Here is a 142412-nt window from a genome sequence, read left to right on the forward strand (position 1 = left end):
CTACTTAAATTGTATCTTTATTTATATGTATTAGATTTTGTTAACAATGTTTTCAGTGTTTACATGTAATTTTATGGAGTCATCGTAAAACAGGAAAGTACAATCAACACGACATGAATGATAAAATTAGAATTATGGGAAAAACATTACTAGCTGCTGGGTAACATGTATATCAAAGAATTGACTTCTTCCATCCCATGTGAGATCACTGAGGTCACTGGTGTGAGGTTACTGATGAGTGTTTGTCAAACAGGTTTCTTTATTCAGAGACTCACATTGTTCAGGGGTGTTTTCAGAAGCTGTAAGATCATAAACACACTGTAAGTGTCAAACTGTGGGAAGTCAATTTAACCAGCATTTTAGACAAGATCTCTCTTGAGTCTTGTCACTTGTTGCTTTATCACATTTTGACTCAGTGTTGCAGCCTGGACACAAACATCCACTCAGCTGCTGGACTCTCTCACCTGTCTTCTTTCCTGTTCCTCTTTTCCTTTCTTTTTTAAAAGCATAACAAACAATGGCGATGACAACAACCACTGCAACAGCAAGCACTGCAACAATGACGGCGATAGTCGTGTCACTGGACGTCTCTGTTCAACAAAACACAAAGAAACAAAATCACACAATGTGCAGGTGAAGCAGGTTAGAGCACTCATGTGTTCATCATGTGTCACATTCATCCACTCATCAGTTTACTGACAGAAACATGAAGTAAACATAAAGTTGAAGCTTTGCAGATTGTCAGTGAGTCTTTTGACTCTTTGCACTTTGAGCTTTTCTCCACAGTGAGGCGCTGCAGACCAGGAAGAGACACAACAGATGTGCAGGATTTTCTTGGCTATAATGAAACCAAAGAGCTGAACACATCGTTTTCTTTTAGGTATCCTAAGGTAATGTGATTTATGTTGTAGATTATTTCTCTGTGAATGTGGAAAAAAAAGTTTAAATTGTTTATCACCTTGACCATTTCTGACTCCAACATTTCCCATGTTGGTCCTGATGTGAGCTTTGTCCAGTTTGGTGACGATGTCGTCCTTCACTCCAGAGAGCTGAAACACACAGTCGTACCTCCTCCAGTCTTCAGCTTTGACTGATGAGACGTCCAGGTCAACACTCATCTGGAAGGATCCATCATGGTTGGGGAGGATCTCTCCTTGGTCCACGTCCTCATGAAGCTCCTCTCCATCTTTGGTCCAGAACATCAGGGCTCTGTGAGGGTAGAAACCTGTAGCGTGGCAGCTGACTGGAGAGGAGGGAGTCTTCTGGAGGAGAGACACTGAGGGGGGAACTGGAGGATTTTAAAGACAAGATCATCATCAAAATGGGAGTGTAAGTGTCTCCTTCATGATGATAATAATACTCAATTATCAGCTTTGTACTCTATTCTATTCAATGTTTACTGTATCACACTATTATTTAAAAAAATAAATAAAACGTAGTAAAGTAAAATGTAGTTGAATAGAAGGACAAGGAGGAATCACAGTCGGTACTGATGATACTTTAAAAATTATTTATTTTATAAATAAAGGTTGGTAGTTTGATATCCAATTGTGGCTAAAATAACAAAAATTAACACTTTCAAAAAGTCCAGATGAAGAATAAATTCTCTGTCAATGAATTCTCTACCTGTTCTTTGCAGAAAACCACTCCCATATTTCAAATATTTCTTCAGCATGGTAGGATAAATGTTGTTGATGAAGTTCTTCCACATCTGACTTTTATCTGTATCTCCATCCCACTCCTGTTTAATGGTTTCAGCCCAGGGGTTTGCAGCGATCCACGTCAGAGTCTGCAGGTCAAATGTGAGGAAGTCGTCTCCATTATAACCGTATCGTAAAAAACCATCAACCTTTTCAGTCTCATCGTCCCATTCACAGCCCAAAATCTGCTGAATGATGTGAAGACCTGAGACAGAGACAGAGTGAGATAAAGAGACAGATTGTCATTCATCACACTGATAAATCATTTCACTACAACTGGAGACATTTGTTTTTAGACAACAACAGATTCTAGAGAAGTTAAGATGTGTTCAAGTCAAGTTGTTGTCTAATATCACAAATCATAGATGTTCATCAAAGGAATTTACAGTACAGTACAGTACACAGCAGTGAAATAGGATGGACAACAGAACCAGGTTCTGACCACAAATGATATTATTCCTTTCCCTGTTACATTTATCATATACAACTTATTCTGTTCTATTATGTAAAGTGAAATAGAGAAAAAAAACAATAACTGAGGTAGTGAACATTTTATCAGAAACATACCGTCAGTTTGGTTTGGCTGCTGCTTGAAACCGTCCGTGTCGACTCTGAGCAGCTTCTCATAATTTATGCCGTTCCCAGTAAGTTTTTCCCACTCTTCTCGATCATCCTCAATTAAATTTCTCAGCCAGTCATGTCTGGGCTCGACTCTTTTCATGCTACTGTCATAGTACGCCAACTCAACCTCCTCAATGTTTGTTGCAGTCACATAATCAGGGATGTTTGGGTGTCCAGAGGAGATCATGGCGTAAAACCTCAGTGAGTGTTGGACTGTTGGACAAAGAGGATTCAACTTGAATATAATCAGTTTTTTGATATATAACAATTAGTTAAAAAAGACATTATAGACTTTATGATTGCACCAGGAGTAAAGTGCTGAATACACATAAGTCAACAAACTGAATAATGAGTTTTGATTTGGATTGTAAATTAATGCAGTTGTCGTTGTTGTTGTTGTTGTACATCTTGCTAAGCGGTTGCATCCAAACACCTGAGGCTATACCTGTGCTGATGATCAGTGCTGAAGTGTGAGGGAGGAGTGGCTACCAAGGTGTGTCTCTTTTAACTATAATAGGCTACCTAATACATTTCTTATCTAAACAACAAACACAGCACTGAACTCAGTTGTAACATTAGCAGGACACCTAGTGTGACATAGATTCACCTTCTGACAGCTGAAACTCTGCAGTCAGTGAACACAGACGGTATCTTGGGTTTAAAAAGGATATCCTTATATGGTCTTACCAACAAATCATATTAGAATATACATAAGTAAATGTAATGATGTTACCTGTGGGAGCTACGTGGCAGAAGAGCAGCAGTATCAGGAGCTTCTTCATGTTGCTCTGACAGACGGAGCTCGACTTGAACATGATCTAAGTCCACACTGATCTCAGTCTAACTGTTTCTTTAGGAACAAAAACCTGCTTGACTTGTTTCTGTTTTTAACTCATATGAGTCGACGTCAACAACAGTTGAGTATGAAGCTCAAGCTCGACTCCACTTCTTTGTGATCATTTATAATAAACTCACTCATTCACTCAGTTGTTCATTAAAACACAAGTCACAATGTCTTTGGCTTTCTTTAATGCAACAAAAATAGAAAGTTAAGATGTCTGCACAGGAAAAAACAAACAAATAAAAAAAGAAGATTTTAACAATGTTTTCAGTGTTTACATGTAATTTTATGGAGTCATCGTAAAACAGGAAAGTACAATCAACACAACATGAATGATAAAATTATGGGGAAAACATTATTAGCTGCTGGGCAACGTGACACATATCAAAGAATTGACTTCTTCCATCCCATGTGAGGTCCCTGATGAGTGTTTGTCAGTCAGGTTTCAGGTTTGTGGTTTCAGAGCAGAGTCCTACACGGGTCCAATTTTGGAAACCCGCGCCCGCCCCACCCGTAGGTTTTTGAGCCCGTGTCCCGACCCGTCACCCATGCTTATTTCTGACTTCAACCCGGATCCGACCCGCCCGTCAATATTAAGACCCGCTGCCCGTGAGATCGCCGTCATCACCGGCGTTAACGGGGGTATCCGTAGCCTACTCTTTAGAAAAAAGAAAAAAAAGAGAGAGAGTTGGGGAAAAAAAGCCGTACTCTTTCGCGGCTATTTCCGGAACGGAGAATGATAGCGACGTAATTCTTTTTTAATGAAAGCAGGAAACTTCGGCCTTCACATTGATCCCATCGGTGTGTTTGTAGCTTAGGCTACCCAGAAGTCGAGCAGTCAAGCCATGACAGGCTAAACTCCAACAGGAAAGCTGTGAGCGGTCACACGAGCGGCCAAAGATTGTTTATTTACATCAAGATGCTCCTCTGTTGTTACCGTGACCATAGAGGCCGTGAGTGATAAAAAAAAAAAAAGATTTGCTACGCTGGTTCATGCAGCTGCTCGTGAGTTTTTCTCTGTAGGCCTACACACATACACCCGCGTACCCACCCACGTTCATTTGAGTTCCGCCCGTGCCCGACCCGTGAATTTACACAAGACAACACCGTTTTTGCGGGGTACCCGTCGAATCCCCTTGGGGATCTGACCTGATGCAGGACTCTGTTTCAGGGGGTTCAGCGTTGTCTTCAGAAGCTGTAAGATCAGAAACACACTGTTAGTGTCAAACTGTGGAAAATCCATTTAACCGGCATTTTAGACAAGATCAAATCAGTTTTAGGCTACTTACGGGATGTTTGGTCTGTGGCTGAAACCAAGAGAAAAGACAAATCAGTTGTAAATGACAGGATGTGTTTGAGCAGCTCATCACCACTGAATATGATCCTCTCCTCTCCTCACTCAGACTTAGTGAAGTTATTTTTTTAACAGAAAACTGAAGCTTGTTTCAGTTTCACAATCTGGATAAAAACCTAAACGCTTCTTCAGAGGCAGCAGAGTAAAAACAAGTTGTACTTATGAAAACAGAAGAAGAGGTTGACTTGTCAAACATTTTCATATTGAAGTGTAGAGTTTCATCAGACTCTGAGTCTTGTCACTTGTTGCTTTATCACATTTTGACTCAGTGTTGCAGCCTGGACACAAACATCCACTCAGCTGCTGGACTCTCTCACCTTTCTTATTTTCTCTTCCTCTTTTCCTTTCTTTTTTAAAAGCATAACAAACAATGGCGATGACAACAACCACTGCAACAGCAAGCACTGCAACAACGACGGCGATGGTTGTGTTACTGAACGTCTCTGTTCAACAAAACACAAAGAAACAAAACCATCATCACACAATGTGCAGGTGAAGCAGGTTAGAGCAGAGACTCATGTGTTCATCATGTGTCACATTCATCCACTCATCACCTCATCAGATTTCTGACAGAAACATGAATTAAACATAACAGAAGCTTTGCAGACTGTCAGTGAGCCTTTTCACTCTTTGCACTTTGAGCTTTTCTCCACAGTGAGGCGCTGCAGACCAGGAAGAGACAACAAATGTGCAGGATTCTCTAGGCTATAATGAAACTGAAGAGCTGAACACATCGTATTCTTTGAGGTCTCCTTTTTTGTTGTGTAATGTGATTTTTGTGTTTGTAAAATGTGTTTATCACCTTGATTCTCTCTGATTCCAATGTTTCCCATGTTGGTCCTGATGTGAGCTTTGTCCAGTTTGGTGACGATGTCGTCCTTCACTCCAGAGAGCTGAAACACACAGTCGTACCTCCTCCAGTCTTCAGCTTTGACTGATGAGACGTCCAGGTCAACACTCATCTGGAAGGATCCATCATGGTTGGGGAGGATCTCTCCTTGGTCCACGTCCTCATGAAGCTCCTCTCCATCTTTGGTCCAGAACATCAGGGCTCTGTGAGGGTAGAAACCTGTAGCGTGGCAGCTGACTGGAGAGGAGGGAGTCTTCTGGAGGACAGACACTGAGGGACGGACTTTGGCAACAGGGTGATGACGATGAGAAGATGAGAAACCAGGGAAAAAAGGAAAAAAGACGAAGAAATTCAACATGGAGGCGACAAAATATAGAGAGGAAACTGGAGATTTAATGTGTGTGTTTGCTCTGTAACTGTGGAAAACACATCCTACGCATTGATGTGACTCTACCTGTTCTCAGCAGAGAGTTCCTCACAGAGTTCACGTACATCTTCACCGAATCACCACAAACAGTTAAGCCGCGACCTGCCCGGTCCAGTCTCGCTCTGTCAGCATCCCAGCTCTGTTTCATGAACTCAGCCTGTGCATTTGCAGCGATCCACGTCAGTGTCTTCATGTCCAGTGATATTAAGTCTTCTCCATCATAACCATACTGAACAAAACCAACAACTTCTTGAGTCTCATCGTCCCATTCACATCCACTCACCCGCTGCAAAATGTGGACACCTGAGACAGAGACGGAGACTGAAGTTAACACTGGATATTGATGCATCTTCCTTCATTTTCACTTGTCTTCCAACTGGTCTTAAAGGGATAGTTCAACATTTTGGCAAATTGGCCCATTGCCATAATCCCTATAGTCATAGCAGTTGGTTCGTTACCTTTATTTGTCGGTGCAAGCTATTTTTAGAACGGCGGAGCAGAGCCGCGAGCTGCTCAGAGCTACGCTACATTGGAGGCTAAAGGAATTTCTTGGTTTTCCTCATCAAACTCATCAAATACACAATCCAACAACTCCAAGACGCTCTGGTGGACAAGTTGTGACCTGCACATTCACCGTGTTGTGAGATAATAACAGAACGTCACGAAATGAAGCTGTTTTCGAGCTGCTTGCTGAAAAACTGTCCCTGAAGACAACATGCATCATTGGTTTTGTATGAATTTCCCTCTAAAACAACTCTGTGTGGTAACGTTGTGTTATTATCTCATAGCGTGGTGAATGTGCAGGTCACAACTTGTCCACCAGAGCGTTTTGGAGTTGTTGGATTGTGTATTTGATGAGTTTGATGAGGGAAATTCCATGAGCCTACGTAGCGTAGCTCTGAGCAGCCTGCCGCTCCGCTTGGCCGTTCTCAAAATAGCCTACACCAACAAATAACGGTAACGAACCTACTGCTATGACTATAGTGATTATGGCAGTGGGCCAATTTGCCAAAATGTTGAACTATCCCTTTAATAAAGACAGTGCATCAGAAAGGCCACACCATTTTCACTGTATTGATTAATTTCCAACTGGTTAAATGTGCGAACTAAAAGAACATCAGAAACCCTGAGAGCTCAAAGCTCACTGTGTCATAGTTTGTTCTAATTGTTAATTCTTACATTTTAGTTTAATAAAGAACTTTGTGTTGAGGCTCTTCAGACTTATTTAAAGGGACAACGAGGAGTTTCTATTTGGTTATAAAAAAAAGTGTCACGTTAATGTGGATGAATCTACGCTACCCACACTTGTTAATGGGCCCATTTTCGATAGATATATCGTTTTGTCTCTATATATAATGCAGCTGAATCGCCGTTTATGGTCAGAACTACAACGGTATGTGATTGTCTTCGAACCTCTGACTTTAGTTATTGATGAATGAAAACATGAGTCGGTAGTGTGAAAATGCGTTGCTTTTCCAAAAATCCTCTTTGTCCCTTTAACTTTATATCAGAGCAGTAAAGCAATAACAAGTGAATTAAAGATAATACAGACTGTACTCACCTTGACTTTGGTTGAAGGCCTGTTTCAAACTGTGAATTAAGGCCTTGAAGATGTTGGGCATATTCTGAGAACACTGTTCAGTGTACCACTTAAGATGCTCCGGTTTCTTACTGAGATATGTTTTAACCAAGGTGTGTTTAAATTCTATTGTGTCCTTGTTGCTGTCACAGTATCCCACCTGAATGTCGTCAAGCAGTGCAACAGTCACAACCTCTGGGAGGTTTGTGAGTCCGTCAGACGCGGTGGAGAAAAACTTCAGTGTGTGTTTCACTGTGGGACAGAAAAGGTTGTTATTATAAATATAAACCTACACTCCTCATACATGTGATATATTCAGTCAGATTCAGTTGAAAATCCAGTTGAGGTAAAAGTGAAACTAAATCATGCAGCAGTGACACAGGAGTAAAACCCAGAGCTGAGCAGAAAGTAAAGTGAAGAGTTGAATAAATATTTAAATGTGATCCTACCTGCTGATGAACTGTGACACAGAAGAAGAAATAAAAGTAACTTCTCCATTTTGTTTCATTTACATCGTTGTGTCTTCACGAGTAGAGGTTGAAGTGTTTGAGCTCGGGTGTGGAGTCTTGTCTCAGGTAGAAACTATACTGTAATGATTTACAGACTCTCTGATAACACACCTTAAGAGATAAAAGGTCAAATAATGTCTGAGTCCTCTCTGCTGTTTCATTTATATTAACAGATGAATCAGCTCTGTGATCAGTCAGTTCAGTTCCAACTGTGTGAACAGCAGCTTTGTGGCTCCTGATGAACCTGATGTTAACTGGCCCCAGTTCAATGATTATAAAGACAATACTGCTGCTGCTGCTTCAAGTACAACTACTGCTGCAGACACTGTTGCCTTTAAAGACAGTGTGTGTTCAATGATTTGGTAAATGCTTCATAAATAAAGTTCATCATTATAATTATGTAAACATCTTAATGTTTGAAACCGCATGTGTTTTGGACTTTAACAGCAGACAAGCTGAGACAGAGATGTCTGCAGAAACCAACACGTTCTCACTCCCAGTGCGTCAACCCCCTGACGAACGGTCACTGTCCCTCCTCGTCACATGCCTGACTCATTAGGTACCCGTTTTTCGTCATGAGGTGACGAGCGGGGATTTCAATTCATTCCAATGCAACCCCCTTCGCGGCGATATGTGACGCTCAGAGTAAAGTGATCCAGCCGACCGGACGCGGCGCTGGACGACGCACTGAGCTGAAAAACTTTTTTTCCCCTTTGAAGCTTTATTGAACCTGGTGTGTCTGACATAGCTTTCATCCAAGCCGTCATTTTGGTTATTATTTATTTACTGATCTTGGCGTTGGTGCAGAATAATAAATAAACAAACAAACAAACAAACAAACAAATAAATTACATCCTTGTCGGAAGACCAGACGGGGTGGGGGTGTGTAATAAATAAATAAATAAATAAATATTTTTGTCCCGTGCGTAATTGTCAAGATCCGCATTTCGATTAAACTCGCCTTTCTTCTTTTGTAGGAGTTGTTGGACGACTGCATTTTCATTTTATTTACTTATTTCCCTGTCCTAAGTCATGTTTATGGATACACAGTTGAACATATTGTCATTTTACCCTCGGCATTTTCCCCTCACTTTGCTGAATATCTGTTGATTCATGTCATAAACACGTTTTGTTCATTAAAAATATGTGGTGTTTATTAAAAATATGTTGTTCATTCAAATCGGTTGTTGTTCATTGCAGAACAATAGAATATTAATACGGTGATTTATATACAGATATTGATCGCGCAGTGTGACCACAATCACTACGCACGGAGGCGTGAGGGACATTTGAAACAGCTGTATCAATCGTCCCTGCAGCGACTACTGACACTTCAACCTGTTTTGGCTCTAAACTTCAAAACTATGACATTGCATAGTTTAGGACCTGTTTATGTACGAATTCATCTGTTGTTAGGTCATATTATTATTGCATGAAACACACAATACAACTTTTGATCACAAAAAAACTACCGCACGTAACATTTTACTTTCCGTAGTAAAAAAAACAGGTTCGCGCTAATAACTTTTGAATGGCGTGACGTAATTTCACAAGCTTTCCCAGGATTGGTCGGTGTTGAGTGCTGAACTAGAGGATGTGACGTCATTGCAACGGCGCCACCATAGACTGCGACACTGCCATCTACGGCGTCTGGACGGAACTACAACACCTTAACAGTGTGTTTGTGATCATGAGGAGTGGAAATTAAGCCATGTTGATTTAATTCAACAGCATGTGAATAAACAGTGAGGAATCAGAACAGTTAGACAGCTCTTTTTCAACAAAGTCCAAATAATTCAAGTAACTCAAGTCATATAGGCCTTTTTTTTTTTAATTGCAGAAAACAACATTTCTCCCCTCTTCTCCCTCCTCCCGCCCAGGAACCTTAGTTTATAATATAGTGTAGAATGAACCCGTCCACTGTAGTAATGTTTATGCACAACTGCACCACTTTAGCCAGCTCCTTTATTTCTGGTTTTACATTGGACAAACTGATTAAGGCTCCATTTTCAGGAGACACAGCTATTCTTTAATAACTTCCACATTCGTTGGGTTACGTTCAGAGGTTTATCAGGGCAGGGCCTAGGGTCATCCAGTGTTAGCAATTACAGACCCATCTGACCTTCACAGGGGTCACAGGTCAACTTTTCATGTGAAATTTGACGATTTTTGCTATCAATTCAGGCATAAAACACCAATACTTGGAGCTGGGAAGCTGAAATCTTTAGATTCTAGTCCAGACCTTGGAGCAGATTGAAGATCAGAGCTGTGCTCCACTCAGAAGTGTCCAAAATGGCCATGGTAAGTGTCAAAGGTCACAGGGGTCAAACATCAAAGTTAATCCTAACAAAACACACACGCTTTAAGTAATCATCATGCAATTTAGATGAGTTGTATATCAGAGAGTCCTCTATCATTATATTGTATTCCCATTGCTCTGGGGGCCACGGGGGGCCCCTGGGGGCCACTTCGCTTTCCCATGCTCTCACAGATTTGGGTGTCGGGTCAGTGGATAAGGGCCTCACAATGAGTCCACAGGCCAAGTTTCAAGTGATTCGGTTGGTTTCTATGGAAACAGCGGCCTCCTGGAGACAGAGGAATGCGGCTGTTTGAAGCCCCGCCTCTCGAAAAGTAATGGCTCAATCAGGACCAAACGCACATCAACGCGTTCGTCTTGGGCCCCCGGAACCACTGATATCAAATTAAGAACTGTACGACTTTTAGAAATATATTTCATCCATTTCAGCTTTTCTGACTCAGAAGGTCTCTCAGGCATTAAGTCTGAGAGGCTCTGAATCTGAAAAGCTGAAATGGATGAAATATATGTCTAAAAGTCGTACAGTTCTGAATTTGATATCAGTGGTTCCGGGGGCCCAAGACGAACGCGTTGATGTGCGTTCGGTCCTGATTGAGCCATTACTTTTCGAGAGGCGGGGCTTCAAACAGCCGCATTCCTCTGTCTCCAGGAGGCCGCTGTTTCCATAGAAACCAACCGAATCACTTGAAACTTGGCCTGTGGACTCATTGTGAGGCCCTTATCCACTGACCCGACACCCAAATCTGTGAGAGCATGGGAAAGCGAAGTGGCCCCCAGGGGCCCCCCGTGGCCCCCAGAGCAATGGGAATACAATATAATGATAGAGGACTCTCTGATATACAACTCATCTAAATTTCATGATGATTACTTAAAGCGTGTGTGTTTTGTTAGGATTAACTTTGATGTTTGACCCCTGTGACCTTTGACACTTACCATGGCCATTTTGGACACTTCTGAGTGGAGCACAGCTCTGATCTTCAATCTGCTCCAAGGTCTGGACTAGAATCTAAAGATTTCAGCTTCCCAGCTCAAAGTATTGGTGTTTTATGCCTGAATTGATAGCAAAAATCGTCAAATTTCACACTAAACCTTGACCTTTGACCCCTTCTGAATGTGGGATTGGTCTGAAATTGCAGATAATGGGTGGCCCTAGGCCCTGACAAAACCCTGAAACTTTCAGACTTCCAGCTCAAAGCATGTGGAAGTTATTAAAGACTATCTGTTGAATTTAGTCTTGTACACAATGGGGGATTAGAAATGAACACTGCTTTTTGGCCATTTTGGACACTTCCGAGTGGAGCAGAGCTCTGATATTTGGCACCGTCAATCTGCTCCAAGGTCTGGACTAGAATCTAAAGATTTCAGCTTCCCAGCTCCAAGTATTGGTGTTTTATGCCTGAATTGATAGCAAAAATCGTCAAATTTCACATGAAAAGTTGACCTGTGACCCCTGTGAAGGTCAGATGGGTCTGTAATTGCTAACACTGGATGACCCTAGGCCCTGCCCTGATAAACCTCTGAACGTAACCCAACGAATGTGGAAGTTATTAAAGAATAGCTGTGTCTCCTGAAAATGGAGCCTTAATCAGTTTGTCCAATGTAAAACCAGAAATAAAGGAGCTGGCTAAAGTGGTGCAGTTGTGCATAAACATTACTACAGTGGACGGGTTCATTCTACACTATATTATAAACTAAGGTTCCTGGGCGGGAGGAGGGAGAAGGGGGGAGAAATGTTGTTTTCTGCAATAAAAAAAAAAGGCCTATATGACTTGAGTTACTTGAATTATTTGGACTTTGTTGAAAAAGAGCTGTCTAACTGTTCTGATTCCTCACTGTTTATTCACATGCTGTTGAATTAAATCAACATGGCTTAATTTCCACTCCTCATGATCACAAACACACTGTTAAGGTGTTGTAGTTCCGTCCAGACGCCGTAGATGGCAGTGTCGCAGTCTATGGTCGCGACCGGTGGCGCCGTTGCAATGACGTCACATCCTCTAGTTCAGCACTCAACACCGACCAATCCTGGGAAAGCTTGTGAAATTACGTCACGCCATTCAAAAGTTATTAGCGCGAACCTGTTTTTTTTACTACGGAAAGTAAAATGTTACGTGCGGTAGTTTTTTTGTGATCAAAAGTTGTATTGTGTGTTTCATGCAATAATAATATGACCTAACAACAGATGAATTCGTACATAAACAGGTCCTAAACTATGCAATGTCATAGTTTTGAAGTTTAGAGCCAAAACAGGTTGAAGTGTCAGTAGTCGCTGCAGGGACGATTGATACAGCTGTTTCAAATGTCCCTCACGCCTCCGTGCGTAGTGATTGTGGTCACACTGCGCGATCAATATCTGTATATAAATCACCGTATTAATATTCTATTGTTCTGCAATGAACAACAACCGATTTGAATGAACAACATATTTTTAATAAACACCACATATTTTTAATGAACAAAACGTGTTTATGACATGAATCAACAGATATTCAGCAAAGTGAGGGGAAAATGCCGAGGGTAAAATGACAATATGTTCAACTGTGTATCCATAAACATGACTTAGGACAGGGAAATAAGTAAATAAAATGAAAATGCAGTCGTCCAACAACTCGTACAAAAGAAGAAAGGCGAGTTTAATCGAAATGCGGATCTTGACAATTACGCACGGGACAAAAATATTTATTTCTTTATTTATTTATTACACACCCCCACCCCGTCTGGTCTTCCGACAAGGATGTAATTTATTTATTTGTTTGTTTGTTTGTTTGTTTATTATTCTGCACCAACGCCAAGATCAGTAAATAAATAATAACCAAAATGACGGCTTGGATGAAAGCTATGTCAGACACACCAGGTTCAATAAAGCTTCAAAGGGGAAAAAAAGTTTTTCAGCTCAGTGCGTCGTTCAGCGCCGCGTCCGGTCGGCTGGATCACTTTACTCTGAGCGTCACATATCGCCGCGAAGGGGGTTGCATTGGAATGAATTGAAATCCCCGCTCGTCACCTCATTAGGGGTGGGCGGATCGATTTAAAATATCGATAGTATCGATACTAACGTTGGTATTGGGTATTGATCGATACTTGTGTGATGAGATCGATTCTTAAGTTTCACTTTCTCTTCTGTACAACTCCAGGCATTTACAAAGTGACCGACGGGCCGTACAACACTCATGCTCAATTAGCCCCTCCCCTTTCCTCCGCTCCCCCCCTCCACTTTCACTCACTCACTGCGAGGCGAGCAGTGCACTGCTGTGGCTTCATGATTGTGCAGAGCAGAAGAGGAGTGACGTTTGGAGTTTTTTTTTTTACAGCTAATGTTATTTTTCAGTGTAATTGGTCATCACAGTAATTTAGCAGACTGATTAATAGAATAAGACAACTTTGTCCTGTGTTTTATTATCATCATAGACATGATTAATTAAAGGAAAACTTACAAAATAATTAAATAATCATGAAAATTGAAGTTTTTATTCAAATTTGCATATAGATGATGCATGTAGATGGTAGTAGTAAAAAGTATTGGTATTGGTATCGGAATCGGCAATACTGGCCCTGTATTTACTTGGTATTGGATCGATACCAAATTTTGCAGTATCGCACAGCTCTACACCTCATGACGAAAAACGGGTACCTAATGAGTCAGGCATGTGACGAGGAGGGACAGTGACCGTTCGTCAGGGGGTTGACGCACTGGGAGTGAGAACGTGTTGCAGAAACAGGAAACAGAGGATCACAATGAACTTTACACAGAAAAATGATGAATAAATCATGAACTCAGTGACACTGATTAAAATAAGATGGAAATAAAACATAATTCCAGTTGGTATTTGGTATTTATGTAAATTAAATGGAATTCAAATCAGGAGACATTTGGTGACACACCTTTGAAAAAATTAGACTTTATAGAAAATAGAAAAAAAAAAACACCCTTGATATTTGAAGGATACTGTCAATAACTAATGAAATTTAAAGTGAGGATGTTTTACTCTGTTGAGAAACAAATTAATCCAAAAGTAAAGAACAAAAGTGTTCTGGTTTTTTTTTGTGTGTGTTTTTTTTTGTTTTTTAAGGCCTTGTCCACACGAACACGGGTATTTTTGAAACCGAACTTTTATGGACCCCGGTTAAAAAAAAATCGCGTCCACACCACCGGTGTGATAAAAAATAACTCCATCCACATGAAACCGCAAATCCGTCTCAAACAATGTCATGTGCATTCCAAAGCAGTAGGTGGCGACATTGCTCCTAACAGGAAAGCAGCTGTAACTTGTTACAGAGTGGAGGCTCAAACAGCTCAAACTGACCGGCACCGCGAGACGAGTCCGCGCTACTAACACAACCCGCCCGTAATCTCTTGTTTATGACAGATATGAAAATACACAAATACACACATCGTAACGATAATCCATCGATCCACTGATTGATTCTGAAAGGCTTCATTGAAAACAAATGTACAGGACGGGAGGAAGCAAAACAGTGGGGAAGTGACCGCAATTTACAATTTGATAAAAGCCAATTTTCGCCATATCAGCATTATGTTTACATATGGTGACCATGCGATTTTGTATTAGTGTCCGCATGTTTAGTGATTATTGATATTCACAGTAGCGTCTGAGCGGTCAGCGCATGGTCAGCATCGAGAACTTGACGTGCTAGCAACAGTAACTAAGGGGGGGCAGGGATTTATGAAAAATGGTTTTCCTGTCCACACATGAATCTGAAACCGGAGTTTTCGAAAAAGTTCACCCTGGACTCCGGAAAAAAAACTCCGGTTTCAGGAGCCGACGACTGCGGTTACGTGTGGACAAAAGGCCAAACCGTGTAGAGAAACACACGGTTTCAAAAATACTCGGGTTCGTGTGGACGGGGCCTCAGTTTGGTAGAAGTCTCTTAGTGTGTCTCAAATTGTATCCTTCTCTTAGTACTAAAGTAAGTTCTCTTGTTGTAAGAAAGTAGAGTACTAAAAACGGCTTATTTTAATATGGGAAGAAGAGAAAATGTGAAATGCAAAATAATGATATCCAACAGTTGTTCCACCATTGAGGAACCACCAACCAAGTATACACTGTCAGTGTATAAGTATACACTGTCAAGTACGCACTTTCAGTGTACAAGTACAAAATGTCAGCGTCCAAGTACTCAATGTAAGTGTACAAGTACTCAATGTTAGTGTACTAGTATGCACTGTCAGTGTACAAGAACTGTCAGTGTATAAGTATTCACTTTCAGTGCACAACTACACATTTTCAGTGTACAAGTACGCAATGTTAGTGTCCAAGTATGCACTGTCAGTGTACATGTGTCAATGTACAATTAATTACCCAATGTCAGTGTACAAGTACTCAATGCCAGTGTACAATTGCACAATGTCAGTAAACAAGTACTCAATGTTGGTGTACAAGTACACACTGTCAGTGTTGAGGTATAAACTATCAGTGTCCAAGTATGCAATGTTAGTGTCCAAGTATGCACTGTCAGTGTACAATTACACAATGTCAGTAAACAAGTATGCACTGTCAGTGTATAAGTACTCAATGTCAGTGTACAAGTATGCACTTTCAATGTACAAATATGCAATGTCAGTGTACAAGTACACACCCAAAGGTTCACATCATGTGCTGACCAAGGGGGCAGTTGTCGGTCTGAGAAGTGAAGCTCACTTCCGCGTTCAAAAAACTGCACTCTGGGCATTCTCCATAGACCCCCATGTTAAAATCGCCGACTTTACATCCTCAGTAAACATGTTAAAAGCCTGGTGTCAGCACGTTTTTTGGTCTTAATCGACAGTTTCTACCCCCGCACACACTCTGAGGGGGGTGAATTTTTTTTTTAACTCTACCGTTTTACTGTTATTAGGTTAAAACTCTGGCCAATTAGGGCGCGAAACGTTGAGTGACAGGTCCGAGCAGCTCCGTGGACAGCTGCTTCGAGGCCAGTGGGCGGGTTCTCGGCCGGCCAATCCAACATGGCGCTGTTCAGGCCGCCATATTTGAGTCACAAAAACGACTCCCCAAAACCAATGGGTGACGTCACGGATGCTACGTCCATTCTTTTTACAGTCTATGGTGCTGCCAGGTGGGGGTCCGACTGCCAACAGGAAGTGTGAAGAGTCCATGTCAGGTTGACTTGTTCCACATGAAGTGTCCCAGTCTTCATCAGCTCTCTGGACTCAGTCTCTCATGGAGCTCAGAGCTGTTGACAGGAGCTGGAAGAGCAGAGTGAACACACTCTCAGTCCCTCCTCCACTTTTAATCACAGCAGATCAAACACAACCACAGGAAGTTTTACTGAGGAAGCCGAGAGCGTTTGGCTCAAATAATAAACTACAACTCAAACTGACTAATGAATCTCCCACATTATACCCTGTGCATAGTCTATGTTATGTTAATGAGATGCAAAAAAAAGTTTTACTCACGAGCTGCAGGTGTTCACTGCTTAGCTATAAAACAGAGGAAACATTATTTCAGTTACAGTTGAATATGACCGAATGAGTGATGCAGAGCAGAGAACTGATGCTTGTTTCAGTGTTTCAATCTGGATAAAAGCATCAACTGTAACAATCATTAGATCAAGTATCTCTTTCACCTTTCTTGTAAATCATGAATCCACCAAAGATGAAGACAAGAGTGAGGAGAGCAACCACTGCAGGGACGATGATGACGGACAAGTTACTGGGCTTCTCTGGTGAACAAAAATAAATAAATGAGATATTAATGGCACAGATAAATGAAACTATTTGTTCACTATCTTATTGGATCCTCATGTGACTTTCCCCTAAAGACGGTCTCTTCTAGAGTGATAGTGCTGGAGCTCATCTCCTGATGTCTCTCTTACCCATGTTGGTCCTGATGTGAGCTTTGTCCAGTTTGGTGATGATGTCGTCCTTCACTCCAGAGAGATGAAACACACAGTCGTACCTCCTCCAGTCTTCAGCTTTGACTGATGAGACGTCCAGGTCAACACTCATCTGGAAGGATCCATCATGGTTGGGGAGGATCTCTCCTTGGTCCACGTCCTCATGAAGCTCCTCTCCATCTTTGGTCCAGAACATCAGGGCTCTGTGAGGGTAGAAACCTGTAGCGTGGCAGCTGACTGGAGAGGAGGGAGTCTTCTGGAGGAGAGACACTGAGGGACGGACTGGAGAGAGAAGGTGGTTAAGGTGATGTCAGACTGAGGAGTGATGATACAGTGGTGATTCAGTCTGATTGGTCTATATCAATAATATTGTGATCATCAAACTACATCATGTGACTCTACCTGTTCTCAACAGAAAGTTCCTCCCATAGTTCAAGTACATCTTCAGCCACTCAGGACACATCTGAGTTAAGAAGTTCTCATTGTATTTTATTCTCCCTTTCTCAGCATCCCAACTCCGTTTGATGACGACAGCCTGTGGTTTTGCAGCGATCCATGTCAGTGTCTTCAGGTCAAATGACAGGAAGTCTTCTCCATCATAACCATAGTGACTAAAACCATTAATTTTTCCAGTCTCATCATCCCATTCACATCCATTCATCCTCTGTAAGATGTGGACACCTGAGACAGAGACAGTTAAAGGACAGTTGGAGCTATGAATAATCGTGGACTGGATTTGTGGTTTATATTTTAGTTTGTAATGGTTTATATACAGTATTATTAGGCTCAACCTCAGTTTTTCAGTGTCAGTTTATTTCCTCTGGCCTCAGCAATATAGTGATAAAACACATTTGTACTGTAGTTTCACTTTGAAGAGTCACTGACACTGAATCAGTTGGTTATCATTGTTCAGTATTAAATATAACATAGTTCAGACTGTACCTACCTTCACTTTGATTAAAATGCTGCTTGACCTGTTGAATCCTGGATCTTAAACGAGGCAGAGTCCCAAAACACTCTATGTTGTACCACTGCTCATGTTTAGGGTGATCATCCAATGCTGTTTTCGACCAGATCTGTTTTGGTTGCAGTGTGTTTGTGTTGCTGTCACAGTATCCGGCCTCAATGTCATCAATTAATCCAAGACCCACAAACTCAGGGAGGTTTGTGACTCCAGAAGACAGAGTAGAGAAAAACTTCAGGCTGTGTTTCACTGTAGAACAGACAAGGTTTTTATTATAAATATAAACCTTCACTCCTAATAAATGTGATGTATTCAGTTAGATTCAGTTGAAAATCCTGTTGAGATAAAAGTGAAACTAAATCATGCAGCAGTGTGACATAGCAAAATCCAGAGCTGAGTAGAAAGTAAAGTGAAGAGTGAAATAAATTTAAACAAAATTCAATATAAATGTGATCCTACCTGCTGATGAACTGTGACAGAGAAGAAGAAACAAAAGTAATTTCTCCATTTTCTTTAGTTAAAATTGTTGTGTCTCCACAAGCGGAGGTTGAAGTGTTTGTGCTCAGGTATAGAGTCTTGCGACAGGTTCAACGGTAATGATTTACAGACTCTCTGATAACACACCTTCTTATATTAACCAAGAGGACAAATCAAGGTCAGAGTCCTCCCTGCTATTTCATTGATATCATCTTTGTGATCAGTCAGTTCAGTTCCAGTCTCCAACTGTGTGAACAGCAGCTTTGTGGCTCCTGATGAACCTGATGTTAACTGGCCCCAGTTCAATGATTATAAAGACAATGCTGCTGCTGCTGGTTCAAGTACAACTACTGCTACAGACACTGTTGCTTTTAAAGACAGTGTGTGTTCAAATGCTTCATAGTGTAAATTAAGTTCATCATTATCATTATATAAAGATCTTCATGTGAGAAACTATGTTTTTGGACTTAAGCAGCAGCAAGCTGAGACAGAGATGTCTACAGAAACAGGAAACAGAAGATCACACTGAACTTTACACAGAAACATGAATCATAAACTCAGTGACATGACTGAAATAAGATGGAAATAAAATATAATTCCAGTGGTAATTTGGTATCCATGTCAAATTAAATACCCCGCAAATTAAGAAGCATTTTACCGACATATGGCACCACAACCTTTAAAAAATTGGAGACTTTATTGAAAATAGAAAAAACAGTAGGCTACATTTGATATTTGTTTATCTCTCTGTTGAGAAACAAACTGATACATAGTACATAGTAAATAACAAAAATCTGTTTTTTTGTTTGTTTTTTCTGAAAGGTCTGGTAAAAGTCTCTGAAACTAGAGGCAGGTTCAGATTAAGCAGTTTTTATTATTTATTTTCTTTTTTGTTGTAAGAAAGTTGCATACGAAAAACGGCTTATTTTAATGTGGGAAACGGAGAAAATGTGTAATACAATATAATGCCATCCAACAGTTGTTGGCATGTAGGTTCAAGAGCTGTATGAATGTATGTGAATGGGACTAACGGTGTGAAGAAGTACGAACACTGTCAGTGTCCAAGTACACACCCAAAGGTTAAACATCATGTGAAGAGTCCATGTCAGGTTGACTTGTTCCATAAATGAAACTATTTGTTCATTATCTTATTGAATTCTCATGTGACTTTCCCCTAAGGATGGCCTCTTCTAGAGTGATGGTGCTGGAGCTCAACTGCTGATGTCTCTCTTACCCATGTTGGTCCTGATGTGAGCTTTGTCCAGTTTGGTGACGATGTCGTCCTTCACTCCAGAGAGCTGAAACACACAGTCGTACCTCCTCCAGTCTTCAGCTTTGACTGATGAGACGTCCAGGTCAACACTCATCTGGAAGGATCCATCATGGTTGGGGAGGATCTCTCCTTGGTCCACGTCCTCATGAAGCTCCTCTCCATCTTTGGTCCAGAACATCAGGGCTCTGTGAGGGTAGAAACCTGTAGCGTGGCAGCTGACTGGAGAGGAGGGAGTCTTCTGGAGGACAGACACTGAGGGACGGACTGGGGAAAGAGACGGGGTGGGGTAATACAGTGGTGATTCAGTCTGTTTGGTCTATGTCAATATTGTGATCATCAAACTAATTGATTCATGTCAGTCTATACCTGTTCTCATGACAGAGTATTTTGCATACTTCACATACTTCTGCAGCCACTCAGGACAAATATTAACTATGAGGTTCTCAATGTGTTTGATTCTCCCTTTGTCAGCATCCCATTCCTTTTTGGTGACGACAGCCTCTTCTTTCAGAGGGATCCATGTCAGAGTCTTCATGTCCATTGATATGAAGTCTTCTCCATCATAACCAAACTGATTGAATGCAGTAACTTTTCCAGTCTCATCGTCCCATCCACATCCACTTATCCACTGTAAGATGTGGGCACCTGAGGCAGAGACAGTTAATGTACAGATGATGTCTCCTCTGGGAAGATGATCAGTTTTAGACCTTCTAGACCAAGTAAACGAAACTCGACCTCTTCAGTGTCAAAGACAGATTCATTATAATGTGTTAGTTACAGAAGAGCAGTGGCCTCGTGTCAGTTTGGTGTCAGAAAAAGGACGTAGGAGAGGACAGAGTCTATGAAGTTCCTCATGTGTAGAGTCTGTTTCCAGAGTGTGAAGATGCAGAACTTCAGGACTCTGATGTGTTTAGTTTGTAACATGCATCAACAAAGCTGAGCACAAAGTGACTCTGAAGAGTCACTGACACTGATTCTGTTGGTTATGAGAAGCTTTAGCTGAACTTCACCCTCCTTAATGTTTACTGACGATTTAATGTTGATGCTCAGTGGATTGACCATTGTTTGACAGCAAAACATTAAATATAACAAAATACAGAGAAACTGTACTTACCTCCACTGTGGTTAAAACGCAGCTTGACCTGGTCCATCGTGCCTCTAAAGATAGGCAGACTCTGGAAACATTCTCTCTTGTACCGCATGTGGTCCGAGTTCTCGTGTAGTGCTAATCTCACCCAGGCCTGTTTTAGTTCTATTTTCTTTGTGTTGGTGTCACAGTGACCTACATGAATGTCATCAACCAGGGCATCAGCCACAAACTCAGGGAGGTTTGTGGGTTCAGAAGACAGAGTAAAAAGAAACTTCATGGTGTGTTTCACTGTGGGACAGACACATTTTTTTTTAATTATTATTATTAAAAATCCTAAAAGTGAAAATCATGCAGCAGTGTGACACAGGAGCAAAATCCAGAGCTGAGCAGAAAGTAATGTGATCCTATACTGATGAACTGTGACAGAGAAGAAGAAATAAGTAGTAAGTAATTTCTCCATTTTGTTTTGTTAAAATCGCTTTGTCTTCACGAGGGGAGGTTGAAGTGTTTGTGTTTAGGTGTGGAGTCTTATGACAGGTAGCCTATTGTACAATCTGATCTAATGATTCACAGATTCTGTGATAAGAAAACAACAACCTTTTTATATGAACAGACATATAACTGGACAAATCAAAGGTCAGAGTCTTTTCTGCTGTTTCATTTATGTTAACAGATCTATCAGCTCTGTGATCAGTCAGTTCATCAGGAGCTTCTTGAAATAAATAAAAAGACTACAGCCTTATCTACTTAAATTGTATCTTTATTTATATGTATTAGATTCTGTTAACAATGTTTTCAGTGTTTACATGTAATTTTATGGAGTCATCGGAAAACAGGAAAGTACAATCAACACAACATGAATGATAAAATTAGAATTATGGGAAAAACATTATTAGCTGCTGGGTAACATGACACATATCAAAGAATTGACTTCTTCCATCCCATGTGAGATCACTGAGGTCACTGGTGTGAGGTTACTGATGAGTGTTTGTCAAACAGGTTTCTTTATTCAGAGACTCACATTGTTCAGGGGTGTTTTCAGAAGCTGTAAGATCAGAAACACACTGTTAGTGTCAAACTGTGGGAAGTCAATTTAACCAGCATTTTAGACAAGATCTCTCTTGAGTCTTGTCACTTGTTGCTTTATCACATTTTGACTCAGTGTTGCAGCCTGGACACAAACATCCACTCAGCTGCTGGACTCTCTCACCTGTCTTCTTTCCTGTTCCTCTTTTCCTTTCTTTTTTAAAAGCATAACAAACAATGGCGATGACAACAACCACTGCAACAGCAAGCACTGCAACAACGACGACGGCGATGGTCGTGTTACTGAACATCTCTGTTCAACAAAACACAAAGAAACAAAATGACACAATGTGCAGGTGAAGCAGGTTAGAGCAGAGTCATGAGTTCATCATGTGTCACATTCATCCACTCATCACCTCATCAGTTTACTGACAGAAACATGAATTAAACATAAAGATGAAGCTTTACAGATTGTCAGTGAGTCTTTTGACTCTTTGCACTTTGAGCTTTTCTCCACAGTGAGGCGCTGCAGACCAGGAAGAGACACAACAGATGTGCAGGATTTTCTTGGCTATAATGAAACCAAAGAGCTGAACACATTGTTTTCTTTTAGGTATCCTAAGGTAATGTGATTTATGTTGTAGATTATTTCTCTGTGAATGTGGGAAAAAAAGTTTAAATTGTTTATCACCTTGACCATTTCTGACTCCAACATTTCCCATGTTGGTCCTGATGTGAGCTTTGTCCAGTTTGGTGACGATGTCGTCCTTCACTCCAGAGAGATGAAACACACAGTCGTACCTCCTCCAGTCTTCAGCTTTGACTGATGAGACGTCCAGGTCAACACTCATCTGGAAGGATCCATCATGGTTGGGGAGGATCTCTCCTTGGTCCACGTCCTCATGAAGCTCCTCTCCATCTTTGGTCCAGAACATCAGGGCTCTGTGAGGGTAGAAACCTGTAGCGTGGCAGCTGACTGGAGAGGAGGGAGTCTTCTGGAGGAGAGACACTGAGGGACGGACTGGAGAGAGAGGGAGAGAGACAACAGGTAAGTTAGACTGGTGGTCGTTGGTCTCCACTACATGTTCACACTCACACTTTCATCGTCTGACAGCTCCACATAACAACAACAGCATCTCTCTCTTCTAACAGTGAATAAGTGAAAGTGACTTCACTCACACTAACTGTTCACTGACTATCACAAGTCGACTGAAATGATGTCAGAGCACCAAACAGGTCAGTCTCTCCTGATTGGTCAGGACCAACTCAGGTCTTAAAACAAGGTGATGTTAGACTGAGGAGTGATGATACAGTGGTGATTCAGTCTGATCGGTCAATATCAACATTGTTGTGATCATCAAACTACATCAGGTCATGTGACTCTACCTTTTCTCAGCAGAAAGTCCTTCCCATAGTTCATGTATGTCTTCAACCATTCAGGACAAAGCTGAGTTATGAAGTTCACAGTGTACTGGGTTCTCCATTTATCAGCATCCCATCTCAGTTTGGTGACGACAGCCTGTGGTTTTGGAGCGACCCATGTCTCTGTCTTCAGGTCCAGTGATATGAAGTCTTCTCCATCATAACCAAACTAAATCCATCAACTTCTCCAGTCTCATCGTCCCATTTACATCCACTCAACCTCTGTAAGACGTGGACACCTGAGACAGAGACAGTAATGATGTCACCTCTGGTCAGACGATCATTGTTAGACCTTATATCCAAAGGAGCCCTAAATTATTTGGGGAGTGGATTTGTTATTTATATTTTGGTTGGTTATGGTTTTGTTTTTAGTATTTGTGATATAATTAATGAATATCATTATTTTGAACAGCCACAGTGATTATAGAGAATTGGGTCATATTAATGTGGGTAGTGTCTTAGTTTAACTCCTGTTCATCTGTGTGGGGAGGCGGAGAGTGGGCCAATTTTTCTTTACTTTCTTTTTTGACTAACACTTTATATTTGTAAACCACAGTGTATCACTGTGGTTATTATGTGTGCTTTTTTCACTTCTATTCAGTGTTTGCATCATAAAATAATAAAAGGTTTCATTTTCAAGACTCAAGACTACTTTATTAAGCCCTTAAAGGGCAATTCCACACCACATGCTCATAGCACAAACACATAACAGCACAAACACACACATAACAGAGAAACCAGGAAAGAAAAGGAGAGTTGGCAGCTGTGTGCAAAGTCTGCTAGTTGCATGTAAGAAAATGAATAAATACATCTGTTACGCCCCAGAACTTCGTTGGCCCAGAGGGGCATAACAATGGACCCAACAATGACCCCAAACACAAAGACACTAAATTTAATACAAAACATAAGAGTGATAAAAAATAAGTAGACATAAACTAAACAAACAAAAGCCAAGATGGGAGGCAGGCAAGCCCAGCAGTCCCCACGCACTGCACTGCACTGCACTGCACTGCGGGAAAACTACGAAACAAAGTTTCAAAGTTAGTTGCTATCTAGCAACACACAAAGACCCGAACAAACAAGGTGAACTGCCACTGTGACAACACAAAATGGCCACCAAGCAGTCTGCCATTAACCAACAGACACTGACCTTATAATTCACTAAGTCAACTCCATCACACAAAGATCCACTGATCTATGGAGAGAAACACACAAGGTCCAAACGAAGCCACAACCTAGCAAACATTAACACACAAGTGACTCAACCGAAAGTGGACTGCAACAACACAAAAGAGGTCACACAGTGGTCACTGCTACACAAAATGTTGCCAACTTACACCTAAGCTGCAACTGAATGACCCTACTGTGTGTGCAGGTACCACACAAAAAGTCACATACCAAAAGTTACTGTTACTATTTTACACAGAATCCAGACGAAACTAGAGGTAGAGTCAACCCACAAGATATTGTGATTACGCTGCTGTGCAACTCTGCTACTGACGTTGTGGAGAGGAACCCTGTCATATTGGTTAACTATCTAGTCTTCAGTGGCTTCCTGGGAGGCTTCTTTAAACGTTGAACTCTGCGAGTGAACAATGGACCAAGGCAAGGTCCACGGCCACACAAAACGTACCCACACCCAGGTTTCACCACCAAAAATAAGAAAGGCAAAATAACAAAGTGGTAAGAGTCTCTCTCTGCCCGACGACTACTTTACAGGGAACTCTCAAGTAAACACAGACAGGCAGTTAAATCACAAACCATCTTGAAAAGAAGACTACTACAGCTACAAACCTTTACTTCACCTCATGGTTGTTCAGATCCCGGACGAGCCCCCAATTGTTACGCCCCAGAACTTCGTTGGCCCAGAGGGGCATAACAATGGACCCAACAATGACCCCAAACAGAAACACAAAGACACTAAATTAACTAAAAGGAGATTTAATACAAAACATAAGAGTGATACAAACAAGTAGACATAAACTAAACAAACAAAAGCCAAGATGGGAGGCAGGCAAGCCCAGCAGTCCCCATGCACTGCCCCCCTCTTCCAGTGTCAGCTGCAGGGTATTTAAAGCTTCAGTTGGTAACAATTATCCATCCATCCATCCATTTTCATCCGCTTATCCGAGTCCGGGTCGCGGGGGCAGCAGTCGGAGCAAGGATCCCCAGACTTCCCTCTCCCCGGACACTTCCTCCAGCTCTTCCGGGGGGACCCCAAGGCGTTCCCAGGCCAGCCGAGTGACGTAGTCACTCCAGCGTGTCCTGGGTCTTCCTCGGGGCCTCCTCCCGGTGGGGCATGCCCGGAACACCTCACGAGGGAGGCGTCCAGGGGGCATCCTATACAGGTGCCCGAGCCACCTCAGCTGGCTCCTCTCGATGTGGAGGAGCAGCGGCTCTACTCCGAGCTCCTCCCGGGTGACAGAGCTCCTCACCCTATCTCTAAGGGAGCGCCCCGCCACCCTGCGGAGGAAACTCATTTCGGCCGCTTGTATCCGAGATCCCGTTCTTTCGGTCATGACCCAGAGTTCATGACCATAGGTGAGGGTGGGAACGTAGATCGACCGGTAAATCGAGAGCTTTGCCTTTCGGCTCAGCTCCTTCTTCACCACGACGGACCGATACAATGACCGCATTACTGCGGCCGCCGCACCGATCCGCCTGTCGATCTCGCGCTCCGTTCTCCCCTCACTCGTGAACAAGACCCCAAGATACTTAAACTCCTCCACCTGAGGCAGGAACTCTCCCCCGACCTGGAGGGTGCAAGCCACCTTTTTCCGGTCGAGAACCATGGCCTCGGACTTAGAGGTGCTGATTCTCATCCCAGCTGCTTCACACTCGGCTGCAAACCGCCCCAGTGCATGCTGAAGGTCCTGGCTCGAGGGAGCCAACAAGACCACATCATCTGCAAAAAGCAGAGATGAAATCAAGTGGCTCCCGAACCGTACCCCCTCCGGCCCTTGGCTGCGCCTAGAAATTCTGTCCATATAAATAATGAACAGAACCGACAGGCAGGGCTGGTAACAATTATTCAGTCATATTTGCTGGAATTGTCACTATATTCTGATGGTCAGACATTAAATGAGTAATTTAGGACAAAATCCAACTCCTCTGGCTCCACCTACAGCCTGTAATCGTATTTGCCAAAATCCACCGCGCCCGACGATTCTCCACCAGTCAGGTAGAGGGAGCAGGAGGAGCAGCCAATCGCCGCTCCTACACGTCGTGCTATGGATACGGTACATCTTTTTTTTTTTTTTTTTTTTCTCTCTGGGTGCGTTCATGGCTACTTTGTGTGTGTCTGTGTGTGTGTGGGGCGCTTGGCAGAGGTTCATAAAGGGACCTGACGGAGTATTGTCTTGAAATTTCCGACCAAGTCGCGGAGTTTACTTTCACTTTCGTCAACTTACCAACTGGAGCTTTAAGATCAGCAGCCCAGGTGAACCTTGTTGTTCTGATTGGGGAACTGGGTGGAGCTGTGAGGGAAAGGGAGAGAGAGACACACACACAAGGCCGAACCCCTTCTGGCCGTAACAACATCATTAAAAATAGGAATTCTAATAAATATCACCATTAAAATATATGTTTGCACATATTTTGAACTGGCATCAAATTATTTGAGTAAATTGCCAGATAAAAATGAAGCCCAACCTCAGACTCTGTTACTTTTAGTTTGTTTCCTGAAGTCTCTATAATATCAGCGATGAAATTTTATTTATATTTCACTGTCAGTAACAAATTTATTAAAAAGGAGATACTTGGGGTCTTGGGAGGTTAACATAGGGCAGTAAGGGGAATGTTTTCTGCAAGAACACGACTACAGACTTCCAGTGGTATCTGGTTCAGCTGTGGTCCTTTTACATTCAAGAACCCAGGTGCCATGGGTTCAGATGACACATAAATAATGGCGTAGTCAACGACAGAAGTACTTCCTTTTTGTGGATTTATTTGCTTCACCCAGTACAAAACATAACCAAACAGGACATACAAGGAGCTCTGCAACAGCTCAAAGCAGCAGCCCAACACTAACTGACCGGCCGGGCCAAAGCAGCCCTCTTTTAAAGGTAAGGCTCCTCCCACTGAGCCAGATATTCTTATGAAAACAATTATCAACACACATACTCATATCAGAGAAACCATTTCACCATTCAGGGTTATTCATTATTTTACCATAGGGCCTATATATTTTCATGATTTACCAGATGCAATGTCAACCCCACATGCCTTACAGTATATAAACATGACAAATGAACCAAAACAATAACGGCACAATCACTGCCGGTCACATGACCACAAACCCCGCCAAGTGAACACATATAACACCGGGAAATCCTTTGTCCCGGTTTGACTAAGGAAACACCCACCCCGGTGAGTTACGATGCAGGTCAGTGTACTACGCATAATGGTTACAACAGGGACCAAGTGTGCACCCATGGTCTCATTACAGAGCTGGGAGGAAAAAGGTGTCGTTAACATGATTATTTACCAAACTGAGATGAAAAGAGGGAAGAAAAAGCTGTAATATTTGGTGTGACGAATGATTTGACAGGACGACCAGGTTTTCGTGTCACAGCCAGTTCAACTTTACTTAACTCCCAGATCACAGTACAACATGGCTCTAACCCCGGAAGTGTTGTTGTGCCCCCGGTTACCTTTGACCTTAAAGTCACAGTATCAAACCCACAATACATTACATCCCCCTTCTTAAGATTTTTTTTTTTTTTTTTTTTTTTAATAGCTTAACTTCACTCAATACCTGAAGACAGTGTACAACATAATATTAGGCACATTTTGAGCAATGAACAATTATATCACAGAATTATATTATGCCTGCTCAAAAGAATAACGTCAGCCCACAGGACTCTAAATAAACAACAAAACAAATCTTAGCAATCTTTGTGACCTTTAAGGTAAAATGAACATCATTAAATCAGTCACACAGTAAACTCAATAGTGTCCATAATGAACATTCTCATTCCCTGAATCTCAGTGGAGTCTTGACCACTCTACCTGACCTAGTTTGATAAGGCTGTGTGAGTGTAGATGAGTCACAAGTGTCCTTGCTTTGAGTTGGTCCTGAAGATTGAGCATGTGAATTTTCCCTGTCAGCCGACAGAGTGTTGTCACAGTCCATATCCACAGTCACATTGCTCTCAGCAGCAGGTGGAAACACTGTCTCGGCTGTTGGTCTGAGGTGTCTCCTGTTACGCCTGAACCTCCTGCCTTCAGGCGTGCAAACCACATATGAACGTGGCTGATCATGTTCTTTCAGAACCACTGCTGGCTTCCATTTGTCTCCAGACTGCATCCTAACATTTTCTCCAGTGTGCAGCGCAGGCAGCGGCTTAGCATGACGATCAAAGTATCTCTTTTGCTTTGCTTGCCTCTCTTTCAGCCCTTTGTGCACACTGAGCGCCCCTTCAGGAGTGAGAAGAGAGGTGGAGGCTGGCAGTTTTGTCTTTAATCGACGCCCCATCAACATCTGGGCAGGAGATAGTCCCACACTCTCCAGTGGTGTATTTCTGTATTCCAGAAGTGCTATGTAGGGGTCACCAGCATCCTTCTGAGACTTTTTGAGTAGCCGTTTAACTGTTTGCACAGTTCTTTCTGCCTGACCGTTGCACTGTGCATGACCTGGGCTTGATGTAAGGTGACTGAACTCCCAACTCCCTGCAAAGCTTCTGAATTCCTCGCTTGCATATTGAGGTCCGTTGTCTGAGATCACAATGTCAGGGATCCCATGTCTCGAGAAAATGGACTTCATGGCAGTTATTACACCCTTACTGGTCGTGTTGCTCAGCCTCACAATCTCGGGATATTTGGAGAAGTAGTCCACACATAGAAGAAACTCTGAACCGTTGCTGTGGAACAGATCAGTGCCGACCTTCTCCCACGGTCTCGTTGGTAAGGGATGTGAGATTAAAGGCTCTTTTTGATTACTGTTCATATTCTCATTGCAGACATCACACTGCGCTACCACCTGTTCAATTTGTGTGGACATGCCTGGCCAGTATAAGACATCTCTGGCTCTTTCTTTGCATTTGACCACACCCAAGTGTGACTCGTGTATCTTATCCAGCATCTGTGGTCTCAGCTGCAGTGGCACGATGAGCTTCTCTGCTTTGAACAGAAGGCCAGAGGCAAAACTGATCTCCTCTCTAAATGTCCAAAATGACTGTATGCTGCCTGGCACAGCAGACCTGTCTCTTGGCCATCCATTCATTGTCATGTTTTTCAGCTCCTGCAGAACTGGATCTTGTGATGTTGCGTCTCTGAACAATTTAAGCTTCTCTTCTGAAATAGGCAACTGCGGTGTGATCCAGTTTACCTGCAGGTCTTCTTCGAGGAGATCCTCTTTGTGTTCATGAAGGTAAGCACGGCTCAATGCGTCTGCTATGTGAAGCTCTTTTCCTGGCTTGTAAGTGACAGACACATTGTATTTCTGAAGACGCAACAGCATTCTTTGCAGCCTCATGGGAGCCTGATGCAGCGGCTTCTTAAAGATGCTTTCCAATGGTTTGTGATCACTTTCAACCTGTATTTCTCTGCCATAGACGTACTGGTGGAATTTTTCGCATCCGTATACAATGGCTAATAACTCTTTTTCTATCTGTGCATACCTCCGTTGACAGTCTGTGAGTGCTCTCGAACCGTATGCCACAGGTCGTTCATCTTGAAGTATCACAGCTCCGATGCCCTCCGAGCTGGCATCCACAGACAGAGTCACAGCTTTGTTGACATCATAATATTTCAGTGTGGGAGCTCCTGTGATCAGCTTTTTTAGCAGGTCAAAGCTTTGCTGCTGCGCATCTTCCCAGTGCCATTCTGTTTCTCCCTGCAGCAGTCTCCGTAGTGGTGCAGAGATCTCAGACAGATTTGGAATGAATTTGGAAAGATATTGCACCATTCCCATAAAGCGCATTAAAGCTTGTTTGTCTTCCGGTGGAGGCATTTGCACAATTGCTCGAATCTTCTCCTCATCAGGCCGTAGTCCATCTGCACTAAGTGTATGTCCAATGTATTTGACCTCTGTCATCCTGAACTTACACTTGCTTTTGTTGAATCTCAGTCCGTTTTCATCTGCCCTCTGCAGCAGACTCAGCAGCCTCTTGTCATGTTGTTCAATGGAGTCGCCCCAAACCAGCAGATCATCAATGATGTTGACCACACCGTCCAACCCCTCTACCATCTGTGCCACAGCTCTCTGGAACACCTCGCTGGCAGATGAGATGCCAAAAGGAAGGCGCTTGAAACGGTACCGGCCAATGGGTGTAGAGTTGCACGATACCCACGGTAGCCACGGTACCCCGCGGTGCCAAAACGTAACGGTTCCTACTATACTAGAAATCCTACACGACGGTACTACCGTGGATTACTACTACGGTGCCAGTTTCCGCTACATAGCGGCCGCCTCTCCTCTCCTCTCCTCCCGGCTTCTCACTGCATGCTACTCCCCTGTAAACAAAACCCACATGCACCCACTGCAACCTAACTACACAGCTGCTGAATGATTGGCTGTTTGCCTGTTACTGGTGATGTCCAGGGATATGATAGGCTGTTTCCGCACGCTGGGTCCGCCCGTCTGTTATCTGATTGGCTGTTCGTGTGTTCATGCCGGCAAGAACAGACTCCATGAAGACAGCTGAGACAGCTCCGGCCGCTTCGATAGAAACTCGCTTCAAAACAAACAACGAGCTAAAGTTCTGTCTCGCCCAGACGCGCACACGGCTTCACAAACACGAGACAACACACTCACCACGGCAGAAGCACCGGGCGCGAGCGGCGAGTCTGCTGCGGCGTCGTCGTCAGTAGCACTTAATTAATTTAGCTGTGTTTATTTTCTCATTGGCTAATATCAGGCTATATGCTCCGTGTACAGGCTGATGAATAAAGAGTTAAAGGATGTCCAAGTATAAAGCACCTAGAAAATGCATAAAAATATAGTTTTCACAGGGAATCAGTTCCTGTTCATTGTATTCTGTCCTCTATGGTTTATTATGTTGGAGAAGAAGCATTATTGCATTATTGTTATAACATCGTGGAAAAGCAAAAGATGATGCAGGACAACCAAAGTTCTTTAGGCTTTCTTTTACTAGGCTTCAGGCCATCAGACATAGACACACACAGGGGGGAAGGGGTACAAGACAAAAGCTCTTCCTCATATAGACTTCCTGAATGCAGGGTAAAGCACACCTGGAGCCTAGAGCTCCCTCTAGGTCAAGACTAAGCAAAGTCAGGATACTACATTCCTCCCTTCTCAGGTCTGCAGCCAACTCTTACTGGAAGACAAAATAAACAACATGAAACAGCAGATAACAAACACATGTATAACTTGATTTAAACTTCTTAAGGGACAGTAGTGTCAATGCAACTTTAAATTGATTTAAATAATTAGAACCAAACACTTTCAATTAATTTCAACTGAAGTATACTTCCAAATTAACTTAATTTAACCATTACTGGAAACAAAACTTATTTTACTTGCATAATTTAATTTAAAGTCAATACATTGTCTCTTTCAACTTAGAATAACCTTTTAACAGAATTCAATCAATCAGTTGTCTTCTTCTTTTTTTTTTTTTTTTTTTAGTAAGTTAGGGCCTATAATAATCAGGGGGGCGCCTCTCCCTGGTTGAGCGCCTCAAGGGTGTTGTGGGGTGGTCCTGCAATGCAGGTGGAGATCCACTCTCCAGTTGTGGCGGGCAGCCAGCCTCAGGGTCTCCTGCAGTTGTGGAAGCATCAGCGATGCTGACCTCAGGGGACGTCCCTTGCTCTTGAAGCACAGGCGATGATGTACTTACAACCTGAGGACAGGGCTCCAAATCAGGAACTCCACATAACTCCCGCCTCCTGATCTGATCAACATGCCGCCTCAAGGCCGGTCCATTTCCAATGAGAACGGTGTAGGACAGGGGACCTGTGCAGCTCTCAATTATTCCTGGGATCCATTTAGGACCATATCCATAGTTTCTTGCCAAAACTGGATTCCCAGGTGCAAAACTTCTGAGCTTGTTGTGGACGTCATGATTAAGTTTTTGTGTCCACTGTTTCCTCTCCACTTTGGCCTTCACGTCCGGAAGCAACAGGTCAAAAGCAGACCTTGGCCTCCTTGACATCAGCATCTCCGCCGGGGATAAGCCAGTGGTAGTGTGTGGAGTGATTCTGTAACTAAACAGGAATCTGGACACTTTTGTTTCCACACTCTCCTTTCCTCCTTGCATTCTCTTCATCCCCTCTTTAAAGGTCTGAACAGCCCGTTCAGCCAGTCCATTGGATGAAGGATGAAAGGGGGCTGAGGTCACATGATTTATTCCATTCTTAGACATGAAATCAGCAAACTCAGCACTTGTAAAACAGGTAGCATTATCACTCACCAACATCTGTGGCAAACCGTGGACACTGAAGCTCTGTCGAAGCTTTTCAACGGTCCCATGGGTGGTTGCTGTATGAACCGGATAAACATCCATCCACTTAGAATGGGAATCAACCAACACCAAAAACATCTTGCCCAAAAACGGACCTGCATAATCCACATGAAGTCGAGTCCACGGCTTCTCTGGCCACTCCCAGGGATGTAAGGGTGCTGTAGAGGGAGACTTACTGTTCTGTTGACATGCCATACACTGGTGAACTTCCATCTCTACATCCCGATCCATCTGCGGCCACCACACATATGATCTGGCCAGTCCCTTCATGCGAGACATCCCTGGGTGAGACTGATGCAACAACTGTAACAGTCTTTTTCTTCCTTGCTGGGGAATGATGACACGGGCCCCCCATAGAACGCATCCATCTCTCACACTGAGCTCTAAGCGTCTGGTGAAATAAGGCATATATTGAGGCTCCACTGTAGAAGGCCAACCTTTCAACATATACTTATGCACATGGGACAATGTCACATCTTTAACAGTCCAACGTCTTACTTGTTCTGTGGTCACGGGCGCATCATCCATGCCATCCAACATCAGCACCTGATCCTCCTCTTCCTCAGCAGGGAGTGTTTCCAGCAAAGGAAGCCGACTGAGGGCATCTGCATTCAGGTGCTGCTTTCCAGGCCTGTAAACCATATGGTACTCGTACGCTCTGAGCCAGACAGACCACCGCTGGACACGAGCCGAGACCATCTGAGGGACAGGTTTAGCTTCATTAAACAGAGAGATCAGGGGCTTGTGATCAGTTACCAATGTAAAATTGCGTCCATACAGATATTTGTGGAACCTTTTAATTCCAAAGATCACAGCTAACCCTTCTTTATCCAGCTGTGAGTATTTCTTCTCAGCTGGTGACAAGGTTCGAGATACAAAACCAATGGGTTTTTCTGTGCCGTCCTCCATCCTGTGGGACAACACTGCCCCCACACCATACGCTGAGGCGTCGCAGGCCAATAGCAGAGGCTTTTCTCCTGAATAATGCACTAATACATCAGCTGACCTCAATAAGTCTTTCGACCTGCTGAAGGCTTCCTCTTGACGGTCCCCCCATCTCCAATCGACATCTTTCCTTAGCAAAGAATGCAAAGGGGCCAGCAATGTGGAAAGATTGGGAAGGAAACGGTTATAATAATTCAACAAGCCCAAATAAGCCTTCAACTCAGTTACTGTAGTTGGGGTGGGAGCATCCACAACAGCTTTTACCTTGGTCTCCACAGTGTGAACTCCTGTAGCATCCACTTTATATCCAAGATATTGAACTTCATCAGCCAGCAAGGTGCATTTACTTCTCTTTAATCTGAGACCCGCATTGTCCAACCTGGTCAACACCTCATCCAGGGTCCTGAGGTGCCCTGCTTTGGTTTCTCCAGTAACCAGGATATCATCCAAATACACAGCAACTTGAGGGATCCCCTGGAGAACCCCCTCCATGGTTCGCTGGAATATTGCTGGAGCAGAGGAGACACCAAACGACAGCCTGGTATAGGTAAACATCCCACGATGAGTATTGACAGTTAGATATTTCTGAGACTGTTCATCCATCTGAATTTGCTGATATGCATGACTCATGTCAAGCTTTGTGAACTGTTGCCCCCCAGCCAACACAGCCATTAAATCCTCCACCTTGGGTAAGGGGTACTGTTCAAGTGTGGAGACCCGATTTACAGTCAATTTATAATCTCCACACAATCTGCAAGTTCCATCAGGTTTGAGCAATGGAACCACAGGAGCTGCCCAATCAGAATATTTTACAGGAGTGATGATTTTCTCCTTTAACAACCGGTCGATCTCAATATCAACTTTGGGCTTCATAGCATAGGGAACTGATCTAGGTCTGTAGAAGCGGGGTACAGAATTAACAGGTACATGGATAGCAGCTTTAAACCCCTTTAAAGTCCCCAGCTCCTCTTTAAACACTCGCTCATGCTTGACCAACACTTGCTCCAAATTCAATGACTGTGGGGGGTTGGTGATGTGCTTTATCACGGCCCAGTCCAATTTAATTTGCTTCAGCCACCATCGGCCTAATAAATTTGGGCCAGTGCCTTGAACTACTATGATGGGCAATGTCTTTTCTTGCTGTTGGTAGTTCACTTTCACATAAGTTTTTCCCAGCACCTCTATCTTTTGTCTGGTATATGTTCTCAAATTAAGATGGGTTTTCTTCAGAGGAGGTGCATTTTTCACTTTTTCTTTGAATGTTCTTTTGTTTAATATGGTGAACCCACACCCAGTATCAACTTCAAATGTCACTGGTTCCCCATTCAAAGCCATGCATACCTTATAGGGGGGTTCCCTCTCCTCTCCATCCTCACCAGGACTCTGTATAGTGAGTAAGCCGAGTCCTCGTCATCATCTGAGGGTTGTCGTCCAGCCGCCACACTTGGAGAACAATAATGCACCTTTCTCTCCTGTGGGAAGCGTCCGCCTCTCTCTCGGGGTCTCCTGTCAGCCCTCTTTTCCATGTTGGATTTATTTTTGTTGCGACAGGCTCTGGCTATGTGTCCAGTCAGTCCACATGCATGACATTTTTCCTTCTTGAACCGACAATCCTCAGGTGCATGCTTCCCCTTGCAGCGGTAACAACTTTTGTCCTTTTCTACACTGCCCCGGCCCTCTCTCTTTGACCCCAGAGTCTCTGATCCCCCACTCCGCATTGCATTACACGACATAGCTCCGGCTTTCATCTGCAAATCCTGCACATTCCTGTTTGCAGACTCCATAGCTTGGGCTAAAGACAGGGCACTTTCAAATGTGAGATTGGTCTCTGCCAACAATCTTCTTTGCATTCGATCATCATTAATCCCACATACAAGTCGGTCCCGTAACATCTGTGGAAGTGTCTCTCTATAATTACAGTCTTGGGCAAGTTTCCTCAACTCAGCCACATACTCGGCCACAGATTCTGTAGGTCGCCTAGTGCGGGAATCAAATTTAAATCTCTGGACAATTTCGCTTGGCTTGGGGTTAAAGTGGTTCTTTAATAAAGTAACCAACTGTGCAAAAGTTTTCTCTCCCGGTTTTTCAGGACTGAGGAGGTTTCTCATCAAACTATAAGTTTGTGCTCCCACCACACTGAGCAATATGGACTTCTTCTTTTCTTCATCTTCAATATCATTTGCAGTAAAGAAATGTTCCACTATTTCACAATATTCCTCCCAGGCTTGCACTTTTGTATCAAATGGTGGCAGGGATCCTATCATTGCCATCTCACCAACATGTGCTGCCTCCTCCCCCTTCACCAAGTCCTTTGTTCCCTTGGAGTCTTCACATCCATCCAATCTCTTGATCCAGTCACAGCCGCTGGAGTACAGGCCTCTTTATCCTCGTCGCCAATATAACATCGTGGAAAAGCAAAAGATGATGCAGGACAACCAAAGTTCTTTAGGCTTTCTTTTACTAGGCTTCAGGCCATCAGACATAGACACACACAGGGGGGAAGGGGTACAAGACAAAAGCTCTTCCTCATATAGACTTCCTGAATGCAGGGTAAAGCACACCTAGAGCTCCCTCTAGGTCAAGACTAAGCAAAGTCAGGATACTACAATTGTCAAATAGATTTTTTTAAAAGACAGTGGATTTGTTTTTATCCTAAGTTGATTATTTATATGTTAAACATAAATGAATGTGCAAGAGACTGAATGGTTGTTTATTTTCAACCATATAAATTCTAACTTCATTTATTTGTTTTTTATTGCTTATTTAAAAATATTTGTTTCAGTCTAATTCCTACTTCACCAGTATTATGTTTATCATGCACCAAACAACATTATTAGTAATTAATAAGTATTTATAACTTGTACAAATACATAAAAAATTCATAAAAATAATAATAATAAAAAAAGGTTGCAGTATCGTGATATTACCCGGAACCGTGATACTTTGTCTGGTATAGTACCGTGGTTACTCATTTTGGTATCGTGACAACTCTAAATGGGTGTGTTGAAAGTGCACAGTTTGGAGCTCTCTTCATCCAGCTTTATTTGATAAAACCCTTGGTTTGCATCCAGCACAGAGAAATATTTTGCGTTAGGCATGCGTGATACCACTTCCTCCACAGTGAGAAGTGGGTAATGTTCTCTTCTTATTGCTGTATTAAGATCTTTAGGATCCATGCAAATCCTGATCTTCTGTGGAGTGACAACAGTCACCATGCTGTTCACCCACTGAGTTGGCTCGGACTGCTTTGTGATGACATCTGATTGCTCCATCTTGTGAAGCTGCTCGATCACTCTGTCCCTGAGAGCGACTGGGATCCTCCTAGGTGCGTGTATCACTGGTTTTACATCTGGGTCCAGTTTGATGGTGTGTTCACCTGGCAGGCATCCAAGTCCTGTGAAGAGATGCTCATATTCTGTCAGTATGTCATCTGTCTTTTCCATGCTGTACAGTCTCTTTACCATTTTTAATTTTGTACTTGTCTCTCTTCCAAGTATCGCTGGAGCATCTTTCTCTATTATTTCAAAGTCAATCTGATGTTTTTGTCCCTTGTATTTGCATGTGAGTGACGCTCTGCCCAGTGGCTTCATTTTGTGACCTGAGTATGTCACTAGCTTGCAGTGAGATACATGAAGCTTATTGTCATTTTTTATAGTCTGCAATGTTTTATCTGAAATAACATTACAGTCAGCTCCAGTGTCAATCCGGAATGTCACTTTCTTTTCATTTATTATCAGTTCTTCTGTCCACCTGTCATTGTCACATTGTGCTTTATCAACAGTTCCAACACTTTTTATTTCAATAGTCCCAATGAACATGTCCTCATCATTGTCATCACACTCCTGGCTGCATTCAACAGCATGCATTTTTTGTGATTTCTTTTGGCTGCTTGCACGACACATTTTTGCAAAATGATTTTTCTTTTCACATTTCTTGCACGTTTGTCCATAGGCTGGGCATTTTCGTAGTTCATGCTTATAACCACATCTGTCACAGTTGATTTTCCTTTCACTGGTGTTCACAGGGGTTTCCTTCATGCTGCCGTATTTTTTGTTTACTCTCATTGTGCTTATTTTTTGCACATCAACTTCTTCATGCAACACTTTAATTTGGGTGGACGTCAGTTCACTGGCACGGCACACATCGAGTGCTTTAACAAGCGTCAGGTCGGCTTCCCTGAGCAATCTCGCTCTTACTTGATCATCACGTATTCCACAGACAATTCTGTCACGTATTAGTGAGTCACACAGGTCGCCAAATTCACAGTCTTTCGCTTTATTTTTTAGGTCCGTCACATAGGCGTCTATCGTTTCTGACGGGCCTTGGACACGGGTGAAAAACATGTGTCTGATATATGGCAGGTTTTTCCTGGGCTCACAGTAATCTCGGAACTTCTGCTTCATTGGAGCTATTTTGTTCCTCTCAGCGTCGGCGAAGACGAACGTATTACTCACTTTTATGGCTTCTTCCCCCGCCACATGCAGGAAAGTCGCGCATTGCACCTCTTCTGACTTTTCCGCTACACCGCTGGCAATCGCGAATAGCTCGTAGCGCTGTAGCACTGTCCCAGTGGCAGTCTCTTCCACATGGATAGGTGAAAAAAAGAGAGAGGGAGAGCACCACCAAGCCCTGCTCCTACTGAAGGAGAGGAATGTAACACCATGTCTTCCAATTCTCCGCGAGATTCCCTTGTAGGCTCAAGCTCGGCGGTGGCTTGAAGTGTGCCATTGTGCCTCTTCACGTATTTTCTCTGACACCATGTAATATTTGGTGTGACGAATGATTTGACAGGACGACCAGGTTTTCGTGTCACAGCCAGTTCAACTTTACTTAACTCCCAGATCACAGTACAACATGGCTCTAACCCCGGAAGTGTTGTTGTGCCCCCGGTTACCTTTGACCTTAAAGTCACAGTATCAAACCCACAATACATTACAAAGCGAGTGTGGCGTGTGTGTGTGTATGTCACACCAGGGAAATAAAGAAGAATGATGAAAAAGAGCAAAGGAAAAAACGTCAGCTCTCGGCCGTATGGAGAAGGGTAAAGGAAAAACACAGATTGCACACACAGGTGTGGTGCGTTAAGACTCAATAACATAGGACAAATTAAACCTACAATGCAAACAGAGTATAAACAGGCAAATATCACTTAAACAACAGGGGCTTTCTATGTTGTAGAATTTACTGGAATACATGATGAATCAGTGTTTTAACTTTGACTTGACTGAAAACCTTTGACATCAGACTGTCCAGTGATGAAGACTCCCTCAGTGTCAGAGACTCATTTTAAACTGATAGTTAGAAGAGCAGTGGCCTCGTCTCCGTTTGGTGTCAGAAGGACGTAGAAGAGGACAGAGTCTATGAAGTTCCTCATGTGTAGAGTCTGTTTCCAGAGTGTGAAAATGCAGAACTTCAGGACTCTATTGTGTTTAGTTTGTAACGTCAACAAAGTGACACAGGGAACAAACAACACAAAGCTGTTTTACTTTAAAGAGTCTGTCACTGATTCAGAGGTTTATGAGAAGTTTCAGCTGAACTTCTTAATGTTCACTGATGATTATGTTGTTAATATGTAGATTGATCATTGTTTAACAGCAAAAACTTTAATGACATAATACAGACTGTACCTACCTCCACTGTGGTTAAAACGCTGCTTGATTTGGTCCATCCTGGCTCTAGAGAAAGGCAGCTCTTCAAAACACTCTGTTTTGTACCACTGCAGGTGCTCAGGGTTCTCATCCAGTGCTCGTTTCGCCAAGGTCTGCTTTGGTTCAACTGTGTTTGTGTTGCTGTTGCACTGAGCAGCCTCAGTGTCGTCAACCAGCGCAACAGCAACAAACTCAGGGAGGTTTGTGACTCCAGAAGATACAGTGGAGAAAAACGCTATGGTGTGTTTCACTGTAGAACAGACACATTTTTTTATTATAATATAAACCTACACTCATCATAAATGTGATATATTCTGTCAGATTCATCTGAAAATCCTTTAGAAAAAAGTGAAAACAAACCATGCAGCAGTGTAACACAGGAGCAAAATCCAGAGCTGAGCAGAAAGTAAAGAGAAGAGTTAAATATTTGAATGTGATCCTACCTGCTGATGAACTGTGACAGAGAAGAAGAAACAACAGTAAAGTCTTCATTTTGTTTTTCCAGACAAACAAAGGACCGATGATACAGACGCTCTAACTTCTCTCTTTTTCCTCGGGGAGGAAGGTTGAGGCGTTGACGTTCAGGTGTGGTGTTTTGGCACGTGATGTCATCGTCACCACATATAGTGCAAAAGGACATGACATAATCTTATCAAAAATGTGTTTCCATAGCGATGAACTGGGTCTCTGGGAATCTGTGACTCGTGTCAAAGATTATTCTGTACAAGTTTCACACCAGTTTTTTCTGTTCTGTTTCTACAGAGCTCTCTGTCTCAGCTTGTCTGCTACTAAAGTAAACTCAGATCACTTTCTCACATGATGATAATGACAAAGTACTTTTATTTTTTATTTAGTAATTTTAGTTATACTGTATTTCTTTATTTCTGTAGTATTCATTTCTGTGGTCATATGTTACTCAGGCGGGCGGTCCTATCTCGGTCTAAAAACTGATTCGTTCTAGACGTATGATTGATAAACTGGATTACAGAATGGTGGGAAAGTGGTGTTGCAATCTTGTGGCAAAGTACTGAAACACACCCTTAAATCTAATTGGTGGAAAACGTATATAAACATACAAATTACATCATTTGAAAAGAAAAAGAAACACACTATGTACAGGACAAGAGGAATTAAGTACAGTGCTATGTTAATATTTAGCAGGTAGGCACTGTATCATGTTTACCATTTTCTTCATGTTACTTTAAAGGGATATTCCGGCGTAAGTTTAACCCATGGTCCAACGCACCGTAACACCGAGTTAGACCCCCCCTCGAGAGATGAAGTCTGCTAACCGCTAGCTTCTCTAGTTGTAGCAACTTTAGCAATGGCCGCACCATAACAAACAGCGCAGTATAAGGATCCACTAGCCACCGATCAAAAAGCCACTTATAGCCACAAATAATGCTCAGAACAGCACCAAACGTCATCAACAGTACAAACAGGGTCCCAGCCCATAATACGAGGCATCAAACATCTGTTAGCTTAGCCTGGTTTCTATTGAAAAGAGATGAAAACAACTCACCCACTCTGCTCCAGTTATACGCTATGCAGCAACTTTCCGTGCCCAGCACAGAGTCCAGGCACTGACAACACACGTTCGAGTCCAACTGGCAGCACAATCATCTGGTTTCAGCGGCCACTGGCAGGCAGTGACCACACTGACCACTTGAATCCCCCAGGTCCAGCACATATCCTCCACCGGCTCTCTCCCTCTGTCACTTTTAGCCTCCATTTCCAGAACATAGTCTCCACCGCAGCTGCCCCTCTTTGACTTTACTCCTCCATTTCCTTCAGCTTGTCTTCAGTAAACTCGGTCTCAAACTGGCAGTGGCGCCCATCGAAATGAAACCAGTTGTTGTTGTTCTCAAACTCCATAAACTCAGCCGTGTTGTCCCTTATGTCTGCTTCACTATGTTACAGACAGTCTCTTCTGGCAACGAACGGCATCCTGATCAGTCTATGGTCCTAATCGCGCGTGTGACGTTGCGTCTAATCTCGCGCTTGTTTACGTAATTCTCTCCATTCATTTCCCTGTGAACACTCGATAATAACTTTTATAAACTGATAAGCAGGATACATAGGAACTTGGCTGCATTACATGGAGTAATACACACACATTCATCCTTGAGCGCGGGACTCTACTTCACTCTGTAATCGCCTCCACGCTGTTAAAGTCTGTTACTTCATCACACGAAGCGTACACTTTCTTACTGCTTAACCCTGCTGGGTTACAAACTTTATTAAACTTCAGCACATCAGGTTCTACATTCAGCTCGGTCCGGTAACTCCGGTGGTGTCACTACAAACATGTCCGTGTGTAACACTGAACTGGATAAAGGTTCCTAACAAAAATTCCTATTGTTACACATGCCAGCTGACTACCTGTACTGTAACCATGGCTGTAACAAGCAGACATCACAGATAGGATATGGGGGAATCAAGTGGTCAGTCTGGTGGTCACTGCCTGTCGGTGGCCACTGAAACCAGATGTTTGTGCTGCCAGTCGGACTCGGACGTGTGTTGTCAGTGCCTGGACTCTATGCTGGACACGGAAAGTTGCTGCATAGCGTATAACTGGAGGAGAGTGGGTGAGTTGTTTTCATCTCGTTTCAATAGAAAGCAGGCTAAGCTATGTTTGGTGCCTCGTATTATGGGCTGGGACCCTGTTTGTTATGGTGCGGTCATTGCTAAAGTTGCTACAAGAGAAGCTAGTGGTTATGCGTTGGACCATGGCTTAAATTTATGCCAGAATATCCCTTTAATGTGCTTTCTTTTTTCATCATTATTATGATCACTGCTATACTATATATATATAGTTTGTATGCCTTTTTTTTTCTTTTGAGCACCTGCCCCACCAAAGGTCTCTGCACGGGCCTGCAGAAACATGAATCAAGACCCTGATGAACTCAGTGGACACTGATCTGTGAGGTGACTGACTGCTCAGCTAATATCCATGTCCCTGGAACAACAGACACAACATGAGGACTTTGACTGTTGGAGGTTTTTATTGAAAAGTGAAACATCAGAGAGAAAAGACAGAACAAGACATGTGATCTCTGATGATTCCGTAGACGACCAGTTCTCCAGTCAGATGGCTTTGGGCCTGTCATCAGACCTGCAGTGGGTGTCAGCTTGTGTCGTTATGAATCTACTGAGCCTCTGACAGACAGACGATGCCTTCACTGACCCTCAGTTAATGTTGCTACAAGCAGCTTTTAATTCTTCCTCTCACTCAGTCAAAGAGCAGCCGCTCTGCAGCCGCTGCCTCGGCCTTATTATCTGGTTAGACTGAACCACATGGACTGGTCCAACTGGTTAGATATAAAATTTAAGATTAACACCTTGTCCCAATATCATCAGCATCTGTTCAACAAAGGCAGCAGTTAGAATTATTAAACAATTATATCCCATGACCTGTCACCATAGAAAACAACATGGCTTCAATAACACATATGATAAAGAACAATTAACACAAGACGAAGGATAAAATAAGAATCATGGGAAAAAAACACATCCCACTTAACATTATATAAAGCTGATGTACTTTTGTGTGTTGACTTCTCCCATCCCATGTGAGGTCACTGATCAAGTGTTTGTCAGTCAGGTTTCTGGATTCAGACGCTCAGAGAGTTCAGAGCTGTTTCCAGGAGCTGTGAGAACAGAAACACACTGTGTCAAACTGTGGAAAGTCCATTTAACTAGCACTGAATCTCTAAAAACAGTAAATGAAGAAAATTCTGCTAAAGTAGATAATCCATTAAATGATTTAGAATCAATTTCAGTGTAAAAGATCATTTCAGTCTAAATAAAATCAGTTTTACTTACAGGATGGATGGTCTTTGCCTGAAAAAAAAATGGGATGTGTTTGATCAGCTCATCACCACTGAATATGATCCTCTCCTACTCAGACTTGGTGAACTAATTTTTGAGCAAAAAACTGAAGCTTGTTTCAGTTTTACAATCTGGATAAAACATGAACTCAAAGACTAAGATCTAAATATTATAAGAGTCATTAAATCAGATCATCTGTCTACTTTTCTCTCTCACCTTTCTTCTGTTTATAAACCATGAATCCAGTGACAGCGATGAGGACGAGAGCCAGAGGAACCAGTGCAGAGATGATGGGGACGGTGGTGTTACTGGGCTTCTCTGGTCAATATAAAATATCACATTTTAAGACCAGAACAGATAAACAGGTCAGAACACAAGAGTGTAGGAGCTGATGTCTGTTTACATTCATCTGGTAATTTACTGCCCCCTTGTGGAGGCAGCAGGTTATTGTCTCTGGAAACTTGTCAACCATCTCTAGTTTGTGCACAGTGCTGCCCTGCTGCACTTAGTTGATGAGGTTTATTAACCAAGAGATGAGCTGGTCAGCTTTTAAACCACTGTATCTATGTTCACAACTGTTGTTGAAAATGAATTCACAGCTCAACTGTAGAACAAAGACTAAAATACCCAACAAACCACAGACATGACGTCACATCCAGGAGCTGCTGATGTCACTCTTACCCATGTTGGTCCTGATGTGAGCTTTGTCCAGTTTGGTGACGATGTCGTCCTTCACTCCAGAGAGCTGAAACACACAGTCGTACCTCCTCCAGTCTTCAGCTTTGACTGATGAGACATCCAGGTCAACACTCATCTGGAAGGATCCATCATGGTTGGGGAGGATCTCTCCTTGGTCCACGTCCTCATGAAGCTCCTCTCCATCTTTGGTCCAGAACATCAGGGCTCTGTGAGGGTAGAAACCTGTAGCGTGGCAGCTGACTGGAGAGGAGGGAGTCTTCTGGAGGAGAGACACTGAGGGACGGACTGGAGAGAGAAGGTGGGAGGTTAAGGTGATGTCAGACTGAGGAGTGATTATACAGTGGTGATTCAGTCTGATTGGTCTATATCAATAATATTGTGATCATCAAACTACATCAGGTCATGTGACTCTACCTGTTCTCAGCAGAAAGTCCTTCCCATAGTTCATGTACATCTTCAGCCACTCAGGACAAATTTGAGTTAAGAAGTTCTCATAGTATATTGTTCCAAGTTTGTCAGTCTCCCATCTTAGTTTGGTGACGACAGCCTGTGGTTTTGCAGCGATCCATGTCAGTGTCTTCATGTCCAGTGATATGAAGTCTTCTCCATCATAACCACACTGAAGCAAGCCAACAACTTCTCCAGTCTCATCGTCCCATTCACATCCACTCAACCATTGGAAGATGTGGACACCTGAGACAGAGACAGTTAAAGGACAGATGATGTCTCCTGTGGTCAGATGATCAGTTTTAGTCCTTTCTCTAGTTTCTCTAGTTTTAGTCCTCTGCTGCTCAGGATCCAAAAGCCTTTAATGATTGGTGGATTGGATTTTATGATTGATGTTTTGGTTGTTTATGGTTTATATTTTTTAATATAATATATGATTGTCTTTTTTTTTTAACAGTCAATGATTATGGAGAGGTGTCCATTATATAATAATGAAGTTTTTCTCTTTTTTTTTTACATACGTGGATTTCCTCTGTAACAGATTAGCTCAGAGGCTCCACTTTTTAAGAAGGCTGCGGCTGTTTGGGGTCCGAACCGAGATAATGTTAACATTCTATAATGCAGTGTTGGCCAGTATCGTATGGCAGCATGGTTCGGCTCCCTCACAGTCCAGTGTAAGGCCAGACTCCAAAGACTGCTGACCACAGCATTGAGGATAGTGGGGAAACAGGACCACAATCACTTCCAGTCGCTGCAGGCAATATATGAGGGTACAGTTGTGAAGGGAGCAAATAGGATCCTGAGCGACCCTTCACACGTCCTCTTTCAAGAGTACCAGCTGCTGCCATCAGGGAGGCGCTTTAGAGCCAGCAGGTGTAGGACCAACCGTTTTAAACACTCCTTCATTCCCACCTCCATCTCATTATTAAATAAACAAACCGACACCTCTCGCGGCAGAGGCCCCTCCCTTCACCCACTAGGGTAGTGGGGAGTGCTACTGCTGCGGATCCACTACCCTAGCCCCCTCCCACCCCACCATCTGACCTCAGTCAGGTGGAGGGGCTGGTTCCTGGCACTACCATCCTGGTAACCCTTCCCCTATGTGGGCAGGGGGGAGGCCATGGCTGTGGATCCCCTGCCCATCAACCCATTGTTATGGCCGAAAGGGGTTCGGCCTTGTGTGTGTGTTTGTGTGTGTGTGTCTCTCCCTCCCTTTTCCCTCACAGCTCCATCCAGGTCCCAATCAGGACAACGAGGCTCACCTGGGCTGCTGAGCTTAAGAACCCTGCAGCTGACACTGGGAAGCGGGGGCAGTGTGTGGGGACTGCTGGGCTTGCCTGCCTCCCATCATGGCTTTTGTTTGTTTATTTGTTTGTTTGTTTGTTTGTTTGTTTGTTTGTTTGTTTGTACCACTTTTATGTTGTGTATTAAATCTCCTTTTAGTTAATTTAGTGTCTTTGCATTTGGTTTAGGGTCATTGCTTGGGTCCATTGTCATGCTCCTCCGGGCCAACAAGTTCTGGGGCGTAACAATTGGGGGCTCGTGCGGGATTGAACAACCATGAGGTGAAGTAAAGGTTTGTAGCTGTTGTGTGAGGTAGTGGTAGATTTCTTTTCAAGATGGTCTGTTATTTTACTGCCTGCCTGTGTTTGCTTGAGAGTTCCCTGTAAGGTAGTCATCGGGCAGAGAGAGACTCTTGCCACTTTGTTATTTTGTCTTTCTTATTTTTGGTGGTGAAACCTGGGTGTGGGTATGTTTTCTGTGTGGCAGTGGACCTTGCCTTGGTCCATTGTCCACTCGCAGAGTTCAACGTTTAAAGAAGCCTCTAGATAGTTAACCACATTACAGGGTGCCTCTCCACAATGTCACTCTTCAGCAGAGTCGCACAGCAGCGTAATCACAGTCTCTTGTGGGTTGACTCTACCTCTAGTTTCGTCTGGATTCCTGTGTGTTAAATAGTAACAGTAACTTTTGGTATGTGACTTTTTGTGTGGTACCTGCACAGTACGTTTGTTGGGTCGTTCGGTTGCAGCTTAAGTGTAAGTTGGCAACATTTTGTGTAGCAGTGGCTACTGTGTGACCTCTTGTGTTGTGCTGTTGCAGTCCACTTTCGGTTGAGTCACTTGTGTGTTTGGACCTAGTGTGTGTCACTCCATAGATCAGTGGATCTTTGTGTGATGGAGTTGACTTAGTGAATTATAAGGTCAGTGTCTGTTGGTTAATGGCAGACTGCTTGGTGGCCATTTTGTGTCGTCGCAGTGGCAGTTCACTTTGTTTGTTCGGGTCTTTTTGTGTTGCTAGATAGCAACTACAGTACTTTGTGTGACCCATTAGTTTGTGGCTGCACTCGATTTTGGTTTGGTCACCACAGTGTTGTAAGTTAACCTTGTTTCGTAGTTTCCCCTCATGGTGGTAGCCATTTTGGTATCTGGTGGGAGTGGCGACCCTGAAAGGGGTTCAGCCGTGTGTGTGTGTGTCTCTCTCCCTCCCTTTAAGATAAGAATACTTTATTGTTCAATGGTTTAAAAACACAGTAGAAATTTGCCTTTGGCATCTTGGTAGTCAGCCAACAACAACAGCTGGGTACATCCAGCACAGTAACAAGTACATAAATAAACACATGAAATGCAACATTACAGTATCATACAACAGCTGCAGTTTCACTGTAGCTCAGAGTTCACCTGCTCTGGTTCAGGATATCCACTGCAGACGGCACAAATGACTTTTTGTACCCTGCTTTTTTAGCTAAGGGAACTCTGAGCCTCCTTCCCGTTGGCATCAAAACAAATGCAGAGTTGAGAGGGTGGGTGGTGTCACTGTAAATTTGAGTGGCTTTTTTTCCCCTCACAGCTCCATCCAGGTCCCAATCAGGACAACGAGGCTCACCTGGGCTGCTGAGCTTAAGAACCCTGCAGCTGACACTGGGAAGCGGGGGCAGTGTGTGGGGACTGCTGGGCTTGCCTGCCTCCCATCATGGCTTTTGTTTGTTTTAGTTTGTGTTATTTTGTTTGTACCACTTTTGTTGTGTATTAAATCTCCTTTTAGTTAATTTAGTGTCTTTGCGTTTGGTTTAGGGTCATTGCTTGGGTCCATTGTTATGCTCCTCCGGGCCAACAAGTTCTGGGGCGTAACACCAACACCATCAATCAACCAATCATATTAATTACATCCAGTTTGCCTCCACCTGCTGGCTTTAATCAACATCCCTTGTTCTTTCGGTAAAACTTTATTTTAAGGGGTCCTTGTTCCTGTGTATCTACCTACTTAATTACAGTGTAATTACCTATGTAACCGTATGTAATAACATGTACTTACATTGTAAATACATAGTGTATTTTAGTGTACTTACAGGTCCTTGTTACACTTGTAATAAGAAATGCTTGTGCAAAGAGAGAGGCCACTTTGGCATTTCTTATTACAAGTGTAACAAGGACCTGTAAGTACACCAAAATACACTATGTATTTACAATGTAAGTACATGTTATTACATACGGTTACATAGGTAATTACACTGTAATTAATTAGTTAGATACACAGGAACAAGGACCCCTTAAAATAAAGTGTTACCGTTCTTTCTTTTAGTTTTTAGTATGTTTTTATTTGAACTTGTATTGTATTGTATTTTACTCTATTTATTGCACCCCGCACTTTCTTTCTTTTTCTTCTCTTGGATATGTTTGCCTTTGTTACTGTTTTATTGTATATTATGTACTGTGTATGGATGTTTTACTTGTACATGGCAGCTGTCACAACTCCCTTGCCCCAGACAAATTTCCCCTGGTGGGACAAATAAAGTTTATTTGGTTATTTGATTTGATAATTTGAACCTGCATCAAATTTCTTTCAGTAAATTGTCAGATAAAAATGAGGCTGAACCTCAGACTCTCAGTGACTTTTAGCTCGTTTCCTGAGGTCTCTACAATATGAGGGATGAAACTTTATTTATATTTATCAGTTGGTAACAAATGTGGAAGAATTTACTGTGTAGTTTGATTAATTAGTGTTTTAAACTTTGACTTTTGTAATGACTGAAAACCTTTGACATCAGACTGTCCTCACGAAGACTCCCTCAGTGTCAGAGACTCATTATAAAATGATAGTTACAGAAGAGCAGTGGCCTCGTCTGTAGAGACCTCGACAGAGTCTATGAAGTTCCTCATGTGTAGACGGTTATGAGAAGCTTCAGCTGAACGTCACCCTCCTTCATGTTGTTACGGCCAAAAGGGTTCACTGTTCACTGATGATTATGTTGATGCTCAGTAGATGGACCATTGTTTAACAGCAAAACATTAAATACGAAAATACAGACTGTACCTACCTCCACTGTGGTTAAAATGCCGCTTGACATGGTCCAACCTGGCTCTTGATTCAGGCAGATCTTCAAAACACCCTCTATAGTACCACAGCATGTGTTCAGGGTTCTCATCCAGTACTCGTTTCATCCAGGTCTGCTTTAGTTCAACTGTGTTTATGTTGCTGTTGCATTGACCAAACTCAGTGTCGTCAACCAGTCCAACACTAACAAACTCAGGGAGGTTTGTGACTCCAGAAGATGCAGTGGAGAGAAACTTAGTGGAGTGTTTAACTGTGGGACAGACATGGTTTTAATTATAAATATAAACCTGCACTTATCATAAATGTGATATATTCCGTCAGATTCATCTGAAAATCCATTTGAGATAAAAGCGAAACCAGGTCATGCAGCAGTGTGACGCAGAAGAAAAATCCAGAGTTGAGCAGAAAGTAAAGTGAAGAGTTGAATAAATATTTGAATGTGATCCTACCTGCTGATGAACTGTGACAGAGAAGAAGAAACAAAAGTAACGTCTTCATTTTGTTTTGCCACAGACGAACAACAGACCAATGATACAGACGCTTCGATGTCCTCTCTGTAAGTAACAAACAAGAGAAGTGACAAAACTCAGCATTTGTCACTTTGTGCCTGGGAATTAAAGAAACTGGTCAAACAGGAAATTGTTCAAGGAATTCAGAGATGCTGAATGATGCAGATTAAACCCAGATGTAGTAGTACAACTGACTGAAACATCTCTGATATGTGTTTCCTTGATCATTAAACATCTTCATATACACAGCTCTCAGAGAACAAGGAGAAAACTACTGGGGTACAAATGAACCAGACTTTTATGAAGAGAAAATTAGAAAGTCATCACTGTCAGGAAAAACTAATGCTGCTCACATTGTCTTTTATAAAGCACAGTGTGTTCACTGATTGTAACGAGAGCTTTCTAAATAAAGTTTACCATCATGTTTATTATCAGCTCTGCAGGTGAGGAACTGCATCATGTCAAATCAGTCAGTGTCTCTGTGGTTCATGTGTTTTGGACTTGCGCAGCACTGCAGACAAGTTCAGACTGAGGATCACTCTGAACTTTACACAGAAACATGAATCAAGACCCTGATGAACTCAGTGGACACTGATCTGTGAGGAGACTGACTGCTCAGCTAATATCCATGTCCCTGGAACAACAGACACAACATGTGGACTTTGACACACAATATTTTATTAAATAAACTGGTTTCATTGGGGTTTGATAACTCCTCAATAAACTTGTTCAGTAATTATTTGTCTGGGAGGACACAGACTGTTGTAGCAGATGAGTCTAGTTTACTTAATGTGTACAAAGGTGTACCTCAAGGGTCAATTCTAGGCCCTCTTTTATTTACACTTTATATGAATAATATTGTTCCCACTTCCATGTCTTGTAACTTCCATTATTATGCAGATGATACAATTAGTACTGGTCCCACACCAGAAGCAACATGAACTTACAATCTGCTTTCAACGTGTTGAGCATAAGCTTGTTTGAACCCATGCATGTTCTTCTCTAGGACTCAAGTGACTAATAATAATAACATCAGAATACACACCTTACAGAAAAGTACACACAATGAGACTGAGTCTTATAAATATTTGGGCATCTGGTTGGATAGTAGGCTGTCTTTCCAAACGCATATTGAACATCTAATCAGGGCCGTTGCTAGGAATTCTGGGGCCTACTTTGTTTTGATGCTAATGCAGCATTACTATGAGTATGAGTAGTATTAGTCAAGATCTTATGCAGAATAATTCAGTCAAACAAAGATTAGACTACTGGGGTTTTTTGTGGGCCCCACTGGGCGCTGGGCCCCTAGAATTATCATCACCTTTCTCCCCTATACAATGGCCCTGCATCTAATCAAAAAACTGAAAAAGAAACTTGGTTTTCTCTTCAGGAATAAATCGTGTTTTTCTCTTACCAGCAGAAAAAACATAGTACAATCAACAATTATGCCTGTCTTTGATTATGAGGACACCTTGCATATGCATGCCTCCTCCTCCGTTCTGAGGTTTCTTGATGCAGTGTTTCACAGTGCTTTACGTTTTATTACAGGCGATGGGTTCTCCACCCATCATTGTGTCTTATATGAAAGAGTGGGTTGGTCTTCTCTCACTTCTCGTAGAGAGCAACATTGCCTCTTGTTTATTTATAAAGCATTGATTGGGAAACTCCCAACCTACTTAATGTCCTTGTTGCACTTCAGCATACCAAGACCCACCCGCTCAGCATCATTTATTAGGTTAGACATTCCACGTGTAAATACAGAGGGAGGAAAGAAAGCTTTTAGTTTCTTTGCCCCGGACAATGGAATAAACTGCAGGATTTGCTAAAACTGAAACAGTTTATTTCAGTGGAGTCCTTCAGGGGTATTTAGACTTTGTCTTGTACTTGAGTGTACTTGCTTTTCCTGAAGCTGACACCCTCAATTATATGCTGTTTTCCTTGTGTCTGCTCAATGTATTTCTAATTCTGACACTTTTTTTTTGGGGGGGGGGGGGCTTTCATGCCTTTAATGTATAGGATAGTTGAGAGAGAGATTAAACACTGCCCCCTAATTCTGACACTTGATGATCATACTGTGTACTTTGTTGATAATTGTGTTTGGTTTTGCTTGTTTGCCTGTTTTGGTTGGTTGGTGTTGCTGTGTTGTTCTTATCTCTGTAATCAGGGTGTCATTGAAAAAGAGAGCCTGCTCTCAATTGGCTTCCCTGAATAAATAAAGGTTTAAAATGAAATGACTGTTGGAGGTTTTTATTGAAAAGTGAAACATCTGAGAATGCATTTGAGAATATGATGTAGTTTGTAAGGCCCTGAACAATTCAGCCAAGCAGCCGATGGAGTTAGCAGTCCCCGCCCTCGTCCCTACGTCACCACATTCACGCGCATCCCTTGGCTGCACACACAGAGAGGACCGCCCCTTTATGCCGTTCTCTCTCCTCATTGGATAAAGGTTGTAGGATACAAGGAAAGTTTTCTCCTCGGTTTACAGCAGAGCAGAGTGACTGACAGACCCGTGTTTCAGACCAAACACTCTATAGAAGTGATTGCTGTCGGAAGATATAACTATTTAAGACTTATATTAACACAAATATTTCGCTTACTTCTGCTTTAATTCAGCGGCCTTTGCTTTTTTCAAAATTTTCTCATTGACCATAGTTTTAAAGGAAAGTAGCAAAAAAAGTAGCCGTTGCACCTTTAATGGTATTTCTGAAATTTGAACTTGGTCAGTGCATTCCCGAACTCCACAAGGCACAGCAACACGTCTTTATATAGTGCATTTAAACATTAAACATAGTTAAAAGCAAGAGCAAAGAAGAATAAAAAAGTAAAAGAAAATAGATAAAGTTTAAAGTTCCTAAAAAGATGTCAGCCATAAGCACATGAAAAGAGAAATGTTTTTTACCTGGATTTAAAAGTGCTTAGAGTTGGGGCTGATTTCAGTTCTGCTGGTTTGTTCCAGTTGTGTGCAGCATAACAGCTGCTTCACCATGTCTCGTCGAGTTGTAATTTTGACGGCTGACACATAATCACTAGCTTGTGTTTAAAAAAATTATAGATAATATATATATGGATCTTGTTATATTTTTACCAACTAATTATATATAAATGAATGTAATGACGTTACTGCAGATGCTACGTGGCAGAAGAGCAGCAGTATCAGGAGCTTCTCCGTGTTTTTCTGACAGACCGAGCTCGACTGAAGTACAGCCAAAAATCTGTTGGTTTTCCTCGTTTATTTCACATCTATTTCCTGGTTGTGATAAAGTTAGTGCATATTTTAGATGTGCTCACCCATGAGTAGCTACCTGCGGGTGATGATGGGGGACTTTTTTTTTTAACTTCCTTTTTAATTTTCATTTTGCGACAACAAATCAAATCAAATCAAACAACTTTATTCATCCCAAATAGGGTAATTCAGTTTGCAGTCTCCAGTCAGACAACACACAAAACAAAACAAACAAACAAACAAACAAAACCAGGACAGCACATAAACCAAACAATTCCTCTGTCAGTAGCAACGAATCAGTGTGAGGGTAGCAACAATATCCCCCATGGGCCACAGTGCAATGAATCACACAGGACAAAATGAAGGGAATAATAATAAATACAAGAAAAATTCATCAAAAAAAGCAACACAAGATCACAGCCTTCCGATGTCACAAATCACAACATACAACACAACACAATAAAAACCAAAAACACAAACATATGTAAAGGACAAAAAAAAGTGGGTGTGTGGGTAAGGGATTGGGGAGATACACAACATCAGTGTGAAGCCTATACGTTATCTTAATTTACACCAATACTTATTATTGATGGCCACTATTTACTGAACACCCAAAAGCAACTGTCTTAATTGACCTGACGAAAAGCGCACTGCTCGAAACGTTGTCCCTTTTATGTGGTCCTCCAATAAATTTGTGTATATTTGGGAGCATCTACAGTGAGTCCTTTCTTCTTGTGTTCGCCTCCCTGGACTCAGCACCTGGTTGCACTTCTGGATGTGCGTGAGCCTTTTTTGTTCACTTGCAACCAAAACACAAGCTCAGGGGGGTCCACTCTTTACCTGACCCTCGGGGGCAGGTTTAAAAACGGGGCGTCCTATGTGTATGAGTTAGTCTGATGAAGAGCTATGAGCTCGAAACGTTACTATTGATGTGCTAATAAATCTGCACAGAAGGGAGCTGATGTGTGCGGTCTCCTCTTTTTGCTTTTCCTGTCCACATTCTTTGAGGCCAGCACCTATTGAACTGGATGTGCGCGACCGTGTCTACTCTGGGTCCACTCTTTAACAAATTCATCTAAGGTTCCTTGCAACACATGGGATAACCTTTCATAAGGCACAATTGATAGGAGTTTGTCATACCACATTGCTGGACCTGACCACATTAAATGAAGGTAAAGGGTCGGGGACTTAACATCCCACTTTGTTCATGTTTGTGTGTAAAGTTCAGTGTCACTCTCTGTCTCAGCTCGTTTGCTGCAAAGTCCAAGTCACATTTAACACAGAGAAACTGACTTAAACATGATCCAAGTCTTCACCTGAAGAATGACCAACTTTATTCATATAGCACTCATCAAACACTGACGATAATGAAGTTTGCAGCAGCGGAGTAGTTTTCCTGACAGTGATGACATATTACAGCTGCACAGATGAACTCATTCAATAATCAAAACACATTGTTTTCTCTACTTGACTGGATTTTAACTCCATCAGACTGTAACAATTTCCTCAAAAAGAACCCGATTTACTTGTTTCTCTTTTTAACCCACATCAACAGGGTCAATGTCAACAATGTTGAGTATGAGGCTCCAGCTTGATTCGTCTTCTTTGTGATCGTTACAAACTCACTTATTAAAACACAAGTCACAACATCTGTGGTTTTCTTCCCCGATAACTAGAGATTAAATGCAACAAAATAGAAAGTTAAGAACATTTAACATCTGATTAAAAAAAACAAAACCACACAAAAAACTACTTTTTTTCATTATAAAAGCCACACTGACTATAAACAGCTGAAGATTACAGAATGGTGAGAAAGTGGTGTTGCCATCTAGTGGCGAAGTACTGAAACACACCCTTACATCTAATTGGTGTAAAATGTTGTTGTTTTTTTGTTTATAAACACACAAATTACATCATTTGACAAGAAACAGAAACACACTATGTACAGGACAACAGGAGTTACTCTTCCCTGGCTAAGTACAGTGCTATGTTAATATTTAGCAGGTATACTGTATAATGTTTACCATGTTCTCCATGTTACTTTAAAAGAATAGTTGACCCAAAATTCAAATTGCACTCATTATCTACTCACCCTCATGTCGACTAAGGGCTGGGAGAAGTTTCAGAGTCCTCCGTGGCTTCTCTGAGTTACAGGGGGTCTCGGCGTAGCAGTGCATGTCCATATGACGGTTGCAAATGGATACCAACTGTCTTCGTAACAAAAAGACACACCAAAAAACATCCAAATACCTCCTTGCTGCTCAATTGTGTGAGATTTGGACGGACCAGGAAGAGGAGCTTCCGTTACAAACAAGCTTGAAATATAGACTTATTTCTTTTTTTTCGGAACAATTTCGCATTTCGGGGCTTCAATACAAGACGGACATTACATATGAGCAGCATGGAGGTATTTGGATGTTTTTTGGTGTGTCTTTTTGTTACGAAGACAGGTTTTTTGGTAAAAATTTCAATTTTGAGTGAACTATTCCTTTAATGTGTTAGCATGATAATTGGCAATAAACACAGAAGTGTGGTTGCAGCATTTGTTTTGTGTTTGATCCTGAACCAAAGTTTCTCTCATTAAAGTTTGGACCCGGCCATGGTGCAAGATGAAAAAATGTAATACAGAAATGAGTCCCAAGCATCTGTTAACACCAACATCTGTGGGTCACTGAAAAGAGAACAAGAGTTGTTTCTCACTTCTGTTTTCTCGTGCAGAGGATTATTCCGGTAACACACCCTGCCAGCAGGAGACCTATCCCAACAGCTCTCAGGATAGTAATGTAGAGAACTGAAAGATCAACTAAAACAACAGAATATTTATTCAGACTGGTTGAAGACAAAGTGCTGAAAATATTCTTCATGAAGTGAACATTTAAGCAGCTGATGGACTGTGTCAGCTAGCATCTTTTAAAAGGGTCTGAAATGCATTTTTCTGCACCAGTGCTCCTTGCTGCTCCTCACAACTGGTTGACACATTGATTCAGTTATACAGCAGGTATGTTTGCAAATTTATATTCCAAATCTACTGAGTTTGCATGACGACCTCACACAACCACACATCGGCTAAACCACACTAGCAGAAGTGAGGTCATCTGGCAAAGAGAGACTGTTGAAGCCTTAGTGTTTTTCTGTCTGTAAGTGGTGAAACTGTTCTCGATTTGTTATCCACGGTACAGAAGAACACGTATCAAACAACCGGTGTGTTCACCACAGTTCACAGGAAATCACACCAGCAGTAAACACATCACTCATCATGTTGGTTGGTTGATCAGGGAAACTATAGAGCATTCACATGTCACTTCACTGAGTGGATTTAACATTACAGCCCATTATAGATCATTATATAGGCTATGCTTGCAGTGAACAAACATTGCTGCAGTGTTGCTGATGGTGATGGTTTACCTCAGTGATGTAAGAGGCAATGAATCAATGTCAAAAATATAAAACACTCAATCAAAAACTCAAATCAGCACAGCAAAAAATCCTGTACAGAAAATCTTTTGAAATGAATCAATAAAACAACCAATGTGTCTGATTCCAGGTTTACCTGAGTTGGTCCTGATGTGAGCTTTGTCCAGTTTGGTGACGATGTCGTCCTTCATTCCAGAGAGCTGAAACACACACTCACAGTTCCCCCAGTCTTCAGCTTTGACTGATGATACGTCCAGGTCAACACTCATCTGGAAGGATCCATCATGGTTGGGGAGGATCTCTCCTTGGTCCACGTCCTCATGAAGCTCCTCTCCATCTTTCCTCCAGAACATCACAGCTTTGTTTGGGTAGAAACCTGTCGCGTGGCAGCTGACTGGAGAGGAGGGAGTCTTCTGGAGGAGAGACACTGAGGGGGGGGCTGGAGAGAGAAAAATGTGTTTTACTCCATATTCATGATGTTTAAATCTACATCAGGTCATGTGACTCTACCTGTTCTCATCAGAGAGCTCCTTCCATAGTTCACATAGTTCTTCAGCCTCTCAGGACACAGCTGGGTGAGGAAGTTCTGCAATTGAATTAATGAAACTCTGTCCTTGTCCCACCTGTGTTTAATGATAACACCCTGTTGTTTGTAAGCGATCCATGTCTCTGTCCTTAAATCAAATGTTATTAAGTCTTCTCCATCGTAACCATACTGGTTGTAGACAGAAACCTCTTGAGTCTCATCGTCCCATTCACATCCAAACATCCTCTGGTAAATGTGGACGCCTGAGACAGAGACAGAGACAACTGTCAACTACAAACTGAAACTGTTTAATGTGAAATAACATGTTGTTAGGCTACTCAAGTTTAACAGTACATGACTGATGATTTCAATCACTAATTCTATAGCAAAGAGGTTGGAAATATTCACTTTTATACAACATGAAACAGACTCAGAATTTTAACAAATAGAATGAAATGGCAAGACAAAAATTGACAAACACATTAATGTTCCAATGTTTGATCTCTAGATTTCTTTGCATAACAAACGTGAACAGAAAATATTTCAGCAGTGAGACATGAATTTACCTTCAGTGTGGTTGAAGAGCTGCATCCACTCCTTCATGTTGGAGTTGAAGGAGCTTTGACCAACACGACACTCCTCAGTGAGTGTGTCCATGTGTGTTGGATCCTCTTCCAGTAGTTTTGTCATCCAGTCCTGTTTGGGTTCAGCTCTTCTGCTGTTACTGTCACAGTAAATCACTTCAACATCATCAACCATCGTCACAGCAACAAACTCCGGCCAGGTTTGGATTCCAGAAACTCCAGTGAAGAAAAACTCCAGGGAGTGGGTCACTGCAGCACATTTTCACAGATAAATAATAAATACAGAAACATAAATAATAAAATAAGATTAATTTTTTGAACAAATTATTATGATTCATCCATTTTCTAGAAACGATGCCCCATGTTACAGTAATTAAAGCACAGGCTGCACTAAAGCAGAGTCACATGATTAAACAGACACAATAAAATGATCAATATACTTGCAACTGCATGTGATAAAAGTTCATTTGTAGAAGTGGATACTATAAGATCAATAATCTGGTTTTATTTGGAGCATGCACCCTTTTCCCAGTAATTCCTAAATGTTACACTCATCACTTTTCTCCTTATTATTTAATAATTTCCCCCTCACTTGCTCACATTGCTGCTGCTGTTGTTTGGTTTTTATTTGCCGTTTCTGGTCTGTACATCAGGGATGTCACAGATTCAGCAGCACAGCCTTGAGTTGTAGTTTTGACAAAAGGTCTAAAGAGGCATCAACTTCAGTGTAAAAGTTCCTGAGATGTTACGATAAAATGTGATCTTACCTGGAGATGCTGCGTGACAGCAGAGGAGCAACACAAATATTGTTTCCATCATGTTGTATGGGAGCTACTTGTTCAAACCTCACACTCACACAGCTGCTCACATGTCGACAGAGAAAGGAAACAGTGACAGCCGAGGGGAGGAGAGAGGTCTGAATGTGGCTGCACAAAAGGAACAACACCAGTGCCCACAAAATTCACACCTGTGCAGCTCACAGGGTCTTTAAAATATGTTTCAGCTCCAAAGTGTGAGAAATAAATAAGTCAGTGGTGTAGGCGGGAAGATAGTAACATCTTTTTGTTGTGATTTATTGTCTCACAAGGTGCTAAAGCCACCAAACACAGTTCCTTACAGGTAAGTTTCCGTTCAATGTCTTTACTGTATGTAAAAACAAAAAGCTGCCAAACCATCAGAAACTGTTTGCTTCCCATCTCGCACCTGCAGCTCGTTTCCTGTCCTACTGCCCCATCTAGTGGTCAAACATAAAAACTACATTATGGCTCCGACATATGTATGTTTTTTTTTCTTTCTCTGTGTCATGAAACATATTGAATATTGCTGAAATATTACAATTTTAGACACTGTCACTCTCATCATCCAATCACAGTGCAACATCTTTTACATTAATAATGTTCATAACATAGTGTCACAGTTCTTTAGATGAGTTTCAAAATGGCAGAATCTCCTGATCACTGTCCAGAGTGCTGATCCTGGAGCTGCTTCAGGTAGCTACATGATGTCGGTGCAGCATCCTCTTCTCTTCCTCACCGTCCTTCAGTCAAAGACAAACAGGAAATAAAGGGTGGAGATGAAACCCTTACTTATTATATACGCTGAGAGAAAAGACAGCAGGGAGAATACTTACTGTTAACAAGCTGAAACCCTGAAATACAAATAAGAGATATGATGTCAAAGAAATGAATTGACTTTCACATAGAACAGCCCATAATATGAAGGACAGGACTGTCACAAGTTCATCCTGACTTCATCACTGGAGGAAAAAAAACATTGTTGCTGACCTTGTATCTTCTTTTTCCAAATCAGTCCACAGATGCAGAGAATCAGCAGCAACACAACAACAACAGCTCCACTGACCAGACCGACAGGAAACTCTGAGGGAGGAACTGGAGCCAGAACAATAATATTCACATTGTTGCACCTTAACAAAACCAAGTTGTCTAAGTGATATCTGAAGACACTTGTCTTAAAATTTGGCGTAAAGAAACTAAGGAACCTATGGGAAAAAAGGCTCAGAAGAAAGGAAGATCAGCTGATGTCACTCTTACCCATGTTGGTCCTGATGTGAGCTTTGTCCAGTTTGGTGACGATGTCGTCCTTCACTCCAGAGAGCTGAAACACACAGTCGTACCTCCTCCAGTCTTCAGCTTTGACTGATGAGACGTCCAGGTCAACACTCATCTGGAAGGATCCATCATGGTTGGGGAGGATCTCTCCTTGGTCCACGTCCTCATGAAGCTCCTCTCCATCTTTGGTCCAGAACATCAGGGCTCTGTGAGGGTAGAAACCTGTAGCGTGGCAGCTGACTGGAGAGGAGGGAGTCTTCTGGAGGAGAGACACTGAGGGACGGACTGGAGAGAGAGGGAGAGAGACAACAGGTAAGTTAGACTGGTGGTCGTTGGTCTCCACTACATGTTCAGACTCACACATTCATCTTCTGACAGCTCCACATAACAACAACAGCATCTCTCTCTTCTAACAGTGAAGAAGAGACTTCACTCACACTAACTGTTCACTGACTATCACCAGTCGACTGAGAGTGATGTCAGAGCACCAAACAGGTCAGTCTCTCCTGATTGGTCAGGACCAACTCACATCTTAAAACAAGGTGATGTCAGACTGAGGAGTGATGATACAGTGGTGATTCAGTCTGATCGGTCAATATCAACATTGTTGTGATCATCAAACTACATCAGGTCATGTGACTCCTTCCCATAGTTCATGTATGTCTTCAACCATTCAGGACAAATCTGAGTTATGAAGTTCACAGTGTACTGGGTTCTCCATTTCTCAGCATCCCATCTCAGTTTGGTGACAACAGCCTGTGGTTTTGGAGCGACCCATGTCAGTGTCTTCAGGTCCAGTGATATGAAGTCTTCTCCATCATAACCAAACTGGATAAATCCATCAACTTCTCCAGTCTCATCGTCCCATTTACATCCACTCAACCTCTGTAAGACGTGGACACCTGAGACAGAGACAGTTAAAGGACAGATGATGTCACCATCTGGTCAGATGATCAGTGTTAGACCTTTCTCTGTTGCTCAGTCAGGATTCAAAATCAGATAATCAGTGATTTTTTTCTGTATATATCCATAGGAGCCCTCAGTGATTTGGGGAGTGGATTTGTTATTTATATTTTGGTTGGTTATGGTTCTGTTTTTAGTATTTGTGATATAATTAATGAATATCATTATTTTTCAACAGCCACAGTGATTATAGAGAATTGGGTCATATTAATGTGGGTAGTGTCTTAGTTTAAAGCAGATATCATCGGCACGGCCGTTTCGGCTAATGCTGTGTTCAAGGCAGGCTTTTGAAACCGTAAGTTACAGCTTCAAGTCACAACTACGACTTGGTAGTGTTCCAGGTAACCCGTAGCTCGTGTTTTTACCGTCCTGTTGTCTGTGAAAGTTCCCTATAACGGCCACTCGTAACTTCCGACCCGTGAACTCGTACCAGATCGAACTGGTATGACTTCACAGGAAGGAAAAACACAAAGTACGAGTTTCCTTGAACGCACCATGAGTTAGCAGCCCCCGCCCTTGTCAGGCATCAATTGGTCCTCGTGCTACGTCACCACATTCACGCGCATCCCTTGGCTGCACACACAGCCCTTCATGCCGTTCTCTCCCCTCATTGGATAACACTTGTATCCCACAAGGAAAATTTTCTCCTCGGGTTACAGCAGAGCAGAGTGACGGAGAGACTCGTGTTTAGGCTGAAATACTTCATGTAAGTGATTGCTGACGGAAAATAGGACTATTTAGGACTTATATTAACAAAAACATTCCACTGATATCTGCTTTAACTCCTGTTCATCTGTGTGGGGAGGCGGTGAGTGTATGAGGGGCCGTACAAGCCATAATTCATTCTTTCACTCTCACACATACATACAATCTCCTTACACATACATATATTTTCACTCTCACATACATACATTCTCCTTACACATAAATATATTTTCATTCACACATACATACATTCTCCTTACACATACATATATTTTCACTGTCACACACATACATACATTCTCCTTACACATACATATATTTTCACTGTCACACACATACATTCTCCTTACACATACATATATTTTCACTGTCACACACATACATACATTCTCCTTACACATACATATATTTTCACTCACACATACATTCTCCTTACACATACATATATTTTCACTCACACATACATTCTCCTTACACATACATATATTTTCACTGTCACATACATACATTCTCCTTACACATACATATATTTTCACTGTCACACACATACATTCTCCTTACACATACATATATTTTCACTCTCACATACATACATGTGAAAGAATGAATTATGGCTTATACGGCCCCTCATATGTGTGTGTGTGTGTGCGCGCGCGAGCATAAGCGTCTCTCACGTGAGCCATGCGCCATGCGCTGGGCACGGACCGGTGATTCTTCTGGTGTGACGGCGCTCCGTCACACCAGAAGAATACAGAAGAATGATGAAAAAGAACAAAGGAAAAAACGTCCGCTCTCGGCCGTATGGAGAAGGTTAAAGGAAAAACACAGATTGCACACACAGGTGTGGTGCATTAAGACTCCACTGCGTTCAATAACATAGCATAGGACAAATTAAACCTACAATGCAAACAGAGTATAAACAGGCAAATATCATGTAAACAATGTGGGCTTTCTAACATGTTGTAGAATTTACTGGAATACATGATGAATCAGTGTTTCAACTTTGACTTTTGTAATGACTGAAAACCTTTGACATCAGACTGTCCAGTCATGAAGACTCCCTCAGTGTCAGAGACTCATTATAAACTGATAGTTAGAAGAGCAGTGGCCTCGTCTCCGTTTGGTGTCAGAAGAACGTAGGAGAGGACAGAGTCTATGAAGTTCCTCATGTGTAGAGTCTGTTTCCAGAGTGTGAAAATGCAGAACTTCAGGACTCTGATGTGTTTAGTAGTTTAGTGTGTTTAGTGTGTGTAGTAACATCAACAAAGTGACACAGGGAACAAACAACACAAAGCTGTTTTACTTTAAAGAATCTGTCACTGATTCAGAGGTTTATGAGAAGTTTCAGCTGAACTTCACCCTCCTTAATGTTTACTGATGATTATGTTGATGATCTGTAGATTGATCATTGTTTAACAGCAAAAATATTAATGTCATAATACAGACTGTACCTACCTCCACTGTGGTTAAAACGCTGCTTGATTTGGTCCATCCTGGCTCTAGAGAGAGGTAAATCTTCAAAACACTCTCTTTTGTACCAATGCAGGTGCTCAGGGTTCTCATCCAGCGCTCGTTTCGCCGAGGTCTGCTTTGGTTCAACTGTGTTTGTGTTGCTGTTGCACTGACCTACCTCAGTGTCGTCAACCAGTCCAACACCAACAAACTCAGGGAGGTTTGTGACTCCAGAAGATACAGTGGAGAAAAACGCTATGATGTGTTTCACTGTAGAACAGACACATTTTTTTTTATTATAATATAAACCTACACTCATCATAAATGTGATATATTCTGTCAGATTCAGCTGAAAATCCTTTAGAAATAAAGTGAAAACAAACCATGCAGCAGTGTAACACAGGAGCAAAATCCAGAGCTGAGCAGAAAGTAAAGAGAAGAGTTAAATATCTGAATGTGATCCTACCTGCTGATGAACTGTGACAGAGAAGAAGAAACAACAGTAAAGTCTTCATTTTGTTTTTCCAGACAAACAAAGGACCGATGATACAGACGCTCTAACTTCTCTCTTTTTCCTCGGGGGGGGAAGGTTCAGGTGTTGACGTTCAGGTGTGTTGTTTTGGCACGTGATGTCATCGTCACCACATGAAGTGCAAAAGGACATGACGTAATTCTTATCAAAAATGTGTTTCCATAGCGATGAACTGGGTCTCTGGGAATCTGTGACTCGTGTCAAAGATTATTCTGTACAAGTGCACACCAGTTTTTTCTGTTCTGTTTCTTCAGAGCTCTCTGTCTCAGCTTGTCTGCTACTAAAGTAAACTCAGATCACTTTCTCACATGATGATAATGACAAAGTACTTTTACTTTTTATTTAGTAATTTTAGTTATACTGTATTTCTTTATTTCTGCAGTATTCATTTCTGTGGTCATATGTTAATCAGGCGGGCAGTCCTACCTTGGTCTAAAAAATGATTGGATCTAGACGTATGATTGATTGTAAAAAAAAATAATAATAACGTGAATATACAGAGAAAATATTTTTCATTACCAATATATATTTATTTCACATTTAAGTACAGATCTAAATATACAGATGACACTCTCAGAGCTTCAGAGTAGAAAAGCAGCTGTCACTCAGACTCTGTTACAGAAAATAATCCCAGAGCTTCAGGTTGGATTCAGGTTCTCAGTGAGTTCAGAGTCACCAGGAGCTGTAAAAGTCACAAACATGTTGTTAGTCCACTCATCATCACACACTGAACTTCCTGTCTGGACAGTTTAGTTAAAGCTCTTTAACCCACTGTAACGTTCATGTGTTCAGAGGCAGTAGAGGAAAAACAAGTTGTACTTACGAGGTGCAGGGAGTTCAGCTGAAAACAGAAGAAGAAGTTGACTTGTCAAACATTTTCATATTGAAGTGTAGAGTTTCATCAGACTCTGAGTCTTGTCACTTGTTGCTTTATCACATTTTGACTCAGTGTTGCAGCCTGGACACAAACATCCACTCAGCTGCTGGACTCTCTCACCTGTCTTCTTTTTGTAGACCAGAAATCCAACCACAGAACAAACGAGGACGACGACAAGAACAACCACTGCAACGACGACGGCGATGGTCGTGACACTGGACTTCTCTGTTCAACAAAACACAAAGAAACAAAACCATCATCACACAATGTGCAGGTGAAGCAGGTTAGAGCAGAGACTCATGAGTTCATCATGTGTCACATTCATCCACTCATCAGTTTTCTGACAGAAACATGAATAAACATAAAGATGAAGCTTTGCAGATTGTTATTGAGTCTTTTCACTCTTTGCACTTTGAGCTTTTCTCCACAGTGAGGCGCTGCAGACCAGGAAGAGACACAACAAATGTGCAGGATTTTCGGGCCCTAGTTTGGTGGCGCAGCGCAGGTGGCGCAAGGTACTGTAGCACAGCCGGTGTAATGCAAGTTTCGACCAGCAAAGCCTGGCTCAAGGTCAGATTGGCAGATCGCGCTGCGCTGAGATAGGTGTGGCCGCGCAGCAGGGGGAGGCGTCACAGATTCAGCTTGGCGCAGTGGAAGTTTCAGGAAGTTTCACAGCAGGGACGAGCTGGCACTGAAAAGCAGCTGTGGATGTCCCAAGAGCAGGACTGAGGGTGGAGGATGACTGCATGTCATTGCCGTGTTGAGATACGCACTGTGCCGTTGTGATGATCCGCTTTATTTATTTATTTACTTATTAATTTATTAGCGGGCGAGCGACCGCGTCGTCACGCAGCCGTATTGAAAAACAAAACACAAATCATCATCTCTCTTAGCCCACCACAACAGCCTTGGTATCAGATAGTCAGTATATAGCCTATACTCAGCATCTCATCACAGAAAAAAAAGAGACAGGCAGACAGAGAGAGAGAGAGAGAGAGAGCGTCCTTTACGCTGATTTCATCCCTGTTACGCATGGTGTTTGTTTATATTGTGATTAGTGTACACCTCTCATCTTTCTTACACAGGGTTTGAATAAATGTGAGTTTCTTTATTAGTTTATTAGTTGTTGTTTTTTACTCTGGGCAGCGGTTCTCAGTGTATTAAATCAAACCTGATTAAGGATATTAGTAAACTCATTATTCGGTCACTCTGAGCTCGGACCTCCGGACCAAAACAGTTGTTTCCTCCTGGGAGAGGTTCGGCCACTGGCGTCGCTGTCTCCTCCGTCCATGTCAAAGTATAAAATGACAAACTTGCAGTGCGCATCGCCCGCGGCGCAGTTAAAGGTGAGGAGAGGAGCTCATTTGATTGGTGAAGATCCGAATCGGCTGTGTTAATCCCACTTCACGCCTTTCTCTCCTCCTCCTGTCTCCCTCCCGCCCTGTCTCCTCCCCCTTTGCCGTTTTGCGCCGGTAGGAGGGACGAGGGGAGGGTCTGCGCTGGCCTGAGTCGGACTGCGCTGCCCACCAAACTTGCAAAATGGACCTGGACACGCCTCATTGGCGTGGCGAAGCTGCGCTGCGCTTAGACTTCGCTTGGTCTAGGAAACTAGGGCCCTTCTGAACACATCGTTTTCTTCTAGGTCTCCTAAGGTCTGTAATGTGAATTTTGTTGTAGATTATTTCTGTATGAATGTGGAAAAAAAGTTTAAATTGTTTATCACCTTGATCAATTCTGACTCCAACATTTCCCATGTTGGTCCTGATGTGAGCTTTGTCCAGTTTGGTGACGATGTCGTCCTTCACTCCAGAGAGCTGAAACACACAGTCGTACCTCCTCCAGTCTTCAGCTTTGACTGATGAGACGTCCAGGTCAACACTCATCTGGAAGGATCCATCATGGTTGGGGAGGATCTCTCCTTGGTCCACGTCCTCATGAAGCTCCTCTCCATCTTTGGTCCAGAACATCAGGGCTCTGTGAGGGTAGAAACCTGTAGCGTGGCAGCTGACTGGAGAGGAGGGAGTCTTCTGGAGGAGAGACACTGAGGGGGGGACTGGAGGATTTTAAAAACAACACATCATCATCATTATCAGGATGAGGTTGTAAATGTCTCTTTCATGATGAAAATACTGTAGTTAACTCCATTATTTAGCTTGGTGCCATAAAGTTTGACAGGGTCACAGGATAAATTAGATGAGATGACTAATCGAGAGTGAAGGAGAATTCTCTGTGACCCAGAGTGTATTATGTTGTTTAATTTTGAAATTCAAATGAATACCTCACAGACTTTTAAATGGGAAATGTTTCATCTCTGACAATGCTTTGTTTAGCATCAAATCATTTTTTCCATGGAAAATCTTTAGAAAAAGAATCTACAAACTACTTTCTTTAAGAAGTGTGCTGGTGTGACCGATGTTGTTCTGGCCTGCCCTGAGTGGGATCCAACTCGGGTCTCCGTGGGTGACAATGCTAACCTTTTCGCCAAGAGTTAATGATTACTTGACAGGTGGATTAGCACGTCTTTTATGGGTGAATGAGTTTAACTAAAGTACCGCTAACCGACACACGCTGTCACTTATCCTTACTGGTACCTCGTGACTGTGACTATACCCGCGGACCTCCGTTACACTGGAATATAAGTATGAAATGGAATGATCGTCTATATCAATATTCATACTCATGATTCAGAAGTAGGCCTAAGTGGCTATTTTTAATTTTAAAAAAATTGAAAAAAAATGATCTTACTTGTACATCTTTTTTTATGAAAAAAAACCTTCATGGTCATTAATTTAAAGCAGAAGTAAGCGATCCGGTCGTGCATTCACGCGCATCCCTTGGCTGCACAGACAGAGAGGACCGCCCCTTCATGCCGTTCTCTCTCCTCATTGGATAAAGGTTGTAGGATACAAGGAAAGTTTTCTCCTCGGCTTACAGCAGAGCAGAGTGACTGACAGACCCGTGTTTCAGACCAAACACTCTATATAAGTGATTGCAACTGTTCGGCGCAATTAAAAACTTAATGATACACTCCAGTTCAGTCTGTCTGTGCCTCCTGCACAATTTATTGCTCTAACTAACCAATTAGCCTTGTGGAGAGTCGCAAGGAAAACGGGCAAAAGAGGAGCATTCAGAGGCGGCCGCTCTGGAGCTGCGACTCAATCGGCGGTGGCAGCAGCCCCTGGAACCTTCATAAATGTGACAACATCGTTCCTGGGAGAAAAATGCATGTACCTGCCTGTGAGACAGAATATTAAGCAGCAGGGGGTAAGAGAGTGAAAGGGGGAGATGAAGAGAGGAGAGGAAAATATACCGGAGGGGCGGAGGGATGGATGACAGAGAGAGGAAGTGATGAAGTGTGTTGGATTACAGGGTGACATTGAAAAGAAGCCTCTCTGTCCCTTTTTATGCCATTCCCCCTCTTCCAATATTCACTGTTCACTTCCCACACGTCATCCACCAACTTCCACATCCACCAAGATAGTGCAAGATATAACTATTTAAGACTTCTATTAACTTCTATTTAAGACTTATATTAACACAAACATTCCGCTTACTTAGAAATAGAGGAGATGCCAGGTCACGTGACTCTACCTGTTCTCTTTAGGAAACCACTTGCAAAGTTGAAAAACTTCTTTAGTATGGAAGGAAAAAGGTTGATGAGGGCGTTCTTCCACATCTGAATTTTAGCTGCATCTCCATCCCACTCTTGTTTGATGGTTTCTGCCCAGGGGTTTGCAGCGATCCACGTCAGAGTCTGCAGGTCAAATGTGAGGAAGTCGTCCCCATTATAACCATACTGTAAAAACCCATCAACACTTTGAGTCTCATCGTCCCATTCACAGCCCAAAATCTGCTGGATGATGTGAAGACCTGAGACAAAGACAGAGTGAGATAAAGAGGCAGAGTGTCATTTCACAACAACTCATCTGACCCTTAAAGTCTGCACAGCAGTGGAGCGGGATGGCCAGCAGAGTCAGGTTCTGACCAGTGACATAAATGATAGATGATAAAAATAAACAGAAATATGAATACCAGTAATGTGGGACTTATTATGTTCTATTAAAGGGATAGTTCAATATTTTGTCAAATTGGCCCATTGTCATAATCCCTATCGTCATAGCAGTGTTCGTTACCTTTAATTGTCGGTGCAAGCTATTTTTAGAACGGCGGAGCAGAGCCGTGAGCTGCTCAGAGCTACGCTACGGAGGCTCATGGGATTTCTTGGTTTCCCTCATCTAACGAACCTACTGCTATGGCTATAGGGATTATGGCAATGGGCCAATTTGCCAAAATGTTGAACTATCCCTTTAAAGTAAAAACAAACAAACAAACAAAAAACAGAAAGAAATAAACCAATAAATCAGGTAATAAAAATGTTATGACAAACATACCGTCAGTTTGGTTTGACTGCTGCTTGAAACTGGCTGTGTCCACTCTGAACATTTGCTCATAATTTCTGCTGCCACCAGTAAGTGTTTCCCACTCTTCTTGATCATTCTCTATTAATTTTTTCACCCAGTCCTGTCTGGGCTCAACTCTTTCCATTCTGCTGTCATAGTACCCCATCTCAACTTCCTCAAATTCCCCTGCAGCCATGTAACCAGGGATGTTTGGAAGTCCAGAGGAGATCATGGCGTAAAACCTCACTGAGTGTTGGACTGTGGGATGAAGATGATCAAAGCGGATTTTTTTAACTTTTGATCAATCGCAATAAGAACAAGACATTAAAAAATGAATGAGGCATTATAGCCTCATTGTTAGGAATTATTTTTCTTATCAGTTTTTAAGTTTTTCTAATCAGTTTAAATAACCTAAAGCTATGGTCGAGGAGATTGGTCTGACGAAGAGCACACCTTCACTGCTCGAAACGTACGTCACTACAATAAAGTGATACGTTGAGTCCTGCAGAGTTGCGAGTCCTACCCTTGTTTGTCCTATTTTGCCTATTTTTTGTACTCTGCACCTGCCCTCGCTGGTGTGATGTACATGTCCACTCTGGTTTGTTCCGAGGAACAAAAGAAACCAAAAAAAATACATTCTCTGTAGCAGGCCTACAAAGAAATTGACCAATCGATCTGCATGGGAGTTTCTCCTTGCTCAAATCCCCTTCCGCATTTCAAAATACAATGTGGTTTGTTAGGCCCTGAACAATACAGCCACACATACAGTATTAAATACATTAATTCAGTGGCCTCTGCTTTTTTCAAAATTTCCTCTTTGTGTTGCGTCGACCATAGCTAAAAGTAGCCGTTGCACCTTTAATGGTATTTCTGAAATTTGAACTTGGTCAGTGCATTCCCAAACTCCGAGGCAAGGCTAGGCGTCTTTATTTATATAGCGCATTTCATACCAAGGCAACTCAATGTGCTTTACATAAAGATAAAACATTTAAAATGAACAGCATAAAAACAAACAAATTAAAAAAAAATCAAAAAATATTGTAAACATTAAACATAATTAAAAGCAAGAGCAAAGAGGACTAAAAAAGTAGAAGAAAAGTAAATAGATAAAGTTTAAAGTTCCTTACAAGAGGTCAGCCATAAGCACATGAAAAGAAAAATGTTTATAATTTGGATTTAAAAGTGCTTAGAGTTGGGGCTGATTTCAGTTCTGCTGCATGGTTTGCTCCAGTTGTGTGCAGCAGTACAGCTATATGCTGCTTCTCCATGTCTAGTCGAGTTGTAATTTTAATCTTCACACATAATCAGTTGCTTGTGTTTAAAAAGATAATAGATAATATATAGTATATGGATCTTATAACATTTTTACCAACTAATTACATGTAAAATATATATACAAATACATGTAATGACACTACCTGCAGATGCTACGTGGCAGAAGAGCAGCAGTATCAGGAGCTTCTCCATGTTTTTCTGACAGACCGAGCTCGACCGAAGTTCAGCCAAAAATCTGTTGGTTTTCCTTCTTTATTTCACATTTGTTTCCTGGTTGTGATGAAGTTAGTGCATATTTTAGACGTGCTCACCCGTGAGTAGCTACCTGCGGGTGATCAGGGCCTTAACATCCCACTTTGTTCATGTTTGTGTAAAGTTCAGTGTCACTCTGTCTCAGCTCGTTTTCTGCTCAAGTCACACTTAACACAGAGAAACTGACTTGATCCAAGTCTTCACCTGAAGAATGACCAACTTTATTCATATATCACTCATCAAACACTGACAATAATGAAGTTTGCAGCAGCAGAGTAGTTTTCCTGACAGTGATGACATATCACAGCTGCACAGATGAACTCATTCAATAATCAAAACACATTGTTTTCTCTACTTGACTGGATTTTAACTCCATCAGACTGTAACTGTTTCCTCAAAAAGAACCCGATTTACTTGTTTCTGTTTTTAATCCACATCATCAGGGTCAATGTCAACAATGTTAAGTATGAGGCTCCAGCTTGACTCCACTTGTCTTCTTTGTGATCGTTACAAACTCACTCAGTTCATTAAAACACAAGTCACAACATCTGTGGTTCTCTTCCTCTACAACTAAATATTAAATGCAACAAAATAGAAAGTTAAAGGTGCCATATGTAAGAATGTGGCCGAAAACGGTTACTGCAGTCAAATTCAAAACACAGTGATCTTGTTTTTTCTCCCAGTCGTAGCAGCAGCTCAGTGGAAGCAGACCAGAGGCTGAAATGCCACTGACGCCGCCGTGACTGGGAGAGAGGGCTAGGTGGCGCAACATGCCGACACGTAAATTCAAAACATAAACATGATTTGCAGTCTGCAAAAAAAGATTTTTTATGCGAATACTCTGGCTGTACTATTGTTGTTGGTGAGTTCATCATGTTATATGAACATTATTCCTGAGTCTCTGTGACATATTAGGAGGATTTTACGGCCAGTTGCTTTAGATTTCTTACATACTGTACCTTTAAGAACAGATAACATCTGATTAAAAAAAACAAAAACACACAATAATAACTTTTTTTTCATTATAAAAGCCACACTGAATATAAACAGCTGAAGATTACAGAATGGTGGGAAAGTGGTGTTGCCATCTAGTGGTGAAGTACTGAAACACACCCTTACATCTAATTAGGGTCCGGGCAGCTAAGCTGCCGGGACACTATTGTATTCCTAGGAATTCTTCTTCTTTCTTTCTTTCTTTCTTTCTTTCTTTCTTTCTTTCTTCTTCCAAGGAAGTCATACTTCCCATGGGCGAAAACTCACCAAACTTCACAGAAACATCCGACCCCATGCCAGATTCACTCAACTCCAAGGACATGTGCCCCCCCCTCCTAGGGGGGGCACAATAAGCGTTTAAATTTAAAAACTTTAAAAATTCCTACCAAACCAACGGTAGATGCTACAGTGTTGAAACTTCACCACAATGTAGCCTCAATACTGCTGAAACTTTTGTCCACTTAAACTCATTACAAATTATGAAGTCCATCACTCTGTTTTTTTCAATAACTGTAAAACTTTTAAAATGTATCTCCTCCCACAATTTTTGCTCAATTGTCACCAAACTTGCTACAGAGCATCTCCAGACCGTCCTCCACAAAACTTGTTTCTCGGATTTTTGATTAAGCAAAAATTGAGCCTACAGTGCATGAAAACGTTTGACTGTAAACACTACTGTAAACATATACCATCAAATTCTTGCTAAATACATTTTCAAACTTCCTGAAAAAAAATGAGAATATTCTGGAGTCATGGTTAATGAAGTTTGGCAAATATCAGAATTTTAATTCAAAAACTGAATTTTTGAGAACATTTTGAATTCTGCTCTCATGGGAACAACTGCAATCAATGTGAGTGTGGAATTTTTAAACATCAGATTTTCTCTTATGAAGCAAAACACTTATCATTAAAAACAAATCACCAACATTTCCATGCTGTCAAGATGCAATTTATGTATTATCAGATTTTTGTTTAGATGACTGAATTTCTGAAATTTTGACCATTTCATCACAACAGCTGCCCGGGCACTGGCTCACCTGAGTGGATAAATGAAGCTACACAGCAGGTCTCACTACCAGCCAATTAGCTCAGCGAGTTAGGAGCTGGTTCTTGGTGTCAGAGGTTGTGGGTTCGAGACCCAGCAAGGGTGATGATGATGATGATGATGATGATGATGACAGATCAAAATGTCACATGTCCTCAAGCTGTTTTGCTGTCTAAATGCAATTTATGTGTTAACAGATTTTTGTTTAGATAACATAATTTCTGACTTTATGACCATTTTTGAAATCTGCCTTTACAACAGCTGCCCGGGCACTGGCCCACCTGAGTGGATAAATGAAGCTACACAGCAGGTCTCACTACCAGCCAATTAGCTCAGTGAGTTAGGAGCTGGTTCTTGGTGTCAGAGGCTGTGGGTTCGAGTCCCAGCAAGGGTGATGATGATGATGATGACAGATCAAAATGTCAGTTGTCCTCAACATGAAACACAAGACAATTGTCCTAATGGTGGCATCACAGCAAGCTTCTAATTTTAAAAATCCAAATAGCTTGGACTGGACTATGTGCGAAGGCTCCTAACATCTTAGAGTCACAGTAGATGTTTAACAAATACATATCATTACCTCAAAAACTGATTTTTCTTTTTACTGTGGTTTCAAATCTGCCTACACGACAGTGAATGGCTTACTCAATTTGTGAAGCCACTATTGCACTCCCACTTGTCAATTAGCTCAGTGCGATAGGCAACGGTCTTTGGTTCCCGAGGTTGTGGGTTCAACCCTCAACTGGTCCAAATTGGACATTATAAGGACAACTGTCTTGTCTTCCTATTCTCCTGTTTGTTGCTCAGAATTGCCAAAATTTGCCCAAAAGTAGCCCGGACCCGACCCATCGCTGCGCAGCAGCTATAATTTTAGTTTATTATAGCAGGACAGTGTACAATACCATTAGTCACTTGTAAAACAATGAAACAATGAAAAGATGGTTGTACCAGATTTAGCCTCTAGGGTGTAGAGTAAAACACCTTTTGTTTTTATAAACACACAAATTATATCACTTGACAAGAAAACTTGAATCACTTGACACTACACTGTATGTACAGGACAAGAGGAGTTACTCTTCCCTGGCTATGTAGCTACAGTGCTAAATAAATATTTAGCAGGTATACTGTATAATGTTTACCATGTTCTCCATGTTACTTTGATGTGTTAGCATGATAATTGGCAATAAACACAAAGTGTGGCTGCAGCATTTGTTTTGTGTTTGATCATGAACCAAAGTTTCTCCCCAAGCATCTGTTAATGCCAACATCTGTGGGTCGCTGAAAAGAGTAAAAGAGTTGGTTCTCACTTCTGTTTTCTCGTGCAGAAGATTATTCCAGTAACACACCCTGCCAGCAGGAGACCTATCCCAACAGCTCTCAGGATAGCAATGTAGAGAACTGTAAGATCAACTGAAACAACAGAAAATTTAAGTGAACATTCAAGCAGCTGATGGACTGTGTCAGCTAGCGTCTTTTAAAAGGGTCTGAAATGCATTTTGTTTTCTGCACCAGTGCTCCCTGCTGCTCCTCACAACTAATTGACACATTGATTCAGTTATACAGCAGGTTTATTTACAAATCTATATTCCAAATGTATTGAGTTTGCATGACGACCTCACACAACCACACATCAACTAAACCACACTAGCAGAAGTGAGGTCATCTGGCAGAGAGAGACTGTTGAAGCTTTGGTGTTTTTCTGTCTGTAAGTGGTGAAACTGTTCTCGATTTGTTACCCACTGTACAGAAGAACACGTATAAAACAACCGGTGTGTTCACCACAGTTCACAGGAAGTCATGTTGGTTGGTTGATCAGGGAAATTATAGAGCATTCACATGTCACTTCACTGAGTGGATGTAACATTACAGCCCATTATAGATCATTATATAGGCTATGCTTGCAGTGAACACACATTGCTGTAGTGTTGCTGATGGTTTACCTCAGTGATGTAAGAGGCAATGAATCAATGTCAAAAAGATAAAACACTCAATCAAAATCTCAAATCAGCACAGCATGAAATTAATCAATAAAACAACCAATGTGTCTGATTCCAGCTTTACCTGAGTTGGTCCTGATGTGAGCTTTGTCCAGTTTGGTGACGATGTCGTCCCTCATTCCAGAGAGCTGAAACACACACTCACAGTTCCCCCAGTCTTCAGCTTTGACAGATGAGAGGTAAATGCTCTTCTGAAACGATCCATCATGGTTGGGGAGGATCTCTCCTTGGTCCACGTCCTCATGAAGCTCCTCTCCATTTTTCCTCCAGAACATCACAGCTTTGTTTGGGTAGAAACCTGTAGCGTGGCAGCTGACTGGAGAGGAGGGAGTCTTCTGGAGGAGAGACACTGAGGGGGGGGCTGGAGAGAGAAAAATGTGTTTTACTCCATATTCACTGTGATGTTAAATGACTTGTTTAAATCTACATCAGGTCATGAGACTCTACCTGTTCTCATCAGAGAGCTCCTTCCATAATTCACATAGTTCTTCAGTCTCTCAGGACACTGCTGGGTGAGGAAGTTCTTCATTTGAATTAATGAAGCTCTGTCCTCGTCCCACCTCTGTTTAATGAAGACGGCCTGTAGTGTTGGAGCGATCCATGTCTCTGTCCTTAAATCAAATGCTAAGAAGTCTTCTCCATCGTAACCATAGTAGTTATAGGCAGAAACCTCTTGAGTCTCATCGTCCAATTCACATCCAAACATCCTCTGGTAAATGTGGACGCCTGAGACAGAGACAGAGACAGAGACAGAAACTACTGTCAACTACGAACTGAATGAACTGACAAAACACAAATTGACAATCACAATGATCATGTTTGAACTCTAGATTTCTTTGCATAAATATAGTGAGACATGAATTTACCTTCAATGTGGTTGAAGAGCTGCATCCACTCCTTCATGTTGGAGTTGAAGGAGCTTTGACCAACACGACACTCCTCAGTGAGTGTGTCCATGTGTGTTGGATCCTCTTCCAGTAGTTTTGTCATCCAGTCCTGTTTGGCTTCAGCTCTTCTGCTGTTACTGTCACAGTAAATCACTTCAACATCATCAACCATCGTCACAGCAACAAACTCCGGCCAGGTTTGGATTCCAGAAACTCCAGTGAAGAAAAATTTCAGGGAGTGGGTCACTGAAACACATTTTCACAAATGAATATTAAATGCATAAAAATAAATCATAAAATAAGATGAATTTTTGAACAAATTATTATCATTCATCTATTTTCTTGTGCACCCCACCTCAGATTACCAGAAACGATGCCCCATGTTACAGAAATTAAAGCACAGGCTGCTCTAAAGCAGAGTCACATGATTAAACAGACACAATAAAATGATAAATATACTTGCAACTGCAGGTGATAAAAGTTCATTTGTAGAAGTAGTTACTATATCAATAATCTGGTTTTATTTGGAGAATGCACCTTTTTCCCAGTAATTCCTAAATGTTGCACTCATCACTTTTCTCCTTATTATTCAAAATTTCCCCCCTCACTTGCTCACATTGGTGCTGCTGCTGCTCGGCTTTTATTTGCCATTTCTGGTCTGTACATTAGGGATGTAACAGATTCAGCAGCACAGCCTTGAGTTGTAGTTTTGACAAAAGGTCTAAAGAGGCACGACCTCAGTGTAAAAGTTCCTGAGATGTTACGATAAAATGTGATCTTACCTGGAGATGCTGCGTGACAGCAGAGGAGCAACACAAATATTGTTTCCATCATGTTGTATGGGAGCTACTTGTTCAAACCTCACACTCACACAGCTGCTCACATGTCGACAGAGAAAGGAAACAGTGACAGCCGAGGGGAGGAGAGAGGTCTGAATGTGGCTGCACGAAAGGAACAACACCAGTGCCCACAAAATTCACACCTGTGCAGCTCACAGGGTCTTTAAAATATGTTTCAGCTCCAAAGTGTGAGAAATAAAGAAGTCAGTGGTGTAGGCGGGAAAATAGTAACATCTTTTTGTTGTGATTTATTGTCTCACAAGGTGCTAAAGCCACCAAACACAGTTCCTTACAGGTAAGTTTCCATTCAGTGTCTTTACTGTATGTTAAAACAAAAAGCTGCCAAACCATCAGAAACTGTTTGCTTCCCATCTCGCACCTGCAGCTCGTTTCCTGTCCTACTGCTCCATCTAGTGGTCAAACATAAAAACTACAACCAACATACTGTATGTTTTTTTCCTCCTTTCTCAGTGTCATGAAACATATTGAATATTGCTGAAAATATCACAATTTTACACACTGTGACTCTTTCATCCTTCATCATCCAATCACAGTGCAACAACTTTTACATTAATAATGTTCATAAGATAGTGTCACAGTTCTTTCTTCTTAAAGACAAATTAGGAGTTTCAAAATGGCAGAATCTCCAGATCACTGTCCAGAGTGCTGATCCTGGAGCTGCTTCAGGTAGCTACATGTCAGTGCAGCATCCCCTTTTCTTCCTCACCGTCCTTCAGTCAAAGACAAACAGGAAATAAAGGGTGGAGATGAAACCCTTGCTTATACGCTGAGAGAAAAGACAGCAGGTAGAATACTTACTGTTAACAAGCTGAAACCCTGAAATACAAATGAGAGATATGATGTCAAAGAAAATAAGTGACTTTCACAGAGAACAGCCCATAATATGAAGGACAGGACTGTCACAGGTTCATCCTGACTTCATCACTGGAGGATAACAACATTGTTGCTGACCTTGTATCTTCTTTCTCCACATCAGTCCACAGATGCAGAGAATCAGCAGCAACACAACAACAGCAGCTCCACTGACAGGACCGACAGGAAACTCTGAGGGAGGAACTGGAGCCAGAACAATAATATTTACACTTTATATCAACATTGTTGCAGCTTAACAAAACCAAGCGTTCATTGTTGTGTCTCAATTTGAATACTTCCATACTCACACTAACTATTTGGAGTAAGTAAGTGCGTTCACATTGACTAGTGTGGCAAAATGCAGTGTGATGTAAGTACCTGGATTCTGCACTCATAACGGTCAAAAAGTTGAGTGTGGAAAGATGGACACTCACCACCCTCAATGATCGCCGTCTTGGCTTCATAGCAGAACATAACATAGGCCTATGTAAATCAACATACTAGCAGGCCAATGTTTTCCGCCAGTAAGAGGAGCCGGCTGACGCGGCGGCGGTGGCATAATCTCCAACTCGTATTAAACAGATGTCCCACACAAGCAAAAACAAAAAAGTCTATGAGTAAGGCCTTAATTATTGCCAATTTAAATAACAAACCAAACAAGCCGGTAGATGTGTTCAAGGGCGACTGTAGCAGTCCAAAAAAAGAAGGAGACGTTGGCAACTGTTGCAATTGTTTGTTCCAGTAAGTGCACAACGACAGCTTCAGTTTTCAGTTTCTCTGTTGCTCATTTCCTGTTGCCTAAGTGCTATCTAAAGATACTTGTCTTTGGCTTAAAGAAACTAAGGAACCTGGGGGAAAAGAGGCTCAGGAGACAAGAAGACCGGATGATGTCTCTCTTACCCATGTTGGTCCTGATGTGAGCTTTGTCCAGTTTGGTGACGATGTCGTCCTTCACTCCAGAGAGCTGAAACACACAGTCGTACCTCCTCCAGTCTTCAGCTTTGACTGATGAGACGTCCAGGTCAACACTCATCTGGAAGGATCCATCATGGTTGGGGAGGATCTCTCCTTGGTCCACGTCCTCATGAAGCTCCTCTCCATCTTTGGTCCAGAACATCAGGGCTCTGTGAGGGTAGAAACCTGTAGCGTGGCAGCTGACTGGAGAGGAGGGAGTCTTCTGGAGGACAGACACTGAGGGGGGGACTGGAGAGAGGGAGACTCAGACCAACTCAGGTCTTAAAACAAGGTGATGTTAGACTGAGGAGTGATGATTCAGTGGTGATTCAGTCTGATTGGTCGATATCAATATTATTGTGATCATCAAACTACATCAGGTCATGTGACTCTACCTGTTCTCAGCAGAAAGTTCTTCCCATAGTTCACGTACGTCTTCAGCCACTCAGGACAAACCTGAGTGTAGAAGTACTCGTTGCGTTTCATTCTTACTTTCTCAGCATCCCATCTCAGTTTGATGACGACAGCCTGTGGTTTTGCAGCGATCCATGTCTGTGTCTTCATGTCAAATGATATGAAGTCTTCTCCATCATAACCGTACTGATGAAAACCAGTAACTTCTCCAGTCTCATCGTCCCATTCACATCCACTCATCCTCTGTAAGACGTGGACACCTGAGACAGAGACAGTTAAAGGACAGATGACGTTACCTCTTGTCAGATGATCAGTTTTAGACCTTTCTCATTCTCACAGTCCTCTGCTGCTCAGGATTCAAAAGCAGATAATTAGTCATTTTTATAGGCTATATCTGTTGGAGCCATGAATGATTTATATTTTGGTTGGTTATGGTCTATATATTGTTATTTGTATTTGTCACAATTTGATATGTTGTGATAATTTATAAATGTCATTATTATTGAACAGTCACAGTGATGACAGTAGAAAGTTGGGTCATATTAATGTAAATGGTGAGTGGATGACTTAAAGAGTAGTAACTAAACCCCTAAACCACTTTTTTTCTGCTGAAAACAAATATTATTATTACAGGGGCAGTCACTTTTCGGCAAGGCTTTGCCAGAAAGTGACTGCCTAGTAACTCAGGAGTGCAAAGGGTAACATTGGTGCCCTCGACTATCACTCCAGAAAATGTTGTTGCTGTTAAACAGAGACTGTACCTACCTCCACTGTTGTTGAAACGTTGCTTGACCTGGTGAATCGTGAATCTGAAATGAGGCAGAATCTCGAGACAGTCTCTGTTGTAGCGCTGCAGGTGCTCAGGGTGCTCATCCAGTGCTCTTTTTGCCCAGGCCTGTTTTGGTTCCACTGTGTTGGTGTTGTCGTCACAGTGGCCAAACTCAATGTCATTAATCAACGCGACAGCCACCGCCTCAGGAAAGTTTGTGAGTCCAGAAGAAACAGTGCAGAAAAATGTCAGGGTGTGTTTCACTGTAGAACAGACAAGGTTTTTATTTGCACCTTTAATATTCCCTTAACTGGTGTGCACATTAATAAACTTTGCTTTGTCTTGACCTGTTTAAATGTTGTTAAGGTCTGGGGTTACATATAATTTATATAATTTATTTTTGGACAATGAGTTTATTTTAAGGAATAATATGATGGTGTGTGGCCTGTGTTCACCATACATGGCTTGTCAGCTTAGTTTGTTAACGAGCTAAATAACCAATAAATGAATTTACACTGGGCTGCACAGTGAGACAGTGGTCAGCCCCTTGGTTCCTTGGCCTGGAACCTTTCTGGGTGGAGTTTGCATGTTTATTCAGTTCATCTGAGGGCTGGCACACGTGAACGTCTAGCTTGTGTTTAAAAAAGATAACAGATTATGGATCTTATTACATCCTTACCAACAAATAATATATATATTATTTATATGATGTTACCTGCGGGTGCTACGTGGCAGAAGAGCAGCAGTATCAGGAGCTTCTCCATGTTGCTCTGACAGACTGAGCTCGCCTTAAGTACCGACAAGAACCAGTTGGTTTTCCTTGTTTATATCACAGATGATTCCCGGGGACTGTTGTTCGAAAGTAGAATAAAGAAATCCAGGAAAGGCCAGGTTAGACAGTCTCATATATCTACCCTGGTTTAATTGGTTGTTTGCACTCCGAAACAGGCTGAGGAGGAGCGGCTTTGTCACTTCCAGTCAGTGCGCAGCCACAGTTTTCTTCAGTCGACCACAGAGATTGACCACAGATTCGCCGATAAGGTCTGGCGTACTTTCCTCCAATGAACAGCGGATCTTAATCCTGACGTAAAGTGACACACCTCTTTTACAAAAAAAAAAAAAAAAAAAAAAGGAAACACCTCCGCTGAGCAGAGAGAACTGCTGACTGATTGAATGTGAAAGTAATCCAAAACTATAATCCGTCATAACTAAACTCCTTTCACAAACAAGTGTGCACTTTCCCCTTAATGATGAGCAGTGGAAGTTGATTCATTGCACAAATTTCTAAAGTAAAGTTCATACAGCACAAATACAAGCGGCCAAAAGTGCAACTGGTGAAAATGAATTAAATATAAGAACATTAAGCAGTCTGGTGCTTCAATAAATTGCTGATAACAATGTTCAAATGAGGTGTATAAATTATTTGGAAGGTGTCTGCTCACACATTTAACTTTATTCTTATTTTCGGAGGCCTATATATTTTGTAAAAGAATAAAAATAAATCTGTAGCTCTTTTTGCTCTATTGCTTTTTATGAGAAGCCAGTGGTCATAGAAAATATCATATGGACACAGATGGTGAACACCCTGACAGCCTGCCTGCTAATTGTGAGGATTGCCTGACATATGCAGTGTCCACAATACTGTGCTAATATGTGTTTTACAGAATTCACAAACCGTCAGACATCTGTAGCCCTGAATCTGAAGAAGCAGGCAGCGCTGGCAGATGCAAAGATTCAGTGTGAGAAGAGAAAGTTGCAGGATATGGAGCTTGATAGAGAATTACAAAAAAAAAAAAACCTTCAGAAAACTGGAACTGGAAATCAAGAAGCACATGAAGGCCTAATTATGAAAAAATAATGTTTCGTGTTTTTTGATTATTGTGAATGTACAGTATTTAGTTTGTTTAAAAATCAGGCCAATATGTACATAAGAACATGGAATAATTGTATGAAACACAATTATTTCTGATCAGAGTGTCTGCTGACTTCACAAATAAGACAACTGAATCAACTAAGCCTGGCTGCTGAGAATAAATCACCATAGTAACTTGACCAGGATAAATTTAACTTGTTTTCGAACAACCGACTAAATTCAGCCAGGATAACCAACATATCCCGGCTTAATCCTATAGGTTTCGAACAACAGGCTACTGGTTTTGATAAATAAGTCAGTGTATATTTTAGACGCGCTCACCTGTGAGTGATTCACTGCAGGTGATCAAGGATTGAAGTTCAAGTCACTCTCTGTCTCAGCTTGTTTCGGTGAATACGATCCAAGTCCTCACCTCAAAAATGATCAACTTTGCACTCATCAAATGCTGATGATAATGAAGTTTGCAGCAGTAGAATAGTTTTCCTGACACTAGTGATGATAATATCTGTAGCTACAGTTGCGCAGATGAACTCGTTCAATAATCAAAACATTTTGTTTTTGTGTAGCCTACTTGACTAGATTGGCCTGTAGGTCGTGTTGCTTCTAATTACTGCTGGGCCCTGGACAGGCCAGTGGGTTCAAACTGTAACTGTTTCCTCAAAAAGAACTGACTGACTTGTTTCTGTTTTTAATCCACATCAACAGGGTCAATGTCAACAATGTTGAGTATGAGGCTCAAGTTTGATTTCACTTTTCTTCTTTGTGATCGTTATCAACTCACTCCTTCACTCAGTTCATTAAAACACAAGTCACAACGTCTGTGGTTCTCTTCCTCCATAACTACAGATTTAATGCAACAAAATGGAAAGATAAGAACAGATAACATCTTATTAAAAAAACACACAAAAAAATACAATTTTTTTTCTATTATAAAAGTCTTCACAGCCACACTGAATAAATTACAGCTGAAGATCAAAACATGGTGAGAAAGTGGTGCTGCTATCTAGTGGTGATGTACTGAAGCACACCCTTAAATCTAATTGGTCTAAAATGCCTTTTGTTTTTATTAAACACACAAATTACATCAATTGACAAGAAAAAGAAACACACTATGTACAGGACAAGAGGAGTTAGAAAGTTTTTCTTTCCTGGCTAAGTACAGTGCTCATATGCTAATATTTATATTTAGCAATATTAGCATATTTATCCATATTAATTCAATGTGTTGCATGATAATTAGCAATTGTGGCTGCAGCATTTGTTTTGTGTTTGTTTACGAACTAAAGTTTCTCTCATTAAAGTTTGGACCTAGCGATGGTCCAAGATGAAAAAATGTAATACAGAAATTAGTCCTTATGTGTATCAAATTTTCAAAACGCCAACATCTGTGGGTCACTGAAAAGAGTTGATTCTCACTTCCGTTTTCTCGCACAGAGGATCATTCCAGTAACACACCCTGCCAGCAGGAGAACTATCCCAACGGCTCTCAGGATACCAATGTAGAGAACTGAAAGATCAACTGAAACAACAGAATATTTATTCACACTGGTTGAAGATGAAGTGCTGAAAATATTCTACATGAAGTGAACATTCAATTGGACAATGGACTGTGTCAGCTGCAGCCAGCGTCTTTTAAAAGGGCCTGAAATGCATTTTCTGCCCACTGGTCTGTCCAGGCCCCAGCAGCTCAGTCCATGCTAATGGATTAAATTTAGATTGAGACTGTTAAAGCTTTGTTGTTTTCCTGTCTGTAAGTGGTGAAACTGTCTGTGCTCCATTTGTTACCCACTGTACAGACGAACACATATCAAACAACCAGTGTGTTCACCACAGTTTACAGAACACCACACCACCAGTAAACACATCACTCAGAGTCATGTTGGTAGGTTGATCGGGGAAACTCGATCATGTTGTTACATGTCACTTCAAACATTACAGCCCATTATAGATCATTATATAGGCTATGCTTGCAGTGAACACCCACTGCTGTAGTGTTGCTGGTGGTGATGGTTTACCTCAGTGATAGAAGAGGCAATGAATCAATGTCAAAAATATAAAACACCCACAAATCAGCACAACAAAAAATCACATGCAGAAAATCTGATGAAATTAATCAATAAAACAACCAATGTGTCTGATTCCAGGTTTACCTGAGTTGGTCCTGATCTGAGCTTTGTCCAGTTTGGTGACGATGTCGTCCTTCATTCCAGAGAGCTGAAACACACACTCACAGTTCCCCCAGTCTTCAGGTTTGACTGATGAGAGGTAAATGCTCTTCTGGAAGGATCCATCATGGTTGGGGAGGATCTCTCCTTGGTCCACGTCCTCATGAAGCTCCTCTCCATCTTTTCTCCAGAACATCACAGCTTTGTTTGGGTAGAAACCTGTAGCGTGGCAGCTGACTGGAGAGGAGGGAGTCTTCTGGAGGAGAGACACTGAGGGAGGAATGTGTTTTACTCCATATTCACTGTGATGTTAAATGACTTGTTTAAATCTACATCAGGTCATGTGACTCTACCTGTTCTCATCAGAGAGCTCCTTCCATAGTTCACATAGTTCTTCAGCCTCTCAGGACACTGCTGGGTGAGGAAGTTCTTCAATTGAATTGATGAAGCTCTGTCCTTGTCCCACCTCTGTTTAATGAAGAAGGCCTGCCATTTGGGAGTGATCCATGTCTCTGTCTTTAAATGAAATGCTAAGAAGTCTTCTCCATCGTAACCATAGTAGTTGTAGACAGAAACTTCTTGAGTCTCATTATCCCATTCACATCCAAACATCCTCTGGTAAATGTGGACGCCTGAGACAGAGACAGAGACAGAAACCACTGTCAACTACAAACTGAAACTGTTTTCTGTGAAATAACATTTAGTCAGTTTAGTTTAACAATAATTAGAAATTAGAGGGTGCGGCAGCTATAAGCTTTGCTTCAGCCGCAACCCTTTTCGACCAGCTGTATAGTATTTGTTACTACCTTGAATTTGTTTTGTTGAAATTTTGATGCTGTGATCGAAATAAACACTCATTCATTCATTCATTCATTCATTCAATAACATTTAGTCAAACAGTATTTCAATTCAATTACTTGCTCTGCGGTATAGGTTAGAAACATTCACTTTTATACAACATAAAACAGAAACAAAAACTATTTATTTGAACAAATACTAGAATGATATGACAAATCACAAATTGACAAACACAATGTTCATATGTGTGATCTCTAAATGTGTTTGCACAACACACTAGAATTACAATATTTTAGTAGTGAGACATGAATTTACCAGTTTGGCCTAAGAGCTGCATCCACTCCCTGATGCTGGAGTTGAAGGAGCTTTGACCAACACGACACTCCTCAGTGAGTGTGTCCATGTGTGTTGGATCCTCTTCCAGTAGTTTTGTCATCCAGTCCTGTTTGGGTTCAGCTCTTCTGCTGTTACTGTCACAGTAAATCACCTCAACATCATCAACTGTCGTCACGGCAACAAACTCTGGCCAGGTTTGGATTCCAGAAACTCCAGTGAAGAAAAACTTCAGGGAGTGGGTCACTGCAACACATTTTCACAAATAAATAATAAATACATAAACATAAATAATAAAATAAGATGAATTTTTGAACAAATTATTATCATTCATCCATTTTCTTGTGCACCCTACCTCAGATTAAATAAACGATGGCCCATGTTACAGAAATTAAAGCACAAGCTGCTCTAAAGCAGAGTCACATGATTAAACAGATACAATACAATGATAAATATACTTGCAACTGCATGTGATAAAGGTTCATTTGTAGAAGTAGTTACTATAACATCAATAATCTGGTTATATTTTGAGAATGCACCTTTTTCCCAGTAATTCCTAAATGTTACACTCATCACTTTTCTTCTTATTACTTCAATTTTCCCCCTCACTTGCTCACATTGCTGCTGCTGCTCGGCTTTTATTTGTCTTTAGTCTTTAAGTCTTTAAGTCTTTAAAGCTATAGTGCGTAACTTCTATCGCCCCCGAGAGGATTTCTGGGTTACTACAATGATACGGCCGGCACCTCATGGCGTATGGCCCGGTGTAACCCGCTCCTCCCTTCCCCACCGCTACCGTTTGTCTCTTTCTTCGCAAACAGACCTTCTGCCGAACAGGAACAGGAAGAGATTTGACAGAAGACAGTGTTGTTCACCACAGTTCACAGGAAATCACACCAGCAGTAAACACATCAGTCAGAGTCATGTTGGTTGGTTGATCAGGGAAACTACAGCATTCACATGTCACTTCACTGAGTGGATTTAACATTACAGCCCATTATAAAGCATCATATCAACACACACTGCTGCAGTGTTGCTAATGGTTTACCTCATTGATATTAGAGTCAATGAATGAATGTCGAAAATATAAAACACTCACAAATTAGCTAAATAAAAATGTATGTGCATGAAATCTGACAAAATAAACCAATAAAACAACCAATGTGTCTGATTCCAGCTTTACCTGAGTTGGGTGAATTGGTCCTGATGTGAGCTTTGTCCAGTTTGGTGACGATGTCGTCCTTCACTCCAGAGAACTGAAACACACAGTCGTACCTCCTCCAGTCTTCAGCTTTGACTGATGAGACGTCCAGGTCAACACTCATCTGGAAGGATCCATCATGGTTGGGGAGGATCTCTCCTTGGTCCACGTCCTCATGAAGCTCCTCTCCATCTTTGGTCCAGAACATCAGGGCTCTGTGAGGGTAGAAACCTGTAGCGTGGCAGCTGACTGGAGATAAGGGAGTCTTCTGGAGGAGAGACACTGAGGGAGGAACTTAAGACGGAGAAATGTGTTATACGTCATATTCACTGTGATGTTAAATGATTTGTTTTTTGTTTTTAAAAAAACAACCAGAAAGGAGTATAGGGACCAGAGCCACCACAAGAGGGGACTGTGAGGTACAATTTAGACGCACAACATTTTCTCAAAATGTGTTATCAGTCCAAGGATGTTTAGAATGGAACAAGTTACCCATCAATATTAGAGAGGTTCCGACTTTTAAGACCTTTAAAGCACAACTTACAGACTGGATATTAGACAAACAAACTTGTGAGCACCTGTAATCATGTTTAACCCGGGTTAAACATGATTACAGTTGTATGGCTATGGCCAGTGCGTGTGCAATAGTCTAGCATGAAGTTATTATGTGCGAATGTTTATGACCGGTATGTGTGCAATAATGGAGGTATAGTTACTATGTGTGAATGTTTATGGCCGGTTCATGTGCAATAATCAGTCAGGGTGCAATCATGTAAGCATGCTCGGTCTGGTGAAAGTAAATCTAGCCCGAGCATGTGTAATTATGTTTTTTCAATTAATCATGTCAGTCATAGCTACATAGATCCGGATGGAACTTAGCATTGCTGCTATAATCCGGCACATTTACATGTTTTTATATGTACATTGATGTGCACTGTCCCACCCAAATAAACAAATAAAGTAAAGTAAGTAAGTAATATATATTTTTTATAATTCAACAAACCATGTATACACATCTGTATAGATATATATATTTTTAATTTTATTAAAAATGAATCATGTCAAGCACAACTGTATAGATTCATATTTTTATATTTAAAATGAATCATGTCAATTGCAACTTATTGTATATACAGTATATACATATATATATATTTTATAATTCAACGAATAATGTCAAGCACAACTGTATAGATTTATATTTTTATATTTAAAATGAACCATGTCAATCGCAACTGTATAGACATATATTTTTATATTTCAATGAATCATGTTCATTCATGTCTAACCCTGTAACCATGTAAATGTACTTTTCCTGTTATCTAATGGTCCTCTGTCCTTTTGGACTTTTTATGTTAATTTGTTGTATTGTTTTGGGGACTACGGATGTAAATTAGCACATGTGCTAAATCCGGTGTATTTACTGTGGGTACTCTAGCACTCACTGTCCATTAATATGCATTGTCCCAACCAAATAAACAAATAAAGTAAAGTAAAGTAAAGTTTAAATCTACATCAGGTCATGTGACTCTACCTGTTCTCATCAGAGACCTCCTTCCATAGTTCACATATTTCTTCAGCCTCTCAGGACACTGCTGGGTGAGGAAGTTCTGCAATTGAGATAATGAATCTCTGTCATTGTCCCACCTGTGTTTAATGATAACACCCTGTTGTTTGGAAGTGATCCATGTCTCTGTCTTCAAACTAAATGCTAAGAAGTCTTCTCCATCGCAACCATAATGATTAACTTCCCCAGTGTCATTGTTCCATTCACATCCAAACATCCTCTGGTAAATGTGGACACCTGAGACAGAGACAGAGACAGAAACTACTGTCAACTACGAACTGAAACTGTTTTAGGAAAAATAGCATATTGTTACTCAAATTTTGTTAACCAGTTCATGATTTCAATCACTCGTTCTACAGCGTAGAGGTTGGAAACATTCACTTACATACAACATGAAACAGACAAACACTCACAAAAACTATTTATTTGAACACATACTAGAATGAAATGACAAATCACCAATTGATGAACACAGTGTTCATGTACGTGATCAGCAGTGAGACATGAATTTACCTTCAGTGTGGTTGAAGAGCTGCATCCACTCCCTCATGCTGGAGTTGAAGGAGATTTTATCAACACGACACTCCTCAGTGAGTGTGTCCATGTGTGTTGGATCCTCTTCCAGTAGTTTTGTCATCCAGTCCTGTCTGGGTTCAGCTCTTCTGCTGTTACTGTCACAGTAAATCACCTCAACATCATCAACCATCGTCACAGCAACAAACTCCGGCCAGGTTTGGATTCCAGAAACTCCAGTGAATAAAAACTTCAGGGAGTGAATCTCTGCAGCACATTTTCACCAAATAAATAAATAGATAAATAAATAAATATGCAGATTTTTTAAGTAATGATTTCCATTCATCATAATGCATGACAGGAACACCATGAGTGTTTGCACAATTCACACCTGTGCAGCTTGGGTTTTAAAATTATGTTTAATTTCCAAACTGTGAGGAATAAAGAAGTCAGTGGTGTAGGTAAAATATTTTTGTTGAGATTAATTGTACTAAGGTGCTAAAAATATATACATACAAGATTGAGAAAAGAAACAAAGCCGACAACAACATGATTCCTCCTCTGCAAACACCAATTGACTCACTGGTTGTTTTTTAAAGCAGCATTAATTGGTAAATTGTAAATTAAATGTTTGGTTGTGCATTTACTCTAATATCTTTTTTTCTCTTTTTTCTGAATTTCCTTCAAATAACATGGCACATAGACAAGTGGGTGTTAAGGGGTGTAATTGTGGTAACTGTGTCCTTAGAGACTAAGTTTTGGTGTTTTTCTGTTTCTGTACGTGGTGAAACTGTGGTCAACTTGTTACCACTGTTGCTACAGATGAACAGATGTTCCCACGTATCAAACAACCAGTGTGTTAACCACAGTTCACAGGAAATCACACCAGCAGTAAACACATCACTCTGAGTCATGTTGGTTGGTTGATCAGGGAAACTATAGAGTATTCACATGTCATTTCACTGAGTTGATTTAACATTAAAGCCCATTATAAAGAATGATATGAACACATGCTGCTGTGTTGCTCTGATGGTTTATGATCCATATTGAAGACAGTCAAAATCAGCACAACAAAAAATCACCTGCAGAATATCTCATAAAATAAACCAGTAAAACAACCAATGTGTCTGATTCCAGGTTTACCTGAGTTGGTCTTGATCTGAGCTTTGTCCAGTTTGGTGATGATGTCGTCCCTCATTCCAGAGAGCTGAAACACACACTCATAGATCCCCCAGTCTTCAGCTGTGACAGATGAGAGGTAAATGCTCTTCTGGAAGGATCCATCATGGTTGGGGAGGATCTCTCCTTGGTCCACGTCCTCATGAAGCTCATCTCCATGTTTCCTCCAGAACATCAGGGCTCTGTGAGGGTAGAAACCTGTAGCGTGGCAGCTGACTGGAGAGGAGTGAGTCTTCTGGAGGAGAGACACTGAGGGACGGACTGGAGAGAGAAAAATGTGTTTTACTCCATATTCACTGTGATGTTAAATGATTTGTTTAAATCTACATCAGGTCATGTGACTCTACCTGTTCTCATCAGAGAGCTCCTTCCATAGTTCACATAGTTCTTCAGCCTCTCAGGACACTGCTGGGTGAGGAAGTTCTTCATTTGAATTGATGAAGCTCTGTCATTGTCCCACCTGTGTTTAATGACAACACTCTGCCATTTGGGAGTGATCCATGTCTCTGTCTTTAAATCAAAAACTAAGAAGTCTTCTCCATCGTAACCATACTGGTTGTTGACAGAAACCTCTTGAGTCTCATCGTCCCATTCACATCCAAACATCCTCTGGTAAATGTGGACGCCTGAGACAGAGACAGAGACAGAAACCACTGTCAACTACAAACTGAATGAACTGACAAAACACAAATTGACAATCACAATGATCATGTTTGATCTCTAGATTTCTTTGCATAAATACTTAAGCAGTGAGACATGAATTTACCTTCAGTGTGGTTGAAGAGCTGCATCCACTCCTTCATGCTGGAGTTAAAGGAGCTTTGACCAACACGACACTCCTCAGTGAGTGTGTCCATGTGTGTTGGATCCTCTTTCAGTAGTTTTGTCATCCAGTCATGTTTGGGTTCAACTCCTCTGCTGTTACTGTCACAGTAAATCACCTCAACACCATCGACCGTCGTCACAGCAACAAACTCCGGCCAGGTTTGGATTCCAGACGTTCCAGTGAAGAAAAACTCCAGGGAGTGGATCACTGCAGCACATTTTCACAAATGAATAATAAATACATAAACAGAAATAACAAAATAAGATGAATTTTTGAACAAATTATTATCATTCATCCATTTTCTTGTGCACCCCACCTCAGATTAAATAAATGATACCCCATTGTTATAGAAATTAATGCACAAGTTGCTCTAAAGCAGTCACATGATTACCTCATAGATACCTGCAACTGCATGTGATAAAAGTTCATTTGTAGAAGTGGTTACTATAAGATCAATAATCTGGTTTTATTTGAAGCATGCACCTTTTCTGGTCTGTACATCAGGGATGTCACAGATTCAGCAGCACAGCCTTGAGTTGTAGTTTTGACAAAAGGTCTAAAGAGGCATCGACTTCAGTGTAAAAGTTCCTGAGATGTTAAAACAAAAAAAGTTACAATAAAATGTGATCTTACCTGGAGATGCTGCGTGACAGCAGAGGAGCAACACAAATATTGTTTCCATCATGTTGTATGGGAGCTACTTGTTCAAACCTCACACTCACACAGCTGCTCACATGTCGACAGAGAAAGGAAACAGTGACAGCCGAGGGGAGGAGAGAGGTCTAAATGTGGCTGCACAAAAGGAACAACACCAGTGCCCACAAAATTCACACCTGTGCAGCTCACAGGGTCTTTAAAATATGTTTCAGCTCCAAAGTGTGAAAAATAAATAAGTCAGTGGTGTAGGCGGGAAGATAGTAACATGTTTTTGTTGTGATTTATTGTCTCACAAGGTGCTAAAGCCACCAAACACAGTTCCTTACAGGTAAGTTTCCATTCAATGTCTTTACTGTATGTAAAAACAAAAAGCTGCCAAACCATCAGAAACTGTTTGCTTCCCATCTCGCACCTGCAGCTCGTTTCCTGTCCTACTGCTCCATCTAGTGGTCAAACATAAAAACTACATTATGGCTCCGACATATGTATGTTTTTTTTTCTTTCTCTGTGTCATGAAACATATTGAATATTGCTGAAATATTACAATTTTAGACACTGTCACTCTCATCATCCAATCACAGTGCAACATCTTTTACATTAATAATGTTCATAACATAGTGTCACAGTTCTTTAGATGAGTTTCAAAATGGCAGAATCTCCAGATCACTGTCCAGAGTGCTGATCCTGGAGCTGCTTCAGGTAGCTACATGATGTTGGTGCAGCATCCTCTTCTCCTCCTCACCGTCCTTCAAGACAAACAGGAAATAAAGGGTGGAGATGAAACCCTTGCTTATACGCTGAGAGAAAAGACAGCAGGGAGAATAGGGGAGAGTGGGGTAAAGTGAGACACTTTTTACATTTGCTCCCCTCTAAGCGAGCTAAAATGATTTATCAGTAAAATTTACACATTTCCCATTAATTCAGGATGTTTCCTAGCAATGGAAATTATCAGAATGTATTCAGGACGAAAGACAGTGAAAATATGATTGTTTTAAAAAAAGTGGTCTTGTGTCTCACTTTACCCCAGCTCAGGGGTAAACTGAGACAAACCAGAGAAATCAATGGGGTAAACTGATCCACTTACTTTTTCCACTCTGAAACTACCATAACAACATGTTGTAACAGTTAGAATCCTGACAGCTAGCTTGACAACCACACTTCCCAAAACTAATGTCGGACTAGTAATAGAATCATGGGGATTGGTCAATTAAGCACTTTTTTTTCTCAACACAAAGTGACTCAGAACAAAATCAAATACAACACAGAATGTTTTAATTAACATTCAAATGACAGATAGACCCAGTTAGATAGTCTGGGGGTCAGATTGTAGGACCCGACAATTGTGACCATTTCGATCAAAAGTCCTCTTGCGTGTGGGGGGAGCCGACAAAGTGGAATGTGACTAAAATTGAATGTAACCAATAAATAAGCGAGCTGACTGAGAGCACATAGCATAACAAAGCAGTGTGGCTACAGATCATGTTTGATCACGCAAGATTTCTGGCTTGGGGGACGAAATTCTAGGGTAAATCTTTGTGTATGGTGTGCTCACAGTGTCTCACTCTTGGATTTATTATAATACATCCATGGTCTCACTTTACCCCGCAGCATTTGTCTCACTTTACCCCAACACCCCCATTGTAGAAAAAACGACCTCTCTTAGAAATTCAGGCTAATTTTCAGCCAGCATCATCACATGGTTGTATGTGTTGGTAGTTCATCATCATGTATTATATACGTTTTTTTACATGAATCAATTTGCTTTGGCACAACAGTTGATTAAGTTGACAGCAAGAAAATTTACTTTTACATGCAAAAATCATATTTTTGTGAAAAAAACATGCTTTCCACAGCATCATGAGGTCCTCTTCTTCATGACCATGGCGAAATGGAAGGGGCTTGAAAACATAATGGTCAGATGACCATAAATGTGTTCCGTTTTCTAGATATAGGGGGTGTCTCACATTACCCGGTGTCTCACATTACCCCACTCCCCCCTACTTACTGTTAACAAGCTGAAACCCTGAAATACAAATGAGAGATATGATGTCAAAGAAAGTAAGTGACTTTCACAGAGTACAGCCCATAATATGAAGGACAACTGTCACAGGTTCATCCTGACGTCATCACTGGAGGAAAAAAACATTGTTGCTGACCTTGTATCTTTTTCCAAATCAGTCCACAGATGCAGAGAATCAGCAGCAACACAACAACAACAGCTCCACTGACAGGACCGACAGGAAACTCTGAGGGAGGAACTGGAGCCAGAACAAAATATTCACATTGTTGCAGCTTAACAAAACCAAGTTGTCTAAGTGCTATCTGAAGATTCTTGTCTTAAAGGATACGCCAAATTTTTATTTTTTTTTACGTGTCTTGCCTCACTCCCGAGTCCATGACAAGCAGATAGACACCATCCTTTCAACTGTGCGTGCAGTAACAAGGGAGATAGAGCCATATCGCCCGTAATTAGCTTAGCTCAAACGCTGGAAGTGTATGGGTAGTGTTAGCCTGCCTGCTACCTAAAGTCATCAGAGAAACTCTTCAGCAACTCCAAACGGAAACCGGTGGGCCGATCTTCGTCTCAGAGCTGACAAACCTCTCCGGTAAGGCATCTTGAGCGGTCAAATGCCGCTAACGGGACGAGATCGGTCAAAACGGAGGGTTCAAGCAAAGGCGGTTTATTTCGGTTCAAGCGAGCTACATCGAGGGTAGGTTAGCTTCCTGTTTCAAAGTAAAAGCACAAATTCTATCGTCATGGTTTTCTGTAGGCTATGTAAAGGGCAACGGGTGTTTTATTTTGTGAAAGTAACCGGAAGTGCGTTGGTCACAACGGCTAGCTTGAGTAGCGCCAAATTCGTCCGAACAAAATTGTAAACAGCTGGTATTTAGACAAATTAACGACACACTGCTAATCTAAACGGCTACTTTCTCGCCTAAAAATGTTTGAAATGTTGATAAAGTGATAAAGAGTTTAGAGCCAAAATGAAATCAGCTTCTGACTGCTGATTTCGGCTCAGGTAGGAGGCAGGCTAACACTACCTATATACACTTCCAGCGTTTGAGCTAAGCTAATTACGGGCGATACGGCTCTATCTCCCTTGTTGCTGCACGCACAGTCGAAAGGATGGTGTCTATCTGCTTGTCATGAACTCGGGAGTGAGGCAAGACACAGAAAAAAAATATTGGCGTATCCCTTTAAAATTTGGCGTAAAGAAACTAAGGAACCTACGGGAAAAAAGGCTCAGAAGAAAGGAACATCTGCTGATGTCACTCTTACCCATGTTGGTCCTGATGTGAGCTTTGTCCAGTTTGGTGATGATGTCGTCCTTCACTCCAGAGAACTGAAACACACAGTCGTACCTCCTCCAGTCTTCAGCTTTGACTGATGAGACGTCCAGGTCAACACTCATCTGGAAGGATCCATCATGGTTGGGGAGGATCTCTCCTTGGTCCACGTCCTCATGAAGCTCCTCTCCATCTTTGGTCCAGAACATCAGGGCTCTGTGAGGGTAGAAACCTGTAGCGTGGCAGCTGACTGGAGAGGCAACCTGATCTCACAGAAATGCGTGAAATGACCACGAACACCTATTACCAGATTCCGTGCTCCTTTCACGTAATGTGTTAAAATTACGTGAAAGAAGCACGGAAACAGTCTCCACTGAAAGCCAATGAGTCCAACTTCCGTGAGATGGCCACGCAAACCGTGTCGTGGTGGATGCACGCATTTTCAGCTTCAAAGACACCCCCAGTGCGTCAACAGCCTGACGAACGGTCACTGTCCCTCCTCGTCACATTTTTTTTTTTTTTTTTACTTTTCCTTAAAGCTTTATTGAACCTGATGCTGCTGTGTCTGACGTAGTTTACAGCAAGGACGTCCTTTCGGTTATATATTTATTTATTTATTTATTTATTTAGTGATCATGGTGTTTGGTGCAGAATAATCAATAAATAAATAAATAAATTAGGTTGGAAGCTACGTCAGACCGGGGGGGGGGGGGGGGTTGTGGATTCTACAGGTGAAGACCACTTCCGCGTTCAAAAAGCTGCTCTGTTTAATCAATATTCTGAAGAAAGATCTGATTATTAGCCATAACGCTGTAACCATCCAAGGAAGACTGTGTAACAATATTATGTGCTTCTGCTGAGTCCAAAAGCCCTGTGTAATATCAACTTTATTTTAAGAAAACACGTTTTGTTTCCAATGTCATATCACGGAGAAGCACTACATTACCCATAATCCTCATATTTATCAGCGACGTGTCTAATTGGTTGAGCTTGCTGTTACCAGCAAATGAAAAAATAAAACAAATTGAGCTTATATTATTTTCTTAGTAACTAAAAGGTCTTAACATCTTTTTTGTTTTCAACATTGAATAAAAAAACGGTGCTATATTGTTAAAATTCAACAATAAAGTGCATACAAGTTGGCTTGACTTCTTTCTTTTTTTCTTTTTTTTCATAATTTTCACCAGCATCTTTCTGGTCCACATCACATCACATTTAATGTAATTTTTAATTCAATGAGTGAAATTTTATTTTTTATCTGAAAAAACATTATTATGAATTCAAGGGTCAGAGGTAACTGATTAGTGTTAAATGTAACCTTTTTGACCCTGTTTCCTTGAATAAATCACTAAGACTTTGATGCGGGAAGCTGAGATTTTGATTTGATTTTGTTCAGAGCACTAGGGACAAAGTTTCTGTAGAATTTCAGACCTGTCGGACGTCCAGAAGGGTCACAGCTGACCGTCCAGGCTCGTTTCTCGGCCTTCAAAGCCTAGATTTAGAAGCCTTTTGTCTAATGACGTCCACATCCTTGGGGTTATAAGGCTGAAAGTTTCATGTATTTGTCCGGGGCCTAAGGCCATCCACCATGTGCAATTTCAAACCTGTGCGACCTTCACAAGTGTCAAAGGTCACTGATTTGTGACCTTTTTGACACCGTTTCCTTGAATAAAACACCACGACTTTGATGCGGGAAGCTGAGATTTTAAAATGTGGTCCAGAATGTCTAGTAGATTGTGTGTGCAAAGATTCAGAGCTCTGTGACATTCAGAAGGGTCACAAATAGCCAAAAAGCAATGCTCCTTTCTCTGACCTCTTATTAAAGGAGAAATGTTTAAACAGCAATTCTTTAATAGCTTCCAGATGCTTTGGCCTATCAGGCTGAATTTTTAGCTAAAGGAGCTGGTGTACGATCAGGAAGTAGGGGAGCTGTGCATAAAGCCAATTGGTAAGTGTCAAAGGTCACAGGGGTCAAACATCAAAGTGAATCCAGCCATTCCTGCTTTTTCTCAACAAAACATACACGCTTTAAGTTATCATCATGAAATATAAATATCTTGTATATCAGAGAGTCCTCTATCTGAATATTTTGGTCCCGTTGCTCTAGGGGCCCCGGGGGGCCACTTGGCTTTCCCATGCTCCCACAGAGTTGGGCCTCGGGGTGATGGATAAGGGCCTCACCATGAGTCCACAGGCCAAGTTTCAAGTGATTTGGTCGGTTTCTATGGAAACAGCGGCCTCAAGGATACAGAGGAATGCGGCTGTTTGAAGCCCCGCCTCTCGAAAAGTAATGGCTCGATCAGGACCAAACACACATCTACGCGTTCGTCTTGGGCCCCCGAACCATGTATTAAAAAATCAGAACTGTACGACTTTTGGAAATGTGTTTTGTCTATTTTGGCTTTTCTGACGAAGAGGGTCTCTCACGCTTTAAGTCTGACAGACTCTGAGTCTGAAAAGCCGAAATAGACAAAACACATTTCCAAAAGTCGTACAGTTCTGATTTTTTTAATACATGGTTCGGGGGCCCAAGACGAACACGTAGATGTGTGTTTGGTCCTGATCAAGCCATTACTTTTCGAGAGGCGGGGCTTCAAACAGCCGCATTCCTCTGTATCCTTGAGGCCGCTGTTTCCATAGAAACCGACCAAATCACTTGAAACTTGGCCTGTGGACTCATGGTGAGGCCCTTATCCATCACCCCGAGGCCCAACTCTGTGGGAGCATGGGAAAGCCAAGTGGCCCCCCGGGGCCCCTAGAGCAACGGGACCAAAATATTCAGATAGAGGACTCTCTGATATACAAGATATTTATATTTCATGATGATAACTTAAAGCGTGTATGTTTTGTTGAGAAAAAGCAGGAATGGCTGGATTCACTTTGATGTTTGACCCCTGTGACCTTTGACACTTACCAATTGGCTTTATGCACAGCTCCCCTACTTCCTGATCGTACACCAGCTCCTTTAGCTAAAAATTCAGCCTGATAGGCCAAAGCATCTGGAAGCTATTAAAGAATTGCTGTTTAAACATTTCTCCTTTAATATGAGGTCAGAGAAAGGAGCATTGCTTTTTGGCTCTTTGTGACCCTTCTGAATGTCACAGAGCTCTGAATCTTTGCACACACAATCTACTAGACATTCTGGACCACATTTTAAAAGCTCATCTTGCGCATCAAAGTCTTGGTGTTTTATTCAAGGAAACGGTGTCAAAAAGGTCACAAATCAGTGACCTTTGACACTTGTGAAGGTCGCACAGGTTTGAAATTGCACATGGTGGATGGCCTTAGGCCCCGGACAAATGCATGAAACTTTCAGCCTTATAACCCCAAGGATGTGGACGTCATTAAACAAAAGGCTTCTAAATCTAGGCTTTGAAGGCCGAGAAACGAGCCTGGACGGTCAGCTGTGACCCTTCTGGACGTCCGACAGGTCTGAAATTCTACAGAAACTTTGTCCCTAGTGCTCTGAACAAAATCAAATCAAAATCTCAGCTTCCCGCATCAAAGTCTTAGTGATTTATTCAAGGAAACAGGGTCAAAAAGGTTACATTTAACACTAATCAGTTACCTCTGACCCTTGAATTCATAATAATGTTTTTCAGATAAAAAATAAAATTTCACTCATTGAATTAAAAATTACATTAAATGTGAAGTGATGTGGACCAGAAAGATGCTGGTGAAAATTATGAAAAAAAGAAAAAAAGAAAGAAGTCAAGCCAACTTGTATGCACTTTATTGTTGAATTTTAACAATATAGCACCGTTTTTTTATTCAATGTTGAAAACAAAAAAGATGTTAAGACCTTTTAGTTACTAAGAAAATAATATAAGCTCAATTTGTTTTATTTTTTCATTTGCTGGTAACAGCAAGCTCAACCAATTAGACACGTCGCTGATAAATATGAGGATTATGGGTAATGTAGTGCTTCTCCGTGATATGACATTGGAAACAAAACGTGTTTTCTTAAAATACAGTTGATATTACACAGGGCTTTTGGACTCAGCAGAAGCACATAATATTGTTACACAGTTTTCCTTGGATGGTTACAGCGTTGTGGCTAATAATCAGATCTTTCTTCAGAATATTGATTAAACAGAGCAGCTTTTTGAACGCGGAAGTGGTCTTCACCTGTAGAATCCACAACCCCCCCCCCCCGGTCTGACGTAGCTTCCGACCTAATTTATTTATTTATTTATTGATTATTCTGCACCAAACACCATGATCACTAAATAAATAAATAAATAAATATATAGTAACCGAAAGGACGTCCTTGCTGTAAAGTCAGACACAGCAGCATCAGGTTCAATAAAGCTTTAAGGAAAAGTAAAAAAAAAAAAAAAAAACGGGCACCTAATGAGTCAAGCATGTGACGAGGAGGGACAGTGACCGTTTGTCAGGCTGTTGACGCACTGGGGGTGTCTTTGAAGCTGAAAATGCGTGCATCCACCACGACACGGTTTGCGTGGCCATCTCACGGAAGTTGGACTCATTGGCTTTCAGTGGAGACTGTTTCCGTGCTTCTTTCACGTAATTTTAACACATTACGTGAAAGGAGCACGGAATCTGGTACTAGGTGTTCGTGGTCATTTCACGCATTTCTGTGAGATCAGGTTGGGAGAGGAGGGAGTCTTCTGGAGGAGAGACACTGAGGGACGGACTGGAGAGAGAGAGAGAGACAACAGGTAAGTTAGACTGGTGGTCGTTGGTCTCCACTACATGTTCAGACTCACACATTCATCGTCTGACAGCTCCACATAACAAGAACAGCATCTCTCTCTTCTAACAGTGAATAAGTGAAAGTGACTTCACTCACACTAACTGTTCACTGACTATCACAAGTCGACTGAAATGATGTCAGAGCACCAAACAGGTCAGTCTCTCCTGATTGGTCAGGACCAACTCAGACCTTAAAAACAAGGTGATGTTAGACTGAGGAGTGATGATACAGTGGTGATTCAGTCTGATCGGTCAATATCAACATTGTTGTGATCATCAAACTACATCAGGTCATGTGACTCTACCTTTTCTCAGCAGAAAGTCCTTCCCATAGTTCATGTATGTCTTCAACCATTCAGGACAAAGCTGAGTTATGAAGTTCACAGTGTACTGGGTTCTCCATTTATCAGCATCCCATCTCAGTTTGGTGACGACAGCCTGTGGTTTTGGAGCGACCCATGTCTCTGTCTTCAGGTCCAGTGATATGAAGTCTTCTCCATCATAACCAAACTGGATAAATCCATCAACTTCTCCAGTCTCATCGTCCCATTTACATCCACTCAACCTCTGTAAGACGTGGACACCTGAGACAGAGACAGTAATGATGTCACCTCTGGTCAGACGATCATTGTTAGACCTTATATCCAAAGGATCCCTAAATTATTTGGGGAGTGGATTTGTTATTTATATTTTGGTTGGTTATGGTTTTGTTTTTAGTATTTGTGATATAATTAATGAATATCATTATTTTTCAACAGCCACAGTGATTATAGAGAATTGGGTCATATTAATGTGGGTAGTGTCTTAGTTTAACTCCTGTTCATCTGTGTGGGGAGGCGGAGAGTGGGCCAATTTTTCTTTACTTTCTTTTTTGACTAACACTTTATATTTGTAAACCACAGTGTATCACTGTGGTTATTATGTGTGCTTTTTTCACTTCTATTCAGTGTTTGCATCATAAAATAATAAAAGGTTTAATTTTCAAGACTCAAGACTACTTTATTAATCCATTAAAGGGCAATTCCACACCACATGCTCATAGCACAAACACATAACAGCACAAACACACACATAACAGAGAAACCAGGAAAGAAAAGGAGAGTTGGCAGCTGTGTGCAAAGTCTGCTAGTTGCATGTAAGAAAATGAATAAATACATCTGTTACGCCCCAGAACTTCGTTGGCCCAGAGGGGCATAACAATGGACCCAACAATGACCCCAAACACAAAGACACTAAATTTAATACAAAACATAAGAGTGATAAAAATAAGTAGACATAAACTAAACAAACAAAAGCCAAGATGGGAGGCAGGCAAGCCCAGCAGTCCCCACGCACTGCACTGCACTGCGGGAAAACTACGAAACAAAGTTTCAAAGTTAGTTGCTATCTAGCAACACACAAAGACCCGAACAAACAAGGTGAACTGCCACTGTGACGACACAAAATGGCCACCAAGCAGTCTGCCATTAACCAACAGACACTGTCCTTATAATTCACTAAGTCAACTCCATCACACAAAGATCCACTGATCTATGGAGAGAAACACACAAGGTCCAAACGAAGCCACAACCTAGCAAACAGTAACACACAAGTGACTTAACCGAAAGTGGACTGCAACAACACAACACAAGAGGTCACACAGTGGTCACTGCTACACAAAATGTTGCCAACTTACAACTAAGCTGCAACTGAATGACCCTACTGTGTGTGCAGGTACCACACAAAAAGTCACATACCAAAAGTTACTGTTACTATTTTACACAGAATCCAGACGAAACTAGAGGTAGAGTCAACCCTCAAGATATTGTGATTACGCTGCTGTGCAACTCTGCTAGTGACGTGGTGGAGAGGAACCCTGTCATATTGGTTAACTATCTAGTCTTCAGTGGCTTCCCGGGAGGCTTCTTTAAACGTTGAACTCTGCGAGTGAACAATGGACCAAGGCAAGGTCCACGGCCACACAAAACGTACCCACACCCAGGTTTCACCACCAAAAATAAGAAAGGCAAAATAACAAAGTGGCAAGAGTCTCTCTCTGCCCGACGACTACCTTACAGGGAACTCTCAAGTAAACACAGACAGGCAGTTAAATCACAAACCATCTTGAAAAGAAGACTACTACAGCTACAAACCTTTACTTCACCTCATGGTTGTTCAGATCCCGGACGAGCCCCCAATTGTTACGCCCCAGAACTTCATTGGCCCAGAGGGGCATAACAATGGACCCAACAATGACCCCAAACAGAAACACAAAGACACTAAATTAAGTAAAAGGAGACTTAATACAAAACATACGAGTGATACAAACAAGTAGACATAAACTAAACAAACAAAAGCCAAGATGGGAGGCAGGCAAGCCCAGTAGTCCCCATGCACTGCCCCCCCCCCTTCCAGTGTCAGCTGCAGGGTATTTAAAGGCCCCATGGCATGAAAAATGTGATTTTGGTTATTTTTTCGTGCTTGGGGAGGTCTCTGGGCCACGTATATACTGTCCCATGCATCAAACTGGTCATAAACGGAGAAACACACACCGCCCATTTGTAGGAACATTCTATTTAAGACGAGCGGATAGCACTTCCTCCTTTCTGTGATGTCACACACAAGGTAACTCCGCCCACCGTGACCAGTTGTTTTTTTTTAATTTTTATGAATGCAGCTTAGGTTTCAGTTACTTGCCTGTGATTGGCCCGACCACACACCACTCAAAAACAGTGAGCCAATCAGAGGAAAGGTTCTCATTCTCTCTTCTAATTGGCCAAATGACCTGTGCCTGCTAGAGCTCCAGAAAGAGGCAACAGAAAGGGGCAGTATTAACGATATTAAGCAGATCACAGGTACTCAAAACCAATGATACATCTTGTTAGGGATATCAGCAGGTAAATAAACCCAGAGAAAAGTGCACAGCATGGGGCCTTTAAGATCAGCAGCCCAGGTGAACCTTGTTGTCCTGATTTGGGAACTGGGTGGAGCTGTGAGGTAAAGGGAGAGAGAGAGACACACACACAAGGCCGAACCCCTTCCGGCCGTAACAACATCATTAAAAATAGGAATTCTAATAAATATCACCATTAAAATATATGTTTGCACATATTTTGAACTGACATCAAATTATTTGAGTAAATTGCCAGATAAAAATGAAGCCCAACCTCAGACTCTCAGTTACTTTTAGTTTATTTCCTGAAGTCTCTAAAATATCAGCGATGAAATTTTATTTATATTTCACTGTCAGTAACAAATTTATTAAAAAGGGGATACTTGGGGTCTTGGGAGGTTAACATAGGGCAGTAAGGTGAATGTGTTCTGCAAGAACCCGACTACAGACTTCCAGTGGTATCTGGTTCAGCTGTGGTCCTTTTACATTCAAGAACCCAGGTGCCACGGGTCCTTAAAGCAGGTTCAGATGACACATAAATAATGGCGTAGTCGACGACAGAAGTGCTTTCTTTTTGTGGATTTATTTGCTTCACCCAGTACAAAACATAACCAAACAGGACATACAAGGAGCTCTGCAACAGCTCAAAGCAGCAGCCCAACACTAACTGACCGGCCGGGCCAAAGCAGCCCTCTTTTAAAGGTAAGGCTCCTCCCACTGAGCCAGATATTCTTATGAAAACAATTATCAACACACATACTCATATCAGAGAAACCATTTCACCATTCAGGGTTATTCATTATTTTACCATATATATTTTCATGATGCAATGTCAACCCCACATGCCTTACAGTATATAAACATGACAAATGAACCAAAACAATAACGGCACAGTCACTGCCGGTCACATGACCACAAACCCCGCCAAGTGAACACATATAACACCGGGAAATCCTTTGTCCCGGTTTGACTAAGGACACACCCACCCCGGTGAGTTACGATGCAGGTCAGTGTACTACGCATAATGGTTACAACAGGGACCAAGTGTGCACCCATGGTCTCATTACAGAGCTGGGAGGAAAAAGGGGCCGTTAACATGATTATTTACCAAACTGAGATGAACAGAGGGAAGGAAAAGCGAGTGTGGTGTGGTGTGTGTGTGTGTGTGTGTGTGTGTGTGTCACACCAGGGAAATAAAGAAGAATGATGAAAAAGAGCAAAGGAAAAAACGTCAGCTCTCGGCCGTATGGAGAAGGGTAAAGGAAAAACACAGATTGCACACACAGGTGTGGTGCGTTAAGACTCCACTGCGTTCAATAACATAGGACAAATTAAACCTACAATGCAAACAGAGTATAAACAGGCAAATATCACTTAAACAACAGGCGCTTTCTATGTTGTAGAATTTACTGCAATACATGATGAATCAGTGTTTTAACTTTGACTTTTCTAATGACTGAAAACCTTTGACATCAGACTGTCCAATGATGAAGACTCCCTCAGTGTCAGAGACTCATTATAATCTGATAAATAGCAGTGGCCTCGTCTCCGTTTGGTGTCAGTAGGACTTAGGAGAGGACAGAGTCTATGAAGTTCCTCATGTGTAGAGTCTGTTTCCAGAGTGTGAAAATGCAGAACTTCAGGACTCTGATGTGTTTAGTTTGTAACATCAACAAAGTGACACAGGGAACAAACAACACAAAGCTGTTTTACTTTAAAGAGTCTGTCACTGATTCAGTTGGTTATGAGAAGTTTCAGCTGAACTTCACCCTCCTTAATGTTCACTGATGATTATGTTGATAATCTGTAGATTGATCATTGTTTAACAGCAAAAACATTAATGACATAATACAGACTGTACCTACCTCCACTGTGGTTAAAACGCTGCTTGATTTGGTCCATCCTGGCTCTAGAGAAAGGCAGCTCTTCAAAACACTCTGTTTTGTACCACTGCAGGTGCTCAGGGTTCTCATCCAGTGCTCGTTTCGCCAATGTCTGCTTTGGTTCAACTGTGTTTGTGTTGCTGTTGCACTGAGCAGCCTCAGTGTCGTCAACCAGCGCAACAGCAACAAACTCAGGGAGGTTTGTGACTCCAGAAGATACAGTGGAGAAAAACGCTATGGTGTGTTTCACTGTAGAACAGACACATTTTTTTATTATAATATAAACCTACACTCATCATAAATGTGATATATTCTGTCAGATTCATCTGAAAATCCTTTAGAAAAAAGTGAAAACAAACCATGCAGCAGTGTAACACAGGAGCAAAATCCAGAGCTGAGCAGAAAGTAAAGAGAAGAGTTAAATATTTGATTGTGATCCTACCTGCTGATGAACTGTGACAAAGAAGGACAAACAACAGTAAAGTCTTCATTTTGTTTTTCCAGACGGACAAAGGACCGATGATACAGACGCTTTAACTTCTCTCTGCTGTTTCCACAATGAGGAAGGTTGAGGCGTTGACGTTCAGGTGTGGTGTTTTGGCACGTGATGTCATCGTCACCACATGAAGTGCAAAAGGACATGACGTAATTCTTATCAAAAATGTGTTTCCATAGCGATGAACTGGGTCTCTGGGAATCTGTGACTCGTGTCAAAGATTATTCTGTACAAGTTTCACACCAGTTTTTTCTGTTCTGTTTCTTCAGAGCTCTCTGTCTCAGCTTGTCTGCTACTAAAAAATATATAATATATATTTATATAAAGTAAACTCAGATCACTTTCTCACATGATGATAATGACAAAGTACTTTTACTTTTTATTTAGTAATTTTAGTTATACTGTATTTCTTTATTTCTGCAGTATTCATTTCTGTGGTCATATATGTTAATCAGGCGGGCGGTCCTACCTTGGTCTAAAAAATGATTGGATCTAGACGTATAATTGATTGTAAAAAAAAATAAATAACGCAAATGAGAAAATATTTTTCATTACCAATATATATTTATTTCAAATTTATGTACAGATCTAAATATACAGATGACACTCTCAGAGCTTCAGAGTAGAAAAGCAGCTGTCACTCAGACTCTGTTTACAGAAAATAATCCCAGAGCTTCAGGTTGGATTCAGGTTCTCAGTCAGTTCAGAGTCACCAGGAGCTGTAAAAGTCACAAACATGTTGTTAGTCCACTCATCATCACACACTGAACTTCCTGTCTGGACAGTTTAGTTAAAGCTCTTTAACCCACTGTAACGTTCATGTGTTCAGAGGCAGTAGAGGAAAAACAAGTTGTACTTACGAGGTGCAGGGAGTTCAGCTGAAAACAGAAGAGAAGAAGAAGAAGTTGACTTGTCAAACATTTTCATATTGAAGTGTAGAGTTTCATCAGACTCTGAGTCTTGTCACTTGTTGCTTTATCACATTTTGACTCAGTGTTGCAGCCTGGACACAAACATCCACTCAGCTGCTGGACTCTCTCACCTGTCTTCTTTTTGTAGACCAGAAATCCAACGACAGAACAAATGAGGACGACGACAAGAACAACCACTGCAACAACGACGGTGATGGTCGTGACACTGGACTTCTCTGTTCAACAAAACACAAAGAAACAAAACCATCATCACACAATGTGCAGGTGAAGCAGGTTAGAGCAGAGACTCATGAGTTCATCATGTGTCACATTCATCCACTCATCACCTCATCAGATTTCTGACAGAAACATGAATTAAACATAAAGATGAAGCTTTGCAGATTGTCAGTGAGTCTTTTCACTCTTTGCACTTTGAGCTTTTCTCCACAGTGAGGCGCTGCAGACCAGGAAGAGACACAACAAATGTGCAGGATTTTCTTGGCTATAATGAAACTGAAGAGCTGAACACATCGTTTTCTTTGAGGTCTCCTCCTTTGTTGTGTCATGTGATTTTTGTGGTAGGTGATTGAATGTGGGAGGGGGAAAAAGCAGAATTTAAATGTGTTAATCACCTTGATCATTTCTGACTGCAACATTTTCCATGTTGGTCCTGATGTGAGCTTTGTCCAGTTTGGTGACGATGTCGTCCTTCACTCCAGAGAGCTGAAACACACAGTCGTACCTCCTCCAGTCTTCAGCTTTGACTGATGAGACGTCCAGGTCAACACTCATCTGGAAGGATCCATCATGGTTGGGGAGGATCTCTCCTTGGTCCACGTCCTCATGAAGCTCCTCTCCATCTTTGGTCCAGAACATCAGGGCTCTGTGAGGGTAGAAACCTGTAGCGTGGCAGCTGACTGGAGAGGAGGGAGTCTTCTGGAGGAGAGACACTGAGGGACGGACTGGAGAGAGAGAGAGACAACAGGTAAGTTAGACTGGTGGTCGTTGGTCTCCACTACATGTTCAGACTCACACATTCATCTTCTGACAGCTCCACATAACAACAACAGCACCTCTCTTCTAACGGTGAAGAAGTGAACGTGACTTCACTCACACTAACTGTTCACTGACTATCACCAGTCCACTGAGATGATGTCAGAGCACCAAACTGGCCAGTCTCTCCTGATTGGTCAGGACCAACTCAGGTCTTAAAACAAGGTGATGTCAGACTGAGGAGTGATGATACAGTGGTGATTCAGTCTGATTGGTCAATATCAATATTGTTGTGATCATCAAACTACATCAGGTCATGTGACTCTACCTGTTCTCAGCAGAAAGTCCTTCCCATAGTTCAAGTACGTCTTCAGCCACTCGGGACAAATCTGAGTTAAGACGTTCTCATTGCGTTTTATTCTCCCTTTGTCAGCATCCCAACTCAGTTTGGTGACGACAGCCTGGGGTTTCAGAGTCGTCCATGTCAGTGTCTTCAGGTCCAGTGACATGAAGTCTTCTCCATCATAACCATACTGAAGAAAACCATTAACTTCTCCACTCTCATCATTCCATTCACATCCACCCATCCTCTGTAAGATGTGGACACCTGAGACAGAGACAGAGACAAGGACAGATGATTTCTCTTCTGGTCAGATGATCAGTTTTAGACCTTTTTCACAGCTGCTCAGGATTCAAAAACAGATAATGAGTGATTATTTATTTTATTTATTTATTTAGGGAGGACAGTGCACATTAATAAACATAACTGTAAATGTGCCAGTGTTAGCCAATTTTCGACTGTAGTCCTCCTTTGATTACGTTTGTGTGTATGTATACATATACAGCATATACATATACATATCTGGAGGAGCCATGAATAATCAGAGGACTGGATTTGTGGTTTATATTTTGGTTTGTAATGGTTTATATATTATTAGGACCAACCTCAGTTTCTCAGTGACACAGTTTATTTCCTGAGGTCTCAACAACATCGGTGATGAAACACATTTGTAGTTTTACTTTGAAGAGTCACTGACACTGAATCAGTTGGTTATCATTGTTTAGCAGCAAAACAACATTAAATATAACATAGTTCAGACTGTACCTACCTCCACTGTGGTTAAAACTCTGCTTGACCTGTTGAATCCTGGATCTTAAACGAGGCAGAAACCCAAAACACTCTGTGTTGTACCACTGCAGATGATCAGGGTGATCGTCCAATGCTGTTTTCATCCAGGTCTGTTTTGGTTCCACTCTGTTTGTGTCGGTGTCACAGGATCCTGCCTCAATGTCATCAATTAATGCAACAGACACAAACTCAGGGAGGTTTGTGACTCCAGAAGACAGAGTGGATGAAATTTTCAAGCTGTGTTTCACTGTAGAACAGACAAGGTTTTTATTATAAGTATAAACCTTTACTCCTCATAAATGTGATTTATTCAGTTAGATTCAGTTGAAAATCCTGTTGAGATAAAAGTGAAACCAAATCATGCAGCAGTGACACAGGAGTAAAAATCCAGAGCTGAGTAGAAAGTAAAGTGAAGAGTGAAATAAATTTAAACAAATTTCAATATAAGTGTGACCCTACCTGCTGATGAACTGTGACAGAGAAGAAGAAACAAAAGTAATTTCTCCATTTTGTTTCGTTTACATTGCTGTGTCTCCACAAGCGGAGGTTGAAATGTTTGTGCTCAGGTGTGGAGTCTTGTGACAGGTACAACGGTAATGATTTATAGACTCTCTGATAACAAACCTTCTTATAATCAACAGGACAAGTTAAGGTCAGAGTCCTCTCTGCTATTTCATTGATATCAGCTTTGTTATCAATGAGTTCAGTTCCAGTCACCAACTGTGTGAACAGCAGCTTTGTGGCTCCTGATGAACCTGATGTTACTGTAACTGGCCCCAGTTTCATGATTATAAAGACAATACTGCTGCTGCTGGTTCAAGTACTGCTGCTGGATAAATGCTTTGTAAATGTGGAGGGGGCGTATGCTTCCAGGATCAGACCACCAATAGCTAATTCAGATCATAATGTGGTTCATTTTGTACCAACTTACAAAACGAAATTAAAGAGCAGTAAACCAGAGAAAAAAGTCATTAGAGTCTGGTCATCTGATAGTGTAGAAACACTTAAAGCATGTTTTGATTGTACTGTGTGGGAGGAGTTTCATCATCATGGCTCCCTTGATGAGACATCAACAGTGATAACAGATTACATAGATGTTTGTGTGCAGACAGTGATACCAACTAAGGAAATACAAATCTATCCAAATAATAAGATGCACATAAATAAGGATATTAAGCATACTATGAATTTGAGGAAGATAGCCTTCAAGAACAGGGACACAATAGAATTAAAGCGTGTAGAAAAAGACCTAAGGGGGAAGCTACGGGAGGCAAAGAGGGCGCATAAGTTAAAATTAGAAAAGGCTTTTAAAGACAGCAACACCAAGCAGTTATTATGAGACACTATGAAGAGGATGACTGGGTTGTCAAATACCAGGAAGACATTAGTAGCAGAGAATGAGGTAATTTTTGCTAATCAGTTAAACAGCTTTTTCTCCAGGTTTGATGAGGGGGGTAATATAGATCGTGTTGCCAGTATTCTTAATTCAGCTGTACCTGTGCAGTCAGACAAAATTGATGTTTCTGTTGAACAAGTGAGGAATACCTTTAAACATCTGAATCAGAGGAAGGCCACAGGACCAGATCACCTGAGTGCATTTATTTTGAAAACGTTTGCGGATGAGCTGGCGCCTGTGTGGCAACCTATTTTGCAGTGTTCTATTGATACTCACATAATTCCAGAGGTGTGGAAGACTTCACATACTGTATAATACCTCTTCCGAAGAAAACATGCCCCAAGGAACTCGGTGATTATCGTCCTGTGGCCTTGACTCCTATTGTCATGAAGAGCTTGGAAAGAATTGTGATTAAACAGCTCACCAAGTCTGTAGACGACAAACTGGATATCTTCCAGTTTGCGTATAAGAGAAATCGTAGCACAGAGGATGCAGTTGTAACATTAATACATCTTATATTGAAACATCTAGACAAGCCTAAATGTAGGGCTCTTTTTTTTTATTTTACATCTGCATTCAATACAATTCAGCCAGAACTTCTACTGGCAAAGATGATTCAAATGGAGATTAATCCTCATCTAGTTCACTGGTACCATTCATTTTTCACGAATAGAAACCAGATAGTTAAAGTTAACCAGACATACTCATCTTCTATTGTTACTAACTCAGGAGCACCTCAGGGCTGTGTGAGCTCTCCGTTGCTTTTCACACTTTATACTGATGATTGTAAAACAGAATGTCCAAATACTTTCATTTTGAAATTTTCAGACGACACTACACTGTTGTCTTTGTTGAGCCCTGAAGATGATCCTTGTGTTCATCAGCATGCTACAGACAGATTAGTGAAGTGGTGCGAAAACAATTCGCTCATTATTAATTCAAAGAAAACAAAAGAAATCATTTTTGGTCTCCCAGTGGGTTCATACCCTCCACCAGTTACTGTACATAATGCTGAGATCGAACAAGTTTCCACCTATAAATATCTGGGCATCTACGTGGACGCTACTTTGTCCTGGAGTGTACATGTAGACTTTATTTGTTGCAAAGTACAACAACGTATTTATTTTTTGAGAAGATTGAGGTCATTTGGAGCAAACAAACACATCCTGTTATTATTTTTTCAATTTATAGTGCAGAGTGTTATGCAGTACGGAATTAGTGCCTGGTTTAGTTGTTTGTCTGTCCAACTTAAAACCAAACTAACCAGACTGCTACATATCTGTTCAAAGATTGTGGGTCAAACTTTGGAGTTACATTTTCAAGCAGCATAGCTGCACTAAAAGAATGTTGTCTCTTGCAAGTAATATCTCATCTGACCCCTCTCATGTGTTATTCGAGGAATATCAGCTTCTGCCATCAAACAGAAGGTTTAGAGATCCACAAGCTGGACTGAACAGGCTGAGGAACTCTTTTGTCCCTCAGTCTGTCAAACTGTTAAATCAGAGTTTGGTCTCTAAATAGACCCTAAGGTTCATGTACAGACTGAGCACTGGGTGTTGCACCAAGACACTTTGTAATGTTGGATTTATGTTGTGAATGCAGTTAGGAGGTAGTTTGTGTTTTTCTTTAAAGGTGACTTTTGAGGGTAACATTTATGCTTTCTGTAAATGTATGTTTTTTGTATTTTGTTATTATTTGTGTGAAACTTTGGACGTCATGGGACGCAAGACAAATTTCAGAGTGATCTGATAATAAAGTATAATCTTAAATCTTAAATCTTAATCTTAAAACTACTGCTGCAGACACTGTTGCCTTTAAAGACAGTGTGTGTTCAATGATTTGGCAAATGCTTCATAAATTTAGTTCACCATTGACATTATGTAAAGATCTTAATGTGTGAAACCGCATGTGTTTTGGACAGAAAAATGAATCATAAACTCAGTGACAGTGATTAAAATAAGATGGAAATAAAACATAATTCCAGTGGTTATTTAGTATTTATGTAAATTAAATAGACTGCAAATCAGGAGACATTTTACCAACATATGGCGACACACCTTTGAAAAAATTAGACTATTGAAAATAGAAAAAACAGCCATTGATATTTGAAGGATACTGTCCAATAACTAATACAATTTAAAGTGAGGATGTTTTTCTCTGTTGAGAAACAAATGAATCCAAAAGTAAATAACAAATCTGCTCTGTTTTTTGTGTGTTGTTGTTTTTTTTTTGTTTTTTTTAAAGTTTGGTAGAAGTCTCTCAAATTGCACACTTCTTTGTAGTACACGATAAAGAAGAGCACTTACTTTCAGTGTACAAGTACAAACCGTCAGCATCCAAGTACGCAAAGTCAGTGTACAAGTACTCAATGTTAGTGTGCACTGTCAGTGTGTAAGTATAGGCTACACTTTCAGTGTACAAGTAAGCACTTTCAGTGTACAAGTACACACTGTCAGTCTACAAGTACACAATGTCAGTGTACAAGTGTCAGTGTACAAGTACACACTGTCAGTGTATAAGTATGCACTGTCAGTGTGTAAGTATAGGCCACACTTTCAGTGTACAAGTAAGCACTTTCAGTGTACAAGTACACACTGTCAGTCTACAAGTACACAATGTCAGTGTACAAGTGTCAGTGTACTGTACAATTACCCACTGTCAGTGTACAAGTACTCAATGTCAGTGTACAAGTATGCAATGTCAGCGTATAAGTACAGACTTTCAGTGTACAAGTATGCACTTTCAATGTACAAGTACGCAATGTATGTGTACAAGTACGCACTGTCAGTGTACAAGTACGCACTGTCAGTGTACAAGTACTCAATGTCAGTGTATAAGTACACACTTTCAGTGTACAAGTATGCACTTTCAATGTACAAGTAGGCCCTATGCGTACAAGTACACGCCCAAAGGTTAAACATCATGTGCTGCCAGGTGGGCGTCCGACTGCCAACAGGAAGTGTGAAGAGTCCATGTCAGGTTGACTTGTTCCACATGAAGTGTCCCAGTCTTCATCAGCTCTCTGGACTCAGTCTCTCATGGAGCTCAGAGCTGTTGACAGGAGCTGGAAGAGCAGAGTGAACACACTCTCAGTCCCTCCTCCACTTTTAATCACAGCAGATCAAACACAACCACAGGAAGTTTTACTGAGGAAGCCGAGAGCGTTTGGCTCAAATAATAAACTACAACTCAAACTGACTAATGAATCTTCTTCAGCTTCCTGTTCTCAGGCTGATGGTGTTCATAGAGCTGATCACATGGTCTATTAAGATAATATAGACGTGTTATTAATATACACATTGGGCAAGTGGACACATGTGACAGACATGATGTAATCATCAAAATGTTCTGTTGGTGTAAGTTTACGTTCTCATCCTGTTCTAAGCAGAAAGTTGAAAACTAGCCTAAATGAAACTCCTTTTGCAGCAAAGAGATAAAAGTTTAACTTTTGTTAACATGGAGATGAAAAATGAGAGAAAAGTGTTTTCAGTGATTCATGGAGTTAAGATTCTTTGATCATTTAAAACGAAATTAAATAAGTTTTACTCACAAGCTGGAGGTGTTCGTTGCTTGGCTAAAAACAGAGGAAACATTTCAGTTACAGTTGAATATGACTGAAGGAGCGATGCAGAGCAGAGAACTGATGCTTGTTTCAGTGTTTCAATCTGGATAAAAGCATCAACTGTAACAATCATTAGATCAAGTATCTCTTTCACCTTTCTTGTAAATCATGAATCCACCAAAGATGAAGACAAGAGTGAGGAGAACCACTGCAGGGATGATGATGACGGACAAGTTACTGGGCTTCTCTGGTGAACAACAATAAATAAATGAGATATTAAGACTGGCACAGATAAATCAAATTAGTGTCATTATCTTATTGGATCCTCATGTGACTTTCCCCTAAAGACGGTCTCTTCTAGAGTGATAGTGCTGGAGCTCAGCTGCTGATGTCACTCTTACCCATGTTGGTCCTGATGTGAGCTTTGTCCAGTTTGGTGATGATGTCGTCCTTCACTCCAGAGAGCTGAAACACACAGTCGTACCTCCTCCAGTCTTCAGCTTTGACTGATGAGACGTCCAGGTCAACACTCATCTGGAAGGATCCATCATGGTTGGGGAGGATCTCTCCTTGGTCCACGTCCTCATGAAGCTCCTCTCCATCTTTGGTCCAGAACATCAGGGCTCTGTGAGGGTAGAAACCTGTAGCGTGGCAGCTGACTGGAGAGGAGGGAGTCATCTGGAGGACAGACACTGAGGGGGGGGCTGGAGAGAGAGAGAGAGAGACAACAGGTAAGTTAGACTGGTGGTTGTTGGTCTCCACTTCAGACTCACACATTCATCTTCTGACAGCTCCACATAACAACAACAGCATCTCTCTCTTCTAACGGTGAAGAAGTGAACGTGACTTCACTCACACTAACTGTTCACTGACTATCACCAGCCGACTGAGATGATGTCAGAGCACCAAACAGGTCAGTCTCTCCTGATTGGTCAGATATTAATGATACAGTGGTGATTCAGTCTGATTGGTCGATATCAATATTGTTGTGATCATCAAACTACATCAGGTCATGTGACTCTACCTGTTCTCAGCAGATAGTTCTTCCTATAGTTCACGTACTTCTGCAGCCAGTCAAGACAAAGCCCAGTTAAGTAGTACTCATTGACTTTTATTCTTTTTGTGTCAGCATCCCAACTCAGTTTGGTGGTGACAGCCTGTGGTTTGGCAGCGACCCATGCCTGTGTCTTTAGGTCCAGAGATATGAAGTCTTTTCCATCATAACCATATTGATTAAAACCAGTAACGTCTCCATTCTTATCGTCCCATTCACATCCATGCATCCTCTGTAAGATGTGGACACCTGAGACAGAGACTGAAGTTAACACTGGACTCTGAGTTCAGATGATGCATCTTCCTCCATTTAATTTTCACTCCTAACTGGATTTAATAAAGACAGTGCATTAAAAAGGCCACATCACTTTAAAGGGATATTCCGGCATAAATTGAACCCATGGTCCAACACACTGTGACACCGAGTTAGACCCCCCCTTGACAGATGAAGTCTGCTAACTGCTCTTCTCCAGTTGTAGCAACTTTAGCAATGGCCGCACCATAACAAACAGCGCAGTCTATTTATCCATGCGCAAACCGCGATCAAAAAGCCACTCATAGCCACAAGTAATGCTCAGAACAGCATCAGACATCATGAACAGTACAAACAGGGTCCCAGCACATAATACGAGGCATCAAGCATCTGTTAGCTTAGCCTGGTTTCTATTGAAAAGAGACGAAAACAACTCACCCACTCCAGTTATACACTATGCAGCAACTTTCCGCGTCCAGGATAGCGTCCAGGCACTGACAACACACGTCCGAGTCCGACTGGCAGCACAAACATCTGGTTTCAGCGGCCACCGACAGGCAGTGACAACACTGAAATGCAGCCAAAGTTCCTGTGTATCTTGCCTATCAGTTTATAAAAGTTATTATCGAGTGTTCACATGGAAATGAACAGAATCGGGTCATTCTAACTTTAGATATTTGCGGGAGAGAATCACGTAAACAAGCACGAGATTAGACGCAACGTCACATGCGAGATCAGGACGACGTTTGTTACAAGAAGAGACTGTCTGTAACATAGTGAAGCAGACATAACAGAAGGGACAACACGGCTGTGTTTATGGAGTTTGAGAACAATGACGACTGGTTTCATTTTGATGGGCGCCACTATCAGTTTGAGACCGAGTTTACCGAAGACAAGCTGAAGGAAATGGAGGAGTAAAGTCAAAGAGGGGCAGCTGTGGTGGAGTCTATGTGCTGGACCTGGGGGAATCAAGTGGTCAGTGTGGTGGTCACTGCCTGTCGGTGGCCACTGAAACCAGATGTTTGTGCTGCCAGTCGGCCTCAGACATGTGTTGTTGGACTCTTAAGCTGGACACGGAAAGTTGCTGCATAGCGTATAACTGGAAGAGAGTGGGTGAGATGTTTTCGTCTCTTTTCAATAGAAACCAGGCAAAGCTAACAGATGTTTGATGCCTCGTATTATGTGCTGGGACCCTGTTTGTACTGTTGATGACGTTTGGTGCTGTTCTGAGCATTATTTGAGGCTATGAGTGGCTTTTTGATGCGCGTGGATAAATAGACTGCGCTGTTTGTTATGGTGCGGCCATTGCTAAAGTTGCTACAACTAGAGAAGCTAGCGGTTAGCAGACTTAATCTCTCGAGGGGGGGTCTAACTCACTGTCACGGTGCATTGGACCACTTAGGCCGGAATATCCCTTTAACTGTTTTGTTTTATTTCCAACTGGTCAAATGTGAGAAGTTACAGAACATTGTTCACTGTGTCGTCTAGTTTGTTCCAATTTTTAAATCTTAAATTTTAATTTAATAAAGCACAATATCCATTGACCTGACGAGGAAAACTGCACAAAATGGACCTTGTTTTTTCACGGATTTAATAAGCCAATCTAACTTCACTCTATCCTGCTTTTATATACGGTCTAAAGTCCAACATATTCTTGTGTTCAGGCCCTGTATAGTCATTTAAATTTACATCAGAGCAGTTAAGCAATAACAAGTGAATACAAACTGTACTTATTACCTCCGCTTTGGTTGAAGCGCTGTTTCAAACTCTCAATACTGGCCTTGAAGGAGACGGGTATATGCTTGAGACATTCTCCAGTGTACCACTCCAGATGTTCAGGGTTTTCATCTACTGCTGTTTTCATCCAGGTCTGTTTTAGTTCTACTCTGTTTATGTTGCTGTCACAGTACACTATCTGAACGTCATCAAGCAGTCCAACGACCGCAACTACAGGAAAGTTTGTGATTCCTGAAGATATGGTGAAGAAATACTTGAGGGTGTGTTTCACTGTGGGACAGAAAAGATTTTCATTATAAATATAAACCTTCACTCAGTCAGATTCATTTTAAAATCCTGTTGAGATAAAAGTGAAACCAAATCATGCAGCAGTGTGACACAGAAGCAAAAAGTCCAGAGCTGAGCAGAAAGTCAAGTGAAGAGTTCAGTAAATATGTGATCCTCCTACCTGTTGATGAACTGTGACAGAGAAGAAGAAACAAAAGTAACTTTTCCATTTGGTTTTGCCACGGACGGACGATCAAAGCACCGATGATACAGACGCTGTAATTCCACTGTTTCCTCGGGGAGGTGAACTCAGGTATGGAGTCTTGGCACAGGTACAATGATGTCATCATCATCATCATCATCATCATCATCATCATCAAGGAATGTCTTGTTTTATCAGGCTGGGGCGTTTCCTGAATCTGTGACTCATTTCGACGTTTCTGCAAGTTTCACACACTTTTATAAGAACATTAAACCATGAGCTGAGGATCCTCACATCACAGATTGAATGACAATCAACCTGCAGCTGATTAATCATCATTAATGCTGCAGAGTAGTAGTACTAGTAGTTACATCAACAGACAGGGAACAGGATCCGTCCAGGTCTGAGTCCTGTCTGCTGTTTCATTTCAGCTCTGTGATCAGCCAACAACCGTGTGAACAGCAGCTTTGTGGCTCCCGATGAACCTGTTCACCCGATGCTGGAGTTAAAATTCCATACTGATCTGTGAGGAGACTGACTGCTCAGCTAACATCCATGTCCCTGGAACAACAGACACAACATGAGGACTTTGACTGTTGGAGGTTTTTATTGAAAAGTGAAACATCAGAGAGAAAAGACAGAACAACACATGTGATCTCTGATGATCCTGTAACGACCAGTTCTCCAGTCAGATGGCTTTGGGCCTGTCATCAGACCTGCAGTGGGTGTCAGCTTGTGTCGTCATGAATCTACTGAGCCTCTGACAGACAAACGATGCCTTCACTGACCCTCAGTTAATGTTGCTACAAGCAGCTTTTAATTCTTCCTCTCACTAAGTCAAAGAGCAGCCACTCTGCAGCCTCTGCCTCGGCCTTATTATCTGGTTAGACTGAAACCACATGGACTGGTCCAACTGGTTTGATATAAAACTTAATTTCAACACCTTGTCCCATTATCATCACCATCTGTTCAACAAAGGCAGCAATTAGAAACCCCTCATTAATTATATCCCATGACCTGTGTCACAAACAACATGGCTTCAATAACACATACAGTAAATGAAGAGAATTGTATTAAAGTAGATCATCAATAAAATGATTTAAAATCAATTTCAGTGTAAAAGATCATTTCAGACAAAATAAAATCAGTTTTACTTACAGGACGGTCTTTGCCTGAAATAAAAAACAACAAAGACGAATCAGTTGTAAATGACAGCATGTGTTAGATCAGCTCATCACCACTGAATATGATCCTCTCCTCTACTCACTCAGACTTAGTGAACTCATTTTTTAAACTCAAGCTCGTTTCAGTTTTACAATCTGGATAAAAACTTAAACTCAAAGCGTAAAATCCAAATATTACAAGAGTCATTAAATCAGATCATCTGTCTACTTTTCTCTCTCACCTTTCTTCTGTTTATAAACCATGAATCCAGTGACAGCGATGAGGACGAGAGCCAGAGGAACCAGTGCAGAGATGATGGGGACGGTGGTGTTACTGGGCTTCTCTGGTCAATATAAGATATCACATTTTAAACTCATTGCCAATGGAGGACCTCATTTTTGACACACCATCATGAGTTGGAAACGACTTCTGATTCCCTCAAGTGGCTTTTTTGTAGATTGACACTACACAAAGAGATGATCAATATGAGTATCTTTGTATTTATCCACCTCTTCCAAATCGCACCATGTTCAGTAAATAGCGACTAAATATTCCAATAGTTTCGGGACTTTGAGGAATAATAATGAGTCGTCATTATTGTGACCTCTGTCTCACTCTCTCTCTCTCACACATACACACACACTCGCTCGCTCTCCTCCGTTCATTTTACATGATCGTTAATCAGTCTCGGTAACAAACCTTTTCCGTCCGGTGTCTGCAGCGCACGGCTGCAGATCTGATCCTACTTTTATTTATGCAAACTTGAACTCATGTCCGCTTACCGGCATCATCTCACAGCGCAAATTTTATTGCCCATCTACCTCCGAATATGGCCACCTGTGAGTTACGCCTGCGTGTAGTCCGATCCACCCCCTTGATTTCTACCTGTGTCGAGTTTCCATACCTCAATGCACACGACACACCTCAACTGTCCGAGTGAATTTAGAGCGTCTGGATCATCAGATCTCTGTTCGTCTGTGGCAAAACAAAATGAAGACATTGATTTTGTTTCTTCTTCTCTGTCACAGTTCATCAGCAGGTAGGATCACATTTAAATATATTCAACTCTTCACTTTACTTTCTGCTCAGCTCTGAATTTTGCTCCTGCGTCACACTACTGCATGGTTTGGTTTCACTTTTATCTCAACAGGATTTTCAACTGAATCTGACTGAATACATTACATTTATGATGAGTGTAGGTTTACATTTGTAATAAAAAAAAACGTGGGTAACACTTTATTTTAAGGGGTCCTTGTTCCTGTGTATCTACCTAATTAATTACAGTGTAATTACCTATGTAACCGTATGTAATAACATGTACTTACATTGTAAATACATAGTGTATTTTGGTGTACTTACAGGTCCTTGTTACACTTGTAATAAGAAATGCCAAAGTGGCCTCTCTCTTTGCACAAGCATTTCTTATTACAAGTGTAACAAGGACCTGTAAGTACACCAAAATACACTATGTATTTACAATGTAAGTACATGTTATTACATACGGTTACATAGGTAATTACACTGTAATTAATTAGGTAGATACACAGGAACAAGGACCCCTTAAAATAAAGTGTTACCAAACTTTGTCTGTCCCACAGGGAAACACACCCTGAAGTTTTTCTCTACTATCACTTCTGGACCCACAAATCTCCCTGAATTTGTGGCTGTTGAGTCGGTTGACATTGAGCCAGGATACTGTGACACCGACACAAACACACGAGAAGCAAAACAGACGTGGGGACTGGATAGGAACCCTAAACACCTGCAGTGGTACAAAGAACGGTGTGGGATTATGTCTGTTTATAGATCCAGGATCGAACATGTCAAGCAGTCTCTTAACCACAGTGGAGGTACAGTCTATTATGTTATTAATTAATTAATTATTTTAATGTTGTTTTTACACAAACACACACACACACACACACACACACACACACACACACACACACACACACACACACACACACACACACACACAGTGTTTAATTGGTGTTGACTAAAAGATATTTTAAGTCAAGCTAATAGAAAACAGACAAATACTTGTAAATAAATCTGTTTTTGTTATTCCTTTTATTCAGATGTCCTGAATATTTCTCTTTATTTTTACCATTGAGTGGTTTCAACATATTTCCATGTTGACCTCTACCATATGTACCTTTCTAGAGAATCTGGTCTAGCTCATAGTTTGTGAGTCTAGTAGTCATACATTTTGGAGGCACCACACTATTGTTCACTGTTCTTATTTTCACTCAAGATAATATAGATATTTGTCTGGTAAATTGGATATTTAGCCAGCTCACCATCAACAGCTAAGAACCCAAGATCTCCTCAACTGAAAACTTTAGTAGCCCAGTGTCCTCATATACGAGGGCGTTACAATTACATCCCTTTGTCCCAATCACTTAACAATTCAATATTTCAACATTTGTTGTAAAGCATGAGCATAAATATTTTTAATCTTTCTCTCTTTGAGAAAGGTCTAAAACTGATCATCTGACCGGAGGAGACATCATCTGTCTTTTAACTGTCTCTGTCTCAGGTGTCCACGTCTTACAGTGGATGAGTGGATGTGAATGGGACGATGAGACTGGAGAAGTTGTTGGTTTTCTTCAGTATGGTTATGATGGAGAAGACTTCATATCATTTGACATGAAGACACAGACATGGATCGCTGCAAAACCTCAGGCTGTCGTCACCAAAAGCAGTTGGGATGCTGATATAGGGAGAAACCAGTACATTATTAACTTCTACACTCATACTTGTCTTGAATGGTTGATGCCGCACTTGAACTGTGAGAAGAACTCTCTGCTGAGAACAGGTAGAGTCACATGACCTGATGTAGTTTGATGATCACAACAATGACAATTGATATCGACCAATCAGACTGAATCACCATAGCATCACTTCTCAGTCTGACATCACCTTGTCTCTCTCCAGCCCCCCCCTCAGTGTCTGTCCTCCAGAAGACTCCCTCCTCTCCAGTCAGCTGCCACGCTACAGGTTTCTACCCTCACAGAGCCCTGATGTTCTGGACCAAAGATGGAGAGGAGCTTCATGAGGACGTGGACCAAGGAGAGATCCTCCCCAACCATGATGGATCCTTCCAGATGAGTGTTGACCTGGACGTCTCATCAGTCAAAGCTGAAGACTGGAGGAGGTACGACTGTGTGTTTCATCTCTCTGGAGTGAAGGACGACATCGTCACCAAACTGGACAAAGCTCACATCAGGACCAACATGGGTAAGAGTGACATCAGCAGTTCCTGGATGTGACGTCATGTCTGTGGTTTGTTGGGTATTTTAGCTTTTTCCAGTTTAGTAAGTAAATCATCTACATCATTGTAGCAGCTATGCCTAAACTTAAAACCACTAAGGGGCTGCATAGACGGGATAAACTAATTGACGTGCTTGCTACTGCAGATCTGCAGCGTGTGGCTATTGAAAACAAATGACTTCCAGTTTCACTTCTTCATTGAATGCTCTTTTATTTCTCATTGATCAATAATCTTCACCCAATATGCAAAAATCCTTTACTGGTGTGAATAAGGTCCATTCTTTGATACACTTGCAACACCTGACACCTGATAGAAAGTTCCTATGTAGAGCTTTACACCTGGTACAGTGAGGACATGAGGACACCTAGCCCAATTCATACACACAAACATGACAAAATGGCTCCATAAACTGACAGATTGTAACTATATTTTCACCTTGGCTGGTTGGTGCAGACGTCCAACTACAAGGTAGTAGCTAATGTGTTACTGTTTATATTCACCAGAGAAGCCCAGTGACACCACCGTCCCCATCATCTCTGCTCTGGTTCCTCTGGCTCTCGTCCTCATCACTGTCACTGGATTCATGGTTTATAAAAAGAAGAAAGGTGAGAGAGAAAAGATTACCTGATTTAATGACTTTTACAATACTTCACAATCATGTTCGCAGGTTTACAAAAAAAGGCATAAATGAGGGAAACAGGTGAGTCCTGTTGCATCCTGTCATAAACAACTGTGACTGAAGCATTTTATCTTTTCTTCTCATTTTAGCCAAACAGCCTCCACCCAGTAAGTGAAACTTATCTTACTCTACTTAAAATGATCTTTTCAACCTTTTCAGATTGTTTTCAACGTGTAATGCTGAAAAGTTTCACATAAACTGTGTTTCTGATCTTACAGCTCCTGACAGCAGCTCTGAACTTCTCAGAGAGTTTGAATCCAACAACCTGACAGACAAACATGTAACATCTTAATCATGTTGTGTGCTATAGCGGAGTTGACGAGTGAGCTGTGTATATATAGTGTGTGTATTTTTCTTTTCTTTTTTTTTAAAATCAGCATCTAGGCTAGTCAATTCAATGGCCTTGGTAGTTTTGAGATTTGACTGGCATTTTAACAGAGGTCTGTGTTTTGTTAAATACTTTTACTGGATATAAAAAACAAGGTCTTTAAACAGTGACAATTCAAATATGAAACCATTTGAATTATAAAGGTACTTTGAGCTGATCTCACATTTCTTTGTGTGATTCTATCTTAAGAAGGAAACAAAAGAGTAGAAAAGCTTGAAGTAAAAGAAACTGTATGATTACAGTGTGTGGTAAATAATATTAATATTTGATATTTTGTGGTTTTTGAAATATGTTAAAGAATTATGTGTCAGTTAGCACGATTTCTTTGGTAAGATAGGTCAAGTGACAATATTTAAGTTTATGATAACAGGTTATGGTGGAACCAGATAAACAGTGATGGCACCTTATGAGTGTGCCATGTGCACATTGTGTTATAGCCTATATTATTTGTGTTTATATGAAAATTAACTTGTAAGCAGATGGATCACCCACGTGATTTAGGAAGGAGCTTCATACTATGTGGCAACACCGACTGACACCTATAGGCTACTGAAGGGTCTAATGACTGGTCACCTTTGTCGAATGGGGTTTTCTGTCTTCGTTGTTGTTATTGTTCTCATTTTAATAAAGTCTCCACGTTTCCAAACTTAATTCTTCTCTGTTCATATGTGACTCCAGTTAGTGATATTTTTCTTGCAATTACCCGTCCATTCAGCCAAACGTTTGGCGGCATGTTTTAAATCCGTCTTCATCTTGTGCTGCCATGGTGACTGATGACTTCCTCCCTCTGGATGATCGGTTAGTTACCATCTTGTTTGTGATAAAAGAAATGTGTAATTAAGATGTCTCACTGCTTCTGTTGTCTAAAAGAAACAGTCTCATCTGCTTCATGCAGGTCGTCATACTTCACCTGAACAGGAGCAGGTCTGGTAGAAATGGATGCTGTTAACGTTGGAAACAGTGTCACCTCCTGGCCAAACCACAGTATTGCAGGAGTATGTACTGTATGTGTAAGTAGGAGAATGTATCACATTATTAAAACTGCAAAACACAAAGAAGATTTTATTGAAAAATAAATCAATGACACAAATACTGTAATAAAACATGTCTGGCTCTGTTGCTAGCTTGTTCTCCTATTGTTAAAGGTTTAAGTTTGTCATTCAGCTCTGGTGCAAGAACAGTTTAGAATGTGTGTTGGTTGATTGCTGAGAGTTAGTTGATAATACATGTGAAGCCAGGGTCACAACAATAAATTTTGCCATATATGCTACAGTATTCAAACGCTGTCATATACTGTATATATATATTAATACCGTTTTATTCTGTGCTTCAAAAACTTCCTGTTTGTCCAGTTTCTATTTTTTATTTTCAGGCCCACATTGACAAATATTGGGATTTTGTCACTTCTCCTTTTTTGTTATTCATGGACAGGATGTTAAAGTGTCTGTATCATCGATCCGTTGATTGTCTGCGGCAAAACAAAGTGAAAACGTGGATTTTGTTTCTTCTTCTCTGTCACAGTTCATCAGCAGGTAGGTTCACATCTAAATATTTATTCAACTCTTCACTTTCTTTTTTCTTACTTTTTTCTGCTCAGCTCTGGGTTTTACTCTTACTGCATCACACTGCTGCATGACCTGGTTTCACTTTCACCTCAACTAGAGTTTCAACTGACTCTGATGACTGAATATATCACAATTATGAAGGTTTAAATTTATAATAAAAATCCTGTCTGTCCCTCAGTGATACACGCTGTAAAGTTTCTCTCCACTCTGTCTTCTGGAGTCACAAACCTCCCTGAGTTTGTGGGCGTGGCGCTGCTTGATGACGTTGAGACTGTTCAGTGTGACAGCAACACAACCACAGTAGAAATAAAACAGACCTGGATGAAACGAGGACTGGATGAGCACCCTGAACATCTTCAGTGGTACGCTGGTCAGTGTCTTGAGTTTCTGCCTGTCCACAGAGCCACCATTCAACATGTCAACCAGCAATTTAACCACAGTGAAGGTAGGTATGGTCTGTTTTATATTATATTTAATGTTTTGGCTGCTAAACAATGGTCCATCTACTGAGCATCAACATAATAACCAGTAAACATTAGTAGTAGGGTCTAAAAGAGGAGACATCATCTGTCCTTCAACTGTCTCTGTCTCAGGTGTCCACATCTTACAGTCGTTTAGTGGATGTGAATGGGACGATGAGACTGGAGAAGTTGATGGTTTTTTTCAGTTTGGTTATGATGGAGAAGACTTCATATCACTGGACCTGAAGACACTGACATGGATCGCTGCAAAACCACAGGCTGTCGTCACCAAACAGATTTGGGATGCTGAGAAAGGTGGAAGCCGTTATACTGCAGTCTTCTTAACTCAGATTTGTCGTGAGTGGCTGAAGACGTATGTGAACTATGGGAAGAACTTTCTGCTTAAACTTAATATGCAGATAGAATAAAATAATGATAATTAAAATTATGTTGTATTTATAGCACCCCCCCACCCGCCACCACGGTAAAGTGAGCCGCTGTTTGCGAGATAGTGGTAAAGTGAGCCGCTGTTTGATTTTCGTTGGGCGAGCGCTACAGTAAATATGGTAGGCACGGTTCTCGAGCAAAGTGAAGGTCCTGAAAGATACATAAAGCCTACGTGCTTTTACTGGAGAAATGTGTGTGTCTCATTTTTTTTTTTTTTTTGCATATTGTTCCTGACGTCTCACTCAACCTCTGGTACAATTTTGGTAAAAATTTTACTGTAGAAATGTGGAGAAAAATCATTTTTTAAACGACCCCTACAATAAAAGCCATGTGTCTCATTTTTTTTTTTTTTTTGCATATTGTTCCTGACGTCTCACTCAACCTCTGGTACAATTTTGGTAAAAATTTTACTGTAGAAATGTGGAGAAAAATCATTTTTTAAACGACCCCTACAATAAAAGCCATTCACAGTATGCTGACCTTTGACCTTACGTCAGATCAATTCCTTCATAGGTGTGATCCTCATTTCTTTTGCATATTGTTCCTGACATCTCACTCTACTTCTGGTATCATTTTGGTGGCATTTTACTGTAGAAATTTGGAGAAAAATAATTTTAAAAATCCCACCCATAATGGCTCAACCCCATTTACTGTATGCTGACCTTTGACCTTACGTCATATCAATTCCTTCATAGGTGTGTTCCTCATTTCTTTTGCATACTGTTCCTGGGGTCTTATTCTACTTCTGGTATCATTTTGGTGGCATTTTACTGTAGAAATTTGGAGAAAAATAACCTTAAAGTCACCCCTATTATAAAACTCAGTTACAGTATGCTGACCTTTGACCTTACCTCACATCAATTCCTTCAATCAATCAATCAATCAGGCTTTATTTGTATAGCACTTTTCATGCCCATGGCAGCTCAAAGTGCTTTACATGTTAAAAACAAGCAATATAGGGGACACATATTGGGAGACATAGGGAAACATGTTAGGGAGACATACATAGATTTGCAAACACATACACATTCACACAATAATTTTAGAACATTGGATTTTATCGGGGAAACGCTATCTAATACTCACTCATTTGCAGTGGGGAAAAACACTAAATAAAATGAAGTAAAATAAATAAAATTGAGAAGACGAGAAAGACACTAGGTAAAATGAAATATGATAGATAAAATGAGAGGATAAGAGAGATACTATATCAAATGAGGTAAAATAGATAAAAAGAGAAGACCAGAAAGACACTAGGTAAAAATAAGCAGATGTAGTGGGATAAAATAGGGAAAAGAATGGGTGAATTAAAATAGAATAAAAAAGATAATAATAGTAAACAAATAAATAAGGAAATAAGATAAATTAAATTTAAATGCATGTTTCAGAATAAAAGAAATAGTACGGGTCAGTTAAAAGCAAGGCTAAAAAGGTAGGTCTTCAGTTTGCTTTTAAAAATGTCCAGATTATCTGCTCTCCTCAAGTCCTCAAGTCCTTCATAGGTGTGTTCCTCATTTCTTTTGCATATTGTTCTTGTCATCTCACTCTACTTCTGGTATCATTTTGGTGGCATTCTACTGTAGAAATTTGGAGAAAAATAACCTTAAAGTCACCCCTATAATAAAACCCAGTTACAGTATGCTGACCTTTGACCTTACGTCATATCAATTCCTTCATATGTGTGTTCCTAATTTCTTTTGCATACTGTTCCAGGGGTCTTGCTCTACTTCTGGTATCATTTTGGTGGCATTTTACTGTAGAAATTTGGAGAAAAATCAGATTAAAACCACCCATAATGACTCAACTCCATTTACAGTATGCTGACCTTTGACCTTACGTCACATCAATTCCTTCATATGTGTGTTCCTCATGTCTTTTGCATACTGTTCCTGGGGTCTTGCTCTACTTCTGGCATCATTTTGGTGGCATTTTACTGTAGCAGTGCGGAGAAAAATCTGATTTAATAATGGTCAGCATACTGTAAATGGAGTTAATCATGAGGGTGGTTTTAATCTGAATTTTCTCTACATTGCTACAGTTAAATGCCACCAAAATGATACCAGAAGTAGAGCAAGAACCCAGGCACAGAATGCAAAAGAAATGAGGAACACACATATGAAGGAATTGATATGACGTAAGGTCAAAGGTCAGCATACAGTAAATGGGGTTGAGCCATTATGGGTGGGGTTTTATAAAATGATTTTTCTCCAAATTTCTACAGTAGAATGCCACCAAAATGATACCAGAAGTAGAATAAGACCCCAGGAACAGTATGCAAAAGAAATGAGGAACACACCTATGAAGGAATTGATGTGAGGCAAGGTCAAAGGTCAGCATACTGTAACTGGATTTTATTATAGGGGTGACCTTAAGGTTATTTTTCTCCAAATTTCTACAGTAAAATCAGGGCCGGCCCTAGCATTTTGGTGGCCCTAAACAAGATTTTTTTTGTGGTCCACTCTAAGCGCAAACACCAAATCACATACACTGCTTAAAACTGAATACAGACATGTTTATGCCCTCTGAGGTCTGAGGCAATTTTCTCGACTTTTACATATTTTCTTAAATTCATCTTATTAAGATACAGATGTAACAATACTCAAGTGTTTTATGTCTACACTGAGGCCAGTTTGTCCTAGAACACTGTATAAAGAAATAATTTAGACCAAATTCTGGAAATTTGAAGTCTGCTTTCTGAAAAATCAAATCCCTTGTGAAAACACTCCTTCAGCCATGAGAACAAACTGTTTTGGTGCTTGAAATAGGATATGAATACAGTAATAGATAAGTGTAGAAAACAAGTCTAAAATTACATTTTGTAAAATCGCTTTTTGAGCATAAATGTTGTCATTCTGGCATTCTATGTTCACCAAATGTCTCAAATGTGAGATAAAAGAAGCTGAACGTTGACTTCAAAGCTTCATCAGATTTTGTAAATGAGAAATTAGCTTTTTTTTCCTCTTCAAACAAAAATATTTACTAAATAAACGGAAAACACAATTTACATTGTTCATATAATGTGTGTTGTCGCTGTGTCTGTGCTGTTTGAGAGGTAAAGAAAGTGTGAGGAGCTCAACAGGTCTGTATACAGAGCTGGAGCAAGTCTGAACTCTCTCATATATACATATTTTTAAAAATAATCCTGCTCATCATCTGAGTCAAAACTTTCAGCGTCTTAAGCACCGTCATCACCGCTTCTCTCTCTCTCCTAACGATTCTGTGGGATTGAAGCTTCACCGTTGCTTTAATTGACAGGTTCGGTCTCCTCTGCCGTCTCTCTCCATGCCAGCCGCTGTAGGTAAACCATGGAGCTAAAACTGTGATAGAAAGGACTTTAGTGAGTGCCAATTGGTTGGCCGTATGCTCAAATTGACGGACAACGGATACATCCAATTACGCACGTGAGAGGTGACGATGCGTGTGCCGTGCTCTGTTATTGGCTCTCTAACTCTGGCTGTAACGTAGGTCATCGAGGGCGGGTGTATTTGAAAGAGGAGAGCCGTCCCTCGGTCACAGAAGCAGTTGAACCACGTTTCTACGGCGTAAAATGACCGAAATATAAACAAAAACATATCAAGACCGTCGCGTAAACGCAAGTGCGCGCGCCGACCTAGTGTTAAAATGACGTGAATTGAACCCCAGTACCTTCTGATCATGTGGCCCCACCTAACGGCTGTGGCCCTAAACAACCGCATAGAGTGTTAATGCCAGGGGCCGGCCCTGAGTAAAATGCCACCAAAATGATAACAGAAGTAGAATAAGACCCCAGGAACAGTATGCAAAAGAAATGAGGAACACACCTATGAAGGAATTGATCTGACGTAAGGTCAAAGGTCAGCATACTGTAAATAGCTTTTATTGTAGGGGTCGTTTAAAAAATTATTTTTCTCCACATTTCTACAGTAAAATTTTTACCAAAAATGTACCAGAGGTAGAGTGAGACTCAGGAACAATATGCAAAAAAAAAAAAAAAAAGACACACACACATATGAAGGAATTAATGTAAGGTAAGGTCAAAGGTCAGCATACTTCGAATGGCTTTTATTATAGGGGTCGTTTTAAATTAATTTCTCTCCACATTTCTACAGTAAAATGTTGATGAAAGGTGATTTTTCTCCCCTTTACGGCAGTGAAATATAACTAAAAAGTTGATTCATCTTGGAAGTGATTTTCCTCCACATTTCTCAAGTAAAAGCACATAGGCTTTATATATCTTTCAGGACCTTCAGTTTGCTCGAGAACCGTGAATACCGTATTTACTGTAGCGCGCGCCCAACGAAAATCAAACAGTGGTTCACTTTACCGCAGTCACCCGCCCACCCGGTGCATGTGGTGGCCCTGAAGTGCAAAACACAACGGCAAATCAGACAACAACGGCAAAAGAGAAAACACAACACAAAGAGAGAAAACACAACGGCAAAAGAGAAAACACAACACAAAGAGAGAAAACACAACGGCAAAAGAGAAAACACAACACAAAAAGAGAAAACACAACAGCAAAAGAGAAAACACAACACAAACAGAGAAAACACAACGGCAAAAGAGAAAACACAACACAAAAAGAGAAAACACAACGGCAAAAGAGAAAACACAACACAAAAAGAGAAAACACAACGGCAAATCAGAAAACACAACACAAAAAGAGAAAACACAACGGCAAAAGAGAAAACGCAACACAAAAAGAGAAAACACAACGGCAAAAGAGAAAACACAACACAAAAAGAGAAAACACAACGGCAAATCAGAAAACACAACGACAAATTACTAAACAACGGCAAATCAGAAAACACAAAAGCAAAAGAGAAAACACAACACAGAAAGAGAAAACACAACGACATTAACCAAACCGGAAAAGGTAGGTACCCTCGGGCTGGTTTAGGCAAAGACGGTTGGTTTAGGCGTGTGAAGGGAGTGGTTAAGGTTAGGGTAAGATGCAGGGATAGGCTTAGCCTTGCAGAGGCAGCCAATCAGAGGCGGAGTAAGGCGGGTCTTGGCATGGCCATAGTAGGAAAAAAAGTATCGCAAGCGGGACTAGCACAGAGGCCGCTATGTATTGCCCAAAATGTTTTGCTTTTGTGTTTTCTGATTTGCTGTTGTGTTTTCTGTTTTGTTGTTGTGTTTTCTGATTTGCCGTTGTGTTTTCTGTTTTGTTGTTGTGTTTTCTGATTTGCCGTTGTGTTTTCTCTTTTTGTGTTGTGTTTTCTCTTTTGCCGTTGTGTTTTCTCTTTTTGTGTTGTGTTTTCTCTTTTGCCGTTGTGTTTTCTCTTTTTGTGTAGTGTTTTCTCTTTTTGTGTTGTGTTTTCTCTTTTGCCGTTGTGTTTTCTCTTTTTGTGTTGTGTTTTCTCTTTTTGCGTTGTGTTTTCTCTTTTTGTGTTGTGTTTTCTCTTTTTGTGTTGTGTTTTCTCTTTTTGCGTTGTGTTTTCTCTTTTTGTGTTGTGTTTTCTCTTTTTGTGTTGTGTTTTCTCTTTTTGTGTTGTGTTTTCTCTTTTTGTGTTGTGTTTTCTCTTTTGCCGTTGTGTTTTCTCTTTTTGTGTTGTGTTTTCTCTTTTTGCGTTGTGTTTTCTCTTTTTGTGTTGTGTTTTCTCTTTTTGTGTTGTGTTTTCTCTTTTTGTGTTGTGTTTTCTCTTTTGCCGTTGTGTTTTCTCTTTTTGTGTTGTGTTTTCTCTTTTGCCGTTGTGTTTTCTCTTTTTGTGTTGTGTTTTCTCTTTTGCCGTTGTGTTTTCTCTTTTTGCGTTGTGTTTTCTCTTTTTGTGTTGTGTTTTCTCTTTTGCCGTTGTGTTTTCTCTTTTTGCGTTGTGTTTTCTCTTTTTGTGTTGTGTTTTCTCTTTTGCCGTTGTGTTTTCTCTTTTTGCGTTGTGTTTTCTCTTTTTGCGTTGTGTTTTCTCTTTTTGCGTTGTGTTTTCTCTTTTTGTGTTGTGTTTTCTCTTTTGCCGTTGTTGTCTGATTTGCCGTTGTGTTTTGCACTTCAGGGCCACCGTAGCTGCACCCTGTTAGCAACTCTACTGGCAACTCTCTCACTCCTCCCCCGCCCACTTTCCCTCGTGTGAGCGAGGGAGACTCAAACCGCTGCTGGAACTCAACCATAGATCCATGTCAGGACCTCATATGGGGAGTCGGGGACCAATCACCATCCAGCGGGTGACGTCACGAAGGGTCTGCCAGAGAATTTCTAATATTGAGGAGAAATAGACTGGCTCTGGGTCTGCTCAAATAGTCTACGGCTCAAATGCCAATCTCCGCACGTGAAGACACAGTTACAAAACAAAACAACATGGGAAAGTTACTTATGTTTCTTCTTCTCTGTCACAGTTCATCAGCAGGTAGGATCACATTTAAATATTTAATCAACTCCTCACTTCACTTTCTGCTCAGCTCTGGGTTTTCCTCCTGCGTCACACTGCTGCATGATTTGGTTTCACTTTCATCTCAATACAGTATACTGAACTGAACCTGACTGAATATATCAAATTTATGATGAGAGTTTATAATAACAATCTTGTCTGTCCTACAGTGAAACACTCTATTGAGTTTTTATCTACTCTGTCTTCTGGAGTCATAAACCTCCCTGAGTTTCTGGCTGTTGCATCGATTAATGACATTCAGGTTGGTCAATGTGACACAAACTCAAAAACACTGGAAGCAAAACAGACCTGGTCGAGAAGACTACTTGATGATCACCCTGAACACCTGCAATGGTACACTGGTCAGTGTTTTGAATTTATGCCTGATGCAAGATCCAGGATTCAACAGGTCAATCAGCGTTTTAACCACAGTGGAGGTAGGTACAGTCTGTATTATGTTATATTTAATGTTGTTTTGCTGCTGAACAACAGATTCAGTGTCATTGACTCTTCAAAGTAAAACTACAAATGTGTTTCATTGCTGATATTGTTGAAACCTAAATAAACTATGTCACTGAGAGGCTGAGGTTGGGCCTGACAATGTATAAACCATTACAAACCAAAAATGTAAACCACAAATCCAGTCCTCCGATTATTCATGGCTCCTATAGATATATGAAGATAAAATCATTTATCATCTGTTTTTGAATCCTGAGCAGCAGAGGACTTTGAGAAATGTCTAACAATGTTCATCCTTCAACTGTCGCTGTCTCAGGTGTCCACATCTTACAGTGGTTGAGTGGATGTGAATGGGACGATGAGACTGGAAAAATGAATGGTTTTCATCAGTATGGTTATGATGGAGAAGACTTCATATCATTTGACATGAAGACACTGACATGGGTCGCTCCAAAACCACAGGCTGTCGTCACCAAACTGAGTTGGGATGCTGAGAAATGGAGAAGACAGTACATTGCGGACTTCTTAACTCAGATTTGCCCTGAGTGGCTGAAGACGTACGTGAACTATGGGAAGGACGTTCTGCTGAGAACAGGTAGAGTCACATGACCTGATGTAGTTTGATGATCACAACAATATTGATATCGACCAATCAGACTGAATCACCACTGTATCATCATCACTCCTCAGTCTGACATCACCTTGTTTTAAGATCTGAGTTGGTCCTGACCAACTGTCAGAAGATTAATGTGTAGGAATGAGTTGACTTTAGTAAACACATGTACAGATCGATCATCAGAGGAAACCTTTTGCTACAATTTAAAATAAAGTCTAATTATTAGTTATTAGACCATCATTATGGACATGTATGGTGGCCGTGAGGGGCCAGGACGCTGCAAACTCCACAACACAACACATTAAGACAAACGCGCTGCAAATGCCACAACACAACATGTAGCTGTCGCCATAATACAGCTATGGGTTACCGTGGCGACACAAAAAGTTACAGTGATACTGTCACATTTGATTTCTAATTGTTTTCTTTATTATGTTTATATAAATTTATAATGAAACCTTTTGCAGTTAAATCATAGTTCTGCAATTAGACACTATTAAAATATTAAGTTAAAATTGTTAAAAGGTTACTGTCAGAGCCACGTAATACGTGAGCCGGAAGTTGTGAGTGAGAAGCGGGCAAGAGGGAGAGAAAGAGGGAGAGAAGAAAGGAGACGAAAAGAGACGGAAAAGAGACGAAAGGACTGTCTATCACTGGTTTAGCAGGTGTACACGGTAATTATTCTGAATATTGAAAGTTGTGTACCCATGTATAAGAAACTATACTGTGAAAATAATGTATGTGAAATGTGTTTTGTTTTGCTGCAGTTTTCACGATGTTCCGTAACTTTGACAGAGAGAATAAAATGGTTGTGGACATCAGTACGAAGCGTCAGTCATTTAACCAGGGTAGATACACAACACATAAGGAAAAACATGCTGCAAACTCCACAACACAACACATTAAGAAAAACGCACTGCAAACTACACAACACAACACATTAAGAAAAACGCGCTGCAAATGTCACAACACAACACATTAAGAAAAATGTGCTGCAAATGTCACAACACAGCGGAAGTGTTTCCAAGGGACACTTGAAAGTGATACACAGCCACTGTGGTATTGACAAGTCTGTTAAAAGAACACTTACCTCTTTGAAAAAAACTTGTCCTCTATGGTCCTAATACAGATTGGTTTGAACATTCATTGATTCAGACCGGCAACAGGATGTGGGTCCGTCTCTGATTATGGTCCCCCTGGAAAACACTTCCATTGTGTTGTGGAGTTTACAGCGCATTTTTCTTAATGTGTTGTGTTGTGACATTTGCAGTGCGTTTTTCTTAATGTGTTGTGTTGTGGAGTTTGCAGCGTCCTGGCCCCTCATGGCCACTGTAGACATGGCTCTAGGGATGATAATGTCTATCAGTCCTACAGTTGGGTCAGAATAAAACATCTCAACCACAGTCACGTTGATTGACCATAAGTTTTCCACAGTTACTGAGCAAACACAAATGACTGTAAATACGTCTATATGTCCAGTGTCCCCCTGTTATTGTTTCTCATCTTTCTCAATCCTCTTTACCCTCTCTCCTCTCTCAGTCCGTCCCTCAGTGTCTCTCCTCCAGAAGACTCCCTCCTCTCCAGTCAGCTGCCACGCTACAGGTTTCTACCCTCACAGAGCCCTGATGTTCTGGACCAAAGATGGAGAGGAGCTTCATGAGGACGTGGACCAAGGAGAGATCCTCCCCAACCATGATGGATCCTTCCAGATGAGTGTTGACCTGGACGTCTCATCAGTCAAAGCTGAAGACTGGAGGAGGTACGACTGTGTGTTTCAGCTCTCTGGAGTGAAGGACGACATCGTCACCAAACTGGACAAAGCTCAGATCAGGACCAACATGGGTAAGAGTGACATCAGCAGCTCCTGAATGTGACGTCATGTCTGTGGTTTGTTGGGTATTTAGATTTTTTTTCCATTTAGTAAGTAATCTTCACTTAAAACTCATAATAATAAACCACTTACATCATTAGAATAAACTAACTGATGTCACTTGCTCCTCGCTTCACCAGATAGTCAGAGCTGAAAAATATAAATCATTGTTTGTATTCACCAGAAAAGCCCAGTGACACGACTGTCCCCATCATCTCTGCACTGGTTGTTCTCGCTCTCATCCTCATCGCTGTCACTGGATTCATGGTTTATAAACAGAAGAAAGGTGAGAGAGAAAAACTGAAAAATTATCTGATTTAATGACTTTTACAATACTTGACAATCATGTTCGAAGATTTACAAAAAAGGAACAAATGAAGGAAGCAGATGAGTCCTGTTGCATCCTGACATTTACAACTGTGACTAAAACATTTGTGTTTTTTTTTCTCATTTTAGACAAACAGCCTCCACCCTGTAAGTGAAACTTATCTTACTCTACTTAAAATGATCTTGGTCATAATTTGCACTTTTCTACCTTTTTAGATTGTTTTCTACATCTAATGCTGAGAAATGTTTCACTTAAACTGTGTTTCTGATCCTACAGCTCCTGACAGCAGCTCTGAACTCGCTGAGAGTTTGGATCCAAAAACCTGACAGACAAACAATCGATCAGCAGCCTCAGATGGGAGGGAAAAGTTCAAATGAAGGCATAATTTAAACATTTAACATGTTGATCATGCCGTGTGCCATAGCTGAGTTAACGAGTGAGTTATGCTGTTCTGATTGTGATGAATGAGAAGTAGTGAAAACCTCTGACCTGTTGACTTCAGGTCGGCCTCAGCCCATGACAACATTTTCAAGGTGTAGTGTGGGAAATATGATCCGCCGTAACGCGGTGTATTTTATTTTGAAATAGAGGTGAATAGAATAGAATAATAGAAGCTCTGTGTGTTGTGGAGGGCTGCCAGGTGCCAGAGCCGTGACGCAGCGGAGCAGCAGCCGGCAGCAGCACACTACACACACTGACCAGAACAGAAGCGTATCGTGTCCGCCACTGTGCCGGAGCGGAGCTGCAGCCATTCCGCATATCTCTCCTTCTTAAGTTTTTTAGTCTCCTCAGAAAAAAACTTTTAATTGCTTTGGTTTTCTTGCTGCTTCTGCCATGATAATCCCACATAGGCGTTCGCATCGACTTCCATGTTTTTAACGAATGGGGAAAGGAGGAAGTAGCGTCTGCCGTGAAGCAGTCAGCACATTTGTAGTTTTTTGTGTGGAGGGGTTCCATCCACCTCGAGGCTGCTTAGTGCCAGTGAAGGCGATACAGATACAGTCGACACCTGTTGTAAGTCGATGTACCATCACAAAAGTTCTGAAAATATTATATGAAGGTTGAAAAGTTACTTAGTGTTGGTTTAAGAAAAAAAAAAAAAAGAAGACAAAAGAAAAGTGTATTATTATAATGTGTGGTAAATGAGTGTCTGATATTTTATTTTATTAAATTATTTATTAAACTAAATATTTTATTATTTTAGTTTTTGAAATACCTTAAATAATAAAATTCTGTTAACATGTTTTCTTTGGTGAGACAGGTCATGTGGTAATATTTACGTTTATGATAACAGAGCTGTTGATGACTGGTGGAAACAGATAAACAGTGATGGCACTTTGTGAGTGTGCCATGTGTTTATCTGAAGATATTAAGCCGACGGATCACCCACGACGGATCACCCACGTGAAGAAGCTTCATACTATCTTTGACAACAGACTGACCCCTACTGCAGGGTCTAAAGACTGGTCATCTACAGGAGCCATCAAATGTCTGATGGGGTTTTCTGTCTTTGTTGTTGCTCTGTCACATTTCAATAAAGTTCCCACTTTTCAAAACTTCATTCCACCCTGTTCATCTATGACTCCAGTTACAGTGACATTTTTCTTGCAATTACCCGTCCATTCAGCCGAACGTATGGCGGCAATACTGTGTATAACATCCTTATTTAGCTTCAGTAAATGTGCTGCCATGGTGACTGAAGACTTCCTCCCTCTGGTTCCTCTGGATGATCGGTTAGTTACCATCTTGTGTGTGATGAAATAAATGCTGAGGTGTAATTAAGTTTTCTCACTGCTTCTGTTGCTTCACCTGACCAGGAGCAGCTCTGTTAGAAATGGCTCTATGCTGTTAACGTTGGAAACAGTGACACCTCCTGGCCAAACCACGGTATTGCAGGAGTATGTACTGTATGTGTATGTGTAAGTAGGAGAATGTATCACATTATCAAAACTGCAAAACACAGAAAGACGATTTTATTGAAAAATAAATCAATGACACAAATAATGAAACGTATTAAAGGTTTAAGTTTGTCATTCAGCTGCAAGAACATTTTAAAATGTGTGTTGGTTGATTGCTGAGAGTTGATAATACATGTGAAGCCAGGGTCACAACAATAAATTTAGCCAACTATGCTATTCAAACGCTGCCTTACTTCTATCTAATATAGCTGTTAGCAGTTCGATAACAGAACATGAAATGTTGAAGTTGTTTTTTTGTAACTAACTTTGTTAAAGAAAGAAGACCCAGAAGCATGAAATAATCTTACCTTTGAGTCTTTTATTAAGATGTAGGTTTGTCAGGATTAAAATTGTAGGCTGCTACTAGCGCTGGTTGTTTAATAGGAATGAGGAACAAAGGAAAACATATGTTTTCTCTACAACGTGCAACCGTAAAGTGTCTCCCAGAGGGCAGGAGCTGGTACTCGTTGTGTAGCACATGTGAAGGGTTCAGTGTGAATTTCCTGGCCAGCCTCAGGGAGTGCTCAGTCAAAGGAAGCCACTCTCAACAGGGTCACCCACCATCTTAGAGCAGATTCTCAAAAGTCTCTGTATCCTGCTGCCCTTTCGCTGGACAGCAAGACCACGGGACCAGACTGGGCAGATGTACAGCAGGACAGATTGAATTGTGGAACAGAAGAACAGATGTAAGATGTCCCTACTAACTCCAAATGGTCTGAGTCTCCTCAGGAAGTGGATACTTTATTTTATTTTATTTAAAGGTTTAAAGATCAGGGACAATGCACATTAATAAAAACATTTAAACAAATGTAAACGTGCCGGAATTAGCCAAAAGGCTATTTTACATCTGTTGTCCCTGGACTGATGTTAAAAGTCACCCTAAAAGAAAATAAAATGATTTGATTGTCAACATACAAATAATACATTCAATGATTAAAAAGCTAAATCTGAATAGTGGACAAAAGACAGAGAGCTCAGCGAAAGTCCATGCATACACACACAAACTAACATAAACTCAACTCAAACAGAAGCAACATTAAGCAGCAACACAAACATCAACAGGAAAAAAAAATGTACACAAGACACAATAACATTAAACACATTAGAGGCCATGCACAAAAAGCAACAATACTAGACAATTAATACACTGACAGACAACATGACGGAAAATTTAATGTTCACAGTCTTGACCACTAATTAGCCACTTTTTAAAAAAGTGTTTAAAGGAGGCATAATTTGAAATGTTTCTAATGTGAGTTGGAATAGAGTTCCATTCACAAACAGCCCTAATAGAAAATGCAGACTGGCTAAAGGAACTTTGTAGTACATTATTACAGATGTAGTTGACATGATCTGACCAGGAGAGAGCACTGTCCACATAAACTCCCAGGTATTTGATAATTTATCAAATTCAAGTGAGAACATTGAATGATCAAGTAAAATATCTCAGTAAAATATCACTAGAGTCACAGATAAACATGAAAGTTTTGAAAAGTGAAGACTTTATTAAAATGTTAAACGCCAACAACAAAGACAGGGCAGTTTGGTGGCTGCTGTAGATGACCAGTCATTAGACCCTGCTGTAGGTGTCAGTCAGATACTAGCTTCTGCCTTGGCCTAAACCACATGGGTGGTCCATCTGGTTTACGGTTTAAAACACACGGCACACTCAAAAAGTGCCATCACTGTTTATCTGGTTCCACCTGTTACCAAAACCTCTCATCATACACTTAAATACTGCCTTTCTTACCAAAGAAAATAAATAAACAGATGAATGTTATTGCCATACTTCAACTACCATAAAATATCAGACACTCTTTTTACCACACATTTGATCACACAATTTTCTTTTGCTGTTAATCGTTTTTTGCTAATTTTCACCATGATTCATATTGAATCAACACAGAGCAAGTACAGTAGCCTACCTCTATATTCAAATACTATGATTTCATATTGTTCAAGTTTTTCAAACTGTGAATTCTCTCCTGTGAAATTCACTGAAACCATCAAAACTCACTGTCACTGTCAAGGCCGTATTTCTCATATCCACTAATTAACAACAAAACACAGGCCTTTGTGTTACAATGCCAATCTCAAAACCACCAAGGCCATTAAAGTGATCAGTTTAGATGGTGATATTTTTTATATGCACCAATGTTAATTCTATTATTAACAAAACATGTGCTCCATGTTCAAGTGTCGATGCAAATGTGAAAAAGGACAAAGGAAGATGAGAAGAATTTTTGAATGAATGTGCCTATACAGCGTCTCCCCTTCATTCATTAAATAGCTGCAACACTACTGCTACATTATAGCCTAACATTTCATTAATGTAGCCGGGTGGTAAATTAATCATAAGTGTAATTTTCCACTTAAGGGTGAATGTATTCCAATGTACTATAATGTGTTTTTGTTTTCTTTTGTTCTTTCTTTTAAATGTCATATTTCAAATGTAAATGTAAACAAAATGTAAATGAGTTAAACAAGTGGTCACAAGGTGGCAGCATTGAGCTGCTTTGGGGTTCAGTTGGGCGCATTTTGGTTTAGCCGCCAGGTGCATTGTGGGTTATTGTTGTCTTTTCTGCTGAATGTGAGCCACAAGTGCCTGAAATGTCTCGCCGAACAGAGGAGACTGTTGTTCTGTTCAATTGGTGGGTAAAATACGCACACAGTGTAAGAGACGCCGTAACAGAATGTGACAATATAGTCTCATTTAGAGATATTGGTGATTTATTTCAGAGGGTAGCATGCCAGCCGTCGACCGGGGCTAACGACTAGCTTCAGGAAGCTCCAGCTTCCGTGTTCCACGCTGCGTGGCGTGTAAGTGACTGTGGTAATATTTTGAATGCACATTTTCGAGTTAATATGACCGTGTCATGATTTTAATGACGTGTGTATTTTGTTGTTTCTGTAGACCTTCATAGCCCACTGCCGTATTTTGTCCCCTATGCTATTTTGTTTCTTTTTATGTTTTTGGTTTCGGTTCTCTCTAAAGTCTCAGATGAGAACGAATGACTTTGAGTTTAGAAATTCAGTCAAATAAGCCTTTTTTGCAACTGATGTGAAATAAATAAGAAGGCTACAAGAACCCCAGTAAGTGTGTCCTGTGTGCTTCTAATTCCCGGGCTACATTAATATCATAACTACTTCTCAGTGATCAGAATCAAAATAGCTCAGCTCACTCGTTAACTCAGCTCTAGCACATGACATGATGTTAAATGTTTCAAACTGATCACAAAAACGAATGCATTCATCCAATCTGAGGCCGCTGATTGATTGTTTGTCTCTCAGGTTTTTGGATTCAAACTCTCAGAGAGTTCAGAGCTGCTGTCAGGAGCTGTAAGATCAGAAACACAGTTTATGTGAAACTTTTTTCAGCTGTACATGTAGAAAACAATCTGAAAAGGTTGCATAATAAAGTGCATAATGTCCAAGGTCATTATGAATAGAGTAAGATAATAACATGAAAGTTCATTATGTCCGTATGAAATAATTAATTTCCTTTTTTCTTTTCCCAGACAAGAAATTTCTCATACCTTTTTGTGGACAGTTTCCACATGTTCTTCCGCCTTCCTCAGAACTGTCACAGTGATTTCAGACGAAGGCACGTCACCGTCTGACTTCACGGTGTAAATCATTCCTCCTTAGTAAATCATCTGAAAGTGATTGTTTTGATTTATACCTAGGAAAACATCTGAGAATGTTTTCATAAATGCCTTAAGGCACGTCACCATCTGACATCATGGTGACAGTTCTGAGGAAGGCGGAAGAACATGTGGAAACTGTCAACAAAAAGGTATGAGAAATGTCTTGTCTTGGAAAAGAAAAAAGGAAACTAGAGTAAGATAAGTTCCACTTACAGGGTGGAGGCTGTTTGGCTAAAATGAGAAGAAAAGACAAAACATACAGTTTTTATTGTCAGGATAGAACAGGACTCATCTGTTTCCTTCATTTATTCCTTTTTTTGAAAATCTGTGAACATGATCTTTAAGTATTGTAAAAGGCATTACATCAGATAATCTTTCTGTTTTTCTCTCTCACCTTTCTTCTTCTTATAAACCAGGAATCCAGTAACAACAATGAGGACGAGAGCGAGAGGAACCAGTGCAGAGACGACGGTGACGGACGTGTAACCGGGCTTCTCTGGTGAATATAAACAATAAGACATTGTAGTTGGACCTCTGCATCAACCAGCCAAGGTGAAAATATGGTCACAATCTGTCTGTCTGTCTCTGAGTTACAGCACTGAGTAATTAAAGCAGAAGTAAGCGATCCGGTCGTTTTCGCTAATGCTGCGTTCCAGGCAGGCTTTTGAAATTGTAAATTACAGCTTCAAGTCACAACTTACGACTTTGTAGCGTTCCAGGCAACCCACTCGTGTTTTTCCGACCTGTTTTACCTGTGAAAGTCACTATAACGGCCACTCGTAACTTCTGACCGGTGAACTCGTACCAGATCGAACTGGTACCACTTCACGGTCGGAAAAATACGAGTTTCCTTGAACGCACCATAACAGTCCTCGTCCCTACGTCGCCACATTCACGGCGTCCCTTGGCTGCACACACAGCCCTGCATGCCGTTCTCTCTCCTCATTGGATAAAAAACTGTAGGATACGATAAATGTTTTCTCCTCGGCTCAGAGCAGAGCAGAGTGACTGACAGACCCGTGTTTCAGACCAAACACTCTATGTAAGTGATTGCTGTCGGAAGATATAACTATTTAAGACTTATATTAACACTAATATATCACTTACTTCTGCTTTAATTTATGTAAATCTGCAGAAAAGTGGAGGTGTCGCATTTCACACTGTGAACTCTGACCACCACAAATGAATCAATACATGTTTAACCAAATTCAAAGGAATTTGGAGATGTTGCATCCACAAGGTGAAAAAAATAAGATCTGTACAGATTACAGGTGAGGAATGACCAGTATTATTAATCCAATTATGTTTTTTTTCACTATACTATACTCACTGTACTTTCAAAATAAAACAGAAATCGACAACAAAAATAGCACCTATGGTTAATCCTTGTTGTCAGCAAAGTAGATAAAACAGAATCTCTTACCCATGTTGGTCCTGATGTGAGCTTTGTCCAGTTTGGTGACGATGTCGTCCTTCACTCCAGAGAGCTGAAACACACAGTCGTACCTCCTCCAGTCTTCAGCTTTGACTGATGAGACGTCCAGGTCAACACTCATCTGGAAGGATCCATCATGGTTGGGGAGGATCTCTCCTTGGTCCACGTCCTCATGAAGCTCCTCTCCATCTTTGGTCCAGAACATCAGGGCTCTGTGAGGGTAGAAACCTGTAGCGTGGCAGCTGACTGGAGAGGAGGGAGTCTTCTGGAGGACAGACACTGAGGGACGGACTGGAGAGAGAGACATTATTCAGTCTGATTGGTCGATATCAATATTGTTGTGATCATCAAACTACATCAGGTCATGTGACTCTACCTGTTCTCAGCAGGAAGTTCTTCCCATATCTCAAGTACATCTTCAGCCACTCAGGACACATCTGAGTGAAGAAGTTCTTATTGAATTTTATTCTCCCTTTCTCAGCATCCCAACTCAGTTTGGTGACGACAGCCTGTGGTTTTGGAGCCGTCCATGTCTCTGTTTTGAGGTCCAGCGATATGAAGTCTTCTCCATCATAACCATACTGAACAAAGCCATTAACTTCTCCAGTCTCATCGTCCCATTCGCATCCACTCAACCACTGTAAGATGTGGACACCTGAGACAGAGACAGGGGTTGGATATGTTTTATTCATTGTATTAAATATTTGAATGACATTCTCTTTTGCTTCTGCATGTGTCTATGTTTTGTCTTTGTGTTAGTGTTAGGGTATCCATTTAGTTGTAAGAAGCTGGGACCAGTGCTCCCTGATGTTATAAAACTCATCCTCCTGGCTTCCCCGGCATATTTATTTATACACACACACACACACACACATAAATGTCACGGAACAGACTGTACCTACCTCCACTGTGGTTAAAACGCTGTTTGACCTGGTGAATCCTGGCCCTAGAGAGCGGCAGCTCTTCATAACACCGTCCAGTGTAAAACTGCTGCAGGTGCTCAGGGTGCTCCTCTAGTGCTCGTTTCATCCAGGTCTGTTTAAGTTTGACTGTGTTGCTGTTGCTGTTGCACTGACCCACCTCAGTGTCATCAAGCAGTGCAACACGGATAAACTCAGGGAGGTTTGTAACTCCAGATGATACAGCAGAGAAAAACTTTATGGTGTGTTTCCCTGTGGGACAGACGAGGTTTTTATTAAAAATATTAAAATAAACTCATCATAAATGTGATATATTCAGTCAGATTCAGTTGAATATCCAGTTGAGATAAAAGTGAAAACAAATCATGCAGCAGTGTGATGCAGGAGTAAAATCCAGAGTTGAGCAGAAAGTAAAGTAAAGTGAAGAGTTAAATATTTGAATGTGATCCTACCTGCTGATGAACTGTGACAGAGAAGAAGAAACAACAGTGAAGTCTTCATTTTGTTTTTCCAGACGAACAAAGGACCGATGATACAGACACTTAAACTTCTCTCTGTTGTTTCCTCGAGGAGGAAGGTTGAGACGTTGACGTTCAGTGGAGTTTTGGCACATTATGTCATCATCAGTGCACATGGGCATGAAATGTTCTGTGACATGATACTGCTTCCGTGAAGATGAACTGAGTCTCCTCGATCTGTGACTCGTTGCAAAGATTATCAGGTTTCACACAACTAACAGTAGTAACAAGAACATTAACCCTCAACACCTGTGATCCTCTGTTTCTGTCTCAGCTTGTCTGAGTTCAACTCAAATCACTTCCTCACACATAATGATTCTAATGATAAAGTACTTTAAAATCAGAGAATGACACATTGTGGTCAGACAATAACGTCTGAAGTGCAGCAGCTGTGGTATTTTACCTGACATAATTGTTCACATTGCCGTTGCTCATCTCAACCACACAACTTACTTTGTTGTGAATCCTGTTTAACATGTTTCTATTTTTAACTCACATTCACAACAATAACAAATCAAGAACACTGAGCAAAGATTCACTTTTTGAATAATGTCTCCATGCAAAAGTTTTGGTGTCACTACCTGATCATTTACACCCATTCATTCATTCATTCATTCATTCATTCATTCATTCATTTAAACACATGGGCTTTGTTTATGTTGTTCTGCTTTTCTTTGCAGTATTCATTTTTGTGGTCATATGTTAATTAGGTGGGCTGTCCCATTTCAGTCTAAAGCTGGATTGGTTATGGAGATGAGGTTGATTGTAAAGAAATGAATGTATAAATAATCAATGTGAAAAGTCAGAGACAACATTTTTCATTACCAAAATATATTTATGTCACATTTATCTACATATCTAAATATACAGATGACACTCTCAAAGCTTCAGAGTAGAAAACCAGTTGTCACTATATAGTTATTACATTGTTTTAGGTCATTTTCATTCTTTCCATTTTTATTGAGGTTGTGTGTGTGTGTATATACCGTTTTATTCTTCTAATACTGTCTGTGTGCTTCAAAAACTTCCTGTTTGTCCAGTTTCTATTTTTTATTTTCAGGCCCATAGTGACAAATATTGGGATTTTGTCACTTCTCCTTTTTTGTTATTCATGGACAGGATGTTAAAGTGTCTGTATCATCGATCCGTTGATCGTCTGTGGCAAAACAAAGTGAAAACGTGGATTTTGTTTCTTCTTCTCTGTCACAGTTCATCAGCAGGTAGGATCACATCTAAATATTTATTCAACTCTTCACTTTCTTTTTTCATACTTTTTTCTGCTCAGCTACTGCGTCACACTGCTGCATGACCTGGTTTCACTTTCACCTCAACTAGAGTTTCAACTGACTCTGATGATTGAATATATCACATTTATGAAGGTTTAAATTTAAAATAAAAAATCCTGTCTGTCCCTCAGTGATACACGCTGTAAAGTTTCTCTCCACTCTGTCTTCTGGAGTCACAAACCTCCCTGAGTTTGTGGGCGTGGCGCTGCTTGATGACGTTGAGACTGTTCAGTGTGACAGCAACACAACCACAGTAGAAATAAAACAGACCTGGATGAAAAGAGGACTGGATGAGCACCCTGAACATCTTCAGTGGTACGCTGGTCAGTGTCGTGAGTTTCTGCCTGTCCACAGAGCCACCATTCAACATGTCAACCAGCAATTTAACCACAGTGAAGGTAGGTACGGTCTGTTTTATATTATATTTAATGTTTTGGCTGTTAAACAATGGTCCATCTACTGAGCATCAACATAATAACCAGTCAACATTAGTAGTAGTCAATAAAAATAATCTGTTTTTGAACCCTGAGCAGCAGAGGACTGTGAGAAAGGTCTAAAAGAGGAGACATCATCTGTCCTTTAACTGTCTCTGTCTCAGGTGTCCACATCTTACAGTCGTTCAGTGGATGTGAATGGGACAATGAGACTGGAGAAGTTGATGGTTTTGTTCAGCTTGGTTATGATGGAGAAGACTTCATATCACTGGACATGAAGACACTGACATGGATCGCTGCAAAACCACAAGCTGTCGTCACCAAACAGATTTGGGATGCTGAGAAAGGTGGAAGCCGCTATACTGCAGTCTTCTTAACTCAGATTTGTCCCGAGTGGCTGAAGATGTATGTGAACTATGGGAAGAACTTTCTGCTGAGAACAGGTAGAGTCACATGACCTGATGTAGTTTGATGATCACGATTCATCAGCTTGATTCACCACTGTATCATAACTCCTTGTCTCCTCTCTCCAGTCCGTCCCTCAGTGTCTCTCCTCCAGAAGACTCCC

At 41.2% G+C, this 142412-nt stretch overlaps 13 protein-coding genes, 1 long non-coding RNA gene and 1 pseudogene across 14 annotated transcripts in view; 1 reads left to right on the forward strand and 14 right to left on the reverse strand.

Annotated features, from left to right (window-relative positions):
* LOC146978058 (BOLA class I histocompatibility antigen, alpha chain BL3-6-like) overlaps positions 1-5872 on the reverse strand; it is a 6048-nt gene extending 176 nt beyond the window's left edge. Inside the window, exons 1-3 of the mRNA XM_085790462.1 lie at positions 5821-5872; positions 959-1288; positions 517-590 (exon numbers count right to left, since the gene is read on the reverse strand). Coding sequence (XP_085646588.1) covers positions 517-590; positions 959-1288; positions 5821-5860 — 444 coding nt within the window. The 5' untranslated portion in view covers positions 5861-5872. The remainder of the gene's footprint in view (positions 1-516; positions 591-958; positions 1289-5820) is intronic.
* Positions 5873-16739: 10867 nt separating this feature from the next.
* LOC146978059 (major histocompatibility complex class I-related protein 1-like) lies at positions 16740-79165 on the reverse strand. Its single transcript, XM_085790797.1, has 6 exons — positions 78903-79165; positions 78184-78450; positions 77400-77678; positions 56039-56220; positions 19729-19843; positions 16740-16879 (listed from the first exon to the last, which is right to left on the reverse strand). The coding sequence occupies exons 1-6, from the start codon at positions 78949-78951 to the stop codon at positions 16767-16769; spliced, it is 1005 nt and encodes a 334-aa protein (XP_085646923.1). The 5' UTR covers positions 78952-79165; the 3' UTR covers positions 16740-16766.
* On the reverse strand, positions 17010-18585 carry LOC146978060 (major histocompatibility complex class I-related protein 1-like). Its single transcript, XM_085790463.1, has 4 exons — positions 18477-18585; positions 18000-18266; positions 17456-17734; positions 17010-17335 (listed from the first exon to the last, which is right to left on the reverse strand). The coding sequence occupies exons 1-4, from the start codon at positions 18523-18525 to the stop codon at positions 17010-17012; spliced, it is 921 nt and encodes a 306-aa protein (XP_085646589.1). The 5' UTR covers positions 18526-18585.
* LOC146978061 (major histocompatibility complex class I-related protein 1-like) lies at positions 21832-39935 on the reverse strand (annotated as a pseudogene).
* Positions 43339-46090, reverse strand: LOC146978062 (major histocompatibility complex class I-related protein 1-like). The gene is made up of 4 exons (XM_085790464.1): positions 46081-46090; positions 44268-44546; positions 43836-44138; positions 43339-43472 (listed from the first exon to the last, which is right to left on the reverse strand). The coding sequence occupies exons 1-4, from the start codon at positions 46088-46090 to the stop codon at positions 43354-43356; spliced, it is 711 nt and encodes a 236-aa protein (XP_085646590.1). The 3' UTR covers positions 43339-43353.
* On the reverse strand, positions 56278-57150 carry LOC146978063 (major histocompatibility complex class I-related protein 1-like; the record flags this gene model as incomplete). The annotated part of the gene is made up of 2 exons (XM_085790465.1): positions 56278-56570; positions 56874-57150. Coding segments are annotated over 2 exons (570 nt in total), but the record flags the coding sequence as incomplete, so codon positions are not given.
* Positions 57947-76738, reverse strand: LOC146978064 (uncharacterized). Its single transcript, XR_015037036.1, has 3 exons — positions 76150-76738; positions 58522-58539; positions 57947-58428 (listed from the first exon to the last, which is right to left on the reverse strand). It is a non-coding gene; the product is annotated as an uncharacterized LOC146978064 (long non-coding RNA).
* On the reverse strand, positions 58923-74525 carry LOC146978065 (major histocompatibility complex class I-related protein 1-like). Its single transcript, XM_085790466.1, has 3 exons — positions 74318-74525; positions 73899-74177; positions 58923-59245 (listed from the first exon to the last, which is right to left on the reverse strand). The coding sequence occupies exons 1-3, from the start codon at positions 74508-74510 to the stop codon at positions 58923-58925; spliced, it is 795 nt and encodes a 264-aa protein (XP_085646592.1). The 5' UTR covers positions 74511-74525.
* LOC146978066 (major histocompatibility complex class I-related protein 1-like) lies at positions 63888-69468 on the reverse strand. Its single transcript, XM_085790467.1, has 5 exons — positions 69308-69468; positions 67881-68147; positions 67081-67359; positions 65229-65542; positions 63888-63926 (listed from the first exon to the last, which is right to left on the reverse strand). Exons 1-5 carry the CDS (start codon positions 69354-69356, stop codon positions 63888-63890), a joined length of 948 nt encoding a protein of 315 aa, XP_085646593.1. The 5' UTR covers positions 69357-69468.
* A 3004-nt stretch (positions 79166-82169) lies between the features above and the next one.
* Positions 82170-83609, reverse strand: LOC146978067 (major histocompatibility complex class I-related protein 1-like; the record flags this gene model as incomplete). The annotated part of the gene is made up of 3 exons (XM_085790469.1): positions 82170-82516; positions 82579-82857; positions 83339-83609. Coding segments are annotated over 3 exons (897 nt in total), but the record flags the coding sequence as incomplete, so codon positions are not given.
* Positions 83610-84447: 838 nt separating this feature from the next.
* LOC146978068 (major histocompatibility complex class I-related protein 1-like) lies at positions 84448-87832 on the reverse strand. The gene is made up of 4 exons (XM_085790470.1): positions 87778-87832; positions 86635-86901; positions 86089-86358; positions 84448-84848 (listed from the first exon to the last, which is right to left on the reverse strand). The coding sequence occupies exons 1-4, from the start codon at positions 87830-87832 to the stop codon at positions 84460-84462; spliced, it is 981 nt and encodes a 326-aa protein (XP_085646596.1). The 3' UTR covers positions 84448-84459.
* A 314-nt stretch (positions 87833-88146) lies between these two features.
* On the reverse strand, positions 88147-88856 carry LOC146978069 (major histocompatibility complex class I-related protein 1-like; the record flags this gene model as incomplete). Its single annotated transcript, XM_085790471.1, has 2 exons — positions 88147-88439; positions 88580-88856. Coding segments are annotated over 2 exons (570 nt in total), but the record flags the coding sequence as incomplete, so codon positions are not given.
* A 2437-nt stretch (positions 88857-91293) lies between these two features.
* On the reverse strand, positions 91294-102546 carry LOC146978070 (major histocompatibility complex class I-related protein 1-like). The gene is made up of 7 exons (XM_085790472.1): positions 102491-102546; positions 102038-102306; positions 97606-97884; positions 97206-97241; positions 92577-92843; positions 91453-91554; positions 91294-91319 (listed from the first exon to the last, which is right to left on the reverse strand). The coding sequence occupies exons 1-7, from the start codon at positions 102544-102546 to the stop codon at positions 91294-91296; spliced, it is 1035 nt and encodes a 344-aa protein (XP_085646598.1).
* Positions 102547-103376: 830 nt separating this feature from the next.
* On the reverse strand, positions 103377-114082 carry LOC146978071 (major histocompatibility complex class I-related protein 1-like). Its single transcript, XM_085790474.1, has 8 exons — positions 114034-114082; positions 113586-113855; positions 111567-111845; positions 110944-111246; positions 110697-110789; positions 104784-105062; positions 103594-103698; positions 103377-103429 (listed from the first exon to the last, which is right to left on the reverse strand). The coding sequence occupies exons 1-8, from the start codon at positions 114080-114082 to the stop codon at positions 103377-103379; spliced, it is 1431 nt and encodes a 476-aa protein (XP_085646600.1).
* Positions 114083-128288: 14206 nt separating this feature from the next.
* Positions 128289-142412, forward strand: part of LOC146978072 (uncharacterized) — a 15945-nt gene continuing 1821 nt past the window's right edge. The window contains exons 1-13 of the mRNA XM_085790475.1: positions 128289-128352; positions 128544-128810; positions 129149-129427; positions 130216-130296; positions 131503-131604; positions 131775-131792; positions 133013-133135; positions 137327-137400; positions 137668-137750; positions 141244-141344; positions 141542-141808; positions 142009-142287; positions 142378-142412. The exon at positions 142378-142412 is cut by the window's right edge and continues 268 nt beyond it. Of these exons, the coding sequence (XP_085646601.1) occupies positions 128304-128352; positions 128544-128810; positions 129149-129427; positions 130216-130296; positions 131503-131604; positions 131775-131792; positions 133013-133135; positions 137327-137400; positions 137668-137750; positions 141244-141344; positions 141542-141808; positions 142009-142287; positions 142378-142412 (1758 nt within the window). The 5' untranslated portion in view covers positions 128289-128303. The remainder of the gene's footprint in view (positions 128353-128543; positions 128811-129148; positions 129428-130215; positions 130297-131502; positions 131605-131774; positions 131793-133012; positions 133136-137326; positions 137401-137667; positions 137751-141243; positions 141345-141541; positions 141809-142008; positions 142288-142377) is intronic.

Source organism: Trachurus japonicus, chromosome 11, assembly GCF_045865225.1.
Source record: "Trachurus japonicus isolate A0001 chromosome 11, Traja_1.0".
NCBI classification, from domain to species: Eukaryota; Metazoa; Chordata; class Actinopteri; order Carangiformes; family Carangidae; genus Trachurus; species Trachurus japonicus.

What these genes read in the sequence shown, in the direction of transcription:
- LOC146978060 (XM_085790463.1), bottom strand. Translation starts at nt 18,525, where the DNA reads ATGGAGAAATTACTTTTGTTTCTTCTTCTCTGTCACAGTTCATCAGCA. An exon ending in GCATTTTAATCAAAGTGAAG is followed by an intron (nt 17,735 to 17,999) that starts GTAGGTACAGTC and finishes TCTCTGTCTCAG; the next exon opens with GTGTCCACATCTTACAGAGG. An exon ending in GAACTTTCTGTTGAGAACAG is followed by an intron (nt 17,336 to 17,455) that starts GTAGAGTCACAT and finishes TTCTCTCTCCAG; the next exon opens with TCCGTCCCTCAGTGTCTCTC.
- LOC146978062 (XM_085790464.1), bottom strand. An exon ending in GGACTTTCTGCTGAGAACAG is followed by an intron (nt 44,139 to 44,267) that starts GTAGAGTCACAT and finishes TTCTCTCTCCAG; the next exon opens with TCCGTCCCTCAGTGTCTCTC. An exon ending in TCACATCAGGACCAACATGG is followed by an intron (nt 43,473 to 43,835) that starts GTAAGAGTGACA and finishes TATATTGACCAG; the next exon opens with AGAAGCCCAGTAACACCACC.
- LOC146978066 (XM_085790467.1), bottom strand. Translation starts at nt 69,356, where the DNA reads ATGGAGAAGCTCCTGATACTGCTGCTCTTCTGCCACGTAGCATCTGCA. An exon ending in CTGCCACGTAGCATCTGCAG is followed by an intron (nt 68,148 to 69,307) that starts GTAGTGTCATTA and finishes TTCATCCCACAG; the next exon opens with TCCAACACTCAGTGAGGTTT. An exon ending in GCAGTCAAACCAAACTGACG is followed by an intron (nt 67,360 to 67,880) that starts GTATGTTTGTCA and finishes TCTTTGTCTCAG; the next exon opens with GTCTTCACATCATCCAGCAG.
- LOC146978065 (XM_085790466.1), bottom strand. Translation starts at nt 74,510, where the DNA reads ATGGTTGATGATGTTGAAGTGATTTACTGTGACAGTAACAGCAGAAGA. An exon ending in GCTCTTCAACCACATTGAAG is followed by an intron (nt 74,178 to 74,317) that starts GTAAATTCATGT and finishes TCTCTGTCTCAG; the next exon opens with GCGTCCACATTTACCAGAGG. An exon ending in GAGCTCTCTGATGAGAACAG is followed by an intron (nt 59,246 to 73,898) that starts GTAGAGTCTCAT and finishes CTCTCTCTCCAG; the next exon opens with TCCGTCCCTCAGTGTCTCTC.
- LOC146978059 (XM_085790797.1), bottom strand. Translation starts at nt 78,951, where the DNA reads ATGGAGAAGCTCCTGATACTGCTGCTCTTCTGCCACGTAGCACCCGCA. An exon ending in ACGTTTCAACAACAGTGGAG is followed by an intron (nt 77,679 to 78,183) that starts GTAGGTACAGTC and finishes TCTCTGTCTCAG; the next exon opens with GTGTCCACGTCTTACAGAGG. An exon ending in TCACATCAGGACCAACATGG is followed by an intron (nt 16,880 to 19,728) that starts GTAAGAGAGACA and finishes TTTGTTCACCAG; the next exon opens with AGAAGCCCAGTAACTTGTCC.
- LOC146978068 (XM_085790470.1), bottom strand. Translation starts at nt 87,832, where the DNA reads ATGAGGGACGACATCATCACCAAACTGGACAAAGCTCAGATCAAGACC. An exon ending in TCAGATCAAGACCAACTCAG is followed by an intron (nt 86,902 to 87,777) that starts GTAAACCTGGAA and finishes AATGTGCTGCAG; the next exon opens with AGATTCACTCCCTGAAGTTT. An exon ending in GAGGTCTCTGATGAGAACAG is followed by an intron (nt 84,849 to 86,088) that starts GTAGAGTCACAT and finishes CTCCGTCTTAAG; the next exon opens with TTCCTCCCTCAGTGTCTCTC.
- LOC146978070 (XM_085790472.1), bottom strand. Translation starts at nt 102,546, where the DNA reads ATGAAGACTTTACTGTTGTTTGTCCTTCTTTGTCACAGTTCATCAGCA. An exon ending in GCGTTTTAACCACAGTGGAG is followed by an intron (nt 97,885 to 102,037) that starts GTAGGTACAGTC and finishes TCTCTGTCTCAG; the next exon opens with GTGTCCACGTCTTACAGAGG. An exon ending in GATTTGGAAAAAGATACAAG is followed by an intron (nt 91,320 to 91,452) that starts GTCAGCAACAAT and finishes TTTGTATTTCAG; the next exon opens with GGTTTCAGCTTGTTAACAGT.
- LOC146978071 (XM_085790474.1), bottom strand. Translation starts at nt 114,082, where the DNA reads ATGGAAAAGTTACTTTTGTTTCTTCTTCTCTGTCACAGTTCATCAACA. An exon ending in GCGCTTCAACCAAAGCGGAG is followed by an intron (nt 111,846 to 113,585) that starts GTAATAAGTACA and finishes TCTCTGTCTCAG; the next exon opens with GTGTCCACATCTTACAGAGG. An exon ending in TCACATCAGGACCAACATGG is followed by an intron (nt 110,790 to 110,943) that starts GTAAGAGTGACA and finishes GTTGTTCACCAG; the next exon opens with AGAAGCCCAGTAACTTGTCC.